This window comes from Poecilia mexicana, unplaced genomic scaffold (genome assembly GCF_051168715.1).
Source record: "Poecilia mexicana isolate PSO_F unplaced genomic scaffold, ASM5116871v1 scaffold_2, whole genome shotgun sequence".
In the NCBI taxonomy this organism is placed as follows: domain Eukaryota; kingdom Metazoa; phylum Chordata; class Actinopteri; order Cyprinodontiformes; family Poeciliidae; genus Poecilia; species Poecilia mexicana.
The window spans coordinates 35785735-35928366 of record NW_028263371.1 but is presented as its reverse complement, the minus strand read 5'-3'; the positions used below and the strand labels follow the sequence as shown (position 1 = coordinate 35928366).

General features: G+C 40.0%; 8 protein-coding genes, 2 long non-coding RNA genes and 1 other non-coding gene across 17 annotated transcripts; 5 read left to right on the top strand and 6 right to left on the bottom strand.

The window, feature by feature from the left end:
• Positions 1-28483: 28483 nt before the first annotated feature.
• On the top strand, positions 28484-66132 carry LOC106909478 (uncharacterized). Its single transcript, XM_088015342.1, has 3 exons — positions 28484-28705; positions 58857-59154; positions 61888-66132. The coding sequence occupies exons 2-3, from the start codon at positions 58860-58862 to the stop codon at positions 63831-63833; spliced, it is 2241 nt and encodes a 746-aa protein (XP_087871468.1). The 5' UTR covers positions 28484-28705; positions 58857-58859; the 3' UTR covers positions 63834-66132.
• Positions 66133-69192: 3060 nt separating this feature from the next.
• On the top strand, positions 69193-70994 carry jagn1b (jagunal homolog 1b). 2 transcript variants are annotated; one of them, XM_014975844.2, is made up of 5 exons: positions 69193-69332; positions 70105-70200; positions 70296-70368; positions 70438-70672; positions 70747-70994. In XM_014975844.2, the coding sequence occupies exons 2-5, from the start codon at positions 70112-70114 to the stop codon at positions 70896-70898; spliced, it is 549 nt and encodes a 182-aa protein (XP_014831330.1). In that variant the 5' UTR covers positions 69193-69332; positions 70105-70111; the 3' UTR covers positions 70899-70994. The 2 variants fall into 2 exon arrangements, with proteins under 2 accessions (XP_014831330.1, XP_014831329.1); XM_014975843.2 differs by having other exon boundaries at positions 70438-70994.
• A 3-nt stretch (positions 70995-70997) lies between these two features.
• nfkbiz (nuclear factor of kappa light polypeptide gene enhancer in B-cells inhibitor, zeta) lies at positions 70998-79155 on the bottom strand. Of its 2 annotated transcripts, none has more exons than XM_014975841.2 (11): positions 79025-79155; positions 78407-78547; positions 76659-76750; positions 76105-76430; positions 75456-75561; positions 75230-75376; positions 73905-73968; positions 73657-73826; positions 73198-73308; positions 72929-73096; positions 70998-72674 (listed from the first exon to the last, which is right to left on the bottom strand). In XM_014975841.2, exons 2-11 carry the CDS (start codon positions 78483-78485, stop codon positions 72636-72638), a joined length of 1302 nt encoding a protein of 433 aa, XP_014831327.2. In that variant the 5' UTR covers positions 78486-78547; positions 79025-79155; the 3' UTR covers positions 70998-72635. The 2 variants fall into 2 exon arrangements, with proteins under 2 accessions (XP_014831327.2, XP_087871438.1); XM_088015312.1 differs by lacking the exon at positions 79025-79155 and adding an exon at positions 78655-79014.
• Positions 79156-80486: 1331 nt separating this feature from the next.
• LOC106909475 (glycerol kinase-like) lies at positions 80487-109872 on the bottom strand. Of its 3 annotated transcripts, XM_088015296.1 has the most exons (21): positions 109687-109872; positions 92534-92607; positions 92353-92459; positions 91436-91513; positions 91028-91107; positions 90798-90935; positions 90586-90695; positions 89515-89581; positions 89299-89316; positions 88110-88145; positions 87964-88031; positions 87812-87854; positions 87642-87722; positions 86631-86709; positions 86427-86523; positions 86268-86352; positions 86067-86187; positions 83343-83486; positions 83170-83256; positions 82408-82494; positions 80487-81566 (listed from the first exon to the last, which is right to left on the bottom strand). In XM_088015296.1, the coding sequence occupies exons 1-21, from the start codon at positions 109765-109767 to the stop codon at positions 81556-81558; spliced, it is 1692 nt and encodes a 563-aa protein (XP_087871422.1). In that variant the 5' UTR covers positions 109768-109872; the 3' UTR covers positions 80487-81555. The 3 variants fall into 3 exon arrangements, with proteins under 3 accessions (XP_087871422.1, XP_087871427.1, XP_087871433.1); XM_088015301.1 differs by lacking the exon at positions 89299-89316; XM_088015307.1 differs by lacking the exons at positions 80487-81566; positions 82408-82494; positions 83170-83256 and having other exon boundaries at positions 83350-83486; positions 86035-86187.
• Positions 98678-100602, top strand: LOC106932999 (uncharacterized). The gene is made up of 7 exons (XM_088015292.1): positions 98678-98743; positions 98863-98999; positions 99077-99170; positions 99271-99597; positions 99682-99865; positions 99957-100081; positions 100267-100602. Exons 1-7 carry the CDS (start codon positions 98678-98680, stop codon positions 100600-100602), a joined length of 1269 nt encoding a protein of 422 aa, XP_087871418.1.
• A 902-nt stretch (positions 109873-110774) lies between the features above and the next one.
• On the bottom strand, positions 110775-110846 carry trnae-uuc (transfer RNA glutamic acid (anticodon UUC)). The gene has a single exon. It is a non-coding gene; the product is annotated as a tRNA-Glu (tRNA).
• Positions 110847-111151: 305 nt separating this feature from the next.
• Positions 111152-114602, top strand: wbp4 (WW domain binding protein 4). Its single transcript, XM_014978417.2, has 10 exons — positions 111152-111276; positions 111426-111498; positions 111603-111665; positions 112433-112559; positions 112630-112836; positions 112912-112982; positions 113071-113146; positions 113651-113862; positions 113936-114168; positions 114246-114602. Coding segments are annotated over exons 1-10 (1266 nt in total). The 5' UTR covers positions 111152-111274; the 3' UTR covers positions 114448-114602.
• Positions 114603-114847: 245 nt separating this feature from the next.
• On the bottom strand, positions 114848-119745 carry mtrf1 (mitochondrial translational release factor 1). 2 transcript variants are annotated; one of them, XR_001416654.2, is made up of 10 exons: positions 119299-119745; positions 119120-119211; positions 118681-118762; positions 118371-118478; positions 117959-118131; positions 117780-117897; positions 117571-117707; positions 116216-116314; positions 115067-115429; positions 114848-114964 (listed from the first exon to the last, which is right to left on the bottom strand). XR_001416654.2 is itself a non-coding variant. In XM_014978414.2 (9 exons), the coding sequence occupies exons 1-9, from the start codon at positions 119687-119689 to the stop codon at positions 115310-115312; spliced, it is 1320 nt and encodes a 439-aa protein (XP_014833900.2). In that variant the 5' UTR covers positions 119690-119745; the 3' UTR covers positions 114848-115309. The 2 variants fall into 2 exon arrangements, 1 of the variants encoding a protein (XP_014833900.2); XM_014978414.2 differs by having other exon boundaries at positions 114848-115429.
• Positions 119746-119872: 127 nt separating this feature from the next.
• ccdc122 (coiled-coil domain containing 122) lies at positions 119873-122024 on the top strand. The gene is made up of 5 exons (XM_088015282.1): positions 119873-120410; positions 120855-121253; positions 121316-121432; positions 121500-121573; positions 121659-122024. The coding sequence occupies exons 2-5, from the start codon at positions 120945-120947 to the stop codon at positions 121735-121737; spliced, it is 579 nt and encodes a 192-aa protein (XP_087871408.1). The 5' UTR covers positions 119873-120410; positions 120855-120944; the 3' UTR covers positions 121738-122024.
• A 692-nt stretch (positions 122025-122716) lies between these two features.
• LOC148160840 (uncharacterized) lies at positions 122717-124272 on the bottom strand. 2 transcript variants are annotated; one of them, XR_015766005.1, is made up of 3 exons: positions 124114-124272; positions 123655-123767; positions 122717-123015 (listed from the first exon to the last, which is right to left on the bottom strand). It is a non-coding gene; the product is annotated as an uncharacterized LOC148160840 (long non-coding RNA). The 2 variants fall into 2 exon arrangements; XR_015766004.1 differs by lacking the exon at positions 124114-124272 and having other exon boundaries at positions 123655-124084.
• A 5882-nt stretch (positions 124273-130154) lies between these two features.
• On the bottom strand, positions 130155-130789 carry LOC148160839 (uncharacterized). The gene is made up of 2 exons (XR_015762400.1): positions 130695-130789; positions 130155-130263 (listed from the first exon to the last, which is right to left on the bottom strand). It is a non-coding gene; the product is annotated as an uncharacterized LOC148160839 (long non-coding RNA).
• Between the last annotated feature and the right edge of the window lie 11843 nt (positions 130790-142632).

Genomic DNA, 142632 nt, shown 5'->3' with positions numbered 1-142632 from the left:
GGGCGGGGCTACGGTGATGTCATCAATCGACCACCTAACTGTGATGAGGGCTGGTCTATAATGAGACATAGAAAGTCTGATGCATCTGTGACCTGGCATTAGGAAGTAATTTCACATTCATGTTTCATGATGTATATTCAAAGTTTGGGACTTAGCCACGCCCCCACGGGTCAGTAGAGTTCATCACGGCAGAGTTCATCTTCATGTCATTTTATGTCAGTCTGCAAAGGATGACACCCATGTGAAATAGAGAGAAAAAGTAAGACATACAGTAGAAAAAACAGGTGACTTCCTGTCTGAAGTGGGCGGGGCTAAGGTGACGTCATCAATCGACCACGTAACTGTGATGAGGGCTTATCTATAATGAGACATAGAAAGTCTGATGCATCTGTGACCTGGCATTAGGAAGTAATTTCACATTAATGTTTCATGATGTATATTCAAAGTTTGGGACTTAGCCACGCCCCCACGGGTCAGTAGAGTTCATCACGTCAGAGTTCATCATCATTTCATTTCATGTCAGTCAGGACAGGATGAAACCCATAAGAATTAGAGAGAAAAAGTAAGACATACAGTAGAAAAAACAGGTGACTTCCTGTCGGAAGTGGGCGGGGCTAATGTTATGTCATCAATCGACCACCTAACTGTCATGATGGCTGGTCTATAATGAGACATAGAAAGTCTGTTGCAGCTGTGACCTGGCATTAGGAAGTTATTTCACATTCATGTTTCATGGTGTATAGTCAAAGTTTGGGACTTAGCCACGCCCCCACGGGTCAGTAGAGTTCATCATGGGAGAGTTCATCATCATTTCATTTCATGTCAGCCTGCACAGGATGAAACCCATAAGAATTAGAGAGTAAAAGTAAGACATACAATTGAAGAAAGAGGTTACTTCCTGTCGGAAGTGGGCGGGGCTAGGGTGATGTCATCAATCGACCACCTAACTATGATGAAGGCTGGTCTATAATGAGACATAGAAAGTCTGATGCAGCTGTGACCTGGCATTTGGAAGTTATTTCACATTCATGTTTCATGCTGTATAGTCAAAGTTTGGGACTTAGCCACGCCCCCACGGGTCAGTCGAGTTCATCATGGGAGAGTTCATCATCATATCATGTCATGTCAGCCTACACCGGATGAAACCCATATGACTTAGAGAGTAAAAGTAAGACATACAATAGAAAAAACAGGTGACTTCCTGTCGGAAGTGGGCGGGGTTAAGGTGATGTCATCAACTGACCATCTCAATGTGATGAGGGGTGGTCTGTAGTCAGATATAGGAAGTCTGATGCAGCTGTGACCTTCTATGTGGAAGTTATTGCATCTTGATGTTTCATGGCGAATAGTCAAAGTTTGGGACTTAGCCACGCCCACATGCTTTGACATAGAAAAATTCCTACGATAACTTTTCATCTTTAATGTCTCAAGTCTCTGCTGACTGAGTTTGAAGTCTCTATCTCAAAAGCTGCAGGAGGAGATAGATCAGATGCGATGTCTATGAAAAAGAGGAAATGGCTGATTTTGATCCAAAATGGCCGACTTCCTGTTGGGTTTGCACCATGGCTCCAAGAGACTTTTTTGTAGGTCCTGACATGATACACATGTGTACCAAGTTTCATAATTCTAGGTTAAAGCATGGCTTGGGGCTGATCATTTAAAAATTTCTAGGGGGCGCTGTAGAGAAATTAGGCCACGCCCATCAACGACTGTTATGGATTCCTGTTCGGGGATGGATAAGGATGCATCCTAGTGAGTTTGGTGCAGCTGGGCTGAACGATGTGGAATCTAGAGCCAAACGTATGGCGGCGGCGTTACCTCTGCTTCGCCGCGGTCCCACGGCCACGCCCTCTACAGAAGACTCTTGGCGCTTTAAAGCAAGTGAGACTAACATGTTATCTGTCATCCAACACAGAATCATGTTGATTAGGTGCAGTGAGCCAGAAAGGCAGCTTTCCATGGAAAAAAAAGCACTTCCTGTTCTGAGGGGGCGGGGCTTAGATGACGTCAGACTATGACAACATAGGATCGTAGGGGACCCTACCAGGATCACTCATGTCAAGTTTGGTGCAGCTGGCCTCAAAATTGTGGAATCCACAGCCAAACGTAAGGACACGGCGTTTAGGGTCACTTCGCCACGCCGCCACGCCCACCTGCTGGATTCAAATGAGCTTGGCTTGGAATCCTCAACACACCAACATGTTTTCTGTCTGTGGACACAGTTTCACCTCGATTAGGTCAAAGGGGTCAGATAGCGACCGTTCAGCGTAAAAAATGACACTTCCTGTTCTCAGGGGGCGTGGCCTAAGTGACGTCATCATTTGACCGTTGGGTATTGTAGAGCATCCCATGATGATCAATCACTGAAAGTTTGGTGCTTCTATGAGTTTTTTTCAAAGAGTTATAACAGTTTGATGTTTCATGGCGAATCGGTGACCTTTGACCCCCGGAAAGACCCCTTCAGCAAGCCCGAAAACGCAAACCTACGATAACTTTGGATCGGCCATGCCTTATGAACGATCTGACCGAGTTTGAAGCCGATCGATCGAAATCCCTAGGACAAGTTCGATCAAATGCGAACCCTGTAAACGGCCAAAATCGGGTCAAAATCGGAACTTCAATCCAAAATGGCCGACAATCTGTGATACTTGCACTATGACATTAATTGTAAATTCAGAGTGTCTTGGGGAGCTCTACAAGTGTACCAAGTTTCAAGTCTGTACGATAAAGTAAGTGAATAGGAAAGGGTCTTTTGAAAGTTGGTAGGTGGCGCCCTTGAGCCGTTTCTTGTGCGATTTTTGCAGGTACCTTAAAATACGTAAATTTTACACGGGCTCTATGCCCCCGCCAAGTTTGGTGAGTTTTTGAATATGATAAAGCCCCCAAAAAGCCAATTAATTTGGCTGAAGAACTATAATAATAAGAAACAGCAAGGTTTCAATAGGCTCTCGCAGCGCTTAGCTGCTCGGGCCTAATAAACAGCACGAAAACAATAGGCTCTCGCAGCGCTTAGCTGCTCGGGCCTAATAATAATTAAAGCTCCGCGGAGCCTCAAGCGGCCCTCGCAGCTAGCGCTGCTCCGGCCTATAGCCACCGCGGGGGTACCAGCACCGCCCCCCGCCCGCCACCGCCGACGCTCGCGCGCCCTCATCCACGCTATCCGCTTTTACGGCTTCGGCAGAGCTCCCTGGCGATGAACCAAAAATCTGGAGCACATCGGGCCATGTAGAGAGGAGATACAGCTGTTTGATTAACCTAGGGGGCGCAGTGGAGTCAAATCACAATTAAACTCTATTGGGCTCCTTAGAGGTTCACAAGTGTCACTCATACAATGTCTGGTGCAAATCGGATGATGCGTTTGTGAATACGAGACGAACGTATGCATATTACGAGGGACAGCCATTTTGCCACGCCCCCACGGGTCAGTAGAGTTCATCATCAATGAGTTCATCATCAATAAGTTCATCATCATTTCATTTTATGTCAGTCTGCACAGGATGAAACCCATAAGAATTAGAGAGAAAAAGTAAGACATACAGTAGAAAAAACAGGTGACTTCCTGTCGGAAGTGTGCGGGGCTAATGTTATGTCATCAATCGACCACCTAACTGTCATGATGGCTGGTCTATAATGACACATAGAAAGTCTGATGCATCTGTGACCTGGCATTAGGAAGTAATTTCACATTCATGTTTCATGATGTATAATCAAAGTTTGGGACTTAGCCACGCCCCCACGGGTCAGTAGAGTTCATCACGGCAGAGTTCATCATCATTTCATTTCATGTCAGTCTGCACAGGATGAAACCCATAAGAATTAGAGAGAAAAAGTAAGACATACAGTAGAAAAAACAGGTCACTTCCTGTCGGAAGTGGGCGGGGCAAGGGTGATGTCATCAATCGACCACATAACTGTGATGAGGGCTTATCTATAATGAGACATAGAAAGTCTGATGCAGCTCTGACCTGGCATTTGGAAGTTATTTCACATTCATGTTTCATGGTGTATAGTCAAAGTTTGGGACTTAGCCACGCCCCCACGGGTCAGTAGAGTTCATCATGGGAGAGTTCATCATCATGTCATTTCATGTCAGCCTGCACAGGATGAAACCCATAAGAATTAGAGAGTAAAAGTAAGACATACAATTGAAGAAAGAGGTTACTTCCTGTCGGAAGTGGGCGGGGCTAGGGTGATGTCATCAATCGACCACCTAACTATGATGAAGGCTGGTCTATAATGAGACATAGAAAGTCTGATGCAGCTGTGACCTGGCATTTGGAAGTTATTTCACATTCATGTTTCATGCTGTATAGTCAAAGTTTGGGACTTAGCCACGCCCCCACGGGTCAGTCGAGTTCATCATGGGAGAGTTCATCATCATGTAATTTCATGTCAGCCTGCACAGGATGAATCCCATATGATTTAGAGAGTAAAAGTAAGACATACAATAGAAAAAACAGGTGATTTCCTGTCGGAAGTGGGCGGGGTTAAGGTGATGTCATCAACTGACCATCTCAATGTGATGAGGGGTGGTCTGTAGTCAGATATAGGAAGTCTGATGCAGCTGTGACCTTCTATGTGGAAGTTATTGTATCTTGATGTTTCATGGCGAATAGTCAAAGTTTGGGACTTAGCCACGCCCACATGCTTTGACATAGAAAAATTCCTACGATAACTTTTCATCTTTAATGTCTCAAGTCTCTGCTGACTGAGTTTGAAGTCTCTATCTCAAAAGCTGCAGGAGGAGATAGATCAGATGCGATGTCTATGAAAAAGAGGAAATGGCTGATTTTGATCCAAAATGGCCGACTTCCTGTTGGGTTTGCACCATGGCTCCAAGAGACTTTTTTGTAGGTCCTGACATGATACACATGTGTACCAAGTTTCATAATTCTAGGTTAAAGCATGGCTTGGGGCTGATCATTTAAAAATTTCTAGGGGGCGCTGTAGAGAAATTAGGCCACGCCCATCAACGACTGTTATGGATTCCTGTTCGGGGATGGATAAGGATGCATCCTAGTGAGTTTGGTGCAGCTGGGCTGAACGATGTGGAATCTAGAGCCAAACGTATGGCGGCGGCGTTACCTCTGCTTCGCCGCGGTCCCACGGCCACGCCCTCTACAGAAGACTCTTGGCGCTTTAAAGCAAGTGACACTAACATGTTATCTGTCATCCAACACAGAATCATGTTGATTAGGTGCAGTGAGCCAGAAAGGCAGCTTTCCATGGAAAAAAAAGCACTTCCTGTTCTGAGGGGCGGGGCTTAGATGACGTCAGACTATGACAACATAGGTTCGTAGGGGACCCTACCAGGATCAGTCATGTCAAGTTTGGTGCAGCTGGCCTCAAAATTGTGGAATCCACAGCCAAACGTAAGGACACGGCGTTTAGGGTCACTTCGCCACGCCGCCACGCCCACCTGCTGGATTCAAATGAGCTTGGCTTGGAATCCTCAACACACCAACATGTTTTCTGTCTGTGGACACAGTTTCACCTCGATTAGGTCAAAGGGGTCAGATAGCGACCGTTCAGCGTAAAAAATGACACTTCCTGTTCTCAGGGGGCGTGGCCTAAGTGACGTCATCATTTGACCGTTGGGTATTGTAGAGCATCCCATGATGATCAATCACTGAAAGTTTGGTGCTTCTATGAGTTTTTTTCAAAGAGTTATAACAGTTTGATGTTTCATGGCGAATCGGTGACCTTTGACCCCCGGAAAGACCCCTTCAGCAAGCCCGAAAACACAAACGTACGATAACTTTGGATCGGCCATGCCTTTTGAACGATCTGACCGAGTTTGAAGCCGATCGATCGAAATCCCTAGGACAAGTTCGATCAAATGCGAACCCTGCAAACGCCCAAAATCGGTTCAAAATCGGAACTTTAATCCAAAATGGCCGACAATCTGTGATACTTGCACTATGACATTAATTGTAAATTCAGAGTGTTTTGGGGAGCTCTACAAGTGTACCAAATTTCAAGTCTCTACGATAAAGTAAGTGAATAGGAAAGGGTCTTTTGAAAGTTGCTAGGTGGCGCCCTTGAGCCGTTTCTTGTGCGATTTTTCTGAGGACCTTAAAATACGTAATTTTCACACAGACCTGACGCGTCCGCCAAGTTTGGTGAGTTTTTGAATATGATAAAGCCCCCTAAAAGCCAATTTATTTGGCGGAAGCATAATAATAATAATAATAATTAAAGCTCCGCGGAGCCTCAAGCGGCCCTCGCAGCCAAGCGCCGCTCAAGCCTAGCCACCGCGGATGTTCCAGCACCGCCTCCCCCCAGCCACCGCCTCCCCTCAGCACCACCTCCCCCCAGCCACTGCCTCCCCTCAGCACCATGTCACCCCAGCCACCGCCTACCCCCAGCCACTTCCTTGCTCTCACGGAGCTGCCAAACCCGCCCTGAAGATAGTCACCCTGTCATGTTCGACATTGCTCCCAGACAATGCACAAAAATCTGGTGTAGATCAGCTAATATCGCAAGGAGACACAGGTGTTTGATTAACCTTGGTGCGCAGTGGAGTCAAATCGCAATTAAACTCTATTGGGCTCCTTAGAGGTTCACAAGTGTCACTCATACAATGTCTGGTGCAAATCGGATGATGCGTTTGTGAATACGAGACGAACGTATGCATATTACGAGGGACAGCCATTTTGCCACGCCCCCACGGGTCAGTAGAGTACATCATCAATGAGTTCATCATCAATAAGTTCATCATCATTTCATTTTATGTCAGTCAGGACAGGATGAAACCCATAAGAATTAGAGAGAAAAAGTAAGACATACAGTAGAAAAAACAGGTGACTTCCTGTCGGAAGTGGGCGGGGCTAATGTTATGTCATCAATCGACCACCTAACTGTCATGATGGCTGGTCTATAATGACACATAGAAAGTCTGATGCAGCTGTGACCTGGCATTAGGAAGTAATTTCACATTCATGTTTCATGATGTATATTCAAAGTTTGGGACTTAGCCACGCCCCCACGGGTCAGTAGAGTTCATCACGGCAGAGTTCATCATCATTTCATTTCATGTCAGCCTGCACAGGATGAAACCCATAAGAATTAGAGAGTAAAAGTAAGACATACAATTGAAGAAAGAGGTTAGTTCCTGTCGGAAGTGGGCGGGGCTAGGGTGATGTCATCAATCGACCACCTAACTATGATGAAGGCTGGTCTATAATGAGACATAGGAAGTCTGATGCAGCTGTGACCTTCTATGTGGAAGTTATTGCATCTTGATGTTTCATGGCGAATAGTCAAAGTTTGGGACTTAGCCACGCCCACATGCTTTGACATAGAAAAATTCCTACGATAACTTTTCATCTTTAATGTCTCAAGTCTCTGCTGACTGAGTTTGAAGTCTCTATCTCAAAAGCTGCAGGAGGAGATAGATCAGATGCGATGTCTATGAAAAAGAGGAAATGGCTGATTTTGATCCAAAATGGCCGACTTCCTGTTGGGTTTGCACCATGGCTCCAAGAGACTTTTTTGTAGGTCCTGATATGATACACATGTGTACCAAGTTTCATAATTCTAGGTTAAAGCATGGCTTGGGGCTGATCATTTAAAAATTTCTAGGGGGCGCTGTAGAGAAATTAGGCCACGCCCATCAACGACTGTTATGGATTCCTGTTCGGGGATGGATAAGGATGCATCCTAGTGAGTTTGGTGCAGCTGGGCTGAACGATGTGGAATCTAGAGCCAAACGTATGGCGGCGGCGTTACCTCTGCTTCGCCGCGGTCCCACGGCCACGCCCTCTACAGAAGACTCTTGGCGCTTTAAAGCAAGTGAGACTAACATGTTATCTGTCATCCAACACAGAATCATGTTGATTAGGTGCAGTGAGCCAGAAAGGCAGCTTTCCATGGAAAAAAAAGCACTTCCTGTTCTGAGGGGGCGGGGCTTAGATGACGTCAGACTATGACAACATAGGATCGTAGGGGACCCTACCAGGATCACTCATGTCAAGTTTGGTGCAGCTGGCCTCAAAATTGTGGAATCCACAGCCAAACGTAAGGACACGGCGTTTAGGGTCACTTCGCCACGCCGCCACGCCCACCTGCTGGATTCAAATGAGCTTGGCTTGGAATCCTCAACACACCAACATGTTTTCTGTCTGTGGACACAGTTTCACCTCGATTAGGTCAAAGGGGTCAGATAGCGACCGTTCAGCGTAAAAAATGACACTTCCTGTTCTCAGGGGGCGTGGCCTAAGTGACGTCATCATTTGACCGTTGGGTATTGTAGAGCATCCCATGATGATCAATCACTGAAAGTTTGGTGCTTCTATGAGTTTTTTTCAAAGAGTTATAACAGTTTGATGTTTCATGGCGAATCGGTGACCTTTGACCCCCGGAAAGACCCCTTCAGCAAGCCCGAAAACGCAAACCTACGATAACTTTGGATCGGCCATGCCTTTTGAACGATCTGACCGAGTTTCAAGCCGATCGATCGAAATCCCTAGGTCAAGTTCGATCAAATGCGAACCCTGTAAACGCCCAAAATCGGGTCAAAATCGGAACTTTAATCCAAAATGGCCGACAATCTGTGATACTTGCACTATGACATTAATTGTAAATTCAGAGTGTTTTGGGGAGCTGTACAAGTGTACCAAGTTTCAAGTCTCTACGATAAAGTAAGTGAATAGGAAAGGGTCTTTTGAAAGTTGCTAGGTGGCGCCCTTGAGCCGTTTCTTTTGCGATTTTTTCAACGACCATAAAATACGAAATTTTTCACCGGGCTCTATGCCCCCGCCACGTTTGGTGAGTTTTTGAATATGATAAAGCCCCCAAAAAGCCCCCTAAAAAGGGTGGCAGAATCGTAATAATAATAAGAAACAGTACAGGAACAATAGGCTCTCGCAGCGCTTAGCTGCTCGGGCCTAATAAGAATAATTAAAGCTCCGCGGAGCCTCAAGCGGCCCTCGCAGCTAGCGCTGCTCCGGCCTATAGCCACCGCGGGGGTACCAGCACCGCCACCCGCCCGCCACCGCCGACGCTCGCGCGCCCTCATCCACGCTATCCGCTTTTACGGCTTCGGCAGAGCTCCCTGGCGATGAACCAAAAATCTGGAGCACATCGGGCCATGTAGAGAGGAGATACAGCTGTTTGATTAACATAGGGGGCGCAGTGGAGTCAAATTGCAATTAAACTCCACTGGGCTCCTTAGAGGTTCACAAGTGTCACTCATAAAAAGTCTGGTGTAAATCGGATGATGTGTCTGTGAATAAGAGATGATCGTATGCATATGGCGAGGGACAGCCATTTTGCGACGCCCCCACGCATCAGTAGGCATTGACAGAGTTCATCTTCATGTCATTTTATGTCAGTCTGCACAGGATGAATCCCATATGACTTAGAGTGTAAAAGTAAGACATACAGTAGAAAAAACAGGTGACTTCCTGTCGGAAGTGGGCGGGGCTAAGGTGATGTCATCAATCGACCACCTAACCGTGATGAGGACTGGTCTATAATGAGACATAGAAAGTCTGATGCAGCTGTGACCTTGTATGTGCATGTTATGTCACTTTGATGCTTAATGGTGAATAGTCAAAGTTTGGGACTTTACCACGCCCACACGCTTTGACACACAAAAATTCCTGTGATAACTTCAGACCTTTATTGTCTCAACTCTCTGCTGACTGAGTTTGAAGTCTGTATCTCGAAAGCTGTAGGAGGAGATGGATCAGATGTGACGTCTATGAAAAACAGTAAATGGCGGATTTTGATCCAAAATGGCCGACTTCCTGTTGGGTTTGCACCATGGCTCCAAGAGACTTTTTTGTAGGTCCTGACATCATACACATGTGTACCAAGTTTCATAATTCTAGGTTAAAGCATGGCTTGGGGCTGATTATTTAAATAATTCTAGGGGGCGCTGTAGAGAAATTAGGCCACGCCCATCAACGACTGTTATGGATTCCTGTTCGGGGATAAATAAGGATGCATCCTAGTGAGTTTGGTGCAGCTGGGCTGAACGATGTGGAATCTAGAGCCAAACGTATGGCGGCGGCGTTCCCTCTGCTTCGCCGCGCTGCCACGGCCACGCCCTCTACTGAAGACTCTTGGCGCTTTAAAGCAAGTGAGACCAACATGTTATCTGTCATCCAACACAGAATCATCTTGATTAGGTTGAGAGAACCATAGATGGAGCTTTACAAGTCAAAAAAAGGCACTTCCTGTTCTGAGGGGGCGGGGCTTAGATGACGTCAGACTATGACGACATAGGATCGTAAGGCATCCCACCAGGATCACTCATGTGAAGTTTGGTGCAGCTGGGCTTAAAATTGTGGAATCTACAGCCAAACGTATGGCGACGGCGTTACAGGTCAGTTCGCCACGCTGCCACGCCCACCTGCTCCATCAAAGCGAAACAGGGTTGGAATCCATGACACACCAACATGTTTTCTGTCTGTGGACACAGTTTCATGTTGATTAGGTCAAAGGGGTCAGATAGCGACCATTCACAGTAAAAAATGACACTTCCTGTTCTAAGGGGGCGTGGCCTAAGTGATGTCATCATTTGACCATTGGGTATTGTAGGGGACCCGATGATGATCAATCACTGACAGTTTGGTGCTGCTGTGAGTTTTTTTGTAAAAGTTATAACCGTTTTATTTTTCATGGCGACTAGGTGAACTTTGACCCCAGGTAACCCCCCTTCAGGAAGGTCGAAAACGCAAACCTACGATAACTTTGGATCGGCCATGCCTTATGAACGATCTGACCGAGTTTGAAGCCGATCGATCGAAATCCCTAGGACAAGTTCGAAAAAATGCGAACCCTGTAAACGGCCAAAATCGGGTCAAAATCGGAACTTCAATCCAAAATGGCCGACATTCTGTGATACTTGCACTATGACATTAATTGTAAATTCTGAGTGTCTTGGGGAGCTCTACAAGTGTACCAAGTTTCAAGTCTCTACGATAAAGTAAGTGAATAGGAAAGGGTCCTTTGAAATTTGCCAGGTGGCGCCCTTGAGCCGTTTCTTGTGCGATTTTTCAGAGGACCTTAAAATACGTAAATTTTACACGGGCTCTATGCCCCCGCCACGTTTGGTGAGTTTTTGAATATGATAAAGCCCCCAAAAAGCCAATTCATTTGGCACAAGAACTATAATAATAATAATAATTAAAGCTCCGCGGAGCCTCAAGCGGCCCTCGCAGCCAAGCGCCGCTCAAGCCTATAGCCACCGCGGATGTTCCAGCACCGCCTCCCGCCGGCCACCGCCGACGTTCGCGCTCCGTCCTCCACGCGATCCGCTTCGATGCCTTCGGCAGCGTTCCCTGGCGATGCACCCAAAATCTGGAGCAGATCGGGCCATGTGGGAAGGAGATACAGCTGTTTGATGAACCTAGGGGGCGCAGTGGAGTCAAATTGCAATTAAACTGTATTGTGCTCTTTAGAGGTTCACAAGTGTCACTCATACAATGTCTGGTGCAAATCGGATGATGCGTTTGTGAATACGAGACGAACGTATGCATATTACGAGGGACAGCCATTTTGCCACACCCCCACGGGTCAGTAGAGTTCATCACGGCAGAGTTCATCATCATTTCATTTCATGTCAGTCTGCACAGGACGAAACCCATAAGAATTAGAGAGAAAAAGTAAGACATACAGTAGAAAAAACAGGTCACTTCCTGTCGGAAGTGGGCGGGGCAAGGGTGATGTCATCAATCGACCACATAACTGTGATGAGGGCTTATCTATAATGAGACATAGAAAGTCTGATGCAGCTCTGACCTGGCATTTGGAAGTTATTTCACATTCATGTTTCATGGTGTATAGTCAAAGTTTGGGACTTAGCCACGCCCCCACGGGTCAGTAGAGTTCATCATGGGAGAGTTCATCATCATGTCATTTCATGTCAGCCTGCACAGGATGAAACCCATAAGAATTAGAGAGTAAAAGTAAGACATACAATTGAAGAAAGAGGTTACTTCCTGTCGGAAGTGGGCGGGGCTAGGGTGATGTCATCAATCGACCACCTAACTATGATGAAGGCTGGTCTATAATGAGACATAGAAAGTCTGATGCAGCTGTGACCTGGCATTTGGAAGTTATTTCACATTCATGTTTCATGGTGTATAGTCAAAGTTTGGGACTTAGCCACGCCCCCACGGGTCAGTCGAGTTCATCACGGCAGAGTTCATCATCATTTCATTTCATGTCAGTCTGCACAGGATGAAACCCATAAGAATTAGAGAGAAAAAGTAAGACATACAGTAGAAAAAACAGGTCACTTCCTGTCGGAAGTGGGCGGGGCAAGGGTGATGTCATCAATCGACCACATAACTGTGATGAGGGCTTATCTATAATGAGACATAGAAAGTCTGATGCAGCTCTGACCTGGCATTTGGAAGTTATTTCACATTCATGTTTCATGGTGTATAGTCAAAGTTTGGGACTTAGCCACGCCCCCACGGGTCAGTAGAGTTCATCATGGGAGAGTTCATCATCATGTCATTTCATGTCAGCCTGCACAGGATGAAACCCATAAGAATTAGAGAGTAAAAGTAAGACATACAATAGAAAAAACAGGTGACTTCCTGTCGGAAGTGGGCGGGGTTAAGGTGATGTCATCAACTGACCATCTCAATGTGATGAGGGGTGGTCTGTAGTCAGATATATGAAGTCTGATGCAGCTGTGACCTTCTATGTGGAAGTTATTGCATCTTGATGTTTCATGGCGAATAGTCAAAGTTTGGGACTTAGCCACGCCCACATGCTTTGACATAGAAAAATTCCTACGATAACTTTTCATCTTTAATGTCTCAAGTCTCTGCTGACTGAGTTTGAAGTCTCTATCTCAAAAGCTGCAGGAGGAGATAGATCAGATGCGATGTCTATGAAAAAGAGGAAATGGCTGATTTTGATCCAAAATGGCCGACTTCCTGTTGGGTTTGCACCATGGCTCCAAGAGACTTTTTTGTAGGTCCTGACATGATACACATGTGTACCAAGTTTCATAATTCTAGGTTAAAGCATGGCTTGGGGCTGATCATTTAAAAATTTCTAGGGGGCGCTGTAGAGAAATTAGGCCACGCCCATCAACGACTGTTATGGATTCCTGTTCGGGGATGGATAAGGATGCATCCTAGTGAGTTTGGTGCAGCTGGGCTGAACGATGTGGAATCTAGAGCCAAACGTATGGCGGCGGCGTTCCCTCTGCTTCGCCGCGCTGCCGCGGCCACACCCTCTACAGTAGACTGTTGGCGCTTTAAAGCAAGTGACACTAACATGTTATCTGTCATCCAACACAGAATCATGTTGATTAGGTGCAGTGAGCCAGAAAGGCAGCTTTCCATGGAAAAAAAAGCACTTCCTGTTCTGAGGGGGCGGGGCTTAGATGACGTCAGACTATGACAACATAGGATCGTAGGGGACCCTACCAGGATCACTCATGTCAAGTTTGGTGCAGCTGGCCTCAAAATTGTGGAATCCACAGCCAAACGTAAGGACACGGCGTTTAGGGTCACTTCGCCACGCCGCCACGCCCACCTGCTGGATTCAAATGAGCTTGGCTTGGAATCCTCAACACACCAACATGTTTTCTGTCTGTGGACACAGTTTCACCTCGATTAGGTCAAAGGGGTCAGATAGCGACCGTTCAGCGTAAAAAATGACACTTCCTGTTCTCAGGGGGCGTGGCCTAAGTGACGTCATCATTTGACCGTTGGGTATTGTAGAGCATCCCATGATGATCAATCACTGAAAGTTTGGTGCTTCTATGAGTTTTTTTCAAAGAGTTATAACAGTTTGATGTTTCATGGCGAATCGGTGACCTTTGACCCCCGGAAAGACCCCTTCAGCAAGCCCGAAAACGCAAACCTACGATAACTTTGGATCGGCCATGCCTTATGAACGATCTGACCGAGTTTGAAGCCGATCGATCGAAATCCCTAGGACAAGTTCGATCAAATGCGAACCCTGCAAACGCCCAAAATCGGGTCAAAATCGGAACTTTAATCCAAAATGGCCGACAATCTGTGATACTTGCACTATGACATTAATTGTAAATTCAGAGTGTCTTGGGGAGCTCTACAAGTGTACCAAATTTCAAGTCTCTACTATAAAGTAAGTGAATAGGAAAGGGTCTTTCGAAAGTTGCTAGGTGGCGCCCTTGAGCCGTTTCTTGTGCGATTTTTGCAGGTACCTTAAAATACGTAAATTTTACACGGGCTCTATGCCCCCGCCAAGTTTGGTGAGTTTTTGAATATGATAAAGCCCCCAAAAAGCCAATTCATTTGGCTGAAGAACTATAATAATAAGAAACAGCAAGGTTTCAATAGGCTCTCGCAGCGCTTAGCTGCTCGGGCCTAATAAACAGCGCGATTACAATAGGCCTTCGCAGCGCTTAGCTGCTCGGGCCTAATTAAAGCTCCGCGGAGCCTCAAGCGGCCCTCGCAGCCAAGCGCCGCTCAAGCCTATAGCCACCGCGGATGTTCCAGCACCGCCTCCCGCCGGCCACCGCCGACGCTCGCGCGCCGTCCTCCATGCGATCCGCTTCGATGTCTTCGGCAGCGTTCACTGGCCATGCACCCAAAATCTGGAGCAGATTGGGCCATGTGGCAAGGAGATACAGCTGTTTGATTAACCTAGGGGGCGCAGTGGAGTCAAATTGCAATTAAACTGTATTGGGCTCCTCAGAGGTTCACAAGTTTCACTCATAAAACGTCTGGTGCAAATAGGATGATGCGTTTGTGAATAAGAGACGATCATATGCATATGGCGAGGGACAGCCATTTTGCCACTCCCCCACGGGTCAGTAGGCATTGACAGAGTTCATCATCATGTCATGTTATGTCAGTCTGCACAGGGTTGGAATCCATGACACACCAACATGTTTTACAGTGTAAAAGTAAGACATACAGTATAAAAAACAGGTGACTTCCTGTCGGAAGTGGGCGGGGCTAAGGTGATGTCATCAATCGACCACCTAACTGTGATGAGGGCTGGTCTATAATGACACATAGAAAGTCTGATGCATCTGTGACCTGGCATTAGGAAGTAATTTCACATTCATGTTTCATGATGTATATTCAAAGTTTGGGACTTAGCCACGCCCCCACGGGTCAGTAGAGTTCATCACGGCAGAGTTCATCATCATTTCATTTCATGTCAGTCTGCACAGGATGAAACCCATAAGAATTAGAGAGAAAAAGTAAGACATACAGTAGAAAAAACAGGTCACTTCCTGTCGGAAGTGGGCGGGGCAAGGGTGATGTCATCAATCGACCACATAACTGTGATGAGGGCTTATCTATAATGAGACATAGAAAGTCTGATGCAGCTCTGACCTGGCATTTGGAAGTTATTTCACATTCATGTTTCATGGTGTATAGTCAAAGTTTGGGACTTAGCCACGCCCCCACGGGTCAGTAGAGTTCATCATGGGAGAGTTCATCATCATGTCATTTCATGTCAGCCTGCACAGGATGAAACCCATAAGAATTAGAGAGTAAAAGTAAGACATACAATTGAAGAAAGAGGTTACTTCCTGTCGGAAGTGGGCGGGGCTAGGGTGATGTCATCAATCGACCACCTAACTATGATGAAGGCTGGTCTATAATGAGACATAGAAAGTCTGATGCAGCTGTGACCTGGCATTTGGAAGTTATTTTACATTCATGTTTCATGCTGTATAGTCAAAGTTTGGGACTTAGCCACGCCCCCACGGGTCAGTCGAGTTCATCATGGGAGAGTTCATCATCATATCATGTCATGTCAGCCTACACCGGATGAAACCCATATGACTTAGAGAGTAAAAGTAAGACATACAATAGAAAAAACAGGTGACTTCCTGTCGGAAGTGGGCGGGGTTAAGGTGATGTCATCAACTGACCATCTCAATGTGATGAGGGGTGGTCTGTAGTCAGATATAGGAAGTCTGATGCAGCTGTGACCTTCTATGTGGAAGTTATTGCATCTTGATGTTTCATGGCGAATAGTCAAAGTTTGGGACTTAGCCACGCCCACATGCTTTGACATAGAAAAATTCCTACGATAACTTTTCATCTTTAATGTCTCAAGTCTCTGCTGACTGAGTTTGAAGTCTCTATCTCAAAAGCTGCAGGAGGAGATAGATCAGATGCGATGTCTATGAAAAAGAGGAAATGGCTGATTTTGATCCAAAATGGCCGACTTCCTGTTGGGTTTGCACCATGGCTCCAAGAGACTTTTTTGTAGGTCCTGACATGATACACATGTGTACCAAGTTTCATAATTCTAGGTTAAAGCATGGCTTGGGGCTGATTATTTAAAAATTTCTAGGGGGCGCTGTAGAGAAATTAGGCCACGCCCATCAACGACTGTTATGGATTCCTGTTCGGGGATGGATAAGGATGCATCCTAGTGAGTTTGGTGCAGCTGGGCTGAACGATGTGGAATCTAGAGCCAAACGTATGGCGGCGGCGTTACCTCTGCTTCGCCGCGGTCCCACGGCCACGCCCTCTACAGAAGACTCTTGGCGCTTTAAAGCAAGTGAGACTAACATGTTATCTGTCATCCAACACAGAATCATGTTGATTAGGTGCAGTGAGCCAGAAAGGCAGCTTTCCATGGAAAAAAAAGCACTTCCTGTTCTGAGGGGGCGGGGCTTAGATGACGTCAGACTATGACAACATAGGATCGTAGGGGACCCTACCAGGATCACTCATGTCAAGTTTGGTGCAGCTGGCCTCAAAATTGTGGAATCCACAGCCAAACGTAAGGACACGGCGTTTAGGGTCACTTCGCCACGCCGCCACGCCCACCTGCTGGATTCAAATGAGCTTGGCTTGGAATCCTCAACACACCAACATGTTTTCTGTCTGTGGACACAGTTTCACCTCGATTAGGTCAAAGGGGTCAGATAGCGACCGTTCAGCGTAAAAAATGACACTTCCTGTTCTCAGGGGGCGTGGCCTAAGTGACGTCATCATTTGACCGTTGGGTATTGTAGAGCATCCCATGATGATCAATCACTGAAAGTTTGGTGCTTCTATGAGTTTTTTTCAAAGAGTTATAACAGTTTGATGTTTCATGGCGAATCGGTGACCTTTGACCCCCGGAAAGACCCCTTCAGCAAGCCCGAAAACGCAAACCTACGATAACTTTGGATCGGCCATGCCTTATGAACGATCTGACCGAGTTTGAAGCCGATCGATCGAAATCCCTAGGACAAGTTTGATCAAATGCGAACCCTGCAAACGCCCAAAATCGGGTCAAAATCGGAACTTTAATCCAAAATGGCCGACAATCTGTGATACTTGCACTATGACATTAATTGTAAATTCTGAGTGTTTTGGGGAGCTCTACAAGTGTACCAAGTTTCAAGTCTCTACGATAAAGTAAGTGAATAGGAAAGGGTCCTTTGAAAGTTGCTAGGTGGCGCCCTTGAACCGTTTCTTTAGCGATTTTTCTGGGGACCTTAAAATACGTAAATTTTACACGGGCTCTATGCCCCCGCCACGTTTGGTGAGTTTTTGAGTATGATAAAGCCCCCAAAAAGCCAATTCATTTGGCTGAAGAACTATAATAATAAGAAACAGCAAGGTTTCAATAGGCTCTCGCAGCGCTTAGCTGCTCGGGCCTAATTAAAGCTCCGCGGAGCCTCAAGCGGCCCTCGCAGCCAAGCGCCGCTCAAGCCTATAGCCACCGCGGATGTTCCAGCACCGCCTCCCGCCGGCCACCGCCGACGCTCGCACGCCGTCCTCCATGCGATCCGCTTCGATGTCTTCGGCAGCGTTCACTGGCCATGCACCCAAAATCTGGAGCAGATTGGGCCATGTGGCAAGGAGATACAGCTGTTTGATTAACCTAGGGGGCGCAGTGGAGTCAAATTGCAATTAAACTGTATTGGGCTCCTCAGAGGTTCACAAGTTTCACTCATAAAAAGTCTGGTGCAAATAGGATGATTCGTTTGTGAATAAGAGACGATCGTATGCATATGGCGAGGGACAGCCATTTTGCCACTCCCCCACGGGTCTGTAGGCATTGACAGAGTTCATCATCATCTAATGTTATGTCAGTGTGCACAGGGTTGGAATCCATGACACACCAACATGTTTTAGAGTGTAAAAGTAAGACATACAGTATAAAAAACAGGTGACTTCCTGTCGGAAGTGGGCGGGGCTAAGGTGATGTCATCAATCGACCACCTAACTGTGATGAGGGGTGGTCTGTAGTCAGATATAGGAAGTCTGATGCAGCTGTGACCTTCTATGTGGAAGTTATTGCATCTTGATGTTTCATGGCGAATAGTCAAAGTTTGGGACTTAGCCACGCCCACATGCTTTGACATAGAAAAATTCCTACGATAACTTTTCATCTTTAATGTCTCAAGTCTCTGCTGACTGAGTTTGAAGTCTCTATCTCAAAAGCTGCAGGAGGAGATAGATCAGATGCGATGTCTATGAAAAAGAGGAAATGGCTGATTTTGATCCAAAATGGCCGACTTCCTGTTGGGTTTGCACCATGGCTCCAAGAGACTTTTTTGTAGGTCCTGACATGATACACATGTGTACCAAGTTTCATAATTCTAGGTTAAAGCATGGCTTGGGGCTGATTATTTAAAAATTTCTAGGGGGCGCTGTAGAGAAATTAGGCCACGCCCATCAACGACTGTTATGGATTCCTGTTCGGGGATGGATAAGGATGCATCCTAGTGAGTTTGGTGCAGCTGGGCTGAACGATGTGGAATCTAGAGCCAAACGTATGGCGGCGGCGTTACCTCTGCTTCGCCGCGGTCCCACGGCCACGCCCTCTACAGAAGACTCTTGGCGCTTTAAAGCAAGTGAGACTAACATGTTATCTGTCATCCAACACAGAATCATGTTGATTAGGTGCAGTGAGCCAGAAAGGCAGCTTTCCATGGAAAAAAAAGCACTTCCTGTTCTGAGGGGGCGGGGCTTAGATGACGTCAGACTATGACAACATAGGATCGTAGGGGACCCTACCAGGATCACTCATGTCAAGTTTGGTGCAGCTGGCCTCAAAATTGTGGAATCCACAGCCAAACGTAAGGACACGGCGTTTAGGGTCACTTCGCCACGCCGCCACGCCCACCTGCTGGATTCAAATGAGCTTGGCTTGGAATCCTCAACACACCAACATGTTTTCTGTCTGTGGACACAGTTTCACCTCGATTAGGTCAAAGGGGTCAGATAGCGACCGTTCAGCGTAAAAAATGACACTTCCTGTTCTCAGGGGGCGTGGCCTAAGTGACGTCATCATTTGACCGTTGGGTATTGTAGAGCATCCCATGATGATCAATCACTGAAAGTTTGGTGCTTCTATGAGTTTTTTTCAAAGAGTTATAACAGTTTGATGTTTCATGGCGAATCGGTGACCTTTGACCCCCGGAAAGACCCCTTCAGCAAGCCCGAAAACGCAAACCTACGATAACTTTGGATCGGCCATGCCTTATGAACGATCTGACCGAGTTTGAAGCCGATCGATCGAAATCCCTAGGACAAGTTTGATCAAATGCGAACCCTGCAAACGCCCAAAATCGGGTCAAAATCGGAACTTTAATCCAAAATGGCCGACAATCTGTGATACTTGCACTATGACATTAATTGTAAATTCTGAGTGTTTTGGGGAGCTCTACAAGTGTACCAAGTTTCAAGTCTCTACGATAAAGTAAGTGAATAGGAAAGGGTCCTTTGAAAGTTGCTAGGTGGCGCCCTTGAACCGTTTCTTTAGCGATTTTTCTGGGGACCTTAAAATACGTAAATTTTACACGGGCTCTATGCCCCCGCCACGTTTGGTGAGTTTTTGAGTATGATAAAGCCCCCAAAAAGCCAATTCATTTGGCTGAAGAACTATAATAATAAGAAACAGCAAGGTTTCAATAGGCTCTCGCAGCGCTTAGCTGCTCGGGCCTAATTAAAGCTCCGCGGAGCCTCAAGCGGCCCTCGCAGCCAAGCGCCGCTCAAGCCTATAGCCACCGCGGATGTTCCAGCACCGCCTCCCGCCGGCCACCGCCGACGCTCGCACGCCGTCCTCCATGCGATCCGCTTCGATGTCTTCGGCAGCGTTCACTGGCCATGCACCCAAAATCTGGAGCAGATTGGGCCATGTGGCAAGGAGATACAGCTGTTTGATTAACCTAGGGGGCGCAGTGGAGTCAAATTGCAATTAAACTGTATTGGGCTCCTCAGAGGTTCACAAGTTTCACTCATAAAAAGTCTGGTGCAAATAGGATGATTCGTTTGTGAATAAGAGACGATCGTATGCATATGGCGAGGGACAGCCATTTTGCCACTCCCCCACGGGTCTGTAGGCATTGACAGAGTTCATCATCATCTAATGTTATGTCAGTGTGCACAGGGTTGGAATCCATGACACACCAACATGTTTTAGAGTGTAAAAGTAAGACATACAGTATAAAAAACAGGTGACTTCCTGTCGGAAGTGGGCGGGGCTAAGGTGATGTCATCAATCGACCACCTAACTGTGATGAGGGGTGGTCTGTAGTCAGATATAGGAAGTCTGATGCAGCTGTGACCTTCTATGTGGAAGTTATTGCATCTTGATGTTTCATGGCGAATAGTCAAAGTTTGGGACTTAGCCACGCCCACATGCTTTGACATAGAAAAATTCCTACGATAACTTTTCATCTTTAATGTCTCAAGTCTCTGCTGACTGAGTTTGAAGTCTCTATCTCAAAAGCTGCAGGAGGAGATAGATCAGATGCGATGTCTATGAAAAAGAGGAAATGGCTGATTTTGATCCAAAATGGCCGACTTCCTGTTGGGTTTGCACCATGGCTCCAAGAGACTTTTTTGTAGGTCCTGACATGATACACATGTGTACCAAGTTTCATAATTGTAGGTTAAAGCATGGCTTGGGGCTGATCATTTAAAAATTTCTAGGGGGCGCTGTAGAGAAATTAGGCCACGCCCATCAACGACTGTTATGGATTCCTGTTCGGGGATGGATAAGGATGCATCCTAGTGAGTTTGGTGCAGCTGGGCTGAACGATGTGGAATCTAGAGCCAAACGTATGGCGGCGGCGTTACCTCTGCTTCGCCGCGGTCCCACGGCCACGCCCTCTACAGAAGACTGTTGGCGCTTTAAAGCAAGTGAGACTAACATGTTATCTGTCATCCAACACAGAATCATGTTGATTAGGTGCAGTGAGCCAGAAAGGCAGCTTTCCATGGAAAAAAAAGCACTTCCTGTTCTGAGGGGGCGGGGCTTAGATGACGTCAGACTATGACAACATAGGATCGTAGGGGACCCTACCAGGATCACTCATGTCAAGTTTGGTGCAGCTGGCCTCAAAATTGTGGAATCCACAGCCAAACGTAAGGACACGGCGTTTAGGGTCACTTCGCCACGCCGCCACGCCCACCTGCTGGATTCAAATGAGCTTGGCTTGGAATCCTCAACACACCAACATGTTTTCTGTCTGTGGACACAGTTTCACCTCGATTAGGTCAAAGGGGTCAGATAGCGACCGTTCAGCGTAAAAAATGACACTTCCTGTTCTCAGGGGGCGTGGCCTAAGTGACGTCATCATTTGACCGTTGGGTATTGTAGAGCATCCCATGATGATCAATCACTGAAAGTTTGGTGCTTCTATGAGTTTTTTTCAAAGAGTTATAACAGTTTGATGTTTCATGGCGAATCGGTGACCTTTGACCCCCGGAAAGACCCCTTCAGCAAGCCCGAAAACGCAAACCTACGATAACTTTGGATCGGCCATGCCTTTTGAACGATCTGACCGAGTTTCAAGCCGATCGATCGAAATCCCTAGGACAAGTTCGATCAAATGCGAACCCTGTAAACGCCCAAAATCGGGTCAAAATCGGAACTTTAATCCAAAATGGCCGACAATCTGTGATACTTGCACTATGACATTAATTGTAAATTCAGAGTGTTTTGGGGAGCTCTACAAGTGTACCAAGTTTCAAGTCTCTACGATAAAGTAAGTGAATAGGAAAGGGTCTTTTGAAAGTTGCTAGGTGGCGCCCTTGAGCCGTTTCTTTTGCGATTTTTGCAACCACCATAAAATACAAAATTTTTCACCGGGCTCTATGCCCCCGCCACGTTTGGTGAGTTTTTGAATATGATAAAGCCCCCAAAAAGCCCCCCAAAGAAGGTGGCAGAAAAATAATAATAATAAACAGCAAGGTTTCAATAGGCTCTCGCAGCGATAGCTGCTCGGGCCTAATTAAAGCTCCGCGGAGCCTCAAGCGGCCCTCGCAGCCATCGCCGCTCGAGCCTATAGCCACCGAGTATGTTCCAGCACCGCCTCCCGCCGGCCACCGCCGACGCTCGCGCTCCATCCTCCACGCGATCCGCTTCGATGCCTTTCTCAGCGTTCCCTGGCGATGCACCCAAAATCTGGAGCAGATCGGGCCATGTGGCAAGGAGATACAGCTGTTTGATTAAGCTAGGGGGCGCAGTGGAGTCAAATTGCAATTAAACTCTATTGGGCTCCTTAGAGGTTCACAAGTGTCACTCATAAAAAGTCTTGTGCAAATCGGATGATGCGTTTGTGAATAAGAGACGATCGTATGCATATGGCGAGGGACAGCCATTTTTGCCACACCCACAAGGGTCAGATGCCATTGACAGAGTTCATCATCATCTCATTTTATGTCAGTCTGCACAGGGTTGGAATCCATGACACACCAACATGTTTTAGAGTGTAAAAGTAAGACATACAGTAGAAAAAACAGGTGTTTTCCTGTCGGAAGTGCGCGGGGCTAAGGTGATGTCATCAATCAACCATCTAACTGTGATGAGGGCTGGTCTATAATGAGACATAGAAAGTCTGATGCAGCTGTGACCTGGCATTTGGAAATTATTTGACATTCATGATTAATGGCGAATAGTCAAAGTTTGGGACGATCCATATGGCGAGGGACAGCCATTTTTGCCACACCCACAAGGGTCAGATGCCATTGACAGAGTTCATCATCATCTCATTTTATGTCAGTCTGCCCAGGGTTGGAATCCATGACACACCAACATGTTTTAGAGTGTAAAAGTCAGACATACAGTGGAAAAAACAGGTGACTTCCTCTCGGAAGTGGGCGGGGCTAAGGTGATGTCATCAATCGACCACCTAACTGTGATGATGGGTGGTCTATAATGAGACATAGAAAGTCAGATGCAGCTGTGACCTTATATGTGCATGTTATGTCACTTTGATGCTTAATGGTGAATAGTCAAAGTTTGGGACTTAGCCACGCCCACATGGTTTGACATACAAAAATTCCTGTGATAACTTTGGACCTTTAATGTCTCAACTCTCTGCTCACTAAGTTTGAAGTCTGTATCTCAAAGGCTGTAGGAGGAGATAGATCAGATGTGACGTCTATGAAAAGGAGGAAATGGCGGATTTTAATCCAAAATGGCCGACTTCCTGTTGGGTTTGCACCATGGCTCTAAGAGACTTTTTTGTAGGTCCTGACATCATACACATGTGTACCAAGTTTCATAATTCTAGGTTAAAGCATGGCTTGGGGCTGATTATTTAAAAAATTCTAGGGGGCGCTGTAGAGAAATTAGGCCACGCCCATCAACGACTGTTATGGATTCCTGTTCAGGGATGAATAAGGATGCATCCTAGTGAGTTTGGTGCAGCTGGGCTGAAACATGTGGAATCTAGAGCCAAACGTATGTCGGCGGCGTTCCCTCTGCTTCGCCGCGCTGCCACGGCCACGCCCTCTACGGAAAACTCTTGGCGCTTTAAAGCAAGTGAGACCAACATGTTATCTGTCATCCAACACAGAATCATCTTGATTAGGTCCAGAGAGCCATAGATGGAGCTTTACAAGTCAAAAAAAGGCACTTCCTGTTCTGAGGGGGCGGGGCTTAGATGACGTCAGACTATGACGATATAGGATCGTCAGGCATCCCACCAGGATCACTCATGTGAAGTTTGGTGCAGCTGGGCTCAAAATTGTGGAATCTACAGCCAAACGTATGGCGACGGCGTTACAGGTCACTTCGCCACGCTGCCACGCCCACCTGCTCCATCAAAGCGAAACAGGGTTGGAACCCATGACACACCAACATGTTTTCTGTCTGTGGACACAGTTTCATGTTGATTAGGTCAAAGGGGTCAGATAGCGACAGTTTAGAGTAAAACATGACACTTCCTGTTCTCAGGGGGCGTGGCCTAAGTGATGTCATCATTTGACCATTGGGTATTGTAGGGGACCCGATGATGATCAATCACTGACAGTTTGGTGCTGCTGTGAGTTTTTTTGTAAAAGTTATAACCGTTTTATTTTTCATGGCGACTAGGTGAACTTTGACCCCAGGTAACCCCCCTTCAGGAAGGTCGAAAACGCAAACCTGTGATAACTTTGGATCGGCCATGCCTTATGAACGATCTGACCGAGTTTGAAGCCTATCGATCGAAATCCCTAGGACAAGTTCGAAAAAATGCGAACCCTGTAAACGGCCAAAATCGGGTCAAAATCGGAACTTCAATCCAAAATGGCCGACATTCTGTGATACTTGCACTATGACATTAATTGTAAATTCAGAGCGTCTTGGGGAGCTCTACAAGTGTGCCAAGTTTCAAGTCTCTACGATAAAGTAAGTGAATAGGAAAGGGTCTTTTGAAATTTGCTAGGTGGCGCCCTTGAGCCGTTTCTGTAGCGATTTTTCCGAGAACCTTAAAATACGTAAATTTTACACGGGCTCTATGCCCCCGCCAAGTTTGGTGAGTTTTTGAATATGATAAAGCCCCCAAAAAGCCAATTCATTTGGGAGAATAAAAAAAATAATAAACAGTACAGTTTCAATAGGCTCTCGCAGCGATAGCTGCTCGGGCCTAATAATAAACAGCGCGATTACAATAGGCCTTCGCAGCGCTTAGCTGCTCGGGCCTAATAAGAAACAGTACAGTTTCAATAGGCTCTCGCAGCGCTTAGCTGCTCGGGCCTAAATATTCATATAATCAAACCAACACCAACTACTGGTTAAACCAATATTAACTATTGGTTTAATCATAAGTTACCATTATTCATTTAAGTATTTTACTCTGGGTTTCATCCCATTACTCAAAATGTTTAGATTTTATTCTTTAAACCTTTAATGCTTTGAAATGAGTAATCTGAACTATTTTTATCCACATGCAGGCTGGAAGCTTTCTTCCTCTTTCTTCAGGAAACCTGCTCTTCCTGTTCCATGACTCTCTTTCTGCCCGACTATGATTTTTTTATGATTAAATAGAAAAAAGTAGAATTAAAGTAAAGTTTGCTGGACACAATAACAACACACACAACCAGATTAATTTTATTACCGTCTGACTCTACTGTTGGGTCTTGATGTCACCTGTGTAATTAGTTTTAAAGATAACTTTATTTATTGTTACTATTAAACTAAAATCTCCAGCATGGGGAAGTGGGATGAGCTTGACTTTTTTTCGATATATATATATATATATATATATATATATATATATATATACACACACACACACACACACACACACACACACACACACACACTTTTGTCATACCCCCAAGAATTTAAAACTACTTTCACCCCTGGGTATGTGTCTTATTAACTTCACATTTTATTTGAGAAAATAACATTGATTATGTTCTCTATCTTTGTAATGTTAGCTATGAGCAATTAAAGCCAATCCTACCTTGCTGTAAGTAGGGCTGAAATGATTCCTCGAATGATTCGAGTACCTCGATTACTAAAATTCCTCGAGGAAAATTTACCTGCCTCGAAGCTTCGTTAATTTATGTTTTATTAGTTAGCGCACCGTGTTCCGGCCGGGACTTCATTTGCGTTGCGCGGAGCTCTCACTTCCGCCTCTGAGTTGTTGACAAAAGCTAAGTCTCAGCGGCATAAAGTCCAATCTTCAAGATTAGCCCGTGGGGATTTTATTGATTGATGATAATGCCCGACTTTTTATCGTTTTTGGGGAACCAATAAGCATCCTTAAAATGACTGGGGGAATGCCTGGAGTACGGCAGCATTTCTCCTCCGGGGCTGCTGGTTGAAAGCGAACGGTGGGAAGAGCGCTGAGGTGAGCGGATAGACTGAACAGGGCGGGCGGCTGAGTAGCTGATGCTTACCGTGTAAATGTAGCTTTACCGACGAACCGCACAATAAATTTCATATCCCGGTCTGAAGAAACGGGTGGCGGAGCGCATCGTACATGGCTGGTAGATGAGTTTCTGAGTGTGACCAGTGAAGGTGTCGTAAATATCCCGTATTGCTTCCCCCGTGTTCGTCCCCCGGTCTAACGGTTCGTCAGTCCGCTTCCTCCCCTCCACCCCATCTTACGTTCTTTCATTCGCCCTCTCCTCCCACTCCAGGCGGCATTTCCCGTATTTTCAAACCCAAAGCGTGACAGGTTAGGTGGCAAGGTGAGTTTAATTAATCTATTAAACTCACTGAAGATGAATACATAAACTAAAAGCTGGATTGTAGACATTTTTATAAGCATATTTGTGAGTCTGCCTTTTTGTTATTAAATTCAATATAATTTCAGATTTTTCTATAACTTTTCTTCTGGTTAACTTAGAAAGTGAGCTATTATTGTTACAGGTTAGTTTTCTAAACTACAAAAAAGCAACTGTTACGGATGCTCAAATATGAACAATTGGACTGATATTGATATCTGATAGTAACACCGGTATTATGCCAGATTTACCAATATTTCATTTTATAATTTTTTTTATCCGATTACTCGATTAATCGTAAGAATAATCGATAGATTACTCGATTACTAAAATATTCGTTTACAACAGCCCTAGCTGTAAGTTAATGTTAGCTAAAGTTATTAAACTCCATTATTGTAAAGTTAGCTCTTAATCGTAAGCATATTTTAAAGGCAGGCAAATAGGGTTTTCCCTCCAATTTTAATGTGTTAATGTGATCTGAATTCAGATCACATTGATTTTTGTTTATTTGTTTTTGTTCTTTTTTAAGTGACCACAATGAATTGAGTCATCATCCACTATGAGAATGTCCAGAAGAGATTCACCAAGTTTGAATTCATGAAAAGCCTTTCACTATGATTCAAGAACAGCAATAATTTCTGAGTATTTCCGTACACCTTCAAAGAACTGCTTCCAGGAAATGAAGATAAGAAGATCTCCCCGTTTTCAGAGCACTACAGGAAGGCTATAACGAAGGAGATGGCTGACACAATCAAATAAAGTCACACCCTGTCAAATAAAGTGTTACCAAATATGCATTGAAAAAAAAAAACTCTCCTTCTCGTTCGTATGTATAATTCTATCCATACAAATTAGTTGTTTTTAAAGATGGACATTTTTGATGACATCCAAGCACATTGTTTTTAGGTGTGTTGTTTGAGTTTTCTTAAATGTAAAAAAACAAACATTACTCATTAGCAAAACACTGCATGATGGGTAAACATTCATAGACTGGATGATTGTGGGTGCAAAAAGAACCCATATCATCAACCGTCACCACCATGCTTCATTGTTTTCGTTATTTTATTTTATTTTTTTTTTTTGCTTTTCACTCCAATAAATCCTGCTTCCTAGATTTATTAGTTATTAGAAGTGCATTCATTTGAACCCATGGCTGCTGTTTGTGGTTTTTATTTTCATAGAAACAGGAAAGAAGTGGATTCTGCCATGTCCCCAACAGATACTAGCTTAGTTTTAAATATTCCCTTTAATTATCATAGAACATTTATTTTTGACAGCTTTTAAAGATCTAAAAACAATTCACACAAACACATATAATAGTATCACACACAGCTATTTTGAAGTGCCAACATATTCTCCTAGCATAAACATAGCTGTAAATGTCAATTCTAGACTGTGATTCTAATATTCTGTAAACTTAAAAATACCTACCCTGCTACCATAAATTAGCTTTAGCTAAATCATCATCTATTGTGCCATTTACTTCAAGATGCATTTGTGTTATATTTATATGAGTGAAATTATAGTTTTAAATATATACAGTGTACAGCATCCCACCAGCCAATTCAGAAGTGCCATTTATTGTCTTGAAGCTAATTTCCAGGACTGTGAGAAAGAGAACCGTGGATGTTAGCTTGTGCAGTAGTGCTAAGATACTAAGGCATTTTATAAGCATTTTTAGGAGTCTCAAAGATTCTATTCATGGGTGTCTGTGGTACCTAGCCTGGTATCTAGACATATTATATTAGCATATAGATGCTAAAAACAAGGAATAATCTAAACTGTACCTGGTGGTCTCATGTTTTTTCAGAAAATTTTTAATTTGACCCAGCTGAGGTGTTTCTGGTAGTGGGATAGTTTTATGAAGTCTTGTGGATGTATCGTAACACCCACAAAAGCCTCCCTTTCCAGCTTGAATTTGACCTCAGCAAACGCTGGCTAACCAAAGTCAAACCCTGCCTTTAAATCTTTCTGCATGTGAAGAATGCACACAGAGGTCCAAGTCAAACGAATATCTTCCTCCTCATCGTGATATATAGTTGGTTCAGCTGGTTGGGTTTCCCTTTTTTTCCCCATCCCCCCCCCTCCTCACTCTCCTTTGCTCAGCCTCTACTGCTGCAAACATAATGTTCCACTGGTGGTTTCCTCTTGTTTTCCCCTTCCTTTACTCTTGCATGTACAGATCCAGTGCTTCTCGTCTCGCTGCGTGTTCTGCTCCACCCACCCAGATAAAAGTCAAAGATTTCACCCGAGCTGCTGGAAAGCAAACTCCTCGGAGCTCTACGATACTTCCAACTCCGCTGCTGCAGCCACAGTGAAAGGTAGGTCATCTGTCACCACTTCCACTCATGGATGGGATTGTACATTGTAGATGTTTTCAGTTGGATGTTTGATTCCTAGAAAACAAAGTTACTTTTTAGATTTTTCATGACTAAAAAGCAGTTCTGAAATCAAAGATCACACGCTTAATAACACACAGCTGACTAAAGAGGAAACACTTTGTTGTGGAAGCTTTTGCATATCATATATGACATATTTCTTCATGCAGAGAGAAAAAGGAATGAAAATCCAGGAGATCCACCTGGGAAGAATAACTCTGGATTGTGCTTGTTAAAATAAATGTGCTGTGCAGCATCTTGACAGGATTCAGCACAAGTTTATGGAATGGCTTAACATTTTGGGATTTTTGCTTCGCACATCTGTCAGTAGCACTGCTGGAAAAATGTCGACTGGTTTCTGGTTTTTAGCAGCGTTAAGAGGAATTTAATTTTCAAGGCAGACTGGAGGAAAACAATTTAAGTTGTGAGCTAAATTCTTTTTGCTTTTAGATGATATTTCAGGATTTGTGGAATTTAAAAAATCCAACCTGAATTCTGCTTCTTTTCCCTTCAACTGTTAAAACATCAGGGGCTTTGGGCTTTACACTCTTAGTATAGTGAAGTATTTCTTTGACTCATTTTGGTTCCAGCAGAAGAACATGCTTTACTGTAATGAGCTTCACAGACTGTACAGTGTTATTAGTTTCTTGACAGTTTTTTTAATGGAACATAAAACCTGAAAGCTCTGGGTCATAAGATTGTAAGAAAATTTCTTTCAGGTTTTCACCAAGCCAAAAAATATCATATTTAAGGGCAAAAAAAACTCTTATATTTCATTAACTGTTGGAGATCTTGTAGTTGTCAAGCAACTCGATTCTAAGGATTCACAAATAAGTTTTTCTTCTACTTCAGTAACAACATTGTGTTTCTTAAGATGCTTTCATCTTTTTTTGTTTTTTTTCTGAGACTAAGTGAAGAACATTTGTTCCAGAGCTCTAAACTCAATTCTTTTACATCGCTCTCTTTCCTTTTTGGAAGAGAGCATGAATCTGTAAAAAAATGAAATCCCTTTTTATTTTCAGTTCTCTACCAGACACCTAGAGGTTTTGGGTCAACACGGACTTTAATCTGTTAATGTCCTTACATAAATCCCATGTTCTATCTCAAGAAATGTAACCTCTCTACATGCTGCCACCACCATTTGTCACTGGGTTAACTTTGTGCTTTTGATGATACTCAGTTTTGTTTTGTGGCAGATATTTTTGTGCCATTTGGAATTGTGAATGAAAAGTTAAATTTCTTTTTACAACTGCCTATCAACTTGATTCTTAGGGTGCGTTCACACTGCAGCCTGAAGTGACCCAATTACGATTTTTTTGACGTAATGCAACCTGTATCCGATCTTTTCATGGAAGTGTGAACAGCACAGGTCAGATTCTTTTTCGAATGTGACTAGGGTTGCCACCCGTCCCTTAAAATACGTAACCGTCCCGTATTTGGCTGTTAAATGTAGCGTCCCGTATTGAACCGATACGTGACGTGATTTGTTCTGTATTCTATAAATGTGGATGTGTAATAGTAAAGAAATGGTCCCCAAGTACTTTATATAGTAGGCTGCCCCAGTCATTGTTTCACTCACGGTGGTGTTGCGATATTGTGCCCATCTGCTTTCTGGGTAACACAGTCCAACCGACACGCTGCCGCCGAAGTCTCCCTCCCTCCCACTTCCTCCCCCGGCTTAAAATATATAGGAACTGGTTCCTCGGTAACCCTAGTGGGAAGAAAAACAACAAACATGACGGACTATATGAGGATTAAATTGTTAATATGTTGCTCCGGTCGGACAACAACTTCAAATATGTAATCTATGCTCCACCGTTAACCTCCATGTTTACTTCTGCAAACACTGAGCACTTCTTCTTTTTATGGCAGTTGGCAGAACACTGAGAACGCTGACGCTATTGTGCTCTCTAGTGGGCATGCGGGACACGTTCAAGTCGTTTGCCCGTTCATGCTGCAGAACGCATACAGGTCGCATTTAATGGCAGTGTGAACGGGCCCGGCAAAAAAATCGGAATTGCCAAAAAATCAGAATTGGGTCACTTCAGGCTGCAGTGTGAACGCACCCTTAGAAAAACCCTATTATCAAGACGAAACATTTGATTTTGGGGGAACTTGAAGGATGTTTATTCGGTTTCCTTTTAGATCAGTGAAGGAATCCATTTAAGCATGGTCACAGGTTCTGTGCGTTTCTGAGGCTCAGACTGCCTGAAGGTGGTTGCATTCCGTCGTCTGCAGTTTGAGTTCTGGCATCACATAAGCTCCAGCTTTCCAGCTTCTTATTAAACGCTGCTGTTCAGTAAAACTAAGTCTTACATGCAAGTCCAAACAGTCAGCGGAACAACCACCGGATGCAGATGAAAAGCTGTATAACGGGATTAGGAAAAACTATTTCTTTTCATTTTATAGATGAGCAAACCTACTGTTATTAGTGCAGTTATTGTGCTCAAGATGTAGATTTGAATGTATATTTTTGTAATTTTAAAACTGGGTCAGCATTTGGGGTTCTGGAAACCTGTGAGTCTACCCAGCTGGTGTGGGGCCTCAGTACGTGTTGCAGTGTGGTGGGTTCCTAGCTGACAGGCTCTGTGTAGTTGTTTATTGTGATTATTATATTTTTATTTTTCTGACATATCATGTTCGGCAGTGTGTCACTAAGAGTTGCTATGTGAGTGTCAAGGTGAGGCCCAATGGTTTTACTTTCACAAGCAGTGCATTATTGCTTTCACCATGATAAACACTCTTAAAGTGCCTAAACCTGCGGAAAGAGAACAAATTGAGATGAGATAAAAAATATAATGGAGAACGACATGAGATTTTACAATTACATTGAAGAAAGCCTCAACAGACTGTATTCTGCTTTTTTGGTGATTTTTGCCACACTGTAAAAAAAACCGGCCTCAATTTACGGTAAAAAACTGGTAGCTGTGGTTGCCAGAATTTTACCGTCTGTATACGGTAAAATTCTGGCAACCAAAACTGCCAGTTTTTTACCGTGTTTTCAAAATACGGTAAAATTCTGGCAACCAAAACTGCCAGTTTTTTACCGTGTTTTCAAAATACGGTAAAATACTGGCAACCAAAACTGCCAGTTTTTTACAGTGTTTTCATAATACCGTAAAATTCTGGCAACCAAAACTGCCAGTTTTTTACCGTATTTTGAAATTGCAGTATTTTACCATATTTTAAAAATACGGTAAAAATACTGGCAACCAAAACTGCCAGTATTTTACCATATTTTTAAAATGCAGTATTTTACCGTTTTCTAAGAATACAGTAAAATTCTGACAACCAAGACTGCCAGTTTTTTACCATATTTTGAAATTGCAGTATTTTACCGTATTTTAGAAATACGGTAAAATACCGTATTTTTAAAATACGGTAAAATACTGTATTTCCTAAAATATGGCAAAATAAAAAATTTAAATGTGGTTTTGCCGTAGTAAATACGGTCATACTGCCTGAGGCATAATATCTACATACGTGAAAAACATGGTCAGACTGTATGATATATTGACATTTTATTGTAAAAAAAACCCCAAAACTTTATGGTAAATTTTTGATCAGTAATTCAAGATAGATGATACAAGAAGAACAACTCAATGCAGAAAGTCAAACAGAAAAAATCCCCAAAAATTCAAAAACAAAGGGTTGAAAAACAAGGGGTTGATAAATTAAAGTGAACAGCCCTTATTTGGTGTGTATATCACCATCAATTGTTTAGATTTGAGCTTTATATCTTGTTATAATTCCATGTTCATGAGGAGTCATTTCCTCATGAAAACATTTTTGCGACAACCTCGGATCTCCATGGCAACCATTCGGTAGTGCTTCAATGCTTCCTCATGCAACACGCCACCCGTTTATACAAAGCTCCGTCTTGGAGCAGCAATCCTTTTCTTCTTTTTTCAAATGTATGTACCCAAACAGAGAGAACCCTTGTAACATGTTAAACAATTTTACGTCCAACTTTCAGTACACAAATTGACTTTAAAAGTTACAAATATAACTGTTTTAGGCAATTTATGAAATAGATACTCACCATTTATCTGTGTCTCATGAAGGCCAATAAGTTGTCTTCAACAATTTATGTAAGTTACAATTCCTGCAAGCTAGCAGAAACAAAGTTGTAAATGTGTACACTTTTCATACAGGCAAACAAATAGATACACCTGAGACAATTTATGCTATGTTAGTTTTTCTCAGTCACTTTTGGTGCATTTCTCAAGTCATTGTTGGCATTTACAAAACAATAAGCGCATTTCTCAAAACAATTTGTAAAAACAGCAAAAATAGCATTTGTTTGCTTGAAAAATCCTTAGTTCAGCTCTCAAAATTATGTCAGTTGACATATCAGTGACTCAAAATAATAAGTTATAGTTTCTCTATGTGCAGATAAGACAGTCAAATTGATTAGTCATGGGAAGGGACTACAAAATTCACATTTACGCTTTTGCTGTAATTTATTACATGCCATGGTGATTCAGAAAGAAAAAGACAGAAATGCAGAGAACAAAAAAAAGTAGAACATGAACCATAGGACAATCTCCTCATGGAAAACTGTATAGTGCTGTAGAAATTACATAATTACATTACATTTTAATTTCCATCGTCATGCTGACAAAGGTTCCTCAGTGGGGTTAAGGAATGAACAGTAGGGTAGGAGGACCTCCATCAGCATCGTGTTGTGGGTCGCAAACCATATCCTGATGTTGGTATTTCTGCAAAAATAGCAGAAACTGCTGGTTAGCAGCCTTAGCTAGCACACTGTGACTTTACTGTGTTGAGTTCAGGACACCACAGTATCCTGAGCCATGCTCAACTAACAAATAACAAAATGAAAAACTCTCTAGACTCTTCTCTACTAATAGCACAATATTTAAAACCAAGTGTGGGATTTGTGAAACTTCAATGAAGGGTGACTTCACAACTTTTATGATTTTGGATAACACTAGAATTGTTCTTTATTGAAGTTTCACACATCAGATAAAGGTTTCACAAATCCCACACTTGCTTTTAAATATTCTGATATGAGTTGAGAATAATCTAGTCCACATTTGAAGAGTCTAGGTGTTATAGTGGTTTAGCTAGAGTAAAGAAAAGATGCTGATGTTAGTGAAAAATTAGATGGAATTGCCCTTTAACCATTTCCCAAATTGGAAGCAGCAATTGGAAACCAACTTTAGCTTCATCCAAGCAAGAGGGGCTAACATACAGTTCTCTTAATGTATATGAAATCTATGGTCGGCATGAAATTAATCTCAAATGCATCATTTAATCAAATACTCTCATAAATGATGGTGGCGTTGGCTGTAGGAGTTTGCTTTGCAATCGGTGGGTTGCCAGATCAACAACTGTTGAGATTTCAGTTTGGTGTATTAAAGGCATTATTAAAAAAGAAACCAAAATATCACACCAGCATTCTGTTCTTTGTAAAAATTACTTTTGCAGTCTTATTTACGGTTTTACATTGTAGATATAAATATCAGCAAAATTTGTAATTTTGGCTGATTAGTACTGTTAAGTTTAGATACTGCTGGCAATATTACAATATTTTTCTATGAATTACTTATATTTTTACAATATATTTCTGTATTTTCTACATTCATGACTGTCAAAATTACTTAGGATATATGTTTATTGAGTTATGATAGTTCCACGTATTTTCTATGGTAGTTTAATGCTTTGGATATTACAGTCAGTAACTGTTGGTATTTTACCATTTTTTACCATAGATTTACGGATTTTTTTTGCAGTGTCAACTTACTGTAATTCCATGTATTTTCTACAGTAACAAAATGTTTTGGATATTACGGTCAGTAACTGTTGGTATTTCACAATTTTCTACCGTAAATTTACTGACTTTCTTTGCAGTTTCGACTTACGGTAGTTCTATGTAATTTCTACGGTCATGAAATGTTTTTGGATATGATGGTCAAAAACTGTTGGTCTTTTACCGTTTTTTACCGTAAATTTACTGACTTTTTACAGTGCATACACTCAACAAAACCTCTTTTTTTTTTTTTTACTTCAAACCTTAGGACAGTATTTCAACTGTGCATGGTCAGCAGTTACCATAGCGTGTGCTGATTGTGATGTAGCTCAACGCTCAACACCACCACCATTGGTTGCTATGCCTCTAGCATCTGAAGTTATGTTTACTTATTGTTCATGTCTCGTTCTTCACTCTGTTGCCTTTTATCAGCTCTACTGAAAACCGAAAATGCCTCAAAACAAATCATTTGAGAGCAGTTGAGGCATCTTCTCTTACATCTCCATCAGATAACACATGCTGACTGCAACTAGCTGGAGCTCTTCAGATGGTTGTCACATTCCAATGTTTTAATATTACGATACATCAAGATCTCATCACATCCCAATTTTCAATAATGAAATTTGTCTAAATTGATGTCAATAAATCATAAAAATAATAAAATCAAGCTTAAGATGTGGGCTGTCTATGTCATAGGATGAGATTGTTTTGTCAACCAAAACAACCCACAGCATTCAGAATCCTTAAAATTTCAGTCCGACTACGATCCAGTTTGTTGAAGGAGTCTGAATGCTGAAACTAAATCCAAAAGGTTCTTCAATAGGATTGCCACCCATCCCTTAAAATACAGAATAGTCCCGTATTTGGCTGTTAAATGTTGCGTCCCCTATTGAACCGATACAGGACGCGATTTGTTCTGTATTTCTAGAAATGTCCGATCACACACATATCAACACCATGTGTAACAATAACAACCGAAATAAAACACAGGAAATATTAAGGTCAACTAAATTGTGGTAGCCGGATGTAAAAAGGACGCCCTGAACGCTACGGACCGACGCCGTTGTCACGGTTGCCTAGACGGACACTACACAGCCACGGTGAGCTGCTATCAACCGCGTCTTTTTAAAATGTCCTCAGCCCGATACGCCACCATCCTTAGAAGTAAAACTTCCCGTAAAGATATAGACGTGAGAGGGAAGACCCAAATCCCAGGTTGAACATGTTAGTGAGGATGAATACAGGCAATTAAAACAAATGTGTCCATCGTGGCGCAGTGTGTTGTATGATAGAATGGATCAGGAGAGGAACTGCAGACCCGCTAGAACCTAAAAGAACCAGACATCAGAGTCTCTTCATTCCTTAATCATCTCCTGAGGTTGATATGGTACTGAACATTTTGCTATGAGTAAGTTTCTTATTGTGCTTTTAGTCGACTATATTGGTTTAATTATTTGCTTATTTAATGTAGTATAATAATATCAGCCAAAATAATATAAATGACCATTGAAAGATCAAATCATTAACAGATTAACAGTAAATACATAAATATGTCCTACTTTAAAAAGATTTGTTAGGGGTTTCTGTTTGTTTTATTAAGAAATGTTGACATCTTTTATTAATTCAGTGTTCAGTGGTCATTTAATGTATTATTAATGTCAGACAGCCCAGGGGCGGTTCTAGATGGGGGCCAACTGGGGTATTTTTTGTAACCTTCACAATTTTACTTTAACAATGAATTTAAAATTATAGTGCTGCACTTTTAGCTGCTGTATAGGATCATGCTTTCCATCTGCCAGGAATCTGCAATCTAGATCTCTAGAGACAAAAATGGCTCTTTGACTCAATTATTATATCAAATGATGAAATATTGCTGTTTTCTTTTTTTATTTCATTTTTTTTAAGTGTTGCCATGAAAAAATCACTGACTATCCTGGCCCTTGTGGTAAATTTAATCTAGAACCAGCCTCCAAACCTAACTCCTTATTTGTATAAATATTTTAGTAATATTCTTTACAATACCAGAATGTTCACATCACAAATGCTTTTCGAGCCCTGTCTGAGGACACATTTTGATTATTAAATGAGGTGTTATGATCAGTTACTCATTACTTGAGCAGTTTACCAAATACATTTTACACTTGCTTAATTAAACTTGTTTAAATACTACTCTGACTAGAGTACAATTTTGGAGGACTCTATGCATAAACGATTGCTCTATGGATCACTTTTTAAAAACAAAAACATTGCCATAAAATATTATCTATCCCTGCAGTGGCCATCCCACCCCATGAGAGTAGGACAACAGGCACCGTGGTGTCCCTTATTTTTATTTCTGAAAGGTGGCAACCCTATTCTTCAACAAAGTATTGTTTTAAAGGTGTGTTAATTTATGTGACAAAACCTTTATCAGATAATCTGTGAAGGATAAATTACTTTTTTTTTTAAAAGTTGGGGAACATGATTCATAGGATGAGATTTTTTTGATCACCAAAAAACTTTTGTATGTTTTCCATCCACCATTTTTTTCCAAATAAATTGAATTGCACCTTGAGAAAAAAACAAAGTCTCAAGTTTCTCACCATCCCAACAGAAACTATTTTCATAGCTTGGAGAGATTGTGTGTTATAACCTCACAGCTGTTCACTACCATGCAGACTGTTCCAAACATCTCCCCAAACAACAAAATGACCTGCAGACTTCATGGCTTAACCACTTCAGTCATCAAACACAAAACTGCATTTTCACCACAGGTCCACTTTTATTCACCACTACTTCAGTTGCACATACAGTTGCAGATTTATGACAAAGTATGTTTTCTCCAAAATCCTAACTAGACAGAGTTATAACTTTTATGAACTCTTATTAAACAGAAAAACAACCTGGACAGCGGGAAGAGGGAGGATCATATTTTAGCTTTTAGTGACAGTTTTTATATTCGGATCTTGTAACAGATTGAATTTTTTCAGTCATGAATTTTGAAATTACTCATAAAAGACTTTATCCAAGATGATACAAACTTGCGCGGGACAGAATATTTACATAAACGCACACAAATGAGTTGAGGCATGCAAGTTAAGTGAAATCACTCAAATTCAAGGTAACGTTTAACTACCTCAGCATTATTTTTTAGTATCTGCCTCATTCTAGCTCTTAAATCATCCTCTTTTCTGTCCTACTTTATTTTCTTTCTTTCCTTTTTTATTTATAGCCCTGTTACAGACTGGCAACTCAGCCTCTCGCCCGAAGCGTTCGCTGGAGATAGGCACCAGCACCCCTCCCAACCCCACTAGGGTGTAAAGAAATGGATGGATTTTATTTATATCATAAAATCCAGTTTGTTTTTCAGTCATTATTATAAAATATAAGTTAAAATAGTTAAAACATTATTTCCCATGCACATTTTACCGATTGGCTGCCAGTCAGGCTTATAACGCTACTTCGCTCCTCAAGCTAGCATAGCAGCTTAATAAACGTAATGGAAAAGTCTCTGACAAGAAAAAGATCAAAGTTCTGCTATGGAAACCTTAAGAACTCCTAGCTGACTAAAATTAGAAGGTATGACGCAGCATTCATGACAAATGTAATGTAATGAATGTAATTGAATAGTGAAAAAGAGTGAGAAAAAACGTTCTCAACGTTGATGTTTTATGTTTTGTAGCACTGTCTTTGGGTTAGCAAAGGTGGTCCCTGCCTGGATGCTAAAGCTGTTTGAGGAGTCATGACATAGAAAAGTTTGGGAAACCAACAATATTTTCATATTTATATTCTGAAACCATTTGAATAAATGTCTGATAAAGCTCTCTATTTGCTGCTTTCTACCCTGAGCAGCACCATGGTTATGTTCTTTAGGTTTAGCTCAGTGTTGCTAGCCTTTTGGATTAACCAAAATGTTGCAGTAGGGTTTCATTACACCTTAATACATCCCTCCACAATGCATCTAGTGTTTGTTGGAACGTCCTGCTGTGCAGACACTGCACACAAAATCCCATCAGCGCCCAAAACCACCAGTCCACTTGAGAGAATCCAACTCACACAGGTGTCACCATCAGACGCCCATTAATGCTGGTCTGAGAGCTTCACTTATGCCGTCAAGGCTGCGTTGTTGATACCCTCTGTGTCTGAATTCAGATTAAAATGTGGGAAATCTTTCGGGGTATTTGTGGTTTGGTTAAGATTAGATTGGAAAAGATGTGATTCATGCAACATAGCGCCTCCCCAAATGAGAAACAAAAACACAAAGATCATTTTTTCTAATTTTCTCCCCTCAGTTTAGATAACCATAGCCAGATGTTTTGTTTCCAAAGTTGAGCAGCAGTATGTCCTCGTATTGTCACCAAATGGTTGGTGAAAATACCGATCAGGCCTTGTTGGATAAAAACTCTTAATAGTTGGACAGTTATAAGGACACAACTTCATCACAAAGTTGTAAAAAGCCAAGTAGAGATTGTTGTCAAATTAAAACAGTCTGTGTTTACTGATTTGTAAGTAAGCATACCCGCGTGAGCGGGTATGAAATTCTCGTAGTATAATGACTTATACCATAGTATAAATTTACACTGAAATTTTACTGACTCTATAACCACTCTGTAGAACATGAGCTAATTGCTCTTGCTTAAATGAAAAGCAAGAATTAATCTCACCACTGCTAAGTTAATATAATAACAGTTTTAACATTGATTTATTTAGATTTTCATACAAAATGTTGTAGTCAGTTTTATTGGCTTATTCTGCAAAACAGTTTCAAGAAACTTCTGTGGCGTAAAAAACTACAAAAAAAAAAAAAAATCAAGCTCTTCCATTTCGTGTCTGTTGAGTTTGTAACAAGGGGACACAAACTATTTTGGTTGGTCGTGTTTACAGGACAAGTGTTGTGTCTTTACTCCAACATAGTATATTTAAAAGAAGGATTCAACTCGAAGGTAAAATGAACGTGACTTCTTTACTGAGTTTCACTTTAGTCTCAACGTTACACATATCAATACACTGGCGGATAACCTCTAGATAAGTCAGTAGCTAGGGGAGTGGTTCCGCTGAAGTAAATAGATCTGTTTTATATACTACAACAAGTTTCTCAGATTTTCCTCCGGCCGCGCTCATTAACTGACTGGCTGACTAAATGGACAAAGCATTTGGTATGGTTTGATGCTTCATGTAACAGGAAAAATAATAATAAAATAATATAAAATCAGCGTGATGCGTGACTGCGAGGCGAGCGCGAAAGCTCCTCACCAGGCTGAACTTGCGTGATGAGGTTAGCGCTGGTTCATTGACCACTAACAAACCAGTGGGAACACAGACATAAACTTCATCAGCGCAGACAGAGCCAGGCGCTGGGCAGCATGTTGAGATGGAAAAGCTGCATAAAATTCTTGGTCCATAAATAAAAATCATTCTCACCGCTCGCTCAACGCACCTCTGAAAGCGCGACTACAAGTTATTCCCGCTGTTCACGTAGAGCTACACAACCAGAGCTAACGCGGTGGGTTTAAACTCCTAGCTTGATCAAAAACTCTGGAAAGAAACAATTATCACAGGGGGTTGATGTAAATATCCATACAGGTCAGCCTGTGTCCAGTTTGAGTGAAACGAGGCGCGCGGGATCCGCGTTGAGGTAAACTTAATCCAGCTGCTGCTGCGCGCGAGGCCACGCGCAGAGGCGGTGTGATTGGTCCGGCTTTAAATGCATCAATTATAAACCTATCTTCTATAAACATATCTTTTGGAAATAAATCTGCTCCGCCAGTGAAACACTCAGAGCAACAGAGACGCTTGCAATCCGGCTTTAAAAAAAAAAAGAAAAAATTTTTTTTTTTTTGTTTTGTTTTGTTTTATTTGTTTTCCTAAAAACGTAAAGAAGGCATGAGCCTGGTGGTGGCACTAGTAAAGCATGGCGGTCCACCATACACTGGGGGAAACCCTGTACTTGACACGCTGACCATTTTAAAACCAGCCGATCTAGGAAAGCCTTTTACTTTCTTTGGTGTTGGTTGGCTGTTCCCCAAAGATAGGCAACAAGGAAGCTTTTGTGCTAGTGTTAGTGCTACAATTGTTTCTACTGAGCATATTAATGCAGCCTAAAGTATCTTTGGTGTTTGAACAATTACAATAGTTATAATGATTTTTAGAGGCAGTCTTAAGTATTCCACAGTAGATCACCTTTAGACCTCCTTTGCTGTTTCGTGTCAATGTAAAGTAGCCTGTTAGCCTTGAAAAGATTTGTCTTTCACTATACTCAAGGGAAATTCGAAGAAACTTTGTTTTTACAAACTGGGGCCATTTCTGCTGATGCTTTTCATAAAACCAGTGTGGGCCACCAAACAAATTTTAAGAAAAGATTAGAGAGCTAACTAGTCATGAGCTCCTCCATGAGGCATATCTAATGCCTCCACATCTTGAGGCATTAGCTGTTTTGACTCATATTCACACAGTTCAGGAAATATATTTCTGCAGTTTAAAAGCACCAAATTCCCCAGTGGAGTCTGTGGTTTTAGCATAGGATACATTATAAGATCTGGTTACTGGCCAAAACACTTTCATTGCTCACAAAAATATTCATTCACTTGGAGGGTTTTTCCACTTATGAGTCAGTGCAAATATGAAAAAAGCTGAAAAAATGAGGAATGTGGCAAAACCACCCTGCAAAAAAAAAAAAAAAAAAAAAATCTGATGGTCAAACTGAAGGCTCAGAAATGCAGACGCGCCTGGGATGCCTTTTTCTTCCTGCTGTGTGAGAAAGTGGAACATGTCATGAGAAATAAACTCTAATGTTCAAACCGGAGTGTATAAAGCTCAAAGCTGCTATTAACTGCTATCCACAGACATTAGATACTCTGTTTTGACAGAATTCAAGGGCTAACAGGAAATTTTTTTCCAAATAATTTAAGTTTTCTTTTTGGGGCGGGGGAGCCTGGGATGAAAATTGTGGCTAGACGTTTGGTGACTTGTGGTTCTTAGCGCTCCAAGAGAAAAAGAGAAACTGTAAGGAAGATAGATGAATCGATAGAGAAACTGTCTGGTGTTCCTTTATGCTTTCTTACTGACTTTTACTTTTTAAACTCTTGAACTGAATATCTGCTCCAGGAGGCTCAGCATTCTTAATACAAAGAAACTGAATACAGACATGAAAGTTGAATGAGAGGAAATCAACATTGGATTTCAAAAGATGGAACTACTTTGTAGTTGATAAGTCAACTATGAAGAGAGAAAAGGGAGAAAAGAAAAGCAGCTTGTGATGAACGTGGCTGTGGATTGTGGAAATAATAGCACAAATCTGGACTTATTTGTTGGAATAATTGAGTATTTTTATTATTGTCTTTCTGCCTGTTAGAAGTAAATAAAACAATTCTAAAATGAACTTTGGCGCCCTCTGCTGCAAGTTCAATATGATATTATATTAGAACATCACAGTAGTTGGACACAAAGATTTTGTCTTTATTATACAGTGATATTTTTCAAATGCATATTTCATTTTAGTTTGATGAAAGTGCCTTACAGATATTGAAAAATAAAATCACTTTTCTCAGAAAATAGGATTATTCCAGGCTATTAGTAACAACAACAATAATAACAATATTTTTCAACTAGAAAATAACTGGGGCCTGCTAAAGTGTGCCTGTCGGTTTGGACCCAGCGTTCTGATGCTAAAAATTAGCATTAATGCTAAATAAAGCTTCAATGTAGTCAATAACTTGTGGAGAGTGTCGAGAAAAGTCGAGCTCATCCCACTTCCCCATGCTGGAGATTTTAGTTTAATAATAACAATAAATAAAGTTATCTTTAAAACTAATTACACAGGTGACATCAAGACCCAAAAGTAGAGTTAGACGGTAATAAAATTAATCTGGTTGTGTGTGTTATGCAAACTTTGCTTTTTTCTATTTAATCATAAAAAACCATAATCAGACAGAAAGAGAGTCATGGAACAGGAAGACCATGTTTCCTGAAGAAAGAGGAAGCTTCCAGCCTGCAGTGAATAAAAATAGTTCAGATTGCTCATTTTGAGCATTAAAGGTTTAAAGAATGAAATCTAAACATTTTGAGTAATTGGATAAAACCCAGAGTAAAATACTTAAATTAATAATGATAACTTATGATTAAACCAATAATTAATATTGGTTTAGCCAGTGGTTGATGTTGGTTTGATTATAAGAATATTTTACATTTACTCTTATACTTATGGAAGTACTTACAGGTGAAACAAGTAACTGTAACTTTGGTATCAAATAATTAGAATAATGGATTATTCTTGGTTTCTTTTCAGAAATGTCTGTAATAACTGTGAATTAACATAAGTGGCATCCCTGGGTGGGCTCCGACTCTTTAGAAGAGGCGGAGCCCTAGGAAAGTAGGCGGGTTACAGGAGGAGAGTTCTGAATAACCTGCTTAGAGTAGCAGCTCTACAAGGGTAGAGTGTTGGTGACTGAAAGGCCTCAGTAACTACACGGCGTGTGGGTGAGGGGAGCTCACTGTGGACAGTGACCACGTCCAAACAGTGTAGCTAGTAGCCAAAGTAGATTGAACCCATCCCTGCTCTAAGGGCCCTAGAGAGGCTTTGGGGTCAGGCAAGTCGAGGACAAAGACAACATGGAGAAAGAGGAGGACGACGCGCGGTCGTACGTCCAAGAGATCGAAGCAATCCCACGAGGAAGTGATGATCAAGGCCCAGGAGGGCAAAGCCAGAGAAAAGAAGAACAATCCCTGTCTAAATCCCTGCTCCAGTCAGCCCCAGTGAGAGTGATTCTGTATGGAGAGGGATTCGAGACATGGACTCAAGTGAACCAAAGGATGTTTCATCAGTACCATTATGGCACCAATCAAAACAACTGAAAGAACACCTGAAGATGATGCTGCAGATGAAAAACCACTACAACTGCACCCGCTACAACTATGGGACCTGTCTTGTGGTGGTTCGGCATCCAGTGGAAGTGAGCAAGAAAAGTGGATCAAGAAAGGTTGTCTTTGTCGGAATCGAGAAGTGGGACAGTACTCCCAGAGGACGGGAAGTCCCAGAAGAACATGTGGAAGAGGTCGTGCGAGGCATGCATGAGGCCTTGGGACATGCAGGCGTACGACCTACACGTGAGGAACTGGTGGAACAAAACCTGTGGATCCCGGTGAGAGAGGTCCAACGCGTGCTAAGGGGCTGCGAGGTATGTGGTCAATACAACGCAGGCCGCCAAGGGCAGTGGATGGAGGGGTTGACCATCAAGAGCACCGTCCCCTGGGGCTCAATCTGCTTGGATGTGGCAGGCCCCATGGGGGTGAATGGGAGGAAAGGTGAGAGATACCTCCTGGTGCTTGTGGATTCTATGTCGGGATTCGTCATCATGAAAGCGGCCAGGAAAGCAAACGGCAGCAGCGTTGTCGGCATGCTGGAGCAGGTGTGCAGTGCCCTGGGAATCCCGAAGGAACTGCGGACGGATAATGGGACACATTTCCCTAACTCACAGGTGGATCAGATCAATGGTGTCAGAAGTTTGGGGTAATGCGAGTGTGAAGTCAAATCAGAAAGGAAAAAGAAAAGAAGAAAAAAAAAAAAAAGGTCATGCGCTTCCACACGGACCTAAAAGAGGGACGGACAAGGAAAAAAAGAGAGAAGACGGAAGTTAAAGCCGCCAACAAAGAGGACAGGAGTTTGGGACTTTTTGAATCACAGATCCTAGTCAACCTGTGTACAACTGGATGATCTTTTAGATGAGCAGAGAGGCAGCCGGTAAGACATAAACTGTGTTGTTATGAGATCGGACCATAAAGTTGTCTACAATCCAGTTTGGCCAATCGGATCATTAGTGACAGCTGAGCTGAAGTGGTGGATTGCAGCGGCGACGCTTGCCGTTCATTGATTGATGGATTTTTATGATTAAGTTGATTGTTGTATTGATGAAATGGATTTGGGTATCAAGTTCAACTGTTAATTAATTTACCATCAACTGCAAAGAATAATTTAAAGCTAAATTTATAATAAATATTTATTATTAATGTTGAGAAGTAGATGTTGTATGTTAAGAAATGTATGTGTATGAAATGTAAATATTAACCTGAAATGCACTTTAAAGTCAAGTAAACATAAGTTTAGTTACTTGTGTATTTAATTTTGATTATTTTGTATGTTTAATATGTGATGGGTTGCTTGGTATTATTTATATAATTTGCATCTAAGTGAAATTAATTTAGACGAATTAGTAATTATTATTTTTTGGGTTTGTTTAAAGGTTTTTACCTGCATCCTCTGGATCAATGGTGAACATGTCCATACACTGAAATAAATGGAAGTAAAAGCAAGGAAAACTGTTTGGTCCTTCGAGTAAAATCCCTGTCATTAAGAGTCTGCATGGGGTCATCCATCCCTTTTCAAGTGAGGAAGTTGCACAGTTTAGAAAAGAACTTGACATGCGAGTTTACTCGCCGCCCTACACCCCGCAAGCCAACGGGATAGTTGAACGCACCATTGGACTGGTTAAGAACTGGATAGCTAAAAATGCTAACACCAACAGCTGGAGCACCAAGGCGGTGGAAATTGAAATTGGGCAGGCCCTAAACGACAGACGTCGGATTGGTAGACCCGCCCCGTCAACGGAGCTCAACCAACGACTGTTCACCACGAAGGAAGCAGGGCGGGGCTCCAACGACAAAAAGGAGAAGCTGACGCCCAAAGTGCCATTTCGTGTGGGACAGAGAGTGTGGGTAAAAGCTAGAGAACAGCCTGTGAACGCAGCAGTGAAACCAAAGTTTGAAACATCAGACACCGTGAAGCAAATACTGGACAGGAATACAGTATTGCTAGAGAGGAAGGGGATCCAAGGAGTTGAGCAATTGAAGCCAGTTCCTAACTAAAGTAACCAGAAGCCGGTAAAATGGCCAGCGGATCATGTAACATTCCACACTATATCGAACTGGCCACGATAAAAGGAGTGGTTGTAATCAGAAGAATAACTTCAAGGCTTTGACTGGGAGGGCCCTGAAGAAATTGGATTATGCTAAAGAAGAACTCCTGTCACAAACGGATGGATTAAACTGGAAAAGGGACTGAAGTCGTGAGGAAGGAGTGGCGTCATAGACAACCACCAAGATCAATCCTGCAACAAAGCATTAAAGTCACACCCAACACCTGGAAGGGGAAGGGTCAACACTTTCCTCCCAGGACCTGGCAACTGTTTCATCCTGATGTTCAGAGCACCTGTCCTGGATATTCAGCGCTGTAAGTTTTGATGAGGAAGCCCAAAGACTGCAGTTTTGAAATTGGACAATTCCTGTTGCCTCTGACAACTCCTTAATGACCTCCCTTAATGCTGCTTGCTGTCATGCTGTCATGCTGCTTATGCTTTTTGCTTTGCTCTGCTGAACTTCCAGATTTTTGGGGGGGAGTGGGGGAGGTTTCTGCCTCAGCCCATCAACCCATCGACCTGTCCTTAAGGAATCTTCCACATCCTGAAGAGCCGTTCATCCAGCTGAGGATTTTTTTTGTCACTGTTAAAGGATCAGAGCAACCTGGGTTCTCTTCGACATTCGTCACTTCCTGGGAGACATCAAAACTCCAAGGAGGGGGTGTCAAAGAGCAGTGGAGTTTTGAGGATCTGTGTCTTCACATCCCAAGCTGCTGTGGCCTTGGTGACGACTGAGGATCTGCATCTTCACATCCCAGACTGCTGAGTCTTTTGTCACGATGGAGGATCTTCACATCCCAGTGGACCATCTTCTCTTTCCAGGGGATGAAGACGCAGACCTGGCGGAGGGTGTTGGGTTCCCAGCATGTGAAAGGTCTGACCTCGAGGAGGGGGTGTCGAGAAAAGTCGAGCTCATCCCACTTCCCCATGCTGGAGATTTTAGTTAAATAATAACAATAAATAAAGTTATCTTTAAAAGTAATTACACAGGTGACATCAAGACCCAACAGTAGAGTCAGACAGTAATAAAATTAATCTGGTTGTGTGTGTTGTTATTGTGTCCTGCAAACTTTGCTTTAATTCTACTTTTTTCTATTTAATCATAAAAAATCATAATCAGACAGAAAGAGAGTCATGGAACAGGAAGAGCAGGTTTCCTGAAGAAAGAGGAAGTTTCCAGCCTGCAGTGAATAAAAATAGTTCAGATTGCTCATTTTGAGCATTAAAGGTTTAAAGAATAAAATCTAAACATTTTGAGTAATTGGATAAAACCCAGAGTAAAATACTTAAGTTAATGATAACTTATGATTAAACCAATAATTAATATTGGTTTAACCAGTGGTTGATGTTGGTTTGATTATAAGAATATTTAACACTTACTCTTATACTTATGGAAGTACTTACAGATGAAACAAGTAACTGTAACTTTGGTATCAAATAATTAGAATAATGGATTATTCTTGGTTTCTTTTCAGAAATGTCTGTAATAACTCACATTATGACTATAATAAGAGTAACTAACAAGTAATGGTTATTATAAAATTATAAATGAATGCTAAATCAGAGAAACTAAAAGGTTATAAATGTGATTTTGACATTGAACTTGAAATGGTATGAAATGTGTAGCTGTAGTTAAAGGTCACTGAAGTTGTGTTGGAGGTAGATGGTAGGAGAAAGGTCAGGGAGAAAGAGGAACTGATAGGAGAGCGGAGGTGACCAAGGCAGACATCATGTCACCAAGACTGTGATGGATATGAGATCATCGGTCCAAGCAGTCAGTACGGAAGAAACAGGAAGTGGGATTTTTGAGATGCATGAAGGAAACGGGTGCAGAAGGCAAACAGAGAACTTCAGAAAGTACAGTTCCAAGGAAAAGGCAAGTTCGTCTGAAGGTTGAGGCCAACCAAAAGGCAGTTGACGTCAAGGAAAAACGTACGTGAGGAAAGTTGTGTGGCTGCTGACAAGAAATAAAGACACCAGACAGAAGGATCGGGATTCTTTGTTCTTCAGCGTTCAAGTCAAGCACACATGGAGATGCAGAATCAACGGAGGGCTGCGTGCTGATACCCCGGGACGATGAAGACTACTCGCTGCACAAGAAAGCAACAAGATCCGTTTACTCACAACTCGGGATTCTGATTCGACTGCGGCCCCACACTCAACCCAAAAGATTCCAACGATGCTGCAGTGGACATGGGGAATAGACAAAGATCGTATATGGATAAAGAACTGAGTTCATCGACGATTCTCACCAGTTCACCTTTGGTGCTAATGCACTGGCTTGCGCAAGCCAGTGCCATAACTTGAGAGAAAATGCTAATAAAGGCTCATATTATTGCACCGCCTATGGCAGTGCACTAACTCGAGGGAAAAAGATTATTAAAGCTAATGTAATTGCACCGCCTTCAGCGGTGCACTTACCGGAGGGGATTAATGAGGCTTTTATTTTGAAACTTTCAGTAAGCTTCATTTGAAATGGCAACACTAATCCCATGTGTAACAGTGGTTTTCTTAAACAGTTATTTAATGCAAAAAAGAGCAATTACATGATATAAAAATTGTCAAGGCTTTTATTTTCAAATTTTTCATAAGCTTCGTTTGAAATGGCAAGACTAATCTCATGTGTAACAGTGGTTTGATTAAACCAGTTATCTAATGGCCAAAAGAGCAATTACATGATGTAAAAATTGTCAAGGCTTTTATTTTGAAATTTCCAGTAAGCTTCATTTGAAATGGCCACACTAATCCCAGTTATATAACTGATTGGGTTAAATCAGTTATATAATGCTCAAAACACAAGTAGTGCAGAATACCAGCTAAGTCCTCCTCTTTAGTAATAGACAGTTCCGCCATGTTGTAGTTCTGACATTCTGCGCAGGTCTCTCTTTTAACTGAGTCTTGGCCATAGATAGAACTACAATGGTGGCGTGTTTGTAGTCCTAAGCAGCTCCTCTGCTCTGTGTTCTGTTTCTACAGTAATTAATGCCCTGCACCTGTTGGTGGCACAGAGCGTGAGAGAATTCTCTGTTTAAACCAGCCTGTTTCTCACAAAAAAAGCACTTCGAACAACTCCTTCCCGTTCAGGAACTGTGACACGTATTTGAAAACTGTTTGAAGCGTATGAGAGGGCTATTTGTCGTTTACGATATTCCCGCGATTCATATCTCTACCTCACTCAGTATTAACAGCGATGAGAGAAAGATAATATGTGCTGAGGTCTGACATTTTTCAGAAATATATGGAAAAACATGAGTCTGAGCGTGAGTTTGTCCTGTCGCGTGACATCGATCGGAAGCACCTGGACAGAAAACCATAAGCCCTAGGGACATTTTGAAAACATTTTACCGGAGCAGGCATGCATATCTATGTCCTGACCGACTTTTAGGCAAATCGGGCGATATTTCTGGCCGTGAGGGCGAGTTAGAAATTATTTTGGGGTCAGAAATCCACTCTCTCCCACACTCTAGCGGATTTTACAAAAATCGAAAACTTTGGGTCGCTTGGAGACAAAATGTGGAGAAACCGTAATTCGTATCGATATACTGTCTTTACTTTAGAACAGTGGTGGAGAAAGTACTCAAAAAATGTACTTAAGTAAAAGTACAAATACACAGACAAAAATGTACTCAAGTAAAAGTACCACATTAACATTTTACTTAAGTAAAAGTAAAAAAGTACTGGATTTTAAAAATACTTAAGTATTAAAAGTAAAAGTACTTGCTGAATAATACCTAATCGCTAATATCATTAAGTGAACTGATCATATTTAATTTTAATACATCAGTAATGTGCCATTTTAATGAACAATGCCACAGATCAAGCATGTTTTCATTGTGTTTACTCTGTAACATAGTTTAGACTTAGATATTTGATTCTATGCATCATAATTTCAGGGAAGGAAACATCTTGTCTCCTGTCCTAACATAACATGAACTTTTTTTTTTTTTTTTTTTTTTTTTTGCCACTAGTGGCTTTTATTTTGAAAGAAATCCAACTGGCAGGGGAGGACATGGAAGTCCTATAGGACTTAGTAAAGATCCGTCCGGAAGAATCGGATCGTTCCTGGATGTCATATTACTATATTGCACTTTGGTCACAGCGTTGTCCCATATGTGCGACACCTGTTAAAGAAGAAATTCTAAATTGGTTAACTTTGGAAAAAGTCTGGCTCTCTCTTCCTCTGGAACCCAGGTCCTCTCGGCAGGCCACGTGTAGCCACAAGGAAAACAACAATGCGTGTTGACGTCACAGAATTACAGCGTTTAATCTAATATAAGACAATGCATAAACTTACACCAGAAACTGCAGAACAACGGAGACATACATTCATTTACCTGAGATAAATGGAAAGAAGAAGAAAAGCAAAGACGTGCAAAGACATCTTTTGAGAGTTGCAAGAGCAAATCTAATTTGTTACTTCTGTGTAGAAAGTTTTATCTTCTTTTCTTTAATTTATTCAAATAAGGCGTATCTTTGCTCCTCCAACCAGGAACTATCTCTGACCCTCTCTCAAGCCAGAAACCCCTTCCGTGTTTATGGCCTTTCACAGATGAGTGTGAAAAGCTACAACTTCTACTGTATTGTTTTCCCACACAGACAAAAGGCAGTTCAAACGATCCTAGCAAACCATCTGCTGTAACTACAGGTAAATTAAAGGTCAAAAAGTCAGAATACATTACTAATTTCAAAACCACAATTAAGCCATTTGAATCAAGACATGTTAAGTTTTAAAACTAGCTCATTTTAAATTTATTTTCTCAACACACCTCATTCAACACCTCCACACAATAATTCAGCGCATGAGTGACAACTTGTTTTCATCCAGATGCAACATGTGTCTCAGTACAGCTAGCTTTGCTAGCATCACGTCCACGGAGCTTACCTTTCTTTAAGCTTTACTTCCAAGTGACGCTAAAAGTTGGACGAAGTCCCCACCGTCTGTGAAAGGAAAGCGAAGCACTGCTTATTTTACATGTCGCCATATCTATGATTTATGCAGCGCTATTATATTACTGACGATTAGACAGACATCTTCTCCCCCTCAGAGGAAACCACTGCGCATGTCTGGAGCTCCGTGTGCCAGTAAAGGTGGAGGCGATGGGTGACAACAGACACTAAGTCACTTTATTGCTTGGATTTTATGGTGCCACCTTAAGACCCTGAACTTCACATTTTAACGGAAAAAAGCACAACGCGATGTAACGAGTAACGAGACACATTTGTAGAAATGTAGTGAAGTAGAAAGTACAGATACTTACTGTAAAATGTAGTGGAGTAAAAGTAGAAAATATCAATTTTTAAATCTACTTAAGTAAAGTACAGATACATGAAAATTGTACTTAAGTACAGTAACGAAGTACTTGTACTTCGTTACTTCCCACCACTGCTTTAGAAGAAATCACGGACGTATCTACAAACTGAAATTTGAATGGAATTTCTACGTCAAATCATGACGACACAGAAATTCTTCAAAAATAGTTTTTTTTTTCTTTTTTTTCGGATTTTCCGTCGTCTCGGTCCATTGACTTGAATGGAGTTTTAAAGGGTCTTCTTTTGCAATTTATGTTGTCATGGTAACTCCAAATCCCACCAGAAGTAATAGCTCCCTTCTCGGAATCGAGCCGCAATTTTTGATGCCACATTTGTGTGGTTGCACGCAGTGGTACGAGCTGCATTAACGGTGACGGAAGAAAAATAAATAATACTAGAAAATTTTAAGGGGCCTGCGAAAGTGTGCCCATCACTTTAAACAAAGCGTTTCAAATTTGCCGTGAGAAACAGATATATGCAGGTCTGAGATACTTAACCCACAACTAGCACAGAGTAAGTGTAAATATTATCAGGTATATTAAGATGATATTAATCACCACTGAAAAGCAAGGTATAAACCCCAAGTCAGTGAAATTTAATCCGAGACCGACGACTATAAGCTTCGCACGTGTGGTTCTCACTCATGGTTCCAAAATAAATAAAAAAAACATGAAGAAAGTCGGTAATTGTTAATTTCTAAAAAAAAAAGATCAATTTTCATACTAAGGATTTTAATTTACACTCAAAAATTCAGAGAAGTAATAATTTTATGTAAGCAAAACATGAATAGTCACAGGAAATATGTATTCTTCCCACAATACATTGTGAGATCTGATTCAGCGCTGTGGGAATACTCACTGCCTCTGTCTAGGACCCGTTGCTATGGTAATTAATGATCTGCACCTGGGCTGGCTCTCTCTGTCAGATAGTCAGGTTTCTATACTTGTGAGACACCCAGCGTCGGTCTCCAGGACCCTGACAAAAAACCATAAGCCCTAGGAAAATTTTGAAAACATTTTACAGGAGCAGGCATGTGTATCTATTTCATGACCAACTTTGAGATCAATAGGCCTCTATTTGTGCCTGTGAGGGGGAGTTAAACAGAGTTTTGGAGTCAGACCTCCACTGTCCTGTGTGTGTGTTTCAGAGAGAAATCTTAGTGATGCTGTGAGTTCCTCAGACTCAAGTTTTTTCGTTTTTCTCAATTTATGTCATCATTTTTACACAGAATCCCAATAAAAATAATAGCTCCAATGCCGGGATCGAGCCGCACGTTTTGATACCACTTTTGTGGGGTTTCTCGCAGAGGTACGAGCCGCATTAACGGTAATGGAAGAATAATAAATAAGCTATAATAATAAAGAGACATTCTATTGGGTGTAGAACAATAGGTGCCTGCCATGCAATGCATGGAGGCAGTGACTGCTCTCCCTATGCATTGCTATGGGCAGGCCCCAATAAAGAGACATTCTATTAGGTGTAGAACAATAGGTGCCTGCCATGCAATGCATGGAGGCAGTGACTGACCTGTCACTGCTCTCCCTATGCATTGCTATGGGCAGGCCCCAATAAAGAGACATTCTATTGGGTGTAGAACAGGGGTGTCCAAAGTCGGTTCTCGAGGGCCGGCATCCTGCATGTTTTACTTCTCTCCCTAGTGGTTGTAACAACCTCATCAAGTCAGTGTTCTGCTTAGGCCTCTAATAAGCCATCATTTGATGCAGGTGTGTAAAACCAGGGAGAGAACTAAAACATGCAGGATGCCGGCCCTCGAGGACCGACTTTGGACACCCCTGGTGTAGAACAATAGGTGCCTGCCATGCAATGCATGGAGGCCTCTCCCTATGCATTGCTATGGCCAGGCCCCAACTAGAAAAAAATTCCTGAAGAAATTTAAATGGGGCCTGCCAAAGTGTGCCCGTCAGTTTGGACCCAGGGTTCTGATGCTAAAAAATTAGCATGAATGCTAAAGTAAGCTGCAATGTAGTCAATAACCTGTGGAGAGTCAGAAGCATGTGGACTAAGCTGTACTTGTACCATTCATACCATATCCTGATGTTGGACTGATGGAAACTGGCAGATGTCCTCAGCCTCTTCTGACTCTTCTTCTGCTTTCCTCCCAACTATTTCCTCCTCAGACTCACTCCTCTTCTTCTCTCTGGCTGTTCACTCTGTCCAGATACTTGTTCATCAGTTCTCAGAAATGTAACATTGTGTTGTGTTCTGGCTATATAGACCATATTGTTGCCAACTGATGGTTCACAGATGCACCTTCAATCTGTTTTCAGAAAACTGGTTGATCGTTGGTTGAGCTAATGGTTCATACATTGACCTGTTAGAGAAACTCAGGACTCACTTGGGAGCAATTTACCAATTCAGGACAGATTTAGAAAATAATCGAATATTAATTAATTAAAATATGATTGACATTATGACAACTTTAAGACTTATGCATGTTAAGACTTACACAATGAACTTATGCTGTTTTGGAAGTTGAGAATTCAACACAGACACGTTTAGCAAATTACAACGGGGGAAAAGCAGAGAAATGCACATAATCAGTTACATGATGTACAAAAGCAAAACTTGCAAAAGGAATGAGAAACTCATTTTTTGATGTGCAGAACTGACAGTAATTTGAAGATTGAACAGGTAGTTTTAAGAATTTCAATTCCGTTCTCAGAAATGCACCCAAACTGAGAAAAACTGTCAAATATTAATATTTAAATTTCCTTATCTTAAAACCCTTCAACTGTCATGGACCCAGTGACTTTAGTGCAAGTATTTTGGAGGTGAGAGTCAACAGGTCAAAGGAAAATATTAAATATTAGCTCTGATGCCAAGCTTTATACTTACTTCTAAGTATTGCCAAAGTATTGAAACAAAAGCTAATGTGTTCTTCACATTGCATGCATGCATGAACTTGCATGCATGAACATTTCACACTCAAAGTAATTCAAATGAATTACTGAACCAAACTTGAAAAAGTTGATTCTGCCATTAACAATAACTTTAAGCACATGCAGTCTAAAGTAGACCAGAAATATAATCTATGCAGTCGTTCTTACAGAAACATTAATGGAATTGTTGCGTTTGGGAAAATTAAGTGTTCTATATAGTAAAAATATCTAGCTGCAGTGCATGTACATGAACAGCATGGCTCAGAAATTACACATTTTTTTATCTGTTGGCTAAAGTTAGCTAACTTCAGTTAAAACCGTGAAAGGGACTCACCTGTGATGCAGAGATGTGTTGTCCTTCTCCTTCTCCTCCTGAACACTCAAAAATAGCAGAAACTTGATTTCAGAGACAGTAGCCGCATCCTGACAAGGACCAGGCCTTCTGGGCTCTCAGCAACCTGAGCTAGCACCTGCTGGTTAGCAGCCTTAGCTAGCACACTGTGACTTTACTGTGTTGAGTTCAGGACACCACAGTATCCTGAGCCACGTTCAACTAACAAATAACAAAATGAAAAACTCTCTAGACTCTTCTCTACTAATAGCACAATATTTAAAACCAAGTGTGGGATTTGTGAAACTTCAATGAAGGGTGACTTCACAACTTTTATGATTTTGGATAACACTAGAATTGTTCTTTATTGAAGTTTCACACATCAGATAAAAGTTTCACAAATCCCACACTTGCTTTTAAATATTCTGATATTAGTTGAGAATAATCTAGTCCACATTTGAAGAGTCTAGGTGTTATAGTGTTTTAGCTAGAGTAAAGAAAAATGCTGATGGTAGTGAAAAATTAGATGGAATTGCCCTTTAACCATTCCCCAAATTGGAAGCAGCAATTGGAAACCAACTTTAGCTTCATCCAAGCAAGAGGGGCTAACATACAGTTCTCTTAATGTATATGAAATCTATGGTCAGCATGAAATTAATCTCAAATGCATCATTTAATCAAATATGATGGTGGCGTTGGCTGTAGGAGTTTGCTTTGCCAGATCAACAACTGTTGAGATTTCAGTTTGGTGTATTAAAGGCATTATTAAAAAAGAAACCAAAATATCACACCAGCATTCTGTTCTTTGTAAAAAAAATTACTTTTGTAGTCTCGTTTACGGTTTTACATTGTAGATATAAATATCAGCAAAATTTGTAATTTTGGCTGATTAGTACTGATAAGTTTAGGGTAATTAACTGCTGGCATTACAATATTTTTCTATGAGCTTTACAATTACTTATATTTTTACAATATATTTCTGTATTTTCTACATTCATGACTGTCAAAATTACTTAGGATATATGTTTATTGAGTTACGATAATTCCTCGTATTTTCTACGGTAGTATAATGCTTTGGATATTACAGTCAGTAACTGTTGGTATTTTACCATTTTTTACCATAGATTTACGGATTTCTTTGCAGTGTAGACTTACTGTAATTCCATGTATTTTCTACGGTAACAAAATGTTTTGGATATTACGGTCAGTAACTGTTGGTATTTCACAATTTTTTACCATAAATTTACTGACTTTCTTTGCAGTTTCGACTTACGGTAGTTCCATATAATTTCTACGGTAATGAAATGTTTTTGGATATGACAGTCAAAAACTTTTGGTCTTTTACCGTTTGTTATTGTAAATTTACTGACTTTCTTTGCAGTTTTGACTTACGGTAGTTCCATGTAATTTCTACAGTAATGAAATGTTTTTGGACGGTCAAAAACTGTTGGTCTTTTACCGTTTTTTACCGTAGATTTACTGACTGTTTTTACAGTGTATTGGAAACTGACACAGTAGGAAAAAAGTTTGCTAACCAAATAACAATCAGATTAATTACTTTGTGTCAGTTTAGTTGCATAGGACATATTTTTTGGTTGTTTTGAAACGCAGGATTTCACAATATCTGGCACAAAGTCAGGAAATTCTGCTTGTAAATTGACTTTATAATGCAAAAAACAAAAACACAATTTTACCTGTGAAAATAATGCCAATATACTGTAAAACAGTATATTAGCAACAATATACTGTTTTACTATTGGAACAATTCCACCATTGTTACAGCAATGAAAACCATCGACCAAACACAAATGTCCTCAATATCCATGATACAGAAAAGACAGTGACAACCTTATTGTTTACATTTCTAGGTCCTGACATTGAAATATAGTTAGTAATAGTTTTATTGAAATATCTACCTATCTTATGTGCAAATAAGCTATTTACTCATTTGAGGTTGTACTCAACTGAGATTGTGTAAGACAAACTATAAAAAACAGGGTTCCTAAATTTCTAATGAAGCATCAGATTTAAGGAGTGGTGAATGTCTTTAAAAATAGCCACTCTCTGTGTGATGTAAACCAGAGATAAAGCTCAGCTATATGATTAAGATGTTTCCATTATTCTCCATCCTGTATAATCAAGCGCCGGCATGTAATAGTTTTATAATTTGATGCTTATCAGATTTCCATTCTGTGGAGGAAACACATTTATTGCTGCTCTATTACTCTGTCTGGGAAGCAAAAGATGGTTGACTTTCTCTAATCCAACCACTTTTATTATAGGTATTATAGGTAATCATTATCAAACTCTACCCAACTAAAACTTAACTCATATCAGTGGGATAAATGTTATTGTTGCTCAGCTGAAAACAATCATCACCAAACAGAACAACTTGTGTTTTTCATATCTGCTAAGAGAGGGGCTTAGCACCAGTTGAACCTTGTTATGTCACCCCATCTTACCTGACTACTCAGGGTTTCCTCTACATGTAATCAATCGTCATAGCAAAATAAAAGCCGTCACACCTTCAGAATGAACACCACCGGTTCCTGCCTGCGATGCTGGCTGCTCTGTGCTGCGCTGAACTGTTCAGTTCTCAGGAGTGAAGGAAAACTAGAGGACGTAGTCTGAAGTAGAGGAAGACAAAAGGTGAAGAAAGGTGCCAAAGGAAGGTTAAGTTGAATGTATTTTTAGTTCAAGCCTGTGAAGCGACCCTAATGTTAACGTAAGTTGAACTTGAACGACAGTAATGTTCTTCATTAATATAGTTATTAATGAACTATGCTATTATAGTTGGCTTTTATGGTAATGTTTCAGATTTTGAAGATTTCCTGTTTGTGGTATTTATGCCCCCATCCACCCAACTCAATCTGGTTTCTCCAACATGACAATAGATTTGTGCTTCTTATAATAATAATAATAATAATAATAATAATAATAATAATAATAAATTTAACTTGTACCGCACTTTTCATTAGCAAAAATCTCAAAGTGCTACACAGTACAACTAAAATCAAAGATAAAATCAGCATCATAAAATCATGTGGAGGCAGAATAGGCTTGCTTAAATAGAAAAGTCTTTAAGCCTCTTTTGAAGTCAACCAGTGGTTGCTGAGCTCTCAAATAATCTGGGAGGGAGTTCCAGAGACGGAGGGCAGCCACAGCGAACGCCCGATCACCCATGGTCCTTACTCTGGATCGAGGAAGGTGGAGGAAGTTGCAGTCTTGTGATCGTAGAGATCTGGTGGATGAATGTGGAATGAGAAGATCCTTCAGATAATCCGGTGAGGTTCCGTTTAAACACTGATGGGTAATGAGAGCGATTTTGTACTGAATTCTATAGGTGAAAGGAAGCCAGACAGGAAGTTCTTAAACAGAAATTGCTTACCAACCTGGCTTATTGTTGTTTTTTTTATGCATGTTGCCTGTAGATCAGAAAGACTAGCATGTGCTGATTGTTGCCCTGTTGCCTCATGAAACGTGTTCGCCAGTCACCCACAGGAGATAAAAACAGCTTGTTTGAGTCCCAGAGCTTTGGATTACAGCTGTGATCAGTTAAGTGTCTCTTTGTGTAACATCCTCTTGAATTTAAAAGCTCAGAGCTTATGGATAACTCTCTGGTTCGAAAAAGATGTTTGGCTAAATATTTCCTGCAACCATGCACTTTTTGGCAACATGAAAAACATCATTGTGTCTGGCATCTATTAATTGTGATACTAAGTTGCATAGTCACTTTTGTGACCCAGTAAGGTGTCTTGTGGGCCAAATATATGCTTTATATCCATGATATGTGGGAACACGTTTATCTATAAAACCTGGCATGTTTTTGTCAGTTAATCCGACATTTCGGATCCGACATTATTTGCCCTACTGGTCGAGTAATTTTAATGTCAGTTTGTATTCAGGAGTGAGTGACATGATTAACAATGGCAACATTTACAAGCTCTTCTCACATGTTCAAATATGACATCAGGTCTAACCACATCGTTCCTGAACTCGATTCAGTTGCATAGGTCAAGAGTATAATAAAAAAAAATTATGAAGTAAATACAAAATATGAAAATTAAAAAGAAAGAAAACAATAAAACAAAATGAAAAACTAAATCATAGTGATAATGTTAAATTGATCATGTTGAAATATTAATCTATGTGAAAATATATTATCAAATATGTTGGTCAAATTCATATTTTTTTTATTTCTTGGATGCAAAGACTGGCACATTAATAACTTAATTGAGGCATTTATTTATTTCTACCGTTATTCCAGATTTTGACACCATACCTACTACTACCAATATACAACATAATATTATCAGAAAAAAATTAAAAAATTAATATATTTTGTTAATATCCTCAAATATTCCTGGGAGGAAGGGCAAGGTGGGCATTTTTTGTGAGTGCCTTCAAATTTGACCAATTATCTATTATGGTGATTGTGTATTTTAAATAATTGCTTTGCAGATATGTAACCAAAGCTTACTAAAATTACTGCAGCAATCGAAATCCTTTGATCTCCATAGTTCAGCTTCATTCTAATTAAACGCTAAAGCTGGAGAGAAAACATGCATTTATGTTTATCTCACAGAGCACTCTTGGCATCAGTTAGTGGATTCCTCAAACGCAAACATGTTTAAATGATTAAAGATCATGTTCACCAATTCACAGCACTAATTAGATTATTTTATGTGTGTATGCATTGTCTAAATCTTCAAGGTACACAAGGAAAAAGGGGAATTCACATCCTGGTAAAATAGAGACTTTATTTTTGTTTGACACTTGTGGTGCTAATAACATCTTGTACATGTTCCTGTAAAATTTTGTACAAAATAGAATTTGTTTTTATTTGGAGAAAAAAAAACTGCCAAAACTGTCTTTTTTTCCTTTTTCTCCACAGAAAATGGTGGCTGTACCTCTCCGTTTCTTCTGTCATGTCATCTTTCTACTCCAGCCATATGTAATGAACACAGCTGATGGGGGAGCATATTATGGACCAAAGCCACCACCTCAGCAGCAGCCTCAGCCCATCCCGCATTACAGCGATGACTTTCCTCAGCAGCAGTTCCTGGGGAACGAGATGCCGCATTCATCTTTCAGCAAAGGGATCCCATCACTGTCACAGTACGGAAAAGACGCTCCACAACTGCCAGTGCCTTTGCAAATTGGAAAAATGAGACCATTGACAAAAGGCAAAGGTGAGGTTTTACACTAGATAAACAAAAATTACTCCATTGACATGGAAGCTTTATCTTTTTTTAGCCATATACTAGACAGAATCTTAATAAAGTAGCGTGTGGTGTTCCACAAGGTTTGGTATTGGGACATCAGTTATTTATTTATTCATCTATTTTTGTGTATTGGTGTGTTACACACCACACACACATTTCATGGCTATTTGCTTGATTTTGCTTGATTTTGGGTTTATTTTGAAAAGTTAATTCACATTAAAATCAAGAAATACCCATATTCCAAATAATAACAAAAATTGTAGTGCTCTATTAATATTTAATAAAAAATATTGAAGTCATTTATTAATTAGGCCCGAGCAGCTAAGCGCTGCGAAGGCCTATTGTAATCGCGCTGTTTATTATTATTTTTCTTCAGCCAAATGAATTGGCTTTTTGGGGGCTTTATCATATTCAAAAAGTCACCAAACTTGGCGGACGCATAGAGCCCATGTAAAATTTACATATTTTAAGGTTGTCCCAAAAATCGCAACAGAAATTGCTCAAGGGCGCCACCTAGCAACTTTCAAAAGACCCTTTCCTATTCACTTACTTTATCATAGAGACTTGAAATTTGGTACACTTGTAGAGCTCCCCAAGACACTCCGACTTTCTGTGATACTTGCACTATGACATTAATTGTAAATTCAGCCATTTTGGATTGAAGTTCCGATTTTGACCCTATTTTGGCCGTTTACAGGGTTTGCATTTGATCGAACTCCTCCTAGGGATTTCAATCAATTGGCTTCAAACTCGGTCAGATCATTTATAAGGCATAGCCGATCCAAAGTTATCAAAGGTTTGCGTTTTCGAGGTTGCTTTCAGTGATTGATCATCATCGGGTCCCCTACAATACCCAATGGTCAAATGATGACATCACTTAGGCCACTCCCCCTGAGAACAGGAAGTGTCATATTTTACGGTGAACGGTCGCTGTCTGACATCTTTGACCTAATCAACATGAAACTATGTCCACAGACAGAAAACATGTTGGTGTGTCGTGGCTTCCAACCGCGTTTGGTTTCGATGGAGCAGTTGGGCATGGCGGTGTGGCGAAGTGACCTGTAACGCCGTGTCCATACGTTTGGCTCTAGATTCCACAATTTTGAGCCCAGCTGCACCAAACTTGACATGAGTGATCCTGGTGGGATGCCTGACGATCCTATGTCGTCATAGTCTGACGTCATCTAAGCCCCCTCAGAACAGGAAGTGCCTTTTTTTTTTCCTTGGAACGCTCCATCTATGGCTCTCTCAACCTAATGAAGATGATTCTGTGTTGGATGACAGATAACAGTTTGGTCTCATTTGCTTTAAAGCGCCAAGAGTTTTCAGTAGAGTTTTCAGCGTGGCAGCGCGGTGAAGCAGAGATCACGCTCTAGATTTGGCTCTAGATTCCACATGTTTCAGCCCAGCTGCAACAAACTCACTAGGATTCATCCTTATTCATCCCCGAACAGGAATCCATAACAGTCGTTGATGGGTGTGGCCTAATTTCTCTACAGCGCCCCCTAGAATTTTTTAAATAATCACCCCCAAGCCATGCTTTAACCTAGAAATATGAAACTTGGTACACATGTGTATAATGTCAGGGCCTACAAAAAAAAGTCTCTTGGAGCCATGGTGCAAACCCAACAGGAAGTCAGCCATTTTGGATCAAAAGCCGCAATTTCCTGCTTTTCATAGGTTTAAAATAAACCTCCAAGGGTCCCAGGTCAACAGAGGAGGACTCACAGGAGCCACTGGGTCCAAACACCATCACCTCTGTTTTGTTTTCATTAAAATTTAAAAAGTTCAAGGCCAACCAAGCTTTAATATCACCTAGACATGCCAGATGTTTGATAGAATGTACATCCTTTTGCTTCAGGGGCAAATAAATCTGACAATCATCAGCGTAACAATGAAACGAAATCCCATGTTTCCTGAGGACAGAACCCAGAGGCAGTAAATAAAGAGAGAAAAGCAGTGGGCCCAGAATTGAGCCATGCGGGACACCATAAGGCAGTGGTTCCCAAACTTTTTCTTCTGCGCCCCCCCTATGGATTACAAATGGCTGTCTGGTTGAAACAATGTGTGTGTGTGTGTGGGGGGGGGGGAGGGCATCGACTTTTTGGGGGGCAAAATGAATGTACGTAGCTGAAAATAGACACCAACATCGGTAGCCTACAAGGTACTTGTTAAGCTTAAGGTTCTGTATTGATATTAGCTAGTCATCGTTTAGCTAACATTACCTGCATCCAACAGCTTTACTCAACTCAGTCGGTTAGTTTGGAGGGAAAAACTGTGAAATGTTCTTTGCGTTTTGCTGATTTGCTGCCGTGAGGTCTCCTTCACAGGTGTAAACCCAGCGGGAGTGTCGTAGCGCTCATGTTGCGTTTAAAGGCGGCTCGGAAAAACAGGTTACAACATGTTAACAACGGATTAAACAGTTTTAACTGCTGATAAAAGTGACAGAGGACACAAATATGGGAAGTGTGGAAGCCTCTACTGTATCAAATTGACATAGGAATAACAGAGAGTTGGCCATTCTAAGGTAAAAACCCAGTGCATACAGTGTTCATGTTTTGTTTTGTTTTTTTCATCCAGACAGCTTCCCGCGACCCCTGCAATGACACGGCACCCCCTCCCCCCAGGGGGCGCGCCCCACAGTTTGGGAACCTCTGCATTACATCATGATCATGTATGTCTGTTTTCACTTATTCACAGGACAAACCTTCCCAAGGGGATCTAAAGGTCCTCTTCCTGTTCCTGGTGGGAAAGGTTTCACAGATGGACATCAAGGCATTGAAGGCCCCCCTGGACCAGTGGGCCCACCAGGTCCACAAGGCCCCCCTGGACTTCCAGGACATGGGATTCCTGGATCACCAGGAAAGCCAGGTCCCCCAGGTCCTCAGGGATACAGGGGAAATGGAAAACCTGGAATCCCAGGATTCCCTGGAAAACCTGGAGGCCGTGGATTACCAGGAGAAAAAGGGGATCTTGGACCAATTGGTGGTCAAGGGCCAACAGGACTTCCTGGGCCTCCAGGATTCCCAGGTCCCACTGGACTCCCTGGAATTTCAAAATCAGGAGGCCAGGGGTTACCAGGACTGCCAGGGCAACCAGGAGAACCTGGCCAAAATGGTCCACCTGGGTTTCCTGGTCCTCAAGGTCTAAAAGGCGATAAAGGGCTTGGTCTGCCTGGTTTTCCAGGTGTGAATGGACCTGGTGGGCAACCTGGTCCACCTGGACAAGTGGGCCTCCCTGGCAATGGCAAACCTGGTCTGAATGGTGTACCTGGACAGCCAGGATTTCCAGGAAAACCAGGTCCGCCTGGAGAAGCAGGGCTAGTAGGAGCACCAGGTCAAAGAGGGCAACCAGGACTTCCAGGTGTACCAGGAATAGGAAAACCAGGAAAAGATGGTGTTAGAGGGTTACCAGGGTTCTTTGGAGGAAAAGGCGAACCAGGGCCTCCTGGTTTAATTGGACCACCAGGCTTGCCAGGTTATGGTAAAGCAGGATTTCCAGGGCCTAAGGGTCACAAGGGACATGCTGGTCTTCCAGGACAACCAGGCCCAAAAGGTGTCAAAGGTCAAGTAGGTCAACCTGGAGTTATTGGTCTAACTGGTTTGACAGGAATACCTGGTGTACCAGGGCCCACCGGGCCTCCTGGTAGTCTTGGCTTCCCAGGACAGAAGGGAGAAGATGGCACATTTGGCCCTAGAGGAAATCCTGGAATGAAGGGTGAAACTGGACCTCCTGGTCTTTCAGGACAGCCAGGTAGGCCAGGAGAGGGTGGACAACCGGGACAAAGAGGATTCCAAGGGCCAATAGGGCCAAAAGGAGAAGCTGGGGCTAGAGGTTTACCTGGTGCCCCTGGTGCTGCAGGATTACAAGGACCAAGAGGAGAGGGAGGAGAGTCTGGAAACAAGGGTCAGTCAGGTCCACAGGGGATCCCTGGACTTACAGGACCAGGGGGACCAATTGGACCTCCTGGTCGTCCAGGACAAAAAGGTGAAACAGGACCAACAGGTAACCCTGGTTATCCTGGTAATGGGACCCCAGGAACCCCTGGTGAAATTGGTCCTCAAGGAAACGCTGGTCCCAGCGGTCCTCCTGGACTTCCTGGACAACCCGGCCCTCCAGGTCCTCCCGGCCCTCCAGGAATACCTGCTGAATCTCCTGACATTATTCAATTCCTCCCTCACACAGGCCCCTACAATGGACAAGGTCACAAAAAGCCAGGCAATGGAGTTGAGATTAGTGGAACCAAGCAGCAGATTCCTGCATTCACCTCAAAACTGACAAATCCATTCCCTCTAGTAGGTTCCCCAATCACATTTGACAAACTTCTCCACAACGGAAATCAGGACTACAATCCACAAAGTGGTATTTTTACATGTAGTATACCAGGAATCTATTATTTTGCTTACCACATTCACTGCAAGGGAGGCAACGTTTGGGTGGCTCTGATGAAGAACAGTGAGCCAATAATGTACACTTACGACGAGTACAAAAAGGGTTTCCTTGATCAGGCTTCAGGAAGCGCTGTACTCCCACTGAAAAAAGGAGACACTGTTCATGTAGAGCTGCCATCAGACCAGGCAGCAGGACTTTATGCTGGTCAGTATGTCCATTCCACATTTTCTGGATACTTACTGTACTTGATGTAATAAGTAAGAGGCCATTGTCATACATTAAAAGGGAAAAGTATTCAAGACTCAGTGTTTGTAGACCAAAATTAGGGAATATAGTTAGGAAAAACTCAGCGCTTTCGGGTGTCAGTTGCCTAGAGTAGAAAATATTGACCCTTTTGCATGTCGTGTTACACTTTTCAGAAAGCATCCCATTCTGCCATGACAGACATTCAAACAATTCCTTTAAAGTTTGTCAAAAACATAGTTGATAGCCTAATATGACTTTTATTTAGTTGATTTCACTATAAAAAGGTCAAAGGGTACTACATTGTTGGCTGCATAAACAGACATGGATGCAAACCAAACTTATCATTTTATTGTATACCTTTTGAAGCGGAAACAAGACAACAATGGACAATGACGTCAATTGTATGGACTGGCAGCCCTCTGAGCATTTGTGGGTTTGCAGCAAATAATTTTTTCAAGGTTAGCAGACTTAACATTTGTAAACTTCATAAGCAAGTAAGTCTAGTAAGATTCAATGAGTTATTAGATTATGGACAATGCATGTGTGTAATAATTAGTTAATATCCAAAAAATGCCCCACTATCATGTAGTCTACCATGTACAAAAAATATTGGTAACCATCTAGACTTCTGATTGCTTTTAAGTCTGCTCTGGTGGAAGGAAAGCGCTGTTATGACACAATGGTGTAAATGTATTGTGGTGTGAATTCAGGCAAAGATGGTGATTTGATCGAATCAGCAACCATGTCAGGAGGGAGAAAGTATGGGTCGGTTTCTAAGTGCTAGCTTTTTCTAACTTTTATAAATACCGCTGTCTATAAGCCCCAACCAGGTCTGTTACTTCCACAGACAAATTAGCCTGACTTGAATAAGTAGAAGTCATAGTTTTACTGGCAAAACATCTTGGGATCAGGTGACATATTTGCAAAGGGTTAATATATTTTGGTGCAATTAACATTGGTTTCACTTTTACATGTTTAAAGAAAGAGGTGATAGCAACATGCTACCCCGAGTTATAAGTTGCCATATGCACATTATTTGCTGTAAACCTGTTCACCTAAATAACTGGTTAGCATTGATTTATTCATTTTACTGTATTCTGTGCACAATAAGAACATAACATATAGATTAAGCCATTCATTTATTCACAATTATACTGTCGACACATGTATTTTCCATTGTTTATCATTTCTGTATGTTTTGTATATTATTTGGCACATGCAGCTGGTAAAATATTAGTTTGATTCAGCATTATATAAAGACATCAAACTGCATCTACATCCACAAATTGACAAATTTTCCTACGTGTTTTGCATTCTTTTTTTCTTGTCATAATAATCATAATAATGATTATGGCGTTTCTTTAATTTATTTTTATTTCAACTACTGATTACTTGAATTTGCTTTATTTGTTGAGTGGGAAAATTTATTTACTTCAAAAATTTGACAGAAACAATGTTTTAGGCTAAAAAAAACTATTCAAAGATACATTTTTCAAGCAAAATCTGCCAGTTTTTCTTCCTGTGTTCAAATGATGTGTGATTTTGGAACAAAATTCCTGTATTTTTCAATATACTCATAGTGTTTTCAAAACGTGAACTTTCTTGTTTTTCTCTAAACTGTGTGTCAGCGAAAGAATAAAGCTTTTGCTTTCTCTCTAAAATTGTTGCAACTCATGGTGGCAGCATGTTGTAGTTGCTCTGTTATGTTAGTTCAGATTTATTCTCTTTGTAGACGTCAAGTTTATAAACTATTCCCAATACATAAGTGTTCCTCAAATGGAATACTTACGCTTTAATTCAGTATTCCCAAGCATGGTTTGGGAATAAGCTGGGCATGATTAAGATGTTGCATGTTTGGACATAATTTATGACTCTAACATCTCTTTGTCCAGCTTTCTTACCATGCAACCAGACAAGAGATCTGAAAATCAGTGTTAAAAGAAAATGATGTGGATTAGCAGTGTTTGCTATGTTGTCATCGAGAAGATGTTACTGTGGAATACCATCACCGGTGCCCGAAAATTGAGCTGTTAGCATGTCATGACAGTCATGAGAAAGTCATACAGCAACAGTCTTAAGTCAGAGGGCTCTTCAACTTCGTTGCAAGACTGACTGATCCCTCCTGGCAAAAAGGATCATCATCCAAAATGAGTCTTTGAAGATATTTAGTTATGAGTTACAGCAACCTTTAATTTCCATTTAAAATATGAGCAGTATTTTTAAATAGAACTGAATGAGAATTTTAACTTCTGTTTTATTCTGCTTGATTTTTCTCCGTTTTCAAATAAAATTAATAATTAAAATGAATATAGTATAGCTCCACTGTTTGATTTTTCATTCACTTTGAAAGAAATTTGACTCCAGGTTTACATTTTGTGCAGTTTACTTTTACTGTATTTGACGGAGCAGTCAATTCAACAGTTGCTATCATTGCAGCCTTCCACTAGATATCACTCTTTCTCCTCGCAGTTATCCATTTACCATACTTTCTACATAAAAACATGCATCAGTTCTTCACAAAGCTCGTAACCAAAATAATAAATACTTTACCTTCTTATGCTGAGCATCAGATATATCTATATTATAGAGTGAGAAAAACTGTTATTAGAGTTCAAAAAAACTGAGAAAGGAACCTGCTCTGCGATAAACTGGCGATCTGTCTAGAGCAGGGGTGTCCAAAGTGGGTCCTCGAGGGCCGGTCTTCCTGGTTTAACGCACCTGGATCAAATGATGGCTCATTAGAGACCTAAGAAGAAAATTGACAAGCTCAAAAGATTGTTACTACCACCAGGGAGAGAACTAAAATATTGCAGGATGCCGGCCCTCGAGGACCGACTTTGGACACCCCTGGTCTAGGGTGTACCCCGCCTCTCGTCCAGAACGTTAGCTGGAGATAGGCACCAGCACCCCTCCTGACCCCACTGGGGACATGGGTGTTAGAAAGCGGATGGATGGATGAGAAAGGAACCAGCCTTATCCCAATACTCGCACTCCCACCGTCGTTCCTCCCTAGTGTACTTAAAATACGCGTTCATGATGAAGGATTTGAGTGCGTACATTCTCCTCATCTGCCCTTCGCTCCGTCCATATTGGGTACTATTTCCGCCCTTACGCGAAGAACGCATAACAGACTTCGGCGAAGTGTGTTACCCACAATTCATTGGTGAATGTGACGTTTTGAGTTAAAAGGCTGACTTATGGCAACGTTTTTTTTTTTTCCTGTCTTAATTGAAAATAGTATGACAAGACACACTAGTAATAAAAAAAATTTGATATGATAAACTGAGCAGAAAAAAGAAGAAATAAAAAATAATAGTCACAAACTAAGTGTGAGGAAAGTAAAACAAAATGTCACAAATGCAAGACAAATTTCAAATCTTAAATTAAGATTCTAACATATTAGTATAAGATTGGGATTTTGTGACGTTGCAATGTTTAAGAACTCTCTTAAATAAAATTATTAAAAATATTAGGTGTATTGTCTCAAAATCTCAGGCACAGAACGCCCTGGAATTGATATTTATTTTCAATTTCTTTTGCAGAAAGTCATTATATGGAAAACTTTATAAATAATTATGAAATTAATATCTTAAGTTTTTTGTGGGAGTGGAATAGAAATAGATATATGTCAGAGATCCTGATGAAGTTTTTCTAACATTTTTGGTCTATAAAGTCACAGAATTCATAGGCTGTGTCCGAATTCAGGGTCTGCATCCTTCGAAGGACCGGTCTAAGTAGGACGGGTCCTTCGAAGGCCGGGAATAAACTGAGACCGGAAGAAAAATATCTGTGGATTCGGACAGGTCTAGCCTTCACCAACTGTCCCCGCCTCCACCTCAGCGTAACTCATGTTGCCAAGCAACGGTGACAGCGCGAAGCAGAGAGGAGAAAAAACAACGGAGCCGAAGTTTGTTTTTCAGTCATGTATTACTGATTTCTATATTATTCTTCACTTTTTATAGTAAAGGATGTTCCATAGTAAAAAGGAAATCTCTTACTTTGATTCTAAAATGTTCAAATGTGTACTGCACTTTTCTACAAGGAATACAAATTATTCATTAAAATACTCTCCACATCGCAGATAGGACATTACGGTTAAATAAACCTATTATGTTTTGAAGGCTTAACTTTAATTAATCAATCAAACCAATGTGCCTCTGCTTTGAAATACTTTATAAACCAAACATTTTCAACCAGACCTGTCTGAATAATATCGGTGTTTAACTCCCACTCATTGGGGAAAGCTAGCGGGAGTTTTTATAACAATGTGTCAGAAGTTAGGCGTTTTCTCTCGGTGTACCGAACCTGGAGCGCCTGGCCGGCTGACAGCTGGCGGGGAGCTGGCTGTTAACGCAGCGGTAGCAGACAGGTCCGAAAATGTCAGAGCAATATTGTAATTAGATGATGTACTGATGAACCGAGCAGATATTTGAGATTTACACACTTACATTCTTGCCTAAAAACGTTGCACCAAATCACGTTGTGTCATTTAAAGTGTAATAAAGTTCAATAATATGTCGCTATTCACCGCCATTGACTGAACGCCCAGTTGGAACCCGCAATGAATTATGGGATTTCGTGGGCCGTGAAGGATACACCGGACCCATCCTTCAAATCTGGGGAAAAGAAGGACGCATTTGAAGGAGTCTTTGAATTCGGACAGGCCTTTGTCGCCACGCTATGACGTAATTGGCCTACAAATCCGTCCTTCGAAGGATGCAGACCCTGAATTCGGACACAGCTATAGTTTCTTTTTAAAAGGATATTTTAGTTCCTTTAGTCTTTTTGTTTGTTTATATATATATATATAAGCTCCACTTTATACCAAACTAACTTTTAGCTGCATAAAAGAGATGATTTTATGAATAAAAAAATTCTGTCTCTAATTAGTGAAATGGCAGTTACTGTTGAATTGATTATGAGAACATTTTAATGCATATTTTTTGCCATCTTGGAAATATGGCAAAGTTCATTGAGCAAGCTCTCTGTCTCAGAAAATAGCATAAAATCAGTTTTCAAAGGTTGAAATAATGTTTGTTTCACTCAACTGAAAATGTGTGATTACATATAATTTACTGTATTCAACAAGTCATAACAAAACACATTTGAACAACCAAATATCTCCAACAATGACAATGAGGAAAGCAAAAATACCTTTACTGTACATTTAAAATAATTAGTTTTGTTCTAGTTGTACTTTTTAGCAGTACAAATGCCAAAATAGTGACCAATCCCGGCATTTTGGATGTCGAAGTTACGACACAGAGGCGTACTGTCCCAATTCTCACATTTTTTGCACGCTGGTAAACTTGCGCACTCGAACATAAGGATGTGCACTTGACTGAATCCACACTTCACAGAGGGGCGTAGGGTGCGCACTGAGCATTGGAACCGTGCCATGTATGAAACGTCATGCATCCCATGTAACCTTGCGGTCAGTTAGCTGCACCTTAACTGTTAAGTCTGAAACACATATATGCTTTATATAAGCACCAAGGTACAACAAGGTAAGAGCCAGTAACGGTAAACTTTCAATATACATGCATAGATATACATCTGCGCTAAAACGTGGCAGGTGTTTGACCTGTAGTCGCTAACGCTTGCTAAAGATTCGGTAGTTTAAAGACTGTCATTCCTTTCACTGACGCTTTAATTCGAACTAGTGTTACAATAATGTTGATGAGAAAAGTTGGAATGAAACGCTTTTTAACATTTTTGAGGATGTTAAACTTAATATTTCAGGAACAACGTCGAAAAGATACACATGGTAAATCAGCATGCTAAAACCGGAAAGTGAATGAAACAGCTGCTCGGCTAACGCTGCTGTAGCTTATAGCTATCTACGTAAATTAAAACAAAAAGTTAAAACTCCTGGGTTAGTGACACATACAAGTCAAAGTGGCTTAAGCTACACATTTTAAGTGAGAATTGGAAAATATTACACAAAGTGGTTTAAGTGCACTTTCTCATTTCTCACAAATAAGAGGACAAATCGATGCGTTGTGATTGGTGTGTCCTTTTTTGCTTGATTTATTTAATTTTTCTAAACGGTATGGTCTACCTTTTGCCTCAAACAACAACAAAAAAACTTATTAAATACAGGCTCACTTTGCTGCTGGAAGCTTCATTTGTTTTGACCTCCACAGATTTAGTCAACTTTTTGCAGATGAGTTTATTTGAATGAATCTCGTTTGTTCAAATGTCATTTCCCAGAAATTGCTCACGGCAGGAGCTCAGAGGTTTGGTTAGTTGTGCATTAACTTCCTGTTTTACCTGCAGATCCACCATGACTTCTCGAGCGGGTCCCAGAGCGTCAGGTACCGACGGCAGTGACTTCCAGCACAGGGAGCGAGTTGCTTCCCACTACCAGATGAGGTCAGGGCAGTCTCTTCAACCCCTCTCCCCCATCTCATTTATTGTACAGTTAACTTGGTTTGTTCCAAGCCATGTATTTTTCTTTTTTGATTCAGTGTTGCCTTGAAGTCTGAAATCCGTAAACTGAACATTGTCCATGTACTGATCTGGGTGCTGATGGCTGCTCAGGTGAGAACAAACATCGGAGGATGCCTTTTTCCTAGCAGGCAGTTTCTCACTGTGTTCTGATGTGTCCAGGTAACTGTAAGCCAGCTGAGTCTGGTGTCTCACAAGGTAGTCGCCTCTCCGTATCAGTGGGAGTACCCCTACCTTCTGAGCATAGTCCCCACTGTCTTCAGCTTCCTGGCATTGCCGCGTAACAACATCAGCTACCTGGTGATCTCCATGATCAGTGCCGGGCTTTTCTGCGTGGCGCCGCTCATCTACGGTGGCATGGAGATGTTCCCCGTGGCTCAGCAGCTGTACCGGCATGGCAAGGCTTACCGCTTCATCTTTGGCTTCTCGGCTGTGTCCGTGATGTACCTTGTCATCATCATTTCTGTGCAGGTGCACGCCTGGCAGATTTACTACAGCAAGAAGCTGCTGGACCAGTGGTTTACCACCACACAGGACAAGAAGAAGAAATAACTTCAGCTCTGCTGGCTGAGACTTTGAGACGCTCTTGTTCAGCATCATTTTCTACATTTTTGACAATTTAATTATGCTTATAAAAATCATTGGACAGTTTGATTACTGCTTTCCCCTCCCTGAATTAGTTTTTATGTCATTTCAATGATAAAAAAAACTGAGAACAAGTGTTTTTGTTTGAGTCTTATTTTGGGTAAAACTGGATATAAACACAGGGGAGAAAAATGTTTATTTGCATTTTACATCACCTTGCAGCCACAGAAGATCAATTCTTATTCACTGCAAAATAAAAACCACCATATTTCCCACATCCAGTGACTTGATTCAAATTTGACCAAAACCCACAAACGTTAAGTACAGATAATATTCTAAAGTTTATAATAAAATGACACCGCCACCAATATCACAAACCTGTAAATAAACCACAAACTCCCCACCACCAAAATCCTATACTAATTAAAATTTATTTTTCCATTTTAAATTATGAGAATAAAGTCATATAGAGAGGAAAAAAGTCTTGAAGAAAAAAGACTTCATTAGAGTTATCAAGATCTGACTGGACCAGCTTGGCAAGTCTGTAGTTCTTTCTCTGAAATGGGAACAATTGATTCAAAGTCCTGTTACTGACCATTTGATAATAATGTGTTAAAAGATTAAGTTGTTCCTTATTTGTAAAACCAATTCAAAGGAATAACTTCAATAGCTCTTTTTTTTTATGGAAGAGTTCTCAAAATTGCTTAATTCTTCTAATATGACTTTATTCCCTTATTTCTGACTGTTATACTACTACTTATAACTTTATAAATGGTTATTAGCTTGACTTTAGTTCTCTGCAAAATCCCAACAATCAAAATGTTAAAAAAAATAAAATAGGGTCTGTTCTACAAAGTGGGATTAACAATTAGATCACAATCTTAACAAATCTTAATCCAGAAAAAAAAAAAAAAAAAAAAAAACTGGAGCAGGACCTGCTGTAGATATAAAATGGCATGTTGGGGCAAAAAGCAACATGTAGGGGATAGCATTCATTAATCTCCCCACCCACTGTTAGTCCTGTATTGGATTTTAGAGTCGTGGAATGTAAAACGGACTAAAAGAGCAAATTTATAAAATAATTAGGGGTGCACCAATTGCAGTTTTCTGGCCGATTACCGATCTTTTAAAAGGCTTAACCTGTTAACTCCGATTTTGGCTGATAGTATTTTTTCTTGTCTGAAGTGTTGCTCAGTATAGCAAGAAAGTTGTTGAGTTGGTAACAATGGGATCACTATTGTTAATTATAAACTTGCAGACATAACTTGGTGGGCCAGTCTGTCAGTTAAACCTTTCTCACTGGAGAGCAAAAGAGGACAGGCGTTGATTCTTAGACCTTTGCCAAGCTAGATAAGATCTGTAGATAAGATCAGCTTCATATGTAAAAATCGACCGATCATCGATGTTCCAAAATTAAGGAAATTGTCACCGATAAATCGGTGCACCTTTAATAAAAGACTAAAGTTTGGGCTCCAGAACAAAAAATTCAATCTAATACAATGTGTGGCTATAGCTAAGAGCTAAATATGACAAAGGGATCCTGGTTTAGATTTCCAGCAGAAGTTTCACTGCCGTAAATGGAGTCAACGTCTGGACACCCATAGATGAACTTTAGCTAACCCACTTCATAGTACAGACCCCCCAATAGGTCTACACATTACATAGTAACGAACGCATGGGAGTGTTTCACTGAAACAACAATCATCTGCCTTTTCTGGGCAAATTTCCAATATGATAAAGCTGACTGTCTGACTGACAGTGTTCTGGAGTTTTACTTAAACCTGACCGTACTTTCCCTTCAGGATCTGTCGCACCTGCAAAACACAAGAGAACAAATGGGAGAGTTACTGTCTCAGTCATGAAGAGGACAGGACAATTACAGGATAATTTACTAAGATAGAGCCACACATTTATCACTGTAAGGGTTCTTTTTTTTATCTGTCCTTAGTATACACAAAATATTTCTACAAACTACAAAAATAATAAGACAGAATAGCCTTTTCTTTTATTGTAAGAGTGTTTGTGTGGTGTCAATCTGAAAGATTTGGGCTTCCTTTCAGGTGTTTACCTTTTCACCAACCGATCCTTCAGGCACCAGCTGACACGGCAGCTCATTTTCAAAATTCCTCATTCCGGAATCGGCGCCCTTCCTCATCAGCAGCTTCACGGCCTCCACCTGATTTCTGTAATTTTGCAGAGAGCTGACGATGTGCAGAGCCGTGTTTCCGCTGAACGTCTGACACAAAGAAGAAAATTCTCACCAAGGAACATGAAGAAAATACATCATTTTATGACTGGTATTTGGAGAACTTTATATTCCTTTACTTTTATGCTTACCTTTACATTTACAACAGCAAGAGACATTGGCTGTTCAAGAAAAAGGTGAAGCAGCTCAATATTTGCCTCCTCGGCAGCCATGTGAAGGCAAGTCCTTCCACTTTTCAGATCCTTCAGGCATAAAGAAAGTAGATTTAGCTGCTACTAAAATGTTTCTACATCATTACAGTAGAGTGCTGGAATATTTTTGTCCTTTTTGACCCCGATGACAACAGAAAGGTTAAAAGAAAGAATAAATGGGTCCTAGTCAAAGTCCCAACAATTACTTTAAATAGTTCAGAACCCTTCAATTCCAAAACAAGAACGCAAGGAAGAGTCAACAGATTTCTCAACAGTGCCAAGACGACTCATCAGCAGTCGTGACCTCCGAGTTATCTTTAGACATTAAAATTTAGGTGTGACAAAACAAAACTCATAAATCTGACGGGTCGTGTAACAGCCAACATCTGCAATACTTACTTTTGTCCCGTAGGAGGCGCCCATGTGCATTAAAGTCCTTACGCACTCCACAAACCTGCGCCTCCTGTGCGCCAGCTCTGAGATCATGAATGGACAAGGGTTTTCCAGGTGTCTCACTTCCTTAACGACAGCGTTGTGAGACAAAACCGCGGCGTGAAGTGGAGTTAAACCTTCAAGACACGACAGATTCAGTCATATTTCAGAATACCTCAAAGCCCTAAAAATATACAGTAGATTAATATTCTTACCGTCATAGTTAAACATTTCAACATCTATTGATGGGCCACGCCCTGCCAGGGTTTTACAGATGCTCTGTGGACAGGAAGTGTATTAGGATTTTTTTTTTTTTTTTTTTTTTTTTACATCAGCAGTCAAAGGTCTTTTATTCACAGAGTTCAGTTATAAATTAACTAAGAGTTCGTCTCAACGTCACAGAGCTGCTGTGGACGGTTTTGCATTTTCTACTCAAGCCGGGTTTCCTTGTAGCGGCTTGTCAACAGTTACATGCAGATCTAAATCAGGTGTTGCACAAACAGATCTGACGAAAGATAACCTAATGTTACTTTGTTTAGACTGTTTATAGTCCAGTCATCTGTGGACAGACGTGTCCTGAACACGTTCCAGTCTCAACAACATCTGGAAATCTGATTGAACACCATGAAAACAAGAGGTGAATCCCTCTCGCTCTTCATTTTTAATATTTACAGTTTTAATTATAATTGTTGGCTGATTAATTTGGGATATAAATACGATGCAATAGGGGCCCCATTTCTGTCTGTTAAAGTTGTGAGTTGTTGGTTTTGGTAATTGGTCATTTCTCTTCTTTTTAAATTGATTAAAGAATTAGTTTTGGGATTTTTATTTGTTCAACAGATATATTTCCCTGCTGAATTAAATACAAGACTGAATGTTCAGTGTTAAATTTCCTAAAATGTGTTACAATCCAGAGTTCATTAACTTGGACTGTTATGCCTGTTTACATGAACTTTGGACTGCAATATCGTGTCACAACCTGAACTGAATGCTTATCTAACTAGCTCAAACATGTGTACACTGTCAAACCTTCACCTAAGGTTTTCTTTTGTTAAATTTATAGTACTATTAAAGCTCTTTCTCATTTAGGTTAAGGAAAAAATAACATTGCATGAAGAGACATCCACCAAAAGAGTTATTTCTACATATTCCCCCAGCCCTGCTGTCATGGTGATAGCCCATGCAGCGTTCAGGTGTCATCAGAGGTAAACGGCTCAGATTTGCATGATGAGACAGCAGCCAAAACAAGCAGGTTTCTGTGTATTGTGCTCTTATTTCCTGATTATTCAGTCCCACAGCCATGGGCTCCATCTTCGCACGAAGGTTCCACTCTGTCTCAGAGCTCTGTCTCTGGCTTGAGCCAAAACATAATTGCAGATGTAGGTGGAGCAAATTCCTTCTGATTGCTACATAAAATCTCCAAGTTTACTTAATGGTACATTTTAACGAGTGGGATTAGTCAAAATCTATTTTTCTTTAAAAAGCAATGCAATTATCAGTTTATTCAATTGATTGAACTACTAAAGAAGAACCGTTTTACCTGAAGGCTGAGATAGTGGCCTTTCTCTGCGCACACATGCAGAGGAGAGCGTCCCCACAGGTCCCTGATGTTGATCTGCGCTCCGTGACTTAGAAGATCAGAAATGATCAGATGTTGATTGGTGGCTACTGCGATCTGGAGAGCCGTCTGAGCAACAAGAACACAACATTATCCCTGCTTCGTTTGATAGGAATATGAATAAATGACGTTGTGACGGCAGCCATACCTGCCCGTTGTGTTCTTTCACGTCCAGGGAGCCATACCTAGCCATTTTCGCAGCGAGTACATAAGAGAGGGCTCGCCTGCCTTGAGCCACCGCTATGTGAAGGAATCTACAATGGAAACAGTTAAGAGTTTACCAAAAGGACATGGGATGACAGACTTTCATCTTTGATAGTAGATTTAAAAAAATGTGTGTTTTCAGCTTCACCTAATTTTCCTTCAATCAACCTTGGATTTAATATGAAAACATCCTTGAGTTTATGATATTTTTTGTAGCAATGTCATTTTGGCTGCTTCAATTAAAGAATCTGTAAAATTTGAAGGGACGGTCCCACCCACACGGAAGTTAGGTTTGGCATTCCCCAAGGTAGCCGCCAAGGCCCACTGATGCCACTGAGGCATGTCTGGAGACAAGCTTAAAGCACCGTGCTCTTGTAAGTGTCAGGTTGATAAGGACTTGGACTAGATCCATATTGTTGTTCCTGGTTATGAATTATGGCAGCTGAAGAAAGCTATTCTAAAAAGCATTTCCTGATTCAACAAATAATTCTCAAGCATAAATGCGATCTTTGAACAGTAACTAATGCTACCATAGAAAAAGCTTTAGCAAAAGATTGTTATATTAATTTGTTTTGATGATAATTTATACATACGTGTCACCATCCGAGTCCTGCATGCAGAGCTGCTCTGGAGACAGGCCTTCAGCCTTCTTGGCCTCTTGTTGTATCTGCCAGTGAAACAGAGTCATCTTCACTCCAGAGGCTGGGACATCGTGTTCCTGAGCAGGAAGCTGCACAGGCATTTCCTGCAGCCCCATGACGGCATTCTCTGGGAGATTTGGGATGAAGCAGGCGGTGGAGTTCAGGTGGAGAGATGTTGGAGAAGTTGCCATTTGAGGACTCATGTCTGCGGCGATAGGTTCGTATTTGGGAGACTTTAATTTAGGCTCCAAGTTCCATTTCTGCTCCGAATTCCATTTCTGAAAGAAAACCAGACCTAAGTTGTCATAAACTCATAAAAGATTGAGCCTGTGGAAATAGAAAGTATGCAGTCAGAAACACACCCTTTAAATCTGCATAACTATCTGGAGAAATTGTACTCTGTTCCTAGTTCCTTCAGCTGTTCTTCCTCATACATTAGCAACTTAAATGTTTCCTTATAGCTAAAGTAAGATTAGACAGCCGTATAATGAAGTCATGCAACTAACCTGGCGTCTCATTATTAGCAGCTCCTTTACGGTGGTCTTCCTATGCAGATGCTGGAGGGGTGCTTGTGGTTTAGCGTCAAATATCATGCAACCTGAAAAATAATAAATAAGGTATAACAGTTAAACACTGGTTGCAAGAATGAAGATACTTTCATTTTATTTTAAACTTTTATTTAATACTATTTTCCATCATAAGTCGAATAAGACAATATCAGAAAAACAGAGATTCTTTTCAGACACAAAACATCTGGGAAGTGGTCTAATCTTTTTGTTTTCTATATAGAAATTACACAACAAGTTGTTATATTTGGTCTGGCAACAAGATCTTATGTCACATGCCTGAACATATTAGTATTTTTCTTGCTCTTGTTGCTTTACTAACCACTAAACGTTTGATAGATAATACTAACAAATAAAGGAAGTCTAAAGCTCACATTTTTAGAGTAATTACTGACTCCAATCTTTGTGGCAGAAATCTGATAAATATGAAAAGGACGTTACGATGATCTATGAGAACATCCATTACCTCAAGATTTATTACAGATTTTGTATTGTTTTTTTTTTAGACTTGTAGGAGAGACATGTCTGAACTAAAACCATCAAATCAGAAGTACTCATGAGTTGTTTTTTTTTAAAGAACTGGAACTTAACTGCTCAACAATAAATTAAGCATTCAGTATTTTTTAACATTCATTATTTTAATTAGACAAATGAAGTACTTAGATGTTTTAGTAGCAGAAATTGACATTTTGATGATTTAAGTCATCAAAATAATGAAATCAAGTTTGCTAAAAAAAAAAAAGGACTTTTACTCTTCTCAGCAACAAGAGTAGGAGTCACTGGATAGATGTGGTTTAATCTACTATAAAATTAAAGAGACTGCAAAATTCATGTTATTAACAGACAACTACTTTTTTGTACCTAAAATTTTCTGTTTTATGAAAATTTTTAAATGTCTGCCATAATTTTGACTTAATTAAAAACTAAAAGGAAGTCTCCATCTGCATCTATCAGTGTGCTCGGGGCCAAAATCAGCCCTGGGACCATGAATGCATTTTGGACACCTCTGTTGTTGGGGGCATTAGGCAAAACCTATACAAGTTTGCCATTTGCCATGTAAGCACTTTCAAGTTCGGGGAATTTGGTATAAAGAAAAAACACATAACCACCTTAAGCATGAAGCAAAACTATCAGGAAAGTTAAATTTAACTGCAAAAATATACATGTCATTAAGAACATATATGATTATTAGAGGAACATTTATAAAGAATAGAGTATTATATTTAAATATAAATCTGTTAGAGTGAAGAAAAGGGAAAAGCATGACAAAATAAAATAAATGAAATGAAATCTTTAGTGGGATGCTCTGGAAGATGTTACACAATTTTAGCTGAAGGTTTAGCTAAATAAGCTAACAGTTCAGACTTGTTTGTAGTGTTACACATTCAATTTCAACTAATATTGTTAACATAGCTGTTTGATTTCTTTCTTTTTTTCATTTTATTTCCTGTCAGAAAGAAACTTATAAAGATAATTCCTCATCTGTCTTACTTGAACTGCAGTTTCGCCCATGGTCTCATTTTGTTTTCTATCTCAAGGAAACAGAAATTTATGGACTTCTAATTTTAAACACATCAACTTTAAAAATAATAATAGAAGGCATTAAAAGTACATACAAAATACTTATGCCTTCTAACTGTACATTTTATTTTAACATGAAGCTCCTATTTGAGCTTCTAAGAACGCACCTTCAGTGTTGGGGCTGAATTTGAAGGAGGCTGACAGAACCTGACCTGCCATCAAATTACTTCCTCCATGATCTAACATGCTGACAGTTTTATTGATGCCGTCAGAAAAGCAGCGCCTCTTGTTTTCCACTGGTTCCACACCTGGAAGGCAACAACAAACCTGAATGTTAACTCTGAGGCAATAAACACCGGTCCAACGCAAGATTAAAAATGAGGAACAACTGTCACACAACCCCTGGCACACACACCTGGGCCAACTTCCTGGTTGGCAGAAGGATCAAGTAGCTCAGTGGCACATTTAAAGCAAGATAAATCTTGTAAAGTAAAGTCAGTGCTGTAAATGCAGATCCATAAAACTTTATTTACATAAAACAAAGCAATACTTATGAACTTATATGAAACTCCAATAAAAACTGTTCCAAGTATTTCCTGATAGTCAAAAGAGAAGCTCAAGATCATTTCATATGCAAAAAGGCTGAATTGTTTGCACACAAGGTTACTGAAAAGCACACAGATGAAATTACTTTATGGTTAAAGGGTTTTTCTTAAGAAAATTGTTTCTAAACTAAATTAATAATTGTGGTGTATTAGCTTGCAAAGACAGGGCGGTGAACCTACCTGTATGGCTCAATCTCCCTCTGAATCAACAGTGCAGCACAAACAGCCAACTGGTTCAAACATGACAGTCTGAGAAGTGAAAAGTTTTATTGAGCTGTTGGGACAAACTCCTCCTCCCAGCCAGCCAGTCCTCCTGTAGCGGGGATTTCCCCTCCCACATGCAGGAGGAGCTCATCTGAACTGAACAATAAAACTCTGTTTTTAAGATGTTTGGAGTATGCGGAGATTCAGACATTTTTTGAAGGGTTGAAAATAAAATTTTAATAGAAATAAACATTGCAATTTTGTACAGATTTCTCTTTTACCTCCATAATTTGTCTTACTTTTGGTATAGGTAACCTAAGTATTGTCTTCCCCTTTTTAAGCAGTGGTAATAAGTAAGTCTAGTTGAGTGACTTACAGAACCCCTGTGTGTTCTTGCATTCACCTTTTTGCCGATTTTTCTGTGGAACAATAATTTGCTAAAAATTTGCATCATGGGAAGCTGAAACCCGAAGAACTGCATATTTTGTCATCCATCTGATGCCAATACTGTACAAGGCCAGTGTTGCTGATATAGATGTTTAATGATTTATGCTTGATATGTTATCAAGTCCCTAATATTTTTTCCTTATTATTTTGCTAAAACTTAGTGACAGTTCTGACAAATGTGTCTGTGTCTAAAAAATACTTAACATGGTAAACTGAAACACAAGTATGTGAATTTTTCCTAAATAAAGTGCAATAAAATATATACATTTGAAAGAATGAAGACAAAATCTTTTTGGAGTTGAGAAATTACAATACAAAATTAAAATAAAATCTCTACTTCACTAGTATCGATCCGATGCTAATACCGAATCAGTATTTATTTTACCTATATTTTGGATCAATTCACCCACAATTAGTGATAGATTGTTTCAAATGTTTGTATTAAAGCAAAATAAGGTAGATCTGGTGCTTGAAGTATTAAAATTATAAGCGTTTTAGAGAATTATGTATCAGTGGATAGCCATTTGTGGGCAGCTGTATAGTAACAGGTCTACCACATACAGATCAGCAAAGATCTACGTTCTGAGTGACATGTTTTCTAGTCTTTCCTATTTTGAACAGCAGTTGATGCATCTACTAACTGTGATAGAAGTAAGTTTGGTCAAGTAGCTTATGAATATCGACACACCCGTCATATTTAAACAGGTGTTTTCTTGTCTTTCCCAATTTGAATGTTCAATACAGTGTTGCTGACTGCAGATGTGGATAAGTCAACTACTGCATGGAGATCATGTGTATTATTTTAACAGTATGTTTGCTTCTCTTTTCCCCTAAAAGCTGTGGGCCACTGTGTTTTGTTGTCCCAAAAATGAGAAAAGGGGTTTAATTTATGTTTTTTACTACAGCAAGAAAAGAAAGGTGAATTTGTTTGTCACACACACAAAAAACACTTTCAGTTTCTAATATCACAACAAACACCACAAACTCATCATTTAAAAGGACTTCACAGTTTTAATAAATTACAGCGTGAATTTACATTACTTAAACACACACACACACACACCCCCACACACACACACACACACACACACACACACACCCCCCCCCCCACACACACACACACACACACACACACACACACACACACACACACACACACACACCTCTGTTCTGGCACCAAGCAGAAGCACTGGCCCTTCATATAGTCACAGATCTGTACAGATAATGAGCAGAATGGGCGATGTGAATACTGACATGTTCAACTCCTCAAACCTGAACCAAAGCGAAAGGAAGTCAGTCAGCATTGAGTCCAGGTTTTTACAGTAAAATATTTCCTCAAGCGTAGGTTTTTATTCAAATGACTGAATAAATCATCTTCTCACACTATCCTGCTGCTTTGCAGTTCAGATGTGTGGGTAGGGTTTGCATATTGTATGTTTTCACAGCATCTGATCTGAATATTTTCACTTCAAGGTTTCAGACTTGTGAAGCATTTCAGCTGTGAGATTTTATTTGACAGTTTTTGTTGTTTTGGAGTTAATACGAGTTTTACTTCATTTTTTTCCTGAGGTGTCTATCGTAAACGGAGCTTCATCTCTACTAAAAGCCTCAAGTTTATCAAAACTCTTCCTTCCCTTTTGCTGCATACATTTAAACGTGTTGACACGCTGCTCGTACCAGACTAAAGAATTACTTAAAGTGCTCTAAAAAAACTCACTAGTGAACCAGAACAGAAAAAACAGCAAAACACAAAACGTCCAGGGTGAACAGTGACGTGACAATCCAAATTAGACCCCATACTTCAAGAACATTAGTTTTAATTAATTTCCACAATAAATAAGTCTAAAATTCATATTTACACTGTAGAAAAAACCCTAGCTAAGTTAGTGTTCTTCATGCCAATATGGTCTAATCTGCTACAGATATACAAAGTAGAATAAAAAACCGTTTTCTTTTCAGAGCTGTCTGGATTCTTTATTCTCCCGGAATGGCTTGGGAGCAAAGAGTGCAAGGAGGAGTGGTGGCCGGGCGTTGGTTTCTGTTGTGCGCCTCTTCTGGGACTACAGGCGACCTGAAATCAGGTTGAGAAATGACAGAACAGGTTTCAGAGTCAACAGGGGATCACGTTTCAGCTTGAACACAGTTGGCTTTGCTTCAATGGGCGTTGTTAGGTGATCAAACATTATCTTAGATGGAAAAAAAAGACAAATGTTGACAAATGATTGACATCTTTTTCCAAATTAATCCTCAAAAATAACCGGCTTAAAGTGTGACTGTGACGCTGGCTCAGTGAAACACAGAACAGCTGATATTATCTGAAATTAAGACAACTTCCTGCTTTGGAACTGATGTTTATCATCAGGTTGATCATTTTGAGATTTTTAAAAGTTGTTTTTTAACTAAGAGAAATTTATACTTATTCCTTTTTTTCTTAAATAACCCCAAGTAAAATAATTCTTCAATTTAATTAAAAAATACCATTGAGCCAAAAGGGAAACTCATATTATTTAAGCTTCTTTCTGCAGCAGTCTGTATTACAAAGATTCTGAATAAGCCTGACTGAAGACAGTCATGAAGTTTGTTCAGAACTGTTCTTTTCTTCTTTTTTTTTAAACCAAACAGATAATTTCTTTTTTTCAACAATTAAATTATTTGTTAAAAAAATGCAATTGACAATTTTTACTCTGTCAAAAGAAATGCTTATTTTTTATGCTTTAGTTTGTTTTCTGTTTTTTGTTGTTTTTTTTGGAAATTTTAAGTAATAGTATATCAAGTGACAATTCTTTTCTTTGTTTCACTAAAATTAAGATTTAATTCAAACGTTAAAAAAAATCAAATTAAAAGTTACATTTGTATTATCTTTGTCTCCACATTATTTTGTTGCAGGTGCAAATTCCAACAGACTGACTGACCTGTGAGGTATTTTGCCCCAACCAACATCAGCATGCTGCCAATGATATAGAATCCCAGCGGGATGCTGCTGAAGATACTCGTTCCACCTGTAAGTGAACAGGGAGAACCTGAGTCAATGGTTGCAGATGCAAACACATATTTACATCATGATTCATCGTTTATTGGAGCAGTTTGTTCCTCAGGGTGGTAGTTATATAGGAACAACTTCAGCTTTTCCTCAAAACAAGAATTAAAGTCCAAAAGCAGGTCTTTAAAGGGATCCACTGATTTTAACAGAGTTAAGGTCGGAGCTGGTTCTGCCTGGTTTCATGTGATGATTTTGATCTGAGGCCAAAACGGAAACATTGGGAAGTAATTATCTAAGATGTTAGTCCAGATTGCTCTTCCTGTGTGTTCCAACCAGGTGAAATGTTTCATGAGTTAACTAAACACATATTGGCTCATATTAGCAGCAGAGAGGTTAGTTTCAGCCCCTATAGCGTGCACAAACCGTCCTGCATGTTTCTGACAGCTGGAATGAAGGAATAAATTTGTTCAACAGCTTATATTCAGCAGAAGCACATTAATAACTGATGCATGTTGGAGCAGGGAGCCGTCTACAACCCGCATGACCAGATCTGGACATGATGATCTAAGCAGATAATTTGGAAATACAGGGAGGGAAGTTTGGTGTGGCAAGTGGAAACACTGGAACAACATTTGGTTAATTGCATCAAGCTACATGAATTATTGGCTGAAAACATACAAATATTTGCACTCACGGCTCTCAGTCTCCACAGTATGTGTGGTCTCCCAGTTCATGGATCTCTTCACGGCTTCTTTCCACCTCGCATAGCGAAACTCGCTCTCTGCATCCCACAATCACAGCTGCATCAACCTGACCATGTCCAGCCACACAGATGTGGGATTTATCTGATGGTTTGGTTCTTTTTACCTTCCAGTTTGATCTGAGGGTCGAAACGCTCTGACGTGACGGTGCTCAGGTCCTCTGGCTCCAGGCTCCACACCCTCACGCCCTCGGCCGCGCCTGCCGCCATGGCTGCCCCCAGAGCCGTGGTCTCCGGCATGGACGGCTTCACTACCAGCAACACCACATTTACATTCACACAGTCATTACACCATCACATTCTATCAAACAGGAAGCATCTTATACAAAAAAATAAAAAATCACATTTTCTTGTTTTGCCCATTTTGGAGAGTTGGAAAATATAAATTGCTAACAGCATTACTGTTAATTCATTACTAACTAAGAAGATCTTTCTATGGAAAACTATGCATGTACAAATGTTTTCCAAAAGGTTCATAAATTCAGTAAATAAATATTTGAAAACTTTTGATTTTCTAGATTGTTTCTCGTTTCTGTTTTCTACTAAAGAAAAATCTAAGAAATGTTTCATAAATGGATTTATATTTGACTTTTTCATATCACACCCTTACTTTAGCATTTTACATAACAGACCCAAGTTGGTCCAGGTCCATCCAGCTTTGTTTCATGATTTTCAGAACCAACAGGTAAATGTACGGTCCGAGTCATTTTAGTTGAGTATTTTGCACTTCATGATGCAGAAGTATTTTAGATAAATATACATTTTTAAAATTGCCATCGGCCAAAATCGGAATCAGCAGGTCAGGCTTTATAAGGACTGATGATCGGCCAGAAAACTGCAATCTACCTGACGGTCTGGATACTTTTTTGGTTCTAATAAATATGGTCACAGTCTTTAAGTTAATTGAAGAAGCAGATTTTATCTTGTCCAGTAATCATCTAAACCAGTGTTTCTCAACCTTTTTTGGGCCAGCGCCCCCTAGCCCTTATCCAGGTCCCTCACCGCCCCCCACCAAATAAATTTGTAGGCTACTTTGCACTGATCATTAATTTATCATTAATATTACTATCACTATTATAGATGTTTTGATTTTTATCAAAGCCATGGGAATAGAAATTATATTCACAGGCGTCTACGAAAAATGCAATGAACATTCAAGTTAAAATTGGTAGGCCTAACAGCAGCCAATCAGAGTGGAAAAAATATTCTTATTTTGTGCCATTTTCTAGTTGTTAAATATTCCACAAAATGATCAGATAAAAGATGTTCAACATGCCAGTCTAAACTTTGATCTATTTGCAAACCGACTGAGCTCTGCAGCATTAAAACATGGATAGAACTGTAACTACATTAATCATAGCTCTTCTTCACTTCAGTGTTTGTCAATTTCTGGTGGTGCAGCTCTGTGCTGCCTTCAGGAGAATGGGACATCAGAGTATCATCCATAAAACTTCACCCACATGGCATTTAGTGTGCAATCCAGAGCTTTCAGTGGAAAAACAAAAGTTCCAGGTCCTTTAATGCCATAGAAATATGAGACAAAAACATTGATTATATCTTTATATAGACCTGTCTATTGATTTATAGATTAATAGTTTTACTGGTTCTTAATCAAATCTAATTAAAAACATGAATAAGTGATAAGTTATTTACTGTTATGATCTGTAAGATATATTTATTCTCAGTACTAGATGTGGTCTCAACAAACCCATGGCACTTCAACTATATTATTTTACTTTTTATCTGAAAATAGTGTTATTGATCGAAAGGTCTTGCCATACCAGTTTATTCCTCTGTATTTACTTTAGTTTCTTAGTTTATTCTTGCACTTTGTTATTCATTCATTTCCATTTAGTTTCCTTTGATTAGTAATTATCCTCTCTTGGTTTATTGCTATGTCCACTTTAGTTTCTTTCCTGTTGCTAGATTTATTTTATTGTTTATTGCCGCTCACCACCAGTAATCTTCACTCATCACCTGCTGCGCCGCTTAATCGTCATGTGTTTCACATCATGTGTTGATTTTTCACTGTTCAGCGTCGGATTCTCTGTTTTTATGCCATAATTCACATCTAGTTCGTCGCTTCGTTTTATGTCCCGCTTCTCCTGTTTCAGAGTTTTGCACAATGTGCGCATCGTTTTTTTTAAGCCCCTAAGGTGCAGGGCGGTCGGGAAGCGTATCGAAGGGGAAAAGGCAGACTGACATAAACCTTGTTGAAACAACGGAAACAATTTCTGCTTTCTGATTATTGAAATTTAAAAGTGCTGTGTTGTTCCATCACCCCAGTTTCATACCGGACCAGTTACAGCTCCGGTGTTATCGCTATAAAATGAACGCTCTCTATCGTGGTATCACTATGGAGGGATTTCTTTATTTAAATGGGTTCATTTTTCAGAGGGATACAAAGTCAGGGTATCGTGATTATAGTTACCAGTAGCAGGAGAACGGAGCTGCGCCAAGAAGCTAACAGAAGCTAACAAACACTGAATAGAAGAAGAGCTGCCATGTATATTGTTGCAGCCAAGCATGTTTTAATGTTACACAATACAGTTTTACCAAGTTGCTCAAAGTCTAAACTGGCATTGTTGTGCATTTAAAGTGTAAAGTTTACCTTCGACCAAACGCCCCCCAAAGGCATCCCAGCGCCCCCCTTTTGTAAAAATGTCCTCCAGCGCCCCCTGCCGTACTCTGAACGTCCCCTGGGGGGCGGTACCGCCCACGTTGAGAACCGCTAATCTAAACGATGGTGGGATGAATTCATAATTCCTCGGTATTCTGTGCTGATAATATTTTCACAACCTGCTGCCATTTTCCTCCCGAGTCTCCCTCACCGACAGAGATGCAGAGAATGTCGGCCTGCAGTTGCATCAGCAGCTTGTTGGTCGTCATTCCTCCGTCAACCTGCAGCTGAGTGAGAGGAATGCCACTGTCCTGATTCATGGCATCCAGGATCTGCATCCAAAGACAAATAATTATTCTAATTACTTTTTCTTTTCCCACTTTCTGAAAAGATTTTTCGAGCTGAGCTTTACCTCACGTGTTTGAAAACAGACGGCTTCCAAGGCAGCAAAAGATAAGTGTCGTTTGTTGGTAAATTGAGTCAACCCACAAATGATCCTGTGGAGTAAATATCTGAAGTCATAATAATGCTGCTTGATCATGCTGCGCCGTAAACAAGTTGTTGGTCATACCCTCTGGCGCTGGGCTCCCAGTACGGAGCGTAGAGCCCAGAAAACGCAGGGACAAAATAACAACCATAGGAGGTGCCGACCGATCCGGCCAACATCTCTGCAGAAATGAGGAAATAAAAGCAGGAAACATTAAGCAAAAAAATAAATATATCTAAAGCGAATCAACAATGTAAAAAAGTTGCGGTTGATTGATGGAGGAAGTACCGAGCTCATCGGATGAGCTGATGATTCCCAGGTTGTCCTGCAGCCAACGAACCACGGCTCCAGCAATGGCCACAGATCCCTGGGCAACAAGATGACAGAAAATAAAACAGGCAGAAAGGCTCAGTGACAACTTCCTGACTCAAATAGGTTCAACTTGGGGAAAAAAAGCTGATTTTGTGAAGAAAAGAAATGATCCAAAAACTGCATGTCACTTCTGACTCTAGGACAGGAGTCATTTTACCTCCAGTACAGCTAAAGATAAACTAATACAGAACTCCAAATGTTTAAAAAAAAAAAGAAAAGACAACTTGCTCATTTGTGATGAATATCTACTGCAGGAAATGTCTCATATTTCAAAAGAACCAATTTTATTGCTATTTTTAGGTTTTAAAATGGACAAATTGATGTTGATATCACAATGTTTTGTGGTACTATTGTGATAATGATAAAAATGACGATAACGTCATTTTTATCATTACTTCTTTTTTAGGTAACTTTGGGTATGCCTGTGTGATTCTAATATTTAATATGCTTCTTTCTGACCCCAGTCACATTAATAAGTGATTTCTGTCACTAAACTGCACAGAGCAGCTGAATTTAATCACATTTTCGCATTTATTGATATTTACCAATACTCTAAAAGAAAAAATTGTGGATAAAATGGTAAAACTTAACATATTGGAATTTATCATGACAATAAATGAAAATTTTTGTCACAATAAAATAATAAACAATGGAATAAATGCTCAGCCCTGAATAAAGTGTTTCAAAAAAATAGGATGGAGACATTTTCTTCTGTGGGATGTTGATATTTATGAAAAACAATATAAAAACAGCACATAGCTCAGGACACAATTAGAAGAAAAATGAAACATGCATGTTATTGCATTATTTTATGTTATACTTAAAATCATGTCAGAAGAGCCAAAGAGGCACAGTAGAACACTGCAGTAGAATAAAAATGAACTACATGAAGTCAAACATGATAGTAATTCAGAAATGTTACTCTACCTCCAGAGCGTAATAGGTGGGTTTGTCCCGGCCCATTTTGTAGGCGACCGTCGTCAGCAGACCGTTATTGGACATGACGGGCTAAAAGTTGACACACACCACTGGAGTTTATGCTCTTTTGTTATCTTTTTTGTTGTTGTTTTGTTTGTTTGAAATAAAAACTTAATTACCCTTGTTCCAGTGTTTCGCAGGAGAAAACATCCAGTTCCATACCTGAAGGAATAACAGAGGTAAAGTGTTGCTGGATTTCTAAAGACAGGATGGCCATTCGTTTAAAAAAGAATTAATTGAAAAACCCAGCAGAGTTAAAGGAAGCTCATACGTGTTTTTGACACTTCCATCTTGAAAACACATCTGACCGACGAGAGCAGCTGACTGGTCACCAAGACACTGGTTCAAAAGAAACATTATAGTTTAAATAAATGTAGGTATGCAAGAATATTCAGAATAAAAAAATGACAGACTTACCCCTGAGATGGGAATACCTGTCAGGGCCCCGGCTTTCTGTCACAGAAAATCAAATCCATAAGATTTAAATCCAATTTTTTATTTGTAAACAAAATTTTAATTCATTTTTAATTAAATCTGAGTTTAATCTCAAATTAAATTCTGAGGAGAATTTAAATGTACACAGATTGAAACTGCAACTGCATTCAAATTTCAACTCAAATCCAGCATTTGGTTCTGGTCTTATTGACCCGATCCATCCAATCAACTTCTAGTTTTAACAGTTCAACTCTTTACAGTTAAAATGAAATGGAAAAAAAAAAGTTAACATATCTTAAACAATGTTATAGCTTGACAAAATTAAATGTGAAAACAAGTCTAAACATGATGAATAAACAAGCTCAGGTAACACAGGCGTAGGAAAATAAATCACTTGTTATTTGACTAAACAAAGTCAAATAACAGGAAAGCAGCCGACTTCTACCAGCAGATGGAAGGGTGAATCTTTGGGAAATAAAGTCTTCACTCCCACATGCAAATTAGGGTTAGAAGTTTATAGAGGAAATTCAATGTGAAAGGAAAACTGTGAAGAGATGATGGAGTGGTGTGTGAAGGACAACCAGCAGAGCAGTCAACAGCAACAGCCACCATCCAAAACATTCCCAACAGATGAAATAGATCCAGGGTTGGTCTCATAGTAAGAGTCTAGTTTTAATAAATATCTGACTTTTATATCTGACATGTTTACATTTTCCAGTCAAATATTACTAATGTAAAACTAATATCACACTAATCACTAATATCATTTTTGATATAGTTCATCCAATATGTAATATATCAATTAATCTAAAACATTTATATAAAATACTAAAATATTTCTATTGATAAATTGTAATTTTTGCTAATTTAATTTAGATACTCAGACAACAAAATACAGCATCAATGCAGACTTAAAGTCTGTACAATCAAATCTAAATATTAAATATTTTCAAATAAGTTCATTAAATAACATTAAAATTAAACTGACAAAACTGATTTTGATCTTTGAAAAATTAAATATCGCTTGGAATCACAAAATATTTTAATAGCTTTTAAGGTGCAGACCTTTCCTCCACATTTGGAGTTTTGGAATGGTGGTTTATTTGCCAGTGATGGAAAAGCCAGATGGGTTACATGGTGAGTAAAAGAGTGAGGATGAGTTATCACTTACCCAGCAAGAACTTATTTTCTAACAGTGGGAAAAGAGAGATAATTGCACAAAAAATGCCTAAAAGAATTTATCAGTCAACCTTCATGCACTTAAAAACAACCTAAAAAACATTTCTTACATAAGACAAAAAGATAAAACCTTTTCACTTCAGAATCAATAAAATTAGTAGGATCATTTTTAGAATTGAACTGCACAAAGAAAGAATTTGCGTCTTACCAGCAGGCCATAGATTTCTGATGAGCTCCTCACTTTAGGCAAGATGTGCATAGGAACACCAAAATATCTAAAAAAATAAACCAATGAAAGATATAATTAGGAGAACATTCTGTGCTCTGGAAGTCCTCCATTTTAATCTCTGTAGGATTAGGATTAGAGTAGAAATAATAGTTTTTACAGTTATACTGCCTCTTTTTGTAGTCTTTTCCAGAAGCTTTTTAAAGTAGATTTCAGAACTGAGGTCTGGTCATTTCAGAAGCCATCTTGTCTGCCCATTTGGGTGTTTGGGCACCAGATTTTAGTGGTTGGAGCATTTCTGGCACATTTTTGGTTTTGGTTGTATTTACCCAGAATGCCCTGCGGTATAGTCGACTTCCTACTTTCAGAGCGGTCTCTGGTCCGCTTACCTCATTCGAACCGCTCCTCAACTGAGCAGACCAGAGTTTAATTATTTGTTCGGATCAGAGCTCACATTCACACTCTCCAAACGAAACAGACTTTGTACACAACCGGACTGGAGTTGGATGAAAGCGGCCTGAGCAGGGCTGGTGTGAATGTAGATGTTTTTATCCCACTTTCATGGATCTTTGTAACAATCACATCTTTTCTTGTACATTTTTTGGACTCTTTAGATCTTTTTGCTGTATTTCGCTTGTCTTCATGAATCCATTCAGGTTTCTTCTTACACTAGCAGCTGATGGCTCAAAGGTATTTATTTTAGTGATGTGTCTTACATTAATCTCACATCAAAACTACTACATGTAACTGAGCTCAGTCTTTCTCAAGATTTCTATTAAAATTTGTAAAGAATAAATTCCTAAAACCTTTATAATTTAATATATTTGTAATCTTGTATGTTAATTGAATATTATCATAAGTTTGTTACAGAATTACATCCCAAAAATGGTGCATGACTGTCCAATAATCTGAACTTCAGAAAGTACAAACCCAGTTGGTAGAGCCGCGTCAGCAGTTTTGCTCATAAATTAAAACAAAAACCATAAATGTACACAAAATAAATCTTATTTCAACATGATAAAATAAAAATAAAATCAAGTTTAGGAGCCATACTTGCAAAGTTCTGCGTCCCAGGCCATTGTGTGAATATTAAACAGCATGGTTCTGCTGGCGTTGGTCACATCTGTGCAGTGGATTCCGTCTGATTTTCCCCCTGTCAAACACTGTAAGGAAGACATTTCAAAACTTTAAACATTGTTTCCTCCATTCATTTACAATTTCCACTGATCTCTACAAAAGAGGTGATGCAGGAAATCTATAAGGACCCAAATAAGCCAGGAGTCGATGGTGCCGAACATGGCGCGGTGAGACGCCACGGCCTGTTGGACCTCCTCCACATTGTCCAACAGCCAGCGAAGCTTCACTGCACTGAAGTAAGTGCTGAGCGGGAGGCCCGTTTTATGCTGCAGTGACACAAAATCCCCATTAGATGTACACCAAAATAAATAAATAAAAACAATTAATCACTGGGAAAGAAGTCAGCTCTCAGTCTTACTCGTAAATGGTTCTTATCCCTTCCTGGAGTTTTATCTATAAGATGCTCAACCGTTGACTGAGTTCGCAGGTCCAGCCATACTAAATAGGAACACAACAAATCAGATCAATTCGCTGCTCTTAGCTACACTTGGAGCTACATTTAGCTACAAATCGTTAGCATAAATTTTGTATGCTACTAATGATGTCTAGTTGTATAATGTTTAAGAATTTCTCTTGAAGTCTTTCCATGGAAACACACAAATAATCTAATGATCTATCAGCTGAGCAAGAAAATTCCTTATATGAATTCCTGGAACCCTCAATAGGGTGATTATGCCACTACTATATCTCCCAAACATGCCTTTTACTGTCTTCCAAACGCAGTACAACAGCATATTAAACAAACGGTTGCCATAGAGATTGGTACCGATGGCGTTGTAGAGGGGCTCCCCGGTCAGCTTGTCCCACACTACAGTAGTCTCCCTCTGGTTGGTCACTCCAACAGCTGCAGCAAATTAAACATGATGCCTGACAATTACGTAGAATGCAGCTTAACATATGAGAAAAAGTCAAACATTTGGAAATCTGAGCACTGAAGGTATTAATAAATATTATAAACTTTAAGGATTTGCTTTTAGCTTTGTGACCTGGATTAATGAATAACTTCCAATTAACTGTTTTATGTTCTCATTTACATTTTTCACAAAATGCTGATGTTTATAAGGTAGAAAGAAAGTACATTGTCTTTCATTGCAAGGCTTTATGTCCATCAATAATCACTGAGTCAGCAGAAGTATGGGTCAGATTGACTAAAAGAAATTATTTAAATTATGAGAATAAAGTTATATTAGGAGAATAAATATTAAACATTACCAAAAGAAAGAAGAACCAGAAGAATGTCACAAAAATTCACAGAAAAAAATAATTTCAATGAAAAAAAAAAGTTCCATTAGTTATCAAGATTGGACATAACCAGCTTAACAAGTCTGTGTGGTTCTTTCTTTGAAACAGACTCAAAGTCCTGCTTATGATAATCTTTTAACATGTCAGCATCAAGTTATATTTGTAAAACCAACACCAGAGCACAACATCAACATTGCTCATTTTAGTTTTTATTATCCTTTGTGGAGGAGTTCTCATAAAATTACTACATCATTTTTCTAATATTACAACCTTATTCTGACTGGTAATATTGTAACCTTATTACAGAATTAATTCAGCTTTACTCTGTTATTATTTGGACTTATTCTTAGAATAAGATTATTGTTGTACAACTTTATTCTCATAATTCTTTCTTTTTTCTTAGCCTGGTCCTAATACTCGATCATAGTATAATTGTTGTACCTTTAATGTTTGACACGTCGATGTTGAGCTGTGTGAGTTTTTCACATGCGCGCTCTATGCACTCGTACACCGACTGCAGGATTTCTTTGGGATCTTCCTCCACCCATCTGGACATGAAGGAAGATTACAGGGACACATTAGTTGGACGAGGCAACATCAGACAGCAGATGACCGGCCTTACCCTTCCTTAGGAAAGAGCTGTTTGATTTCCACTTGATGATGGCTGAGCAGCTCTGCTGTTTTTGAGTTGAACACCTGCAAAATGGAGAGAAAAAAAACCCGATGCAGCAATTTATAGCTTGCTTTTATGTGTACTGCAATGAGAGATCATTTTATTCCCAAAAGGAAAATATTAAATAACACTTAAATGACTGGCATTTGCAAACAACAGAAACCACACAGCCAGTGTCTGACTGTCACTTGAACAAAAATAAATCTGCATGTGTAACGTGGTGCAGCTCATTTATTGCTGAAACGTCACAGCTGCAAAATTAAATCCAAAGGAAAACCTCGTTACAAGCCAACAATATCAAAACCTGCCATTTAACTTGACGTTAGAGGTAAAAACTCTAAGGTGTGTTTCAAAAAAACAGGTGGAAATGATGAGTCATTTTAATAAGACAAAAAGAAAAAAAAACTTGGCTCTAAATGACAAACCACACCTGAAAAACAAATTAAAGCAACTCAACTGAAAACTATTCTTCATACTTCACTTATACTTTTGCACGAGAACCAACCGAAGTAAATACTTCACTTAAATCACTTTACTAACATGACACTTATCTTTAGTTTTTTCAGTTTGAATTCTTACTAATGTCCAGAATTAAAACAGAACATTAGTCTAACAGACCTTAGATTAAGTTTCCATAACTCTGGATATTAAATAGTTGTTTTAGTAAAAATGCTTTACCAACAAGTTAACTCTCTTGATACAAAAAGAAATCACAATTCTAATATTGTTAAATAAAACCTTCTATATTAAAGCTTAATCAAAAGAATCCCAAAGGTATAATTTAAAAAGTACATCATGAAATTGTGAAGCAATTTTTCAGCAGTTATTGGAATTTGAGATAACGTAAATTTCTAAAAATGGAAGTAATTTTCCATTGTACTGTAGCTATACGCTTAGGATCTGTCTATCTATGTATACTCCCTAGGGGTGTATTGATTTACTTATTTTTTTTAGATCAGTGATCGGCCGATGCTTGCAAGTGAAGCTGATCTTATTCTTTGATCTTATCTACCTCAGCAAAGGTCTAAAAATCAACCTCTATCTTCTCCTGCTCTGCAGTGAGAGGTTTGACAGATATACCTGCCACCAGGCCATATCTGTACATTTGCAGTTAACAATAGTCACCCCACTCAGCAACTTTTTTGTTAAATTTAGAAATATTTCAGACAAAAATAAATTGGAATTGGCCAAAATTGGGATCAGCAGGTCAGCCTTTTTAGAGCTTGGTAATCGGCAATCGGCCAGAAAAATGCAATTGGTGCAGCCCTGATTAAAATCACCAGACATTGCCACAAATGGACTGGGATGTTGTGTCTGTATCTTAGCAACAACAGAACTTATGACTGCATTGTAGGCAACATCTGAGTAAGCAATTGCCAAAATAACACTGGTAATATTGGTAAATAATATGAAGGAAAACTGCCAAGAGTTCCATGTCAGGACAGCAGAGGCGACACATCACAGTAACATGTCCTGAATGACAAGCACTGCTACTCCACCTCTTTTTCTTTTCCCGCTGCTCTTTAAATCTCTGTCTGCTTGTACAGGAAGCCCAGCAGAGAGACGTTGGAGTCTGTGATATGATCCTGCAGCCATGTCTCAGTAAAACACTTTATACTGCATTCTCTACACTCTCGTTGAGCCCTTGTCAGAGCTTGGAATTCATCCAACTTGTTAGCGAATGGTCACAAGTTGCTGATTAGAATTAGAATTCCTTTATTGTCATTGTACAAAAAGCACAATGAAATTTAGGATTGATGGAAAAGATTAATTGAACTTCCTCCTCTCTCTCTCTCTTTGCTTCTGCTTTGCATCCATGATGCCGCCTTTTCCACTCCTTTGGTTTTTCTGGCTTTTGCAATGTTAATCAGCTGCTCCTTGTTGTAAACCACCATGCTGCTATGGTTATGCATCATAACAAATGAGCCAAGTATAAAAAGTATTAAAAAACAATCCAGCTGCACAACATCCTAGGGTTGCCACCTTTGAGAAATCAAAATAAGGGACGCCCACTAATGAGCGTCGTCCTACTCTCATAAGCGCGTGGAGGGGTGGAGGTGGGGGGGGGTTCGACTAGGGTTACCAAGGGACCAGTCCCTATATATTTAAAGAAGGGGGGATGGGACTGTACACTGTGTACAGACTGCGTGTCGGCTAGTGTGTGTTACCAAGAAACCAACACCATGAGTGAAACAATGACTGGGGCAGCCTAATATATAAAATACTCGGGGACCATTTCTTTATTATTACACATCCACATTTGTAGAAAACGTCCCGTATCGGGACGCTACATTTAACAGCGAAATACGGGACGAGTAGCAACCCTACAACATCCAGACCATATATATTTACAATGTAAATCACTGTGGCTACCACACTGGGTTTTTGTTTAGTTAAGGGCAATATAAAAAATAACAGTAACATGTGTTCCACCAATGCCTTTACAACAGGCACCTAGAGAAACTATCAGACAGGGTTCTGAATGAAACCGTATCCACCTTATTCCTACGCCCCATAATGCTTTGCGTCAATTATGGGCGCGACTTCAGCCGCAAGCCGGTGTTCTGTCAGATCAGCATACTTTGTGGTAACACTTTATTTGAAGGGGGTTGAATAAGACTGTCATGACACTGTCATAAACATGACATAAAACCTGTCATGAACATCAATAAGTCTTCATGAATAGTTATGACTGTTGTCATAAAGCGTCATTCGGTAAATAATGACACTTTTAATACAAAGTTGACATTATTCGAAATGTCTTCATTATGACAACTTGTCATTAACCTCGCCAAAAATGTCTTCATTATGACAACTTGTCATTAACCTCGTCAAAAATGTCTTCGTTTTATAAAAATTCCCTTCTCACCCTCCGCGGGTGGTCTCTTTCATCCTCTGAGCTCGGGTCCTCTACCAGAGGTCTGGGAGCTTGAGGGTTCTGCGCAGTATCTTGGCTGTGCCTAGAACTGCACATTTCTGGACTGAGATGTCTGATGTTGTTCCTGGGATCTGTTTGAGCCACTGCTCCAGTTTGGGGGTGACTGCCCCGAGGGCCCCGATGACCACAGGCACCACTGTGGTCTTCACCTTCCAGGCCTTCTCCAGTTCCTCTCTGAGGCCCTGGTATTTCTCCAGTTTCTCGTGCTCCTTTTTCCTGATGTTGTGGTCACTTGGTATTGCTACATCCACCACAACGGCTTTCCTCTGTTCTTTATCCACCACCACAATGTCCGGTTGGTTCGCCATTACCATCTTGTCTGTCTGGATCTGGAAGTCCCACAGGATCTTAGCTCGGTCATTCTCCACCACCTTTGGGGGTGGTCCCCACTTTGACCTCGGGGCTTCCAGTCCATATTCGGCACAGATGTTCCTGTACACTATCCCCGCCACTTGGTTATGTCGTTCCATGTACGCTTTCCCTGCCAGCATCTTGCACCCTGCTGTTATGTGCTGGACTGTCTCAGAGGCCTCCTTGCACAACCTACACCTTGGGTCTTGTCTGGTGTGGTAGATCTGAACCTCTATTGCTCTGGTGTTTAGGGCCTGTTCCTGGGCGGCCAGGATGAGGGCCTCTGTGCTGTCCTTAAGTCCAGCTTTCTCCAGCCATTGGTAGGATTTCCTGATATCAGCCACTTCAGTTATTTGTCGGTGGTACATCCCATGTAGGGGCTTGTCTTCCCATGATGGTTCCTCCAGCACCTCGTCCTCTGTTCCCCCTTGCCTGAGACATTCGCTGAGCACATCGTCCGTTGAGGCTTTGTCCTTGATGTATTTATGGATCTTGGATGTTTCATCCTGGACAGTGGCTCTCACACCCACTAGTTCTCTGCCTCCTTCCTTACGGCTTGTGTATAGTCTCAGGGTGCTGGATTTGGGGTGGAACCAGAGCAATAGAGGCTCAGATCTACCACACCAGACAAGACCCAAGGTGTAGATTGTGCAAGGAGGCCTCTGAGACAGTCCAGCACATAACAGCAGGGTGCAAGATGCTGGCAGGGAAAGCGTACATGGAACGACATAATCAAGTGGCGGGGATAGTGTACAGGAACATCTGTGCAGAATATGGACTGGAAGCCCCGAGATCGAAGTGGGGAACACCCCCAAAGGTGGTGGAGAATGACCGAGCTAAGATCCTGTGGGACTTCCAGATCCAGACAGACAATATGGTAATGGCGAACCAACCGGACATTGTGGTGGTGGATAAACAACAGAGGAAAGCCGTTGTGGTGGATGTAGCAATACCAAGTGACTACAACATCAGGAAAAAGGAGCATGAGAAACTGGAGAAATACCAGGGCCTCAGAGAGGAACTGGAAAAGACCTGGAAGGTGAAGACCACAGTGGTGCCTGTGGTCATTGGGGCCCTCGGGGCAGTCACCCCCAAACTGGAGCAGTGGCTCAAACAGATCCCAGGAACAACATCAGACATCTCAGTCCAGAAATGTGCAGCTCTAGGCACAGCCAAGATACTGCGCAGAACCCTCAAACTCCCAGGCCTCTGGTAGAGGACCCGAGCTCTACATACATATAAACATGTATCCAATATATATTATTCAGTATTAATCATTATTTATTTGTGCCATTATTAAACTTTATTTATTTGTGTTTGTATAGCTATATAAATATGTATTGATATTACCAAATAATTTATTAAATAAATTATGAACGGGTGTGTGCTTTGTAATATACTATTCATACATCGATATCAGAATATCCCATTCCTATTCTATTGTTATAGCCACTAAGCATATTTAAATATGCTGAACTATGTATTAAAAACATACTTAAATAATACAATTGTTTATAAATGTACACAGCAAAAACTAGAGAGTTAAAATTTCAGACGTGTCAGAGTTAATTTTAACTCATTAAGTGTTTTTTTAACATTTAGCGACTTAAATGATGCCCAATGTTGGAGTTATTTCGCAAAGTTGATTGCGTTGGTGTTGAATCAAATCTGCTGGGAGTAAAATAAGCTCCTCCCCTCTGCTTCACAGTCTTCGTTTGATTTCAATCTGAACACGGCTCCATTTTGTTCATCTTCTGTTCTACACGGTAAGTGTCCAACTTACTAAATCTTCTGTCCAGCACTATTACATTGACAGAGTAAGTGATTTGTCTTTTGTACCAATTACCAATTGAAAGGCAGCTGAATATGTCCATTTTGTAACAACTTTACACAACGTGTTAGCTAGCAGCCCACGTGGTAGCTAGTACCACTATACCTGATATTGTTGTAATGGTAATTAATTACAACAATATCAGGTGTAAAACATATTCTGTCGGACTATATACTCGTGAAAAATATACTTCCATGTTGTTTGCCGTTTAAAGTGATAATTTCGGCCTTGTGAATGTAAGAGGTAACGACTATTAGCTTCCATGGAACGTCAATGAGCCGAAGTCACGTGCCACAAATTGTAGAGAAACGTTGCACTGAGGGGAACGCTTGACCTATACCTTATTTTTGTTTTGTCTAGGTTTATCCCAAAATGCTGATCCATGTAAAGTATGGTGACCTGCAAAAGTATGTGAGGTTGGAGGAGGTCGAAGGGCTGTTTGACTTTCACCAGTTTCACGAGAAAGGTTTATTATTTATTTAACATCTGTGGGGCATGGGCATTATTCTTTTTAATGTATGTCTATTTAACACATTTTACACATCTGTGGTAAGCAAAAAGAATAATCCATTGTATTTTCATTAATATGTTTTTCATACTAATCACATGATCAACATCAAGTAACTGTTAGTTAAAAAATCTGGCTAATTACAGAATTAAGCTCTAAATTTTGCCTCTTTTTTTAAGTCATTGAACGATTTTGCCTGCCACCTGATGCCAAAGTTACATACAAAGATGCAACAAATACTGAAGTTGACGAAGAAACATTCAGTGACCTCCTTAGACAAGGCAGTGTGGTACTGACAGTTTTCTGCTATGATGATGGTGAGATACCAAAGCAAATTAAATCAACTGCTATACAGATTTTACCAAGGAATGTAACCGATGTCTATTGTCTCTTTCTTCAGAAAGGTCATCTGCTTCTGAGTCTGACTCAAGCTTCAACTCGAATGCATCAACATCAACAATACTAATGGATGAGATACCACGCAAGAAGCAAAAAACTGAGAATCCTAATAACTCAGTGTCTGCTAAGAGTGTAAAAATATTTTTTGTCTGCCTCTAAATCCTGTTTTGTATACCCAGACTTGTTTTGTCATATTTTGGTAATCTGCATATTGCATATTTACATTTTTTTTTCTATTATTCATTTCATAGCTGGTTGAAGGTGTCCTACAAAGCAACTCTGGTGGTGACGAAATTCTGCAGGAGTATGAAACTACAGAAACCCTAACTGATGCCACAAGAAGAAAATTGGTCAACATACTGGTGGCTCACATGATTGATAAACATGGGTATGTTTGTTTTTACACTATAATGTATTTAATAATTGAAAAAATTGTCTAATCACCTAGTTAAAATCTGCTGTTAGGCACCTCCCCACTAAAGCAATCAGTGAGATGTATGCCCTTGGAATAGTGACACTCTTCCCATCCCTCAAGGATCCATACACCAAAAAAGGCTATGTAATGTTTTTTTGTTTGTTTGTTTTTCTATAATCAATTGTGCTCTTTTATTTTGTGACTCAAAACTGTGATTTTGCATTTAATTTTTGTTCTTTTTTAGGAGCACTTTTATGAAGCAGCAAGCAGCACTGGATACATTTCATGGCGTCTAAAAACGGTCCAAAGGAAGAGTCAAAGAAGATCGCCAGCAACCGATAACATTTCATCTGGAGGCCCAAATATCCATAGAGCTGTGATTGTTGAAAAACAGCTTGATGGGAATGCCTGCCAGGAGGCCATATCTCTGCTTAACCACACCACAGACAGGTCCGTGATCTTTCAGAAGATGAGAGAGACTTTTGAGCACCGTCACAAGCTTATTGAACATGCCAGTGAAAGAACTGATATTCTGAGAACGTTCCCGAGGTTCCTGGACACAAAAGGATTGGTAAGTATTCAAGTGAGTTGTTAAAGTCTTTAAATGTGGATTTTTACCTTGTTATAATGGTTTGATTTCTGCTTATTATTAAAGATTGATCAAGACTTCAGGCTTCTATTCGGTGAAGAAACCTCAACCAGACTGCTGGAGAAGTGGGATGTGTTCTTCAAACCAAATGTCATCAAGGAGGCTAAGCGTCTCACTTCTACACCTGAGTTGAGAAGTTTGATGCAGTCAGTGGAAAGTCTTCAAAGCGATGACCTCGCTAACACATCTAGTAGGTACCTAGGTATATCTGAAAATACTTGTTCAGAGTACTCATAAAGTTCTGATATTATATCTGAAAAATTTTATAAATTTGTCCTCAGGCTATGACCAAGAAATGGCCTCGCTGTTACTTCTCTTACATATCCTACCACCGCAGCCAGGAGGACAGAAGTCTCCAAAAATCAGTGCAAGTGATGCAGTTGAGAGACTTGTTGTCTTTCATAAGGTAATTGAAATTTAAAATATGCAAAGTAATTTGTCTATTTCCTTTTATAGACATGCATAAATACAGATGTTTGAATGACAGCTTTGAAGATGTCTGGGCATACTTTAATTCATTTTTTATGTAACATGTATCATAAAGCTGCATGTTTTGTTTCTTATGTTTAGTGTATATCTTTTTAATTTTAGTCATACTGCAGTTTGGACGAGCATCTCCTGGGTCAATGGGGTTTGCAGCCCTACCTCCTTGCTGTTGGGCGTCAGAAAAGCAAGATAGAGAACTTCTACATCGTCTTGGATAAGTCCCTCATCCCTTGCCAGACGAATGGCTCTCTTGGAGCATTTGATGAGCTATTCAAAGCACATTTTGTGTTTAATGTCTCTTATGATGCTGCATTGGTGAATTTCTACACATTTCTGCAGACAGTGTATAACATTGATGTGTGCAAAATGAAAGAATCGCCCAGAGTTAGGGACATGAGAGCAAGGCTGCTAAACCAGTCCCTTGTGCTCTCTTGTGAGTAAGTCAGGCTAAGAAATGTTGACCTGTTTTATGTGTCAAGAACTGTATCCAAGCAGCCAGAATTTGATCTCACATTTGAGAATTGACCATAGTTATTGTCCTGGACCAAAGTTCAAATTGTTTTGTTCTCAGAGTGGCTGCAGGCATCAGTTTCTGACATACACAGGTTTTCGAAAGCATCTTAATAATGTTCATAGCAATGTTCAGCAAATATCACAAAGTTCAGCTATTCCAAGTTCTTCATCTTGTAATCCAGTTGTGACATGTCAAACAGATGTTTTGGATGACCAGTTAACCCCCTTAAATCAGTGCTGTTCTTCTGATTCTTCTCATGAGAGCACCTCCTCAGAGATTAATAAAGATCAAACTAAAGAGATGTGTGCATCTATAGTAGCTAAATTACAAGGCAGTGGAATCTCTGGCAGTCTAGTGTCATCTATTGTGGGGGATTTAGAAGAATTAACAAACGAGATTCACTTAAAAGCAAAGGAAACGGCTATATCTGCATTACCCAAAACTGATCCCAATATTTCTGTGATAAATGATTCATTTGAACAATTTGAAAACCCATTCACAAACCTAAATACAGAATGGAAGCGAAACAAATATTTCAACCTTAAATGGGGTGTTGTTGAGCCTGTTGAGATAACACTGGGAGTAAGATATGATAGCAGGCGAAATCAAAAATCTGGTACATATGATCAGGTACCTGTGAAGGATACGTTCGTATATGTGCCAATATTGGAAACATTGCAGTTCATGTGCAGAAATCAAAACATTTGTGCTATACTTAAGAAAGAAAATGGATCAGAGATAGACACTTACACAGACTTTTCTGATGGAATCTATTATAAAACACATCCTTTGTTTTCAACAAAAAAAGGTGCATTACAAATTCAAATATTTTATGACGATTTTGAACCAGCCAATCCCCTGGGCTCAAAACATGGAATTCACAAAATTGGCTGTCTCTACTTTGTTCTAAGAAACCTGCCTCCTAAATTTAATTCAGTTTTAATGAATATTCATTTGATATCGCTATTTCATGCACAAGATCTTCACAAATATGGTTTTGATTCTATTCTGGAGCCATTAATGACAGATCTAAAAAATCTGGTAAGCCAAGGCCTTAGTCTTCCATTTTCTGATGAGCCAGTATATGGCACAATATTCCAAATCACCGGAGATAATTTAGGGATGCACACAATTCTTGGTTTTAATGAATCTTTTAGTAGCACCTACTTTTGTAGACTTTGTTTAATAGAAAAAAGTGACTGTCAAACTGTATTCAGTGAGGATGATCCTAAGGTAGTACTTAGAGAAAAGACACATTTTGAAATGATTTATAAATCTCTTGAAGAAAACCCACAGTTAAAGTCTGTTTATGGTTTGAAGAAAAACTCTTTACTGAATTCACTGAGGTATTATCATGTTTCTAACAATTATTCCTTTGATATAATGCATGATCTTCTTGAGGGTGTTGCTCAGTATGAGATCAAATTACTTTTTGAATATCTTACTCAAAACTTATCAGAACAAGATTTACTTTCCAGGATTTATAGTTTTGATTATGGGTATTTAGAAAGGAAAAACCGTCCCACAAAAATTATTTTGGAGAGTGCTGGAAATAGTATAGGCTTGAATTCTATTCAGACATTGTGTCTTGTTAAAAACATTCCACTTTTGTTTGGGGACATTATTCCTACAGGAGATAAAAACTGGTACTTGTTACTGTTGTTACTAGAAATAATGAACATTGTCTTTTCTCCTATCCTCACTATGGGTATGACGATATATTTGAAGCATTTGATTGTTGAGCACCATAGACTCTTTAAGTTCTTATATCCACATCGGAATTTGATACCTAAGCATCATTTTATGATTCATTATCCATCTTCCATTAGGAAAATAGGTCCATTATTACATATGTGGTCTATGAGGTTTGAGGCTAAACACAAAACATTTAAAGATTACTTTAAAAACTTTAAAAATATAACCAAATCACTTGCGAAAAAGCATCAGATGGCCATAGCTTATCATTGGGAAACAATAAGTATTAAAGAAAAGGAGCATGGGCCTCTCAAACCATTTTCACTTAAAGATGAAGATGTGGACAACAAAGAAATGCTTCAAATGATTTCATCGGGAGATGTTTGTTCAACCAGCTGGGCTAGAGTTGATGATGTTGAATACAGACCAGGACTTGCTGTTTGTAGCACAATTCAAGATGAGATGCCAGTGTTTTGTCAGATAAGTGATGTACTTTTAGTTGACAATACCTTTCTTTTGTTTTCTAAACGGCTATTCACAGAAACATTTGATGATCATCATCATGCTTTCAGAGTTGTTCAAAGTGAAGAAAGGCATTTAGTAAAAATCACTGAACTTACATTTCATAGGCCTTTTGATATTCAACACTCTTATGGTGTTTCTAATGAATGTTTGTTTATTGTACCACAATTTAAAATGTTGGATAAATAAAGAGTTTAAAATTGATATACTTGTGTCAAGTTTTTTTTAATTATAATTATTATAATTAATCATAATTATGAAGTAACTTTTTTTTTTGGAGTAAACAACATTTAAAAGTGTTAAATCAACACTAACAAAGTAGTACATTTTTGTTCTTGGATCAGTGTTATCCATTGTATCCCACAGTGTTAAATGATCCCTGTTTTGTGAGTTAAATAGGTAACTCTGATAAAATGTTAAAATTGTAACTATTTTGAAAGTGTTAATTTAACATTCATGAGTGTGGACTATATAAACGTCAAAAAAATGTTAAAATCAACTCTGTAGGAGTTAAATTAACACTGGACTTTTTGCTGTGTAGCTTTGATAAATGTTTGAATATGGTTTCCAGTAACAAAAAAGCGTATTATGATCGATTAAATGCGCTGATACGTCAATGTGCCTGCTAAACGCATAACGCTGAGTGGAGTGCCGTACCGCTCCAAGATGGCCGCCCTAAATCTCGTCAGCGACAATAGGCGTGAGCGGTGCATGAGGCGTCTATCCTTACATTATGTCTATGGTTATAACGGCCAGACCTTCTGTTTAAAAAGAAGCCGAAGTTTGATACCTAATACATATGAGGTATGTGTCTTATTAACTTTACATTTTCTTTGAGAAAATAACATTGACTATGTTCTCTTTCTCTGTAATGTTAGCTATAAGCAATTCAAGCCAATCCTACCTTGCTGTAAGTTAATGTTAGCTAAAGTTACTAAACACAATTACTGTAATGTTAGTCCTTAATATTAAATATATTTTAAAGACAGGCAAATTGTTTTGTCCCCCTCCAATTTTAATCTAGCAAATTAAAAGCTAATATGTTAGTCAAAGTTATCCTTCATGTGCATTATTTAGCGACTTGGCTGATGTGACACAGAGTTTGTGTTCTTTGCTTTGGCAAGTTTAGCCACATGAAGACCCAGGCTAGCCTAAGGACACATGGTGGGGAGGACAAAGTTGGCTAATGAAGACATGCTACGAGTGTGGAGGATGTAATAAGGACCAGCCACCAGAGAAAGAAGTTCCTATTTGACCAAAGAGAAAGAAGCAGATGAAATATTCCCCAAGAAAATTAGGTAAGTCGTTTTTGTGTTAATATTTTCACCATGTGAAGTGGGGTGGGACAGCCAGGTAAGTGGGGAATGGGGAGCAGGAATCAACATTCACCAGCTGAGTTAAGTTACGTTTTAGACAACTAAAACTGATGTTAAATCTATTTATTTATTAATAAGCTTCTTGCAAACAACCCTAAGTTAGAGTATCTGGTTCGAAATAATTTAGAATGCTCATTAAGTAAAAAGATGCATTCATGTGCCTAAAACTATATGTTAAATGAAGCATTCGAATAACAGTGGCAGAAGTTCAGACATACGTCTGAACTTCTGCCAGACAAATATTTGATCAGAATAATTTTGTTCAGCTCCAGTTATTATTCCACTTGTATTAAGAAATAATTGTATTGTACTTTATAACAACCAGTCATGTTAATTTGTCTGCCAGTCTACCATTCTGACAGTGTGCAGCAAGGGACATTTTTGAAATGGTATTTAAATAAATGCTGGAATATGATGACATTGTTTTTTGTTTTTGTTCTTTTTTTAAGTGACCACAATGAATTGAGTCATCACCGACTATCAGAATGTCCAGAAGAGATTCACCAAGTTTGAATTCATGAAAAGGCTTTTGCCATGATTAACTATTGCAAGAACAGCTGTAATTTCTGAGCATTTCTGGACACATTCAAAGAGCTGCTGCCAGCTCGTTGAATGTGCTCTTTGAAGCTGGAAGCTTTGAAGCTCTGAAAACAGAGCAGAAGATCAGATCTTCCTCTGCTCTGAAAACAGAAGATCTCCTGTTTTCAGAGCATTACAGGAAGGCTATTACGAAGGAGATGGCTGACATAATCAAAGCAAAAAATGTTACTGTTGAAAGAACCTATTTTCTTAAGTTAAAGAATAAGTAATTCTGTTTTAGTTTTTCAATCAGCATTTCAGAGTAACAATATACTGACCAGACGTTAAATCCTCTGTTATCTTAGAACAAGTTATCTTTTGTTTTATTCCAATGTACAGTTATGATGGTAGTTATAAGTAGTCCAGTGTGTTTCACTTCATTAGGCCCGAGCAGCTAAGCGCTGCGAAGGCCTATTGTAATCGTGCTGTTGTAATCGTGCTGTTTATTATTATGATTCTTTGCCCAAATGAATTGGCTTTTTGGGGGCTTTATCATTTTCAAAAACTCACCAAACTTGGCGGGCGCATAAAGCCTGTGTAAAATTTACGTATTTTAAGGTACCTGCAACAATCAAACAAGAAACGGCTCAAGGGCGCCACCTAGCAACTTTCAAAAGACCCTTTCCTATTCATCGTAGAGACTTGAAATTTGGTACACTTGTAGAGCTCCCCAAGACACTCAGAATTTACAATTAATGTCATAGTGCAAGTATCACAGAATGTCGGCCATTTTGGATTGAAGTTCCGATTTTGACCCGATTTTGGACGTTTACAGGGTTAGCATTTGATCGAACTTGTCCTAGGGATTTCGATCAATCGGCTTCAAACTCGGTCAGATCGTTCATAAGGCATGGCCGATCCAAAGTTATCAAAGGTTTGCGTTTTCGACCTTCCTGAAGGGGGGTTACCTGGGGTCAAAGTTCATGGATTCGCCATGAAAGACAAAACGGTTAAAACTTTTACAAAAAAACTCACAGAGGCACCAAACTTTCAGTGATTGATCATCATCAGGTCCCCTACAATACCCAATGGTGAAATGATGACATCACTTAGGCCACGCCCCCTGAGAACAGGAAGTGTCATGTTTTACTGTGAGCGGTCGCTATCTGACCCCTTTGACCTAATCAACATGAAAATGTGTCCACAGACAGAAAACATGTTGGTGTGTCATTGGATTCCAACCCTGTTTGGTTTTGATGGAGCAGGTGGGCGTGGCGGCATGGCGAAGTGACCTGTAACGCCGTGTCCATACGTTTGGCTGTAGATTCCACAATTTTGACCCCAGCTGCACCAAACTTGACATGACTGATCCTGGTGGGATGCCTGACGATCCTATGTCGTCATAGTCTTACGTCATATAAGCCCCGCCCCCTCAGAACAGGAAGTGCCTTTTTTTAACTTGTACAGCTCCATCTATGGCTCTCTCAACCTAATCAAGATGATTCTGTGTTGGATGACAGATAACATGTTGGTCTCACTTACTTTAAAGCGCCAAGAGTTTTCAGTAGTGGGCGTGGCCATGGCAGTGCGGCGAAGCAGAGGGAACGCCGCCGCCATACGTTTGGCTCTAGATTCCTCATCGTTCAGCCCAGCTGCACCAAAGTCACTAGGATGCATCCTTATTCATCCCCGAACAGGAATCCATAACAGTCGTTGATGGGCGTGGCCTAATTTCTCTACAGCGCCCCCTAGAATTTTTTAAATAATCAGCCCCAAGCCATGCCTTAACCTAGACATATGAAACTTGGTACACATGTGTATAATGTCAGGACCTACAAAAAAGTCTCTTGGAGCCATGGTGCAAACCCAACAGGAAGTCCGCCATTTTGGATCAAAATCCGCCATTTCCTTTATTTCATAGACGTCGCATCTGATCTATCTCCTCCTACAGCTTTCGAGATACAGACTTCAAACTCAGTCAGCAGAGAGTTGAGACATTAAAGGTCCAAAGTTATCACAGGAATTTTTGTATGTCAAAGCATGTGGGCGTGGCTAAGTCCCAAACTTTGACTATTCGCCATAAATCATTAAAGTGAGATAACATGCACATAGAAGGTCACAGCTGGATCAGACTTTCTATGTCTCATTATAGACCAGCCCTCATCACAGTTAGGTGGTCGATTGATGACATCACCTTAGCCCCGCCCACTTCCGACAGGAAGTCACCTGTTTTTTCTACTGTATGTCTTACTTTTACTCTCTAATACATATGGGCTTCATCCTTTGCAGACTGACATATAATGACATGAAGATGAACTCTGTCAATGCCTACTGACCTGTGGGGGCGTGGCCAAATGGCTGTGCCTCGCCAAATGCATACGATCGTCTCTTATTCACAAACGCATCATCCGATTTGCACCAGACATTTTATGAGTCACACTTGTGAACCTCTAAGGAGCCCAATAGAGTTTAATTGCAGTTTGACTCCACTGCGCCCCCTAGGTTAATCAAAAAGATGTATCTCCTTGCCACATGGCCCAATCTGCTCCAGATTTTGGGTGCATCGCCAGGGAACGCTGCCGAAGGCATCAAAGCGGATCGCGTAGAGGACGGTGCGCGAGCGTCGGCGGTGGCTGGCGGGAGGCGGTGCTGGAACATCCGCGGTGGCTATAGGCCTGAGCGGCGCTTGGCTGCGAGGGCCGCTTGAGGCTCCGCGGAGCTTTAATTTGAAATTACATCTTTATAATTGTTGCTACTAGTTTCAATTTACTTGAGGTAAAAGTTAATATTAATGACACTGTAATGATACTTAATGACTTTGTCATAACTGTTGTAACTTGTTTCACTTTACTTGAGGTAATAGTTAATATTAATGACACCGTAGTGACACTTAATGACTTTGTCATAACTGTTGTAACTTGTTTCACTTTACTTGATGTAATAGTTAATATTAATGACACCGTAGTGCCACTTAATGACTTTGTCATAACTGTTGTAACTTGTTTCACTTTACTTGAGGTAACCGTTAATATTAAGGACACTGTATGACACTTAATGACTTTGTCATAACTGTTGTAACTTGTTTCACTGTACTTGAGGTAATAGTTAATATTAATGACATTGTAATGACACTTAATGACGTCTTCATAACTGTTACTTGTTTCACTTTACTTGAGGTAATAGTTAATATTAATGACACTGTAATAACACTTAATGGCATATTCATAACTGGTGCTACTTGTTCCACTTTAGTTGATGTAAAAGAAATTGTTAATGAGTCTGTTATTAAATCATTTGACCGTGTAATAAAGCTTAGTGAAATCTTTATTGCTTGTCCTACTTGTTTTGCTTTATTTCAGGGAGTGGAAATATTAATCATTGTTTTGTTAAAGCTTTTGCTAGTGTAATAATTAAATCATTATGACTACTATCATGACAAATTTATGTTAGATCATGATTTCTTGGTTAATGACAAGTTGTCATAACGAAGACATTTTTGGCGAGGTCAATGACAAATTGTCATAACGAAGACATTTTTGGCGAGGTTAATGACAAATTGTCATAACGAAGACATTTTTGGCGAGGTTAATGACAAGTTGTCATAATGAAGACATTTCGAATAATGTCAACTTTGTATTAAAAGTGTCATTATTTACCGAATGACGCTTTATGACAACAGTCATAACTATTCATGAAGACTTATTGATGTTCATGACAGGTGTTATGTCATGTTTATGACAGTGTCATGACAGTCTTATTCAACCCCCTTCAAATAAAGTGTTACCTACTTTGTCAGATAGTCATACGCTTAGCTCAGACATGTATACGCAGTCATTACCATATGATTTTATTTAATAAGCAACATATAATCATGATGTAGATCAGGGGTCCCCAAACTACGGCCCGCCTCCTCATTTGGTCCGGCCCCCTGAACAATACAAGAGAGAATTCAGTGTTTTTTTTTCATATATATGTGGATTTTTCTTCAACCACCAGGGGGGCTCTTGAGCAGATATGAAACTTAGTTTCCCTCAATGGAATATATACTAGTCAGTACCGTCACCGTTTCGCTCACGGTTTTTTTCAATTTGCATTCTGGGTAAAAATCTATCTACAAACGCGAATATGTCGTCGGCAGTAATCCAGTCACCCCCCCCCCCTCCACAGTTTCATCAGTTCTATCTGAAGCAGTCACATTTTCTGAAAAAAGCAGTCCGAACAACTGCTTCCCGTTCAGAATCCATAAAAGCGATCCGAAAACCGGTTTAAGCGTATGAGAGAGCAATTTCTCGTCTCCGATAGTACCGCGATTTATTGCTGCAGCTCACTCACAATAATAACAGCGATGAGAGAAAGATGGTGTGCGCTGAGCTCTGAAATTTTTCAGAAAAGTATGGAAATGAATGGCTGAGAGCCCGAGTTTACACTGTCACATGATTTCACTATGAAGCACCTTAGCAGAAAACCGTAAGCCCTAGAGAAATTTCGAAAACATTTTACGGGAGCAGGTATTCGGTCTTTCATACCAATAGAGCGATTTTTGTAGGCATCAGGGCGATTTCAAAATTGCTTAGGGGGTCAAAAATCCACTAATTTTCTCACTCTAAAAGAGCTGCGTTTCGGCAGTTGGAAATTTCAACTGCCGAAATTTCAGCAGTTGGAAATTTCAACTGCCGAAATTTCGGCAGTTGAGGAGGATGGCCAGGGTCCACTGCTCTTCCCCATGTAATGCTATGGCAGGCCCCAATAAGCTCACCAACGTACATTTTCTTTTTAACACATATGCTTTAGCCAGCGTGAAAGCTAAATATATTAGATCGGTCAAGGGCACGGCCAGCTGTGACACATTAAAAGCAACCCCAACGGCTTTCCCTGGCGAGCTCAATCTGTCCGTCTTACCAGAAACCGAGTGGAGCTCGTTCCCTGGTCGATGGCACCAACCAGCGGGCCCAGGTTTATCCGGTGAGAGGACGCCACCATGGAGCTGTTCTTGGGCCGTCCCGGGAGCCGAAAACCCGATTACCAGCACCGGTGCGGAACAGTTGTTATAGTCTGAAGATGGGGCGTGCCAGTGCGCGGTCTGTCGCGATCTTATGACGTAACAGTCGCTCTCTAAAAAGACGTAACTATGGTGTCGTTTACAAAAGAAAAAAATGCACGCAAACCTTTTTACAGAAATAAACTGAAAGATTTATTTAGCTTTTTTTACATTTTGTGAGGTTTTTAGCAGTATCATGAAAACAGAGAAAATGTTTTCATTGTATATGATAATATAATTTTATTATTCAGTTATTTCAGTTCACAAAGTGAAATTTAAGCTATGTAGAATACTTCATTGTTATCAAAGGGAAATTAAATGTTGTAACTCTTATTAGTTAAGATTCTTCAACGAGTTATTGTAGATAGAGATTGCTGTTGGCAGGAAAATCTTCTGTAGCCATCTGTATTACAGCGAATCTGAAAAAGCCTCTGGCTGAAGACACTCTATTTTCCCAAGACAGTCTCAAGAGGAGGATGGCCAGGGTTGTCCATAATTTAAATTAAATTAGCTAACACATAAGTGTGCTTCCAATATTATCCTGAACATGGAATAGTAACATTATCAGTTCATATTTTGGTATATATAGTTTTGTAAAGAAAATGTTTTTACATATATGTCTCCATGTCATGAAAGTATATTATGAGACAGATAACCTGTTAAAAAATAAGCTCCACCATCTTCTCCTGCTATGATTGCCATCTGAAGAAATGCGCCACTCCCAGTCAAAATCAACTAATTACAGCCAGGAGGAGTATGGAGAGGACATGGAAAGATAAGCAAGAATAAAACCAAAGGTGTTGGGGAGAGTAAAAGTCATCTTTTACTTAAAGTGACTTCGAAAGCAAAGACATGACACTAATGCCTCAAACTACAATACTGTATACACATATGAAAATGCGTCCTTAAAAATGTTGCTGAAAAAGGCAACAGTCTGAAAAAAATTGCCTTCCCATACCGGGAGTGGAACCCGGGCCGCCTGGGTGAAAACCAGGAATCCTAACCGCTAGACCATATGGGATTCATATAAACGGACGCCTACCATTAAGAAAATGTCTACTAACACCATATATAGTTTTTTCTATTTCCCAGACTTTTCAATTACACTACCGAGGTAAACGAGTAGTTGTTTTCGTATGCTCCACCAGGGGGAGGCACTTCATTGGTAATGTTACCTGATGTCAAACAAACGAGTCAAATGTTGAAAACATACTTATGCTATTAGAAATAATTATTTACTTTTCGTAAGTACATTTTGTGTTTATTCAGCCTTAAATGATTTTTTAAAACTTTATACATTATTTTCTTACTTGGACATTGTTTAGTTTGACAACGCATGATGACGCAATCAATAAAGGACAGTGTTGTGGTTGAAATGTGGAAGGCAGTTGTCTTCATATTCAGCTCGTTTTGACCAATTTCTTTTTACTTTGACCACGCATAACTAAAATGTACGTAATGAAAAACTCTCCTGAGTTTATATCTGTATGCATTTGTGACGTCAGACCGGTTAAATATTCAGCATTGTGTTTTACGTTAGCAACAAAGGCTAAAGCTAAATGTTTTCTTCTTTAATTCAAGAATTTTGTGCATTTTCCAGGGCGGATTATTGGAAGTCACAACCGAGAAAATTCTGCCAGTACTGCAAGTGCTGGATTGCTGACAACAAGCCTGTGAGTATTACAGAAACATACATCGTTATCCCTGGAGGTAATGCTACTACTTCTATTGTTTGATCTAATCTTTGATGCCACTACTTCTAATGTTTAATCTGCAGAGCATCGAGTTCCATGAAAGAGGGAAAAATCACAAAGAAAATGTGGCTGCAAAAATTTCTGAGGTAAGAATATTGATTTTATATTTATTTATGGGATAAATAACCAATTAACATATAATAATAATAATAATAATAGTTGCTTTACTCATGTTATAAAAGTTTACACTGAAAATATTTTCCTGTCTTACTAGTATAATATCTAGTATCACTTCACAAACATACTAAGTTTGTATTGTTATACAGAGTCCAGTTTGGACCCTACCTGAGCAAAGCATGTGGAGGTAGAGGAAAAGAGGAAGAAAACTGCAGCAGAAGCAGTTCTAGATTTAGCTCAGAAACTCCAGAAGACACACATAGCACCTTCAGTTATCACGGATAAGAGAAATAAAACTACGTTGGACATAACTAACTCTTCAGTATATTTTCTGAAAACAGTTAAGAAGCATAACAAAGATAAATAAGAAAATAACTGTTATACAATATTAAATTTTCATTTTGAATTGATGAAGTATTTTTGAACTAACTTAAACTGAAGCATTGAGCCAGGAATACATTTTACTGACTGGAAAAAGACAGCAAGAAAATATAGGATATTGCCATGAATGCATTATGAATGAAGAAAATATTTTGTTTCTATATTGCTGTTTAGAACTTGAATAAACATAAATAAACATTACAGATGATCAACCAGAGAGAAAGTGCCTCATTTGGCATCATTCTAAGGACTGGCAGTAGAGATAAGCTCCAGGCTTCCACATCACGACTAACGTTGTCCTGCTATTGGCCGACCAGCAGCAGCCGCTGATCTGTCTCTGACCTTCTCTGTGCAGATTAAGAAAAAGAGTGTTGAAAAGGCGAAGAAGGAGGAGCGGATGTCCAAGGAGTTTGCAGCGATGGAGGAGGCAGCGCTGAAGGCGTACGAGGAAGATCTGAAGAGGATGCAACGGGGATCAGATGGTTATTCAGCAACATTTTATTAAAAGTGTTTTTGCTTTTTATTTGGATTTAAATTGAGTATATTTTGTAGGATCAAGTTCTCCAGTTCGAGCAGCCCCTCAATATCAGCCTGTACCTCTGGTGGGAGTTCAGCCCAAAAAGCAGCAGCAGCAGAAGAAGAAGAAGAAGGAATGGAAGGCGAGCAGGAAGTCCAGAGAGGGACCAAGTGAGATGCAGGTTTGGGTGGAAGGCCAGAGCGATGAGGGACACATCTACTACTACAACACCGTGACAGGAGGTGAGGCAGGCTGATGCAACAGAACCTCCTGCTGGAATCCAGAACCATTTCCGTCTTATTTCTCCTGTTCTTCAGTGTCTCAGTGGGAAAAACCTGAAAGTTTCCAGGGAGGAAGCTCAGCTTCTGCTCAGTCCGAGCAGTCTGAGGTAAATTCTGTCCTCAAGCTCTGCTTCCTGTGGAGCTTCACATTCTGCTTCTTGTTGAGCTTTACGTTCTGATACCGTTTCCCTTCAGAGTTCTTCGGGTTCTCCCTGGATGGAGGCAGTGAGTCCGGATGGCTACACATACTTCTACAACACAAACACAGGAGGTGAGGGGGTCCCTGCCTAAGCGCAGTCTGTTTTTACAGTGTGTTTGCTAGCTTCGATTAGTCATTATAAGTTCAATATTTAATTTTTGTTAGTTTTAGTAGTAGTTTTTGTTCTTCATACTTTTGTTCATCTTAGGTGCAGAATTCCATAAGGTCATAGTATTGTATTGCGATTATGAATACGTTGATTGGGTAATTTTCAAGAAACGTATTCAATTGTTATTGCACAACTAGCTGACTCTGACGTTTTCTCCCAACTGTGGCTGTCACTGTTTTGTGGACTAAGTAAAGACAGGAGTATGGACTAGTATAATTTCAGTATGTTTTAGTTTTATAAACACAAAATGTCGTTCCAGATATAGATTTTCCCCAGTAATTGCCATTTTTATTTTATTTACAAGAAGTTTTCTCCATTACAGTTTTCATTATGTCATTAGTTTTAGTAAACTATTATAACTTTGATCCAGAGGTCAACCATGTCTGTTTTGTTTGTCTCCTCTTAAGAGTCCAGCTGGGAGAAGCCGGCGGACTTTCCTTCCAGCGAGGAATCGGAGACCCAGCAGGAGAAAGAGGAGAACGCAGGTGAGGACCCAAGTTCCCAGCCAGAGACGGCGCCCGCAGGGGAGGAGCGCTCCGAGTCCGACAGGTCATCACTGGAGCTGCAGCCAATGGGAGAAGTAGATCCGAAGCCCAAAATCCCCAAAATCAACTTCAGGGTGAGATTAAATAAAAACTACACTCAGGCGAATTTTAAAAAGTGAGACCTGAGAGTTTATTTCTTGTTTTTAGAAAAGAAAAACAGAGACTGAACCCTCGGAAAAAGAAAGTGAGGATAAAATGGCAGAAGAAGCTCTGGAAGAGGAAAAGAAAGAGACAAAACCAGAGGAAGAGGCGCAGAGGTCAGGACCCAAACCAGAGACAGTAGCAGAGGTGGCGACTGCAGGAAAAACTCCAGTAAAAAGGCCCCGAGCAGCCAATCCGTATGGAGCCTGGGAACGGATCCAGCAGAAGCAGGATCCATTGTAAGTATTCCCAACCCGACACATGGAACGAAGTGGACCACAGGTAATCAGCTGGTGTTTTCCCGTCTGCTTCCCAGTGCTAACGTGGATTTACAGCTGCCCCAGACAGAGGAGAGCGTGGCTGGCACTCCGGCAGAACTCCCGTCGGAACCCAAACCCAAGTTCAAGGAACGCGTCATCACCTCTCTGGGAGAGGAGGGCGGACCCGCCTCATTCCGGAGGAACAAGGCCCAAAACGGGAAGAACAGGAGCCTTCGGCAGAGAGACGACGACGACTGATCCCAACAGAAGCTTTCAGAGGGAGACTTTCCTGGAAGTAAAAGTTTCTAGGAACATGTCAATGAATTGACATGAACTTTTGTAGGAGGTTTTTTATTTTTCTGAATGTATGATGAGCAGGATTTGGCCAGATTAAAAATGTAATGTATTTTTTATGCACTGAAGTCATGATTTTGAAGAGAGGTTAGTGAAACGTTCCTATAGTTTGGGATCTTATTAAATGGAGACAATCCAACATGATAATTTTCCAGCAATTAGAGGGGAATGAAACCCATTCCATGCCTAGGAGGGCTGTTGGCCTCTTGGCACAGACACACAGGGGGTGACGTGGGGAGTGTGTGTGTAGAGCTGATATATGTTTTCACCACACCCTGACTGGCAAATAACCAGAGAAATGATGTTTTCTGACTGATCATCCATCTTTATTACCAAAAAAACAGACGCAGCAGCATGGAGACATGCATCCTGATGTGGCAGGCCTGGTTCCAGAGGTGATGGAGAGAAGTATCCACTCGGTCTGGAATTTAATTGACCAGTTATAAGCATAGAGCAAATGGAATATGGTAGTTTAAAAGTTGCATCCTCCACCTTTCCAGACATCTTCTGTCCATCCACTCACCCGTTTGTAAAGGTTCACTGATTGAAGTATTCTGGCCGATCATCCATCTTTAAGAAGTCTGACCTGCCAATTCTGATTTTTGTCAATGCAATTTTTTTTTGTATAAAATGTTGCTGAGTTAGCAACAATGGGGCGACTTATTAAACGAACACGTCAATTTATCGGTGCACCCTTACTTAATTTTTCATTGTCTATTTTTTCATTAATCAGTCCAGCTACCCTACTTGTCTGTCCATCCATCCGTCAGTCTGCAGGCTGTGCGGTCACAAAGATCTCTACCGCCTCCAGCAGAGCCTCCTGGTCAGAATGCTCCAGCAGGTCTGTCATCAGCTCCTCCAGCTCCTCCCCTCCTCTCATGAACTCCTGAAAATGAAATACATGAGGGGTTTAATCTGACATGAGTCACAAGTAAGAGATGTGCCAATCAGGTTTTTTCCTGGCGATTCCGATTCCGATCACCCATGAGGGCCGATCACATAATTATTATGATTTTAATCATAAGCACTACCAGTTACATTATGTGGAAAAAGGAACCATGAATTCACCTTAATTTAGACAAAAACTTGTTTTTAATAAGTTTTTCCAAGAAAAAAACAAAACAGGCATTGTGCAAATTGTACTGCTATTGATAATACTATCTTTAATAGACTGAAAACATATGAAGGCTCTGAAGAGGCTAAGTAATGCAAAAAGTCAAAATTAAACCTCTCAACATTGCCAAAAAATTAAAGTATAAAACTTAACATTCAAAGGCAAAAACGGGTTCCATTACAATAAACAATCCAGATTTACTGAATGAAAACGTCCTGATAGCATGGCGGCTAGCTGATTACTGCTAGTTCTGATTGGCTGTTTCTGACTGAGCGGAGTAATTATGCAGAACAGGGAGGAGGCAGAGGAGATCGATTATTCTTTCAGAGATTATCCGTCTCATGTAAACAGTTTGACTTTTTACTGGACTCATTCTAGATCAACAAACCAGGTCAAGACAACCTCCAGTAGCTCTGAGGGTAGAGATCTGGCCACAATGTTCCATTCAGATTGTCATCATCAAGTACTGCAAACTTTACCCTAAGTTAACATTTGTGGTGATCAAATCAATTTTACAGGCAGACATATATGGATATTAACATTTGCTTCTCATCTGACCTTAATGTCTCTGGTGGTGTATCCTGTCCGGTGGTCAGTGACTCGATCCTGGCTGAAGTTGTAGGTGCGAATCCTCTCTGCCTGGTTGCGTGTACCCACCTTGATAATAGAGAAAAGCTGAGCTTTGGCTAGGCCTGGAACTTCCAGGTATTTTATTCAGATAGCACAGTGGAATCTTTCTTCCACTCCAATAAACGAAATGTACATGCACCTTCAAATTTTAAAGAAACAATGGAGAGACTTCTTCAACCTTTTAGAGCAGGAGTGTCAAACTCATTTTCATTTTGGGCCATATCAAAAATCTAAAGGGCCACTTGTGCCAGAATGTATTGATAAAACTAATACAAATGTTAAAATATCAACAAATAGCTGTTTGTTTCAGCATTCAGTTAGTGTTTCTTAAAATGAAATATTGAACATCTTTTCACAATGATGAGTCCATTCAGGATTTTGCTATTGTTTTTGTGTTTCTTTTTAGCTACTAAAATCAGATTTTGTGGCGCTAATTTAGAAATTTTTTGAGGACTTTTTATGATATTTGTGCTTATATATGATATTAAATGTGACTTTTTATTAATCGCTATGTCGATCCCAGACTATAACTTAAGTAAGGTTGAGGCAGCAGTCATCTAAACTCAATGTTTTTATGCAATTTTGAGAACAAGTTGCAGCAAAAGTCAGAAAAAAATGGGGGAATCTGTAGATTTTGTGAGAACTTTGAGTGAGTTTTGCAGATTTGTTGAAAAACTGGAGGGACTTATTAATGTAATTTGGAGTCTAGAGGGCCACATAAAAAGCTACGATGGGCCACGTTTGGCCCACAGGCCTTGAGTTTTACACCTGTACTTTAGAATTAAAACATTTAATTTCATATTGCAGAGCCATCTAGTGTCAAAAATTTAAACTGCAATTAACTGGTAAGTGGCCTGAGCTCATATCTTGCTGTAAAAGTCCTACTGACCACTCAAAGTACGAGACCCACATTTATAAACACATTTTCACAACATAGTGCTTTTTATAGTGCTTGGTCAAAGGGCACATTAACGTGTAAAAATATCCTTACGTATCATTGTCAAGTCGCAGAGTCCAGTTCTGCTTCAGCTTTCATTTTTCATTTTTGGTGTTTTTTTTTTTTTGTTTTTTTTCTGGAATGCTGTATTTGATTCCTGCCAAAACAGAACATTTTCTGGTGTCCGAATAACTCAGTTTTAGTCTCATTGGTCCAAAGAACATCTTCCCTACGGTAATGTTCTCTCTGGAAAACTTTTGTCTGGTCACTCATATTTTTTAAAGAGCTTAAGCTCCCTTCTTCTACAGGAACAACATCTGAGACAGATTCTCAACGGTGTCCTGACCTGCTGCTTTCGCGCCATGTGCCTTTGCTCGGTTTCCTTGCCCATCATGCTCTGGTAGAGTCTGGCCCTCAACATGCGCATGGCCGTGTCTCTGTTCTGCAGCTGCGAGCGCGTCTGCTGGCACTCAGACACTATTCCTGTTAGAACCGACATGTTTATAGCTGGAACAGATCCTAAGTAACTTCAGGAAGATCTCTGGCAGACCGGACCTGTGGGAAGGTGAACTATCCGCACGGCGCTGTCTGTTGTGTTAACGCCCTGGCCGCCAGGGCCTCGTGATCTGAACGTGTCGATCCGCAAATCCTTTGGGTCAATGTGGACGTCCAACTACAGAGAGAGTTTGAGGTTAGCATCAGAGAGAGAAACAAGGTAAAAGTTTGGGGTGTACCTCAACTAGCTGTGGCAGGATGATGACCGACATAGTTCCAGTGTGGATCCGCTGCATCCTGGATGAGAGGCCCACCTCAGGGATCCTCTGAACCCGGTGTGTTCCTCCTTCATGTTTCAGGTGCATGTACACATTATCCCCGGCTATCCTGACTGCCGCATGGTGCAGTCCACCTAAAGACAGCTAACTGTCATTGTTCTATTGTTCTGTGTAAAGCACAGTAAAGACTGACTATGATCAATCAAACCCAATCAAAAGAAAGATTGTTGCATTTAGTCAATTTTCAAGCCTAGTTAAGCAATGTTGGCCATACAACTTTAGGATTGTTTTTTTATTTTTTACTGAAATGTAAAGAAAATCAAATTGGTATCACTGGTGCTATTATTAAACTCTTTCGGTTGGGTAACCTTACCGTACTCTGCAGGCGAGTAATTCAGAACCTCAAAATTCCAGTTCTTGTAATAAGCAAAGCCTCGGTACATGTCAAACATTTCCCTGGTGAACTGCTGGCAGATGTCACCTGAAACAGAGTCAACATTCATCTTTTGAGAACCCCCTAAAGGTTAACTGATTTTCATACGTGGATTTTTAATATTATACATAACAGCAACAAGAAAGATGGATCTTTCTTCTTGCTGCCAAAGAAAATGTGGAAAATTAAATGAAGGAACCAGAATCTGATGCTTGAATGCCAAGGAAAATAGTCCCGTTTTCTTTCCTACCTCCTGTTGTTCGTCCTGAGACAATCTCCAGCACAACGTCGCTTGGGTCTAGAGGGTCAACGGGCACAAGAGCTTTGATTAACTGGAGAGAAAATACAGTTTTAAGCATGACAACAGGAAGAGTTGGTTGGGGTCAAATTGCACAGTTTTACATCATATTTGAGTTTCAACCAATGTTTCTTTTTTTTGATGCCTCTGTGCCCCTTACTGGCGTACCGCAAGGATCCATTCTGTGCTATTATTTAATCATTAAATGTTGACTTTAGTTTCCATCTTTAGAAAGCACAACATGCCTTCCACTGGTTGGCTAAGTTTGTTTCCTGTTTCTGACAACTTACTGATTTTAATGTGTTGAATACAAAAAAAAACAAAAAAACATTGACCTTGAAAAGTGTGATCAGTGACATTAAAGCTCTGTAAATGTTTGCACAGGACTCACATGTTTTCTCAAGGTCAGAATGTTGCTGCAGATCTGCGCCTCCTCCTCTCTGAGCAGCTGGATCAGGTTTTGATCTTCATCTTTAGTACCAGCTGAATATTCACAGATTCAAAATGAACCTAAGACACGAATATTCCACCCTAAGGTTAGGAATACGAAAGGTTTCGGTCACTACTCACTGTGCAGAAGCGAAAGGACTTCTTCCAAGTCTTTCTGGGCTTGTTCAATGCTTCCAAACAGACCAGCAACAGGCAGCAGCTCTGTGTGCTTCTTTAGCAACGCTTTCCTGTCTGAATCACGGAGCTGATTGTGTTGTAACTTGCGGCTTAGTTCTCTGTGTTCCTCCATCAGTTTCTGTAGATACCTCTGAACTGAGCTGATGTTGTACAAATCCCCTATATCACAATGTGAAAGGCGTTTTGGGACTGCATTGGTACCCCGGAGCTGTACCTCTGCAAAGTTAGCATGTCTTAGCCCGCTGTGGTCCTTCGGGGTCCCCCACGGAAACCCACGGCGTGAAACTACACGGCTGCAGTGGCAGCACAGTTCGAACCAGCGAGGGAAAAACATTTCAGCTAAGTTTTAGGAGCCGGTGAGGAAGAAATGTTTCTGGCGAGCGCTGATGACACAAGCACACACGGGAAGTAGCCGAAATTCTAGCAATAAAGACTTCTGGGAAATGTAGTTTTATCTTTGGGTTAAATTAGCAACTTATCTATAACCAACTAATTAATCGCTATATTTTCATCGGTTTCATAAAGTTGTGATAAATAAGTTTAAAGCGTTGTAGGGCTATGTGTAAAATGTCGGAATTCACGGATAACAAGGGTTAGGAAATAATATTGCAAAATACTGAAGTAAATATTGGAACGTTAACAAATATATATATATTTTTACTAAGAAGGTATTAGCCTAGTATTTCTTAGCCGACTAGCATATTAGCTTCACGACTAACAGGCTAACAGGCAATACAGAAACAAGTAAATGTAATTTTAAATTTGTGGTACAAAAACAAACTCTTTCAATCTGGCTATGTTGGATACATAATACTTAACCTTAGCTGGAAAATATGAACATTTTTCATGTATGAAGTGTTTTCATTTCTATTCCAACTGGGACAGAAAAAGAAAGTTGGTTTAACACATGATTTAAGTGTTTTATTGTGACGTGTTCAGGCTTCCAGGAATCCTGTGAGTTTTCATTAACTAAGGCGGTGGAGGATGTCAGTCAGCACAGCCACACCCAGACTGAGACCCTGAGAGAGAAACAGAAAATTCTGAAAACCTTGCAGGTACACCTCTTCATTTTTCTGATAAAACTTCACTCAAACTGGCTAGCAAAATTATTCATACCCTTGTGAACTTTTCCATATTTTGTAACGATAAATATATTTCATTGGAATTTTATGTGCAAGACCAACACAAAGTGGTATCCAGTTGTGAAGATAGAAAATTATTCATGATTCAAACCATATTTTACAAATGAAAAACTGAAAAGTGCAGTGTGCAAAAGTATTCAGCCCCCCTTTCTCTGAGTGCAATCAATTGCCCTCAGAAGAAGTTGCCACAGAGCAGCTGTATTTGTCCTGAGATCAGATTACCCTCAGGTAGACTCCATTAAATCATTAGCAGCCAGCAGGCAACTTCTGGATGGGTATGAATACTTTTGCGAGCCACTGTATTTCTGTAGTATCTGTAATATCATGCTATTATGATTCGGTGTGTTTCTATTGAAGGCGGCTCTGGCTGACATTGAAAAGAAAACTGCACATGCGGAGCAGCAGCTGAGGTCCAAGTTGAGAGAAATCCACCTGCTGGAGGGAGAGATGGAGCATCTGGAGAGGCAAAGAGTGCTGCTGCAGGACCGCTGTGCCAGCATCAACAGGGAGAACGTAAAGCGGCACATGCTCATACAGGACAAGGAGGAGAACGCCCGATCCACTCTGGAAAAAATCAGCATGTACAGAAACAAGATGAAAGGCCACAGAGATGCAGTCCTGCAGGCTGTGAGCCAAACAGAGGCCCACAGGGAGCTGGAGGAGAACAGGATGCTGGTCTTGAAGTTGAGGCAGGAGAAGGAACAGCTCAAGGAGGATCTGCAAAACCCAAATGGGATAACCCTGCAAACAGCTAAGGTACAAAACATACACAAAATGATTTTAAAGTATTTGGTTTGTGTAAACTTTCTTCTGTCCAGGAGGAAACTGATGCCCTGAAGAAAGAGATCTCTGAGAGAAATATAGCCATTGCTGGAGGAAGAGAACAACTGAAGAAAGAGTTTGAGATTCATGCAAAGTTAAAGAGAGATATCGAGGTACAGCAGAGGACTGAATTATCCCCCCAAAATTAAAACATTTTGTTGATGATTTTCTCTCCTCTAGATCCAAAACAGGCGCTATGAAGCCATCGTCAAACGGCTGCGCTGCCAGCTCAGCAGAGCTCAGGCCGTACACAGGTGAAGCCATCGCCCCAAAGTCATCTATTTCCTCTTTACATGACACAAAATTTTAAAAATGCAATCAAATCGTCTCTTTTTTCAGGCATACTTTGGATGAAATTTTCCACCTGCAGAAGGAGCTGACTGAGCTCAAGGGGCATCAGCATTCTTCACAGGATTGAAGATATTTAAAGTGCAATATTATGTTTGCCTAATCTTGGTTATTTGTTCTGCTGGAGAATACATTTAGGGATTTAAGATACTTGCTACTTATAGAACAGTTTGTTTTTGTTCCTTGTGTTGAGCAGGTGGGGACAACACCCTCCAGTAAATCTTTAGCTAAGGCTTCTTATGTGTTTGACTGTCATATTCTGTGTTTATGCAAACCACCAATGGCCTCAATTTAAGCTTTGCCAAATCCAAACGCTAATCCACTGAGAATTTATTAAATAAAGACACGTTTATCTTGTGTGGATTGCTGTCGACATGAACAGACCCAGATAGCACAGAATGATTGAAACAACATTGAATCAATGTCAGCCAGAAACATTGAATCAACGTTGAACGCTGACATTGAAACAACATTGAAAGTGGTCGGTGACTTGTATGTTGAATCAACGTTAGGGTTTCAACCATAACTGACATTATATCAATGTTGATTCAACCATCATCTGTATGTCAACTTGTATGCATATTTGTGTTGATGGTACATTGAATCAGTTATGAATCAATGTTGATTCTACATTATATCAATGTTGAGTCAACCATCATCTGAACGTGGATCTGCATGCATATTTGTGTTGATTCTACATTGAATCAATGTTGATTCAACACTCATTTGACTGTGGATCTGCATGCATATCTGTGTTGATTCTACATTGAATCAGTTAGGAATCAACGTTCATTCAACCATCAGCTGAACGTGGATCTGCATGCAGATTTGTGTTAATTCTACATTGAATCAATGTTGATTCAACACTCATTTGACTGTGGATGTACATGCAGTTGTTTTTATATTGAATGAAAGCTAAGGATTTATTTTACATCTGATAGGTCTACATCATAACATGCCACTAAAAGTTTCTTTACTGGTGTTAAACACTGTATTATTGGCAGATGATGCGTAAACTGTGTACAAAAGGTTAAAAATGACAACATGGGTTTGATTTAACATTTTATTTAAGAAAAGAGGGACAGATCTTTAAACATATTTGATTCCTTTTTGACTGTCAAAACAACAGTATGTTGTCCACAGAAGAACAGAGTCCATGAAGTTAAGCTTTGTACTGTATGAAGTAGGGAAACAGTACAAGTTGTGGTATCCCCAGTTTGACTCTGGTTGGCGTCACTTTGATTCCTTGCGATGTCTTCCTCTCATTCTGGCGCATAATGGAGCCACTTCTTGACAATTTTGCTGCAGTCCTCAAGAGTCAGCTTTCGGTCAAACTGCAGAGCAACAGCTGAAAAAAATAAAAGTGAGGAAGGTGCCAGTTAGAAATATGATAAACATTTGAAAAGTTCTGAAACACAATGAAAGATTAAACAGTGTACTGGTTACAGGTCTGAGAACAAATACAAACCATATAGTTCCCCATGTACACTCACTGTTAAATTAATATCTTAATCTTTCATTAATATTTATCTTAATGTTTACATATACAACTGCATTTACCCATCAAGCTGCAGTATAGTGTAGGATTTATGATATTGATATTAAATCAATATTTAAAATAAAGGGCTGTTTATCAGAAAACCTAACAATAAAACTCAGGGAGGATCAGGTTTATTTAACACACCAGAGACAAATAAATCGAACAAAAGGTGATTTATAGTGTAGTTGGAAAAATTATAATTTATACAGAATAAACTTCCATCAAATAGCTGGTTCAATCTTCCATCAACTACAAATATTTCCAAATAAGTTGATTAAATTCCTTAAAAAGTGTCTATATGCTAATAAAGATCCCACACAAGTAACAATAGTCCAGTTCAATTTAACCAGTTACCAATCCAAGGATCAACAGACTGAATCAGTCATTAGCAGGTTTAGTTCAGTGTTTCACCTGCCTTACATGTTAAGTGTTTCCCTTCTGCCTCACCTGGATTGAATCTGTGGATGATTAACAACCTTCTGCACTTCTTGATGGCTGCAGACGGTCATGTAATCATCCAACTCAGCTGTTCTGGTACAGAGGCTCATTTAAGCACGACCCTAAGCATATCATAATAAAAAGTTAAAAACAAGTGATTACTATCACAACAATTTAAAGCCCACCTGGACCAGCCAGCCTTACACTTCCTTGTCCACCACATGTTCTCCAAGACCAAACAATAGGCCCCGCCCTATTTTAAAAACTCAAATCCCACAAAATCTCGCAGGATTTCATACTTAGGCCTGGAGTGGTGGGTAGGATGAAAATAATACAAAAGGAGACATGACCTCAATTATTAAAAATATCCGTTTTGCCCCAAAATAACCAGGATTACTATGGGCACAAAACAATGCCCTTATTTTTCAATAAACACATTTAAGATCAAAGTAATATTGAAAAACTTACCATAAAAGTGCTCAGCGGAGAATTCAATTCAGAAGCCGGTAGCAAACAAGCCAGCAGCAAAGTGGCTTTTTGGTTGGGACAAACCACAAGTGTAAAATTGGGGAGGTGGACTGTACAACTCCTAGTACAGACTTGTAGATGTTTTTGTGTCAACACATTATGCACAGTAGTAATATTTACAGACAAGTAAGAAAATGTACAGAAAGGAATCACAACCCACTGTTCTCAACATGTAGTGCTTAATTTGAAACATGATTAACCCCCACCTAGTAATAAAATGTTCTGACCCAGAGCTCAAGGAGGGGGAGGGAAGAAGGAATGAGAGGGGGTAAAGAGGAGAAGGTTGGGAGGAGCGGCTGGGTGGGGGAGGTTTGGGAGGGAGTAGGGGGAGATGAGGAGGTTATGAGGGATGCAACAAACTGCCCAGATTGCACACAACAGTAAATAAACGTTGAATTATAGTTAGAATGGTTGATTTTTGGTTGAGGTCAACAACTGACGGTTGATCAACCATCAAACAACCATCCACCTCCAGCCAAGTAACCAATGTTGAAACTGTGTCATTGAGTCAATGTTGTTTTGTGGTTGAAATCTAATGAATGAAATGCTAATGTCTGATCAACGACTGATCAATGTTGAATCAATGTCAGCTCTTTTGCCACACCCCTTCCCCTCCTCTCCTCCTCATCAGAGCTCTGGGTCAGAGCATTTTATTAGTGAGTGGGGGGTATTACATTCTAAATTAACCTCTGTAAAGGATAGTGGGTGAAGATTCATTTCTGTACATTTTCTTTCTTTTTCATAAAAAAGTCCTACTGACCATTTGTGTGTGATATATTGACACAAAAACATCTACAACTTACTACAAGGAGTAAGGAGTGGAGCAGTCCACCCCCACCATTTACATGAGTGGGATGTCCCAAACACACAGCCACTTCGCTGTTGGCTTGTTGGCAAAAGATGTTAATTCAATGTTGAATTGCCATCATGTGCAATCTGGGCAGGCGCAGAGCTATGGGGGGGGGCTTAAATATCTGATTATAGACTGAGAAAGTCTACCGCCTGTTGAGAAAGGTCTATTTAATGTTAAAGTTACTTTCCCTCAATGGAATATATACTAGTCAGTCCCAGTGACCGTTTCACTCACGGTTTAGCAGATGTGTGTCCTGGGTAAAGATCAACCAAAAAACGCAGACCAACCTCCCCGCCCCTCGCTCAACAGTTTCTGGTAGCGCAGGCGATAAACGTCAGGGGCCTGGTGATTCGTTAGGGGTCCGGTAATTAGCCCCGCCCCCCGGCCCAACGCTGACTTGTTCCGCTAGTGAATCTGGGTACAGAACGGAATCACAACTCAGTGTTGTCAACACATAGTGCTTAAGTTAAAACGTGATTAACCCTCACCTAAAAGGGGTTGTGCTGTGGTGGCGCAGGGGTTAAGCACAAACCACAATCAAGGACTCAGTCCTCAACACAGCTGTCACAGGTTCAATTCCTGACCTTGGCAACCTTTGCTGCATTACCCACTTTCCTGTCAATTAACTATCAAATAAAGGCCACTAGCCAAAACAATCTTTTAAAAAATAAAATGTGAAAAATGAAAAACCCTCACTTAAAATTAAAGTTGTTTCACCCGATTGAGGGGTAGATGGGCCCAGGTGGGGGGAAAGAGGTGTGTGTGTGTGTTTTTGGCGGGTGGAGGGAAGGGGGTTGGGCGTTTGAATGGCAGGCGGTGGTGAGGGGTGCAAAAAACACCTGAACACTTTGATTACTAGTTTTTCCCCAAACCTTATCCTCAAGGCAAACTGACCTGCATGCTTTCAGTTCAGCAAAACCTTGTTAATCAAATGTTAATTAAAATCATGTGTGCTGAATTAGGGAAATGGCTAAAACTTGCAGGGCAGTGTGCCTGGTGCCGGTGCTGAAAAACACTGGATTCGATGTGGCATTTCAATCAATGAATGTTAATTGGCTAGAATTGAATGGTTGTTTGATGGTTGATCCAGCTTCTGTCGTTGACCTGAACCATACATGCAGCCTTTGTGATCATAATTCAACATTAAATTAACATCGTGTGCTATCTGGGTAGTTCTTCCCCAAACCTTGACGTCAATCAAACTGACCTGCGTTTTTTCAGTTCAGCAAAACCCCGTTAATCAGACGTCAATTAATATCATGTGTGTTGAATTAGGGAAATGCCTAAAACTTGTAGGGCCTGGAGGACCAGTGCTGAAACACACTGGATTTGACGCTGACATTTCATTTATTTGATGTCAACCACAAAACAACATTGATTCAATGACACAGTTTCAACATTAGTTAATTGGCTAGAATTGAATGGTTGTTTTATAGTTGATCCACCATCAGTTGTCGACCTCAACCAAACATGCAACCTTTGTGATGACAATTCAACATTGAATTAACATATTTTCCAACAAGCCAACAGCGAAGCAGCTGTGTGTTTGGGACATCCCACTCATGTAAACGGTGGGGGTGGACCGCTCCACTCCTTGTAGTAAGTTGTAGATGTTTTTGTGTCAATATATCACACACACACAGTCAGTGAGAATTGTTATGAACAAGTAAGAAAATGTACAGAAAGTAATCACCACCGACTATCCTCTGCAGTGGTTAATTTAAATGTGATAACCCCCACTCAGTAATAAAATGCTCTGACCCAGAGCGCTGATGAGGAGGAGAGGAGGGGAAGGGGTGCGGCAATACATCTGACATTGATTCAATATTGATCAGATGTTGATCAGACATCAGCATTTCAGTCATTAGATTTCAACCACAAAAAAACATTGATTCAATGACACAGTTTCAACATTGGTTACTTGGCTAGAGGTGGATGGTTGTTTGATGGTTGATCCACCGTCATTTGTCATCTTCAACCAAAAATCAACCATTAATCAGACTTCGGCATTTCAGTGATCAGATTTCAACCACAAAACAACGTTGATTCAATGTCACAGTTTCAACGGTTTGATTGGATGGTTGTTTGATGGTTGATCCACCGTCATTTGTCGACTTCAACCAAAAATCAACGATTCTAACTATTTTTCAACGTTGATTTAACATCATGTGCTATCTGGGGAGTGTGGGATGGGATTTCAGCTCAAATGATGACAGAAAATCAATCCCTGCAGAACAGAGTTTGATGCACAACAAAAGCCATGTGTCCACTGTAGCTGACGGGCAATGAGGTTTTTATTTTGGAGCGCACTGTTCCAGCTCCTGCTCCACTAAGTAGCTTGACGACTGCGAAGTGACAGTTCCACCGTCCCTTGGTCCAGGGTACGACTTCTTTGCCACAGTAATGCAACAATTGCTCGGCATTTTTTTTACAGACTGAAAAAAGAAAATTAAATGTTTAATCAAAAATGGACAGAAAACATTTTAAAACAAGTCAGGATTTATGTAGTCAAAGTTATCTTTTACCATTTAGTTAGTATTTTTAAAAGTGTTTTGCATTTAAGTTTCAATTAGAAATAAAAACAAAGTTACCAAATATGTTGGAAGGTAGCATTTAGGTTGAAATCTAATAACCAAGTTTGCATTTAGCTAGCTAAGTTTGGCATAACTATATAGCATTTTAGTTAACATCCAAAAACAACTTATTTAGCTAAACTGTTGGGACTAAAACCAGAGAGCTATTTGGTATTTTAAAACAACTTAGCATTTTGTATTTAAGTGAGGGTTAATAAATAAATTTAAAAAGAAGTTAGGATTTAAATTAGACTTAAGTTCAGCACTTGAAATTTAGGTTTGCATTTAAATGCAAGTGACTCTTAGGCATATTAAAAAGCATTAAAAACAAAACGAGCTAGTACAATTTGGCATTTGAGTTGGGATTTTAAAAATGGTATTTAGGTAAACATCTAAAAATGCAAGTTAGCATTAAAATGATTGAGTATATAGCATTTAAAAGTATTTTTTTTTATCAATTCACTTAAGATTGTCTTTAAAAATGAATTAACTTAATAAATTAACTTGTTATTCTATTATTCCTTTAGTATTTTGAGTTGCTGTTTTTTTCCCTTTTCTTTTATGATTTCACATTTAAGCTAGTTATTTAAAGACAATTTAGCAGTTTACTCTAAAAATTATTTTGAACTTATTTGTGAGCACCTAACTCCAGAGCAAAGACAGAAGAGCTTGTGAAAACAGTGGATGAAACAGGAAGGGGAGCTTAACACGAGGTGAAAGGCCACTCAGAGATGTAGAAGTAATTTCTACAAGCAACATAACAGTATCATGTGTCAGTGATATTTCTTGCACTTCACAAAATAAATGGCATCACGAGGAAAGGACATTACGTTGACATACTGAAACAACATCTAAGGACAACCAGAAAGGTAAAAGCACAAGGAGGTCTTGAAAATGGACAATAGTTTAAATCCTTTAAAATGAAGTGATATTCTGCCAGCTGGCATTCTGTTGTGTTTGCAGTACCATACCTTGACTGAGCTCCTTTTAACATCCAGCCTGACAGTCCCTGGATTTGCAGTGTTGACACTGCTCTGCCATGGGCCTCCTCTCAAACTACCATAAACAACAATCGTCTAGTATAAATAGAAACAAACTGCAAGTGAATTCAGTTTGTTCTCTTTGAATAGTACAAGCACATGCCTTCACGCTTCCACCCACAGTCTCATTTGTCCATGCACGAACCATGAAGGACTATTTTTACTCCTCGTTGACACAAATTAAATGAACATGGTGACAAAAGTAAGTGAGATGGTAAATGTTCCCATGCAATGAGGAGCAGGGAGTTCCTTGACTCCATTTACATAATCCCACTCCCATGACACATTTGTCATAAGACATTTTGATTAGTGTGATCTTTGTTTGAGCCAGAAAGTGTTTAGGCATGCCAGGACACTCAGAGGTGCTTAAACACTGTAACAGAACAACACAAAAAGCAACCAATGGGCCATATTTGTTGTTTGTGACAATGAGGCACATACAGGATAGAGACACAGTATCATCATTTTAAAAAGGCATGGCTCATATGTTTACAATGAAACATGAAACATTTTGAAATTGATCCCCTCTGGGATCTGGTTTCAAAAATGGTCCTTTCTGGTCTCCCAAAATGCCAGATCCAAGTGGAGGCACAGCCTAAGCGATAAAAAAAACGTTTGTGGATACACCTGTGTTACGACCCCCCCAAGCACCCCCTTCGTGAGGAGGAGGGGAATAACACAACAACCACAAAAACCTCATACAAACTGTGGGGGAGAAAGGGACGGTCAGGTGGTGCCAAATCAAAGAAAAATAATAAAACAAAACAGGGCCTGACTACCGTCTGTGCTAAAGAAACAAAAGAGAAAACAAAAACTCTGCCTATCTAATCTAACAAAAGTTTCCACCAAAACTTTACATGGATGGCACCATAGACATTAATACGTAGATATGTAACTGCATCCGCCATATTGAATGTGGCCTATGTGCCAGTAAGGTAATACAAGTGAATGGACCGAACTTTATAAAGTACCGTTTTACAAAGTATTTTAAGTTAATTCCTGTCATTGACACATTTTCTCACACACATTAATATTTTTGGCAATCAAAGAAATGACTAAAGAGACCATTTCTAACTTTTGATGTGATTATTTAATTGTTTTGGGGCATTTCTGAATAAAGAGCACAATGTTTTTGTTTGATAGAAATGATTCTGATCATTTTTATATTGAAATTGATAAACAGACACACATTTACAGTGTTTTATTAAAGAATATAATTCCATAATTAAATAATACATTTAGCATTTCAAGACAAGACACACATAATTTTCCTGCATTTATTTTTTATACCTTATTGAGAAATGACTTGATTTATAAATCAGTCATTGTCAAACATTAAACTACATATTTTTCTTACTTTTTTCCAAAGAATAAATATTTATTACAGTATGTCAACTCTGCTATTGACAGCAAAGAGTGAAAATAATCCTAACAGTAAATTATTTTTATTTTATTACATAAGCTACATTAATACACTAATACTTCAGATTGAGATATTTAAAAATACACAAAAAGTGAAAGAATAAAACATTTATTTATTATACTGGGAACACTGGTCACAGGCTTCAGTCTGCTGGTCACACTGGGAGAACTCAATGACTTCTGAGACGTCCTGGTTCACAGACTAAAGCCAAGGATAAAAGAGAAATTATCCAAAAGTGTAATAGAAAATACATACGATATGTTTCGTATGTTTCTTTCACATTCAGAAAAATACATTTTCAGCATGTTGGGCTCTGACTCGTAGCATCTTTATAACTAAATACCGACATGGTGAAGCTGAGCTGGAAAATAGACTGAAGAACAGCAGCTCCAGCTCTGATCCTGACTGATCTTCCCTCACTAAATCCTCTGGTTTCTAATGAACTTCTCCTTTAACAGCGGTTTTTCATCAGCTCTCTCATTAGAAAACAGTATGAAAACGTTAGCTGCTAAGCTAACAATCAGCGGTTATTTCCTATGTAGTTTAATTAAACTACACAGGAAATATTTTCCGGTTGCTTAGAAGCGAATTTTCGGCTGCAAAGTCAAGTAATTCTGATCTTTCATCCTTACCTGGGGAAGGTAATGAGAATGAATCCAGATTTGTTTCGTAAAACGGTTGAAACAAGTCCACACAGCACAGGACTTAAGGACTTTAGATGAGTCTGTGCATCAGACTTAAGGACTTTAGATGAGTCTGTACATAGATCACATAACTGGTGTTATGTGATCTATGTTCCTGGTTTTAGTAAGAACCCGAGCAGGAGTTCTCACTAAACTTTCACCCAATTACTCTAAATCAGTGTAAATTTGTTTTAGTAGACTGGAGCAATGAGGTACGCTCACTTTTAATTCATTTTGACCCATTTTATTATTTTTTAGGCAATTTTATATTTAAAAAATATATTTCCTATTTTCTCTTCACCTCCATAGGCTGCCACCTTATCATGATGAAAGTGTTTGAGTGTTGAAGTGACTCTAGGAGTTATGTTGTCAGGGGTTTCATACCCCTTATAGGGTTACCCAATGCTAGAGGTGATGAACCAGACAAAGAGTAGCCCAAAGAGCACAATCAATGGATACAGTGTCCCCTCACCTGGACGCAGGTCACCAGGGCTCCACCCTGGAGCCGGGCCTGGAGTTGGTTCTCCGTGGCAGCATCTGGTGCCAAAACACATGGAGTCTGGCCAGGCTCAGCCCGAAGTGGGTTCACCTTCCCATGGGCTCACCAACTGTGGGCCAAAAGGGCTGGGTGCAATGTGGGATGTTAGAAGGCCGAGGGAGGGAACCTTGGCCATCTGACCCTGGGCGATAGACTTTTCATGGGCATCACCTCTCTGGTGGGAGCCTGAGCTGGTGTGTGAGGTTGAGAGGTTCTAACTAGAAATAGTCTCATCTCATCGCATGACCCGAGATGAGAGCCATGCGCTAATTAATGGAACATTTATAAACAATCTGATATGTAGTGAGATAATGTAATGTTTCAGTTGTTGGCTGTGTTTCTATGACTTTGTATTTTTGTGTTTTTATGGTGTAAAGCTCTTTGAAATGCCTTGTTGTTGAAATGTGATATATAAATAAAATTTGATTAGATTTTTGGATTTGGGTGTTTTCTGTCCGAGGCCACGTTCTGCACAACCGGGGTTCTGAAGGGATCCATTTTGGTGGCCTTGGGATCACACCTCTGCTTTTGGCAGATGATGTGGCCCTACTGGCTTCATCAGGTCGTGATCTACAGCTTTACTGGAGCAGTATGCAGATGAGTGTGAAGCGGCCGGGAGGAGGATCAGTACCTCCAGATTCAAGGCCATGGTCTTGAGCTGGCCTTGAATCTGACCCTTATTTGGGTGAGGGAAGATTGTCCTGACCCAAGAGGAGGAGTTTAAGCATCTTAGGATCTTGTTCACTGTTGGAGTTCATTCATTTCTGTCTCTGTTCACCACCCATGTCCGTTAACCAGTTTCAGGACCCGACCAGAACCACTCATCATAAATGACCTTGAGAAATAATGAGATTTGGTTATATATAAAAACAAGCTTTAATGCTAAAAGATGATCAAATTCCACAAGCCATACTTATCATCCAAATGGAACTTCATGCTTCTGATGTTACATTCACCGTCCAGCGTTGGGCCAAGTGAGGCAAAGATTGTAGCAAGTTTAGCTTTTTATTCATCTCTGCAATCTGTACCCTCCCTAAGCGGTACTCTAATCAGTTTCAGTCTGTTTACATGTCAGCAGTCACATATAAACATGGTTATGTATGCTGCAGCGTGTTAAGAGGGTAAAAGAGATGGAGGAAAATACAGAATCCATAACATCAAGAATGAGGGCCAAATGGACAGGAGATCAATAGAAGGATTGGTGCAGTAAAGTGGGCGTTGTACCAGTCTGTCGTGGTGAAGAGAGCTGGATCGAAAAGCAAAGGTCTCGATTTGCCAGTCGATCTATGTCCCTACCTTCATCGATGGCATAGGCTTAAAGGTCTTGACTGAAAGAACAAAATCACAAACTAACGGCCAAAATTAGTTTTTTCCATAAGGTGTCTGGGCTCTCCCTTAGTGATAGAATGAGAAGCTCAGTCATGGCTGGGGAGACGGAAGTCTGGGCCTCTGCTGACCCTGCAACCTGACTGCAGACAAGGGGAAGATGATTGATTGATTTTTCTTCAATAGCTTATGGGTCATAAGACCCATAAGTTAATTGGGTCTTATTAACTCAAAATCAATGTGAAATTATTCTACTAGACAGGATAGGTGGTGCAAACTCATTTTTATTCCATTTAGCCCTTTTTATTCCTTTTCAGTCGGTCACATGAAATTTAAGATATTAAACACCAATCATATTTTTTTAATTTGTAAATTTAAATGATGTAAAAAATGGATAAATATCTAAAATGGGGAAAAATGAGGGTGCCTAATCTCTAATAATTACTACAACAATTTCAAAGTGGTTTTGAATCAATAGAACACATGTCTTGAAAGCTATTGCAAAAACATACTAAATTTTAACAAATGAAATTGCTAAAACATAAAAAAATGTTAAAATAGGAAACAAATGACTGTGCCTAATCTATACAGACTAATAGAACAATTTCAAAGTGATTTTGAATCAATAGGTCACATGACCTGGAAGCTATTGAAGAAAAACCCTCAATTTTGACGAAAAAAATTCATAAAAAATGATAAATGGCTAAAAATGGAAATCAAATGTCTGTGCCTCATCTAAAGAGACTAGTATAATTATTTCAAAGTGATTTTGAGTCATTAGGTCACATGACCTGGAAGCTATTGAAGAAAAACCCTCAATTTTGATGAAAAAAATTCATAAAAAATGGAAAATGGCTAAAAATGGAAAACAAATGACTGTGCCTCATCTAAAGAGACTAGTAGAATTATTTCAAAGAGATTTTGAGTCAATAGGTCACATGACCTGGAAGCTATTGAATAAAAACCCTCAATTTTGATGAAAGAAATTAATAAAATATTGAAAATTATTTAAAATGGAAATCAAATGTCTGTGCCTCATCTAAAGAGACTAGTATAATTATTTCAAAGTGATTTTGAGTCAATAGGTCACATGACCTGGAAGCTATTGATGAAAACCACTCAATTTTGAAGAAAAAAATTCATAAAAAATGGAAAATGGCTAAAAATGGAAATCAAATATCTGTGCCTCAATTAAAGGGACTATTAAAATTATTTCAAAGTGATTTTGAGTCAATAGGTCACATGACCTGGAAGCTATTGAGGAAAAACCCTCAATTTTGACGAAAAAAATTAATAAAAAATGGAAAATGATTTAAAATGGAAATCAAATGTCTGTGCCTCATCTAAAGAGACTAGTATAATTATTTCAAAGTGATTTTGAGTCATTAGGTCAAATGACCTGGAAGCTATTGAAGAAAACATTATATTTCTTTGACAGGAATGTTAGGTTCAGTAATTTGTTGATAGTCCCTAAGTGAACCTTCGGGCGCTGCGGCCGGGAGCGATAGAGAACCGCTGGCCGAGAGTAGCGTTCCGAAATCGGATCAACTTTCAGCTAAACGTCGGTTACTCCGCGGAGCTCGGGCCGGGAGCGATGGAGAACCGCTGGCCGACATTAGCGTTCATAAATCGGATAAACCTTGAGGTAAACGCCGCTCACTCCGCGGAGCTCGAATATCGAATATCCAACTTGAAACTAACTTCACCAACTTCCTGTCATCATGGAAAAATAATATATAATAATAAAACCATTTATATTGCTATTTTCACCCTGTGGTTTGTGCTATAAAGTACCTATTTTTTACTTAGCTTAACCAATTCTGATGATTTGTTTTTCAAAATCGCTGGATTTTCGCATTTTCCCATTCAAATGCATTTGAAGCAGGAGATCATAACTAAAGGAAGACCAACACAGGAGCTGAAAGTTTTGCTTCGAGACAGTTTGATGATTCTCAAACGGAGTAGAAAAGACATGCCGAGGATAGACTTGGCTTTGGATGAACGGATATTTTTGTGCAGAATTAGCGGTGGATGGATTTCATTGATACATAAAGGTAAGACACCAATAAGATGGTTTTTTTTATGAAATGTGCGTTTTTTGGGATACAGTTTGTATGTCTAAATAATTCAGTAAAGTAGAAGCGGTAGATGATCTACCACAGCAATTATGTATTAATTAAACATTAAGCCTAAAACGTACTACAACAACAGACTGAATGTTCTGTGTGCAAAATTCTTGAATGTTTTTTGGTGTTAAATCCTATAACATGAAGTGACATTGTTGTCAGTTGCTATGGCAACGAGTCTGCGTAGCTTAACGAATACAGATAATTTTGCTGTGGATCATAGCACGAAATCAATACCTACATTTCTAAGTTTTACTGAGTTAACGCGGCTATGGATGACATGTAAAAGATTTCTCTTTTTGCCCTCCAGCGTTATGCGCGAAATTTCCGTAGGTCCAATAACATGCATGGTGTCTAAGTCATAAGTCAGTGCCTCACCAGCAATGAACCTCACCGCACCCACATATATATATATATATATATATATATATATATATATATATATATATATATATATATATTATTCACTATTAATCATTATTTATTTGTGCTATTATTAATCTTTATTTATTAGTGTTTGTATAGTTATAGAAATATATATTGATATTACTAAATTATTTATTAAATAAATTATGAACGGCTGTGTGCTTTGTAATATGCTCTTCATACATCGATATCAGAATATTCCATTCCTATTCTATTGTTGTAGCCACTAAGCATATTTAAATATGATGAACTATGTATTAAAAACATACTTAAAAAATACAGTTGTTTATAAATGTTGCTTTGATAGATGTTTGAATATGGTTTCCAGTAACAAAAAGTGTGTTATGATCGATTAAATGCGCTGATACGTCATTGTGCTGCTAAACACATAACGCTGAGTGGAGTGGTGTACCGCTCCAAGATGGCCGCCCTAAATCTCGTCAGCGACAATAGGCGAGAGCGGTCCATGAGGCATCTATCCTTATATTATGTCTATGGTGGCACCCACCTATTTACCTAATGTATCTAACAGAAAAACACCTACGTGATGACATGTACAGGGTACCCCAAACTAGTGATGGGCTATCTGAAGCCAGGTTTCGAGGCTTGTACCGAGTAAAAAAGGGGCGTGGCCGATGAAGCCCCGCTTCGAGGCTTGTGTTCATAGACATAATATAAGGTATGGTACATAATACCCTTATATTATGTCTATGCTTGTGTTGTCTTGCTGAAAACCACGTGACTGGCAACATCGCATGGGTCACGTGACTGCTTCATTTTGCGTGTCGATTTTCAAAATAAAAGCGCAATGAGCCTTGCTGTGTCATGGGTTGTCCATTTGGTCAAGCATCAGAGGAGGATATTTGTCTTCAGTGGCCAAATAAAATGAACACTGACCAACATATTCGATGTGTATTGATGGCACTCATGAAAATGTATTGTTTTTTACTGGTTTTCTCAATTGTAGATTATGTTGTTTTTTTAATAACTATATTTTTGTGATTTTATGATGTAAATCTCTTTGAACTACATTGTTGCTGAAACGTGCTACACAAATAAACTTGATTGTCTGAATTGGAGCCAGGAAGAGGAAAATCTGACATCTGGGAATACTTTGATCTCAAAGTAAAATAAAATTGTTCTTAGATAACAATAATTAACCCTCCACCTCCCAATTTGTCACCTTCTGCGAAGTTCCATTATTATTTGTAGTCTGATTAGCAAAGATATATCAGTCTTGCACAGCAGAAATAGATTTAATCTTGTTGCAGAACTAAAATTCAACATGTAGCCAAATATGAGGGATCAGAGCCAATTAGAAATCCAAGAAAAAGTGAACGCCAACAGACACTGCACTCTGAAGACATTAAAACATCGATTGTCTTTATTGTCAAATCCGTCTATGACATAAAAGAAAACCTAACAACCACGAACGTTAAACATAAACCAGGATTAGAAATAATTGTAATAATTAAAACATATGACAATTAAATATGGTTTCATTGATTATCCTGTTACTAAACATGAGTTTGATGAAAACTTTGTGACAATATTGCATTTAGTAATTTTTGGAAGTACGATCCAACTGAGTGACAAGACTGTTACAGTTTCACCAGCAGATGTCACTATAGTGCAATGAATGAAGCATCGAGTAACGAACCTTTTTGCAAAGCAAAGGGTTGGAAAGGTTCATTGCTTCATGAGGCTTCATTTACCCATCACTACCCCAAACGTACCTCGCCCTCTAACTCCCACCACAAACCTTCACACAAAGAGCAACAGGACATATGTCAGGTGACAGAGCCAGTCAGGCAGATCTCCCCAGCTGGGCTGCTTATATACAGCCTCCCTGGATGCTGATTGGGCCATGGTTGATGAGGATCAATCAGGGGAGATTGACACCAGCTTTCCCTAGTACCTGTGAAGAGACAAAGGGGGAGGGGAAAGAGAAACAAACAGCCTGGCAGGCATGTAACAACCTGAAATTGTCAGGTCAGAATTTTCACAACAGAGGCGTGTTCGTTGTCCAGATTAATACAAAACACAAAACATTTAGGGTTCCCTGAAACACTATTTTAATGTTGAGTTGGCTGAGGCACAAACTGTTAAAAGTAATCCCATTTAAAACAAACAAAACATCCCGTATTTTGTGTATGATTAGGGGTGTGTGTGAGTAAAAGCAAAACACTCCAGGTCTGGTCTTCTAGTAATAAATTCTTTGAATCTGTGAAGTGAAGTACTTTCCTGCTGAGAACAGTTAAGGAAAACTGTAGGAGGATGTTTTTAATTTGCTGTTTCCATTGAAGGATTTCAGTTTGGTTTATGACTTTATCGTCAAGGTAAATGTAATCTTAGCCTTCTGGCGTGTTGGTAAACAGAAACATTACCTGGAAGTTATAACTTAAAACATGACTACAGATAAGTTTGTCATGTAAATGAAAAGGCCTAACGCTATATTTGTTCATAAACATAGTGTTTATGAACAAGACAGTCAAATTGTGTTGTCATGCTTTCATTATGATCATTCACACTGGGGGTGTTTCCCACTGCAAAAACGTCAGATAACAGAAAAAATTAAATACTTTATTCAGGCAGTAACTTTGGTCCATAGTATTTAGTTTGAAGGATAACATGTTTTCCTGAAAGTAACCCTCCTCTCACATATTTTGTGGAAGATGTAGGAAGATGGGGGTATCGGACACCTGGATTGTCTTTTACTGATTCACTGCGTTCGTAACCCCAAATTAAGATCTATTTGTGAATTCCTGGCACAAGCCTTGTTCCCAGAAGGTATAAGACACTGCAAGGTCTTCCTGTTTGTCATGTACCCTGTTTATGGTTTACATGGACAGGATTTGAGGTTGTAGTGGGGGTGAAGGGTCTATTGTCCATGGAGTTGATTGTCTCCAAGTGTGAGAACCTGGGTTCTCAAACAGAAAAAGTTTGACAGGTCCCTTTGGGTCAAGGTTCTGACTCTTCCTCAAGTAAAGGAGTTTGAGTATCTTTGTGTCTTGTTCATGAGTTATAACAAGATGGATAGAAGGACTGAGGGAAGGTCTGAAAAGTGCCAGATGCTGCTCTGTTGTGATGAGGAAACACCTGAGGCACAAGCAGATCATTTGATGAACAGCTTAATCAACATTCCAAGCCTCACCTTTGGTCAGAAGATATACATCATGAATGATAGAATGACATCCTGAACTAATGTGTATTCAGGTGTCTGAATGCGGCCATTGAGATGGTGTGAAGACCTCCATCATCCAGTGTTAAGTTAGTAGAACTCTATCTCTTCTGCTTTAAGTTAGGGCAGTCTAGACAACAGTAAGCACAGTAAGCCTCATGGAAACCTCCCAAGGGAGGTTTGTCCAGACATAGCACCCTGGGAAGAAACCCCAGGGCAGACCCAAAACTCTGGGAGGGACCGACATATGCCTGTGACTTGATTTAGGATAAGGATAGGACAATGGATAAATGGATGGTATTGTTCATTTCCAAAATAGTACCTAGTAAGTGGTGGCCTTCTCCCCTGAGCTGTTGTAAACAAGCACCAGATGAATGTAACATGGCATCTGATTGCTGCATTGTTTTCTCTTCTAGGAAAAAAATTAATTGTTTCAGCTGAATATCTCAATTTCCACGTAAACCTGCATTTCCCCTCTGACCTGAACTGCTCAACTGTGGCTTTAAAAGCCTTTAAAAATGTCCAGGCAACACCTGACAGTCAGTGTCAGTGTGGCTTTACCAGGGAGCAAAAAGTTTATTTACCATACTTTGTTTGGAAAAGAAAGTCCTGTTCAGAAAGCAGTAATCCTGATTGATGAGTGCTGGGAAGTGTGGGGTGACATGATCTTGCAGGGTGGAGAAATTAAAAAGAGAAACCTATGTTACCTCTGCAGGTGTATAATTGCTCCCACTGGACCTTGTTAAACAATGTTTGAATCAACTTTATTTTGTCTGCACACGTTGGTATAGGGTCAGATGTTAAGAATGAACAATCAGCAGGTGACTAAACATTTAAACGAGCCCAGTGGGTGAAGATTGTCTGGGGTTTCAACCATAACTGACATTATATCAATGTTGATTCAACCATCATCTATATGTCAACTTACATGCATATTTGTGTTGATATTACATTGAATCACTTAGGAATCAACGTTGATTCAATCATCTGAACGTGGATCTGCATGCGTATTTGTGTTTATTCTACATTGAATCAGTTAGGAATCAACGTTGATTCAACATCATCTGAATGTGAATCTACATGCAGATTTGGGTTGATTTTATATTGAATGAAAGGTAAGGATTTATGTACATTTTTAGGTCTGATAGGTCTATATCATAACATGCCACTAAAGGTTTCTTCACTGGTGTTAAACACACTATTTTATTGGCAGATCATGGGTAAACTGTGTGCAAAAGCTTAAAAATGACAACATGGGTTTGATATAACATTTTATGTAAGAAAAGAGGGACAGATCTTTAAACATATTTGACTCCTTTTTGACTGTCAAAACAACAGTCTGCTGTCCACAGAAGAACAGAGTCCATGAGGTTAAGCTTTGTACAACCCCTGGCAAAAAGTATGGAATCACCAGTCTTGGATGAGCACTCATTCAGACATTTCATGCTGTAAAACAAACTCAGATCAAAAACATGATACAATATTAAGGTCGTTCCAAAGTGCAACTTGTTGGCTTTCAGGAACACTCAAAGAAATGAAGAGAAAATATTGTGGAAGTCAGTGAATGATACTTTTATTGACCAAACACAGGGAAATAAATATGGAATCACTCAATTCTGAGGAAAAAAGTATGGAATCATGAAAAACGCATAAACAAAAGACCATTCAAAATACATCACTAGTATTTAGTTGCACCACCTTTGGCTTTTATAACAGCTTTCAGTCTTTGAGGCATGGACTTGATGAGTGACAAACAGTATTCTGCATCAATTTGGTGCCAACTCTCTTTGATAGCAGTTGCCAGATCAGCTTTGCTGGTTGGACCCTTCTTGTGGACCATTTTTTTCAATCTCCACCACAGGTTTTCAATTGGGTTGAGATCTGGACTATTTGCAGGCCATGACATCGACTGAATGTGTCTTTCTTCAAGGAATGCCTTCACTGTTTTTGCCCGATGGCACGATGCATTGTCATCTTGGAAAATTATTTCATCATCACCAAACATCTGTTCAATTGAAGGGATGAGAAAACTGTCCAAAATGTCAATGTAAACTTGTGCATTGATAGAAGAATTAACCACAGTCATCTCCCCAGTGCCTTTGCCTGACATGCAGCCCCATATCATCAAGGACTGTGGAAATTTGGTTGTTTTCTTCAGGCAGGCCTCTTCATAAATCTCACTGGAACGGCACCAAACAAAAGTTCCAGCATCATCACCTTGTCCAATGCAGATTCTTGACTCATCACTGAAGACAACTTTCATCCAGTCATCCACAGTCCATGATTGCCTCTCCTTAGCCCATTGGAGTCTCGTTCTTTTATGTTTAGGTGTCAATGCTGGTTTTCGTTTAGCTTTCCTGTATTGAAATCCCATCTCCTTTAGGCGATTTCTTACGGTTCGGTCACATACATTGACTCCAACTTCCTCCCATTTATGCTTCATCTGTTTAGTTGTACTTTTTCGGTTTTCAAGACAAATGGCCTTAAGTTGTTTGTCTTGACGCTTTGATGTCTTTCTTGGTCTACCAGTACGCTTGGCTTTAACAACCATTCCATGCTGTTTGTATTTGGTCCATATCTTGGATACAGCTGACTGTGAACAGCCCACATCTTTAGCAACCATGCGTGACGGGTTACCTTCTTCAAGAAGTTTCACAATCCTCTCTTTTGTTTCAAGGGACATTTCTCTTGTTGGAGCCATGGTTCTCACCACTCCACTTCGTCCAGCAGCCCTCCAAGGTGTCATGACTGCAGGTGTTTTGAACTGCACACTAACGGGCACATCTAATCTGGGGCAGGTGTCCATTTAGGGAAAGGAAATAGACTGGGTGTGTCCTTTTTTTTCTACCTCCAATTTGAGTGATTCCACACTTTTTTCCTCAGAATTGAGTGATTCCATATTTATTTCCCTGTGCTTGGTCAATAAAAGTATCATTCACTGACTTCCACAATATTTTCTCTTCATTTCTTTGAGTGTTCCTGAAAGCCAACAAGTTGCACTTTGGAACGACCTTAATATTGTATCATGTTTTTGATCTGAGTTTGTTTTACAGCATGAAATGTCTGAATGAGTGCTCATCCAAGACTGGTGATTCCATACTTTTTGCCAGGGGTTGTACTGTATGAACTAGGGAAAAAGTACAAGTTGCGGTAACCCCAGTTTGACTCTGGTTGGCGTCACTTTGATTCCTTGCGATGTCTTCCTCTTGTTCTGGCGTGTAATGAAGCCACGTCTTGACAGTTTTGCTGCCGTCCTCAAGAGTCAGCTTTTGGTCAAACTGCAGAGCAACGGCTGAAAAACAAAAATAAAAGTGAAGAAGGTGCCGGTTAGAAAGATGATAAACATTTTAAAAGTTCTGGAAGACATTGAAATATTAAACAGTGTACTGGTTACAGGTCTGAGAACAAATACAAACCATATAGTTCCCTATGTACACTCACTGTTAAATTAATATTTATCTTAATCTTTCATTAATATTTATCTTAATGTTTACATATACAACTACATTTACCCATCAAGCTGCAGTATAGTGTAGGATTTATTAATATTAAAGGCTCAAAGACGTGACGTCCAATTTTTTTGTCCGGCTCTACTTTTTACAGTTAAAAAAAGGTTTAAACTCATAAAAAGAAACCATAAATATGTAATATGTCTCCCACATAAACACTTTATTGAACCTTTCAAAAGCTGTTCTTTTTTGGCCATTTTTGGGGTCTTTGAAGGGTCAAAATGTCATGCGGTGCGACTGTCCAAACTCAATTAGTGTTTCAAAAATGTCTTTAAAATTACACTAAATCTGTTCAAATGTATTTTCTTTCCTGTTTGGCATGATTTTCAAAGTCTTTTCTTCATCCTGTACAAATTTTCAAAGCATTTTTAGTTATAATTCCATTTTAACATTTAAACGAACTTTGTCCGAAAATGTCATTTAACAAAATGTCATGTGGTGCGACCAACAAGAAATTCCCATCTTTGGACTTAAATTTTGAAATCCAGTCAAAAACAGGAGGTTGAATCATCCAACAGTCTGCCAAGAATCACTGGAGACAGCAAACAGGTTTATTTTTCTTAAATTTCAGAAAAAGTGTCACTTTTAGCAGTAGGTATGTAGTTGCCATATTTGGGTGTCATGTGGTGCGACCACCAAGAAACTATTAATATTTAAATATACTTACTATTTTCCGTTTTGATTATAAATGTTATATTTGCCTTATGTTTGAAGCTAGATTGTTTTTTTAAGGAGGCAAATTATTTGCCGGTTGATAATGACTGAACATGAAAATATCATT

What these genes read in the sequence shown, in the direction of transcription:
- LOC106909478 (XM_088015342.1), top strand. Translation starts at nt 58,860, where the DNA reads ATGGTGGCTGTACCTCTCCGTTTCTTCTGTCATGTCATCTTTCTACTC. An exon ending in ACCATTGACAAAAGGCAAAG is followed by an intron (nt 59,155 to 61,887) that starts GTGAGGTTTTAC and finishes ACTTATTCACAG; the next exon opens with GACAAACCTTCCCAAGGGGA.
- jagn1b (XM_014975843.2), top strand. Translation starts at nt 70,112, where the DNA reads ATGACTTCTCGAGCGGGTCCCAGAGCGTCAGGTACCGACGGCAGTGAC. An exon ending in GCTTCCCACTACCAGATGAG is followed by an intron (nt 70,201 to 70,295) that starts GTCAGGGCAGTC and finishes TTTTTGATTCAG; the next exon opens with TGTTGCCTTGAAGTCTGAAA. An exon ending in GGGTGCTGATGGCTGCTCAG is followed by an intron (nt 70,369 to 70,437) that starts GTGAGAACAAAC and finishes TGATGTGTCCAG; the next exon opens with GTAACTGTAAGCCAGCTGAG.
- nfkbiz (XM_088015312.1), bottom strand. Translation starts at nt 78,865, where the DNA reads ATGATCTTGAGCTTCTCTTTTGACTATCAGGAAATACTTGGAACAGTT. An exon ending in CAGGACTCGGATGGTGACAC is followed by an intron (nt 75,562 to 76,104) that starts GTATGTATAAAT and finishes TTTCCATTGTAG; the next exon opens with ATTCCTTCACATAGCGGTGG. An exon ending in GCGCCTCCTACGGGACAAAA is followed by an intron (nt 73,309 to 73,656) that starts GTAAGTATTGCA and finishes TTATGCCTGAAG; the next exon opens with GATCTGAAAAGTGGAAGGAC.
- LOC106932999 (XM_088015292.1), top strand. Translation starts at nt 98,678, where the DNA reads ATGGATGAGATACCACGCAAGAAGCAAAAAACTGAGAATCCTAATAAC. An exon ending in ACTCAGTGTCTGCTAAGAGT is followed by an intron (nt 98,744 to 98,862) that starts GTAAAAATATTT and finishes TTCATTTCATAG; the next exon opens with CTGGTTGAAGGTGTCCTACA. An exon ending in CATACACCAAAAAAGGCTAT is followed by an intron (nt 99,171 to 99,270) that starts GTAATGTTTTTT and finishes GTTCTTTTTTAG; the next exon opens with GAGCACTTTTATGAAGCAGC.
- LOC106909475 (XM_088015296.1), bottom strand. Translation starts at nt 109,767, where the DNA reads ATGGTGGCGTCCTCTCACCGGATAAACCTGGGCCCGCTGGTTGGTGCC. An exon ending in GCCCCTCTACAACGCCATCG is followed by an intron (nt 91,108 to 91,435) that starts GTACCAATCTCT and finishes GTTCCTATTTAG; the next exon opens with TATGGCTGGACCTGCGAACT. An exon ending in CCACCTATTACGCTCTGGAG is followed by an intron (nt 86,710 to 87,641) that starts GTAGAGTAACAT and finishes CTTGTTGCCCAG; the next exon opens with GGATCTGTGGCCATTGCTGG.
- wbp4 (XM_014978417.2), top strand. An exon ending in CTACAACACCGTGACAGGAG is followed by an intron (nt 112,837 to 112,911) that starts GTGAGGCAGGCT and finishes CCTGTTCTTCAG; the next exon opens with TGTCTCAGTGGGAAAAACCT. An exon ending in CTCAGTCCGAGCAGTCTGAG is followed by an intron (nt 112,983 to 113,070) that starts GTAAATTCTGTC and finishes GTTTCCCTTCAG; the next exon opens with AGTTCTTCGGGTTCTCCCTG.
- mtrf1 (XM_014978414.2), bottom strand. Translation starts at nt 119,689, where the DNA reads ATGTTTTTCCCTCGCTGGTTCGAACTGTGCTGCCACTGCAGCCGTGTA. An exon ending in TTACTCGCCTGCAGAGTACG is followed by an intron (nt 118,132 to 118,370) that starts GTAAGGTTACCC and finishes AGCTGTCTTTAG; the next exon opens with GTGGACTGCACCATGCGGCA. An exon ending in ACATGGCGCGAAAGCAGCAG is followed by an intron (nt 116,315 to 117,570) that starts GTCAGGACACCG and finishes TCTATTATCAAG; the next exon opens with GTGGGTACACGCAACCAGGC.
- ccdc122 (XM_088015282.1), top strand. Translation starts at nt 120,945, where the DNA reads ATGGAGCATCTGGAGAGGCAAAGAGTGCTGCTGCAGGACCGCTGTGCC. An exon ending in AGTTAAAGAGAGATATCGAG is followed by an intron (nt 121,433 to 121,499) that starts GTACAGCAGAGG and finishes TCTCTCCTCTAG; the next exon opens with ATCCAAAACAGGCGCTATGA. An exon ending in AGAGCTCAGGCCGTACACAG is followed by an intron (nt 121,574 to 121,658) that starts GTGAAGCCATCG and finishes CTCTTTTTTCAG; the next exon opens with GCATACTTTGGATGAAATTT.